This window comes from Pristis pectinata, chromosome 2 (assembly GCF_009764475.1).
Source record: "Pristis pectinata isolate sPriPec2 chromosome 2, sPriPec2.1.pri, whole genome shotgun sequence".
NCBI classification, from domain to species: Eukaryota; Metazoa; Chordata; class Chondrichthyes; order Rhinopristiformes; family Pristidae; genus Pristis; species Pristis pectinata.
The window spans coordinates 80448894-80588189 of record NC_067406.1 but is presented as its reverse complement, the minus strand read 5'-3'; the positions used below and the strand labels follow the sequence as shown (position 1 = coordinate 80588189).

Genomic DNA, 139296 nt, shown 5'->3' with positions numbered 1-139296 from the left:
AAATGAACAACATGTGCATTGCACACCTTAACATCTATCAATATGGCTCATGTGACTGGTGTATCTCCGAAACATAGATGCTCATGATCAAAAGCTCCTTGCCTGAAAGCCAATTCCTCAGCAGGATCAGTCAAGTCCTGTACTGTGCACCTTCCAAAAAATACTGTATCCTTTCACATTTTAATTTCCTTCATTACAGGATTTACTTTTCAGAACCCATCTTTCAGTAAATTAAGCTGAAATCTCAAAATACAAAGACAGCTGAAAACAGCTCATGGAGCCTTATTTAGGGCACACTCTTAATGTTGTTGTGGCTCCACAAGTAGCCCTGTTTGGGATGTCTGCCTTACCAGCAGTTACACTCAAGTTAGTTCTGAAGCAGTATGGTGCATTCACTTAGTGCTAGGTGGGTTGGGGTTAACCTTAAGAATCATAAAATTGAGCAGCAATCTATCTCCTCCTGCTTCCACAATAATTTATTTTACTTGAATGAGGTAGAGGTGGTCCCAGGATACCTCCTCAGAAATTGTATTTCATCAATTTCACAGAGCCTGATGCATGTGCAGATTGATGCAGGTCAACATTATAGCAAAATTGTTCTGTTTTACATTTGTTGTCAGCTAGTTAATAAACCAAACCATGAGTTGTAATGTGGCCACCTGGACAATGCTTGACACAATGCATCCTGCCAAATCACTCACACTGGGATAACCATCCTGTTACATCTTAAATTGCAATGGAAATTTGCCTCCAAATATTAGATCTTCTGGGGTTGTAAAGCAAACAAGGAATTAAATCATTTACAAAATGAACTTTCAATACAATATTTCAATATCCAGAACTAAAATTGTTCTAAACATCTGCAGAAACTACTGACAAGTTAGGATGGTGCGGGAAACCTTAGCCTCCATACCATGATGCATTAAGACTGTATTTTCTCTCTTTTCCCATTTCCGTTATGAGATGTGAGGCATTAGGAGAAGAATTAATGAGGTATGAGATAATTTAATGCTTTACTAAGGGGATTACTACACTCATCTCATTGAGTAACATTGAATGAAGGCATTTTACTGGAGAACTGAAAATAGGCAGGTTGCTCTGAAAGAAGACACTCCAGACAAACCCTTAATTGGGCCTCTTTAGCTGCAGCTTTTGAATATAATATAAACTGAACCCATTACTTTCACTTGATCAAAACTCCTACTTGAATAAGTTTGTTTCACTGATACTTGTGGATTACAAACATTCCCATCTAGGCTCAGATAATTCTGACAGGTTCCTCTTTCTTACTGGTGCATGGAAATGATTGATAGCTGAATGTATTTTTCTGTACTAAACACCCTTCTGAGAGAAATTGACTACTTCCACAGATTTTGAAGACACGGTCAGAATGCCACATGTATTATTCACTCGGATCCATTGCAATTTGTTTGCCATTTAATTTTACACAAAATAAAAACAGCTTTCTGATCTACACACATATGTTACAGCTTTCATTTCTGAAGATGTGATGATTTTACTATCAGAAAATATCCAGCTGTAAAATATGATTGAAAACAGCAACATGAGTTATAAACACAGAATAACAGGAAACGGAACTTACCAATTTGATTTCAGACTAAAAGAGATTGATCTATGAAATGTGTGAAACATCTGTTAAAAGTAAATATCTATTAGAAATTTGCTTTGTTTAAATTGCAGCTACAATTACAGAGAAAGTCAATTACCTAAAAATTTATGGGGATGGTCAGAGCACATCGCCCATCAATTGTACAATTCATCCAAGTTTTGCTTCACTGAAATCAATTGGCAAGGTTCTACAAAGAGCGGGTGATCTACTCCAGAAGGTTGCTGCCCAGGCAGAGTAACTGTGTCATGTTTTACTCTTTACCTTTGTTTTTAAGGTAAATGATTGCTCTGGATTACCAGTGGGTAATGGCGGCAAAATTATGCCCTCTATTATCGGAAATGACATGGTTTTCCAAGTCTGATGTGATCATCAGAAAATCAGTTTGAATCCCCAGCAGGTTTCAGATGAGCAGGAGGTTAGGGAAGCACAATATTCAGCTCTTTATTTCAGTCCAAGAGTACTTTAACTCTTTAACATCACACACAATATCTGCTATCCAACTGAAATGTGCGGAAAGTGGTAGGCAGGATATCCCCTCTTTCAGCCTGATTCCATGCCTCTCCTCTGCAATTATGCTGTAACCATTTATACCTTCTCGACCCTTCTTTTGTTTATATACTTCTATTAGAAATTAGTTCTGCAATGCACCACTATCATTTCTGTCATTTAATCACCACTGCAACCATTATATACCTTTCTCTTTTGTTATTATACCAATGTCACCTTATATCCACCCACTTCAACAACCACTTCTGCCTGCTCCCCACACCCCCACACGTAACTTTCTTGGCTTATTGCTGTTCTCTTAATGTCTTTCAGTTCCCTTGAAATTCAAGTCATATTAATGCAAAATGTTAATTCCGCTCCTCTCTCCACTGATGCTGACTGACCTGCTGAGTATTTACAGAATATTCTGGTTTTATTTCTCATTTCCAGCATCCACTGTAATTTGCTTTTGAACTAATTCCTTTCTCCCTTGCCCAGGGCACTGAAGCTATTTGTCATTTCCGTACTGGCCTTTCAGCTGGGATCAATTAATTGAAAACAGGTCAGTAAGTGAGTCTTCCCAACATGCAATCTGTACAGTTCTGCCACATGGTCCTTTAACCTACACAGCCAGGAACCAAATTTGAAGCAGAGTTTGAGGAACATGTTTGAAACAAAATAAACATTTACTTATTTGGGAAATTTTAAAGTCAGTTGTACGAGAGGATGTTTTACTTCTGGGCTGGTGATGAGAAGCCTCATCCGCTGGCAACACTAATTAGCAAGCCGACTGCATATTGCACAGGATCAGAAAGACCTGGTCCACATAAGGCTAAGTCTGCATTGTCGGAAGGCAAAGGTGGGCATTGGATAACTTACTCTGGAATTTTTATGTGTTTTGGTTTAATCCATATTTATAAATATTGCAGACAAAGGTTTGATTTTAAAAAGATGGTAATTTTTCTTATATAAAATATTACATTAAAATATTATATTAAATTTTTTAAAAATAAATTTAATAAAATCTAAAAATAACAATGGTGGCTTGTGAACTTATGTTAGAATCGCATTAAATTAAAACAAAAGATGCTAGTAAATGGATGAACCTTTGCAGCTTGAACTCAGCAGTCCTAAACAGTTTCCTGCATTTCCACAATAATGTAAATGCATTGTTATTGTTTTAGTAGATTTACAATGCTTTTAAGTTTTTCTGTTAATTGAAAGAACTGGTGTCAAATTATTGGAACGTATGCAACCAACAGTATTGGGCTTGTCAACAAAATAGTATGTAGTCACATTCATTCATGAATTACAACCAATACAGTAGCTACATTTGCCTTAACTTTCTGGTGTAGATTCTACAAATGTTCCTTTATTTATTTTTGGTTACTCCAAAAGTTACCATCTTAAAAATTACTTTTGGAGAATTTTTAAAAAATTATTTGTCAACACATTCTGGTGACATTCATTTGCTACTTTAGTAAACATATTAAATCATGATATAATTGCTTATGATAAAATAGTTCAGAAAAAGAATGCAATAAAAATGTGTTAAGTTTTTGACCACTAATATCTCCAATGGTAATTTCTAGTCACAATTTCACATAGAACAACCTTATTTAAAACATTACTTGGCATAGTCTCAAAAGTATTTTAATACCCCCTGTGTTTTTTTTACGTGATAGTGCTGACTTTTCTCCACTAGTGCAAGGCATATCTAAAAGATCAGTAAATGATGATATTCTTGTCCCAGCACCCTGCCAGGCATTTTTCATTAAGAACACTTTAATGCCAAAAGTTGTCTATGATAGATCAGACCAATAATAATGAATGTTTTGGTTCATGATGGTTGTTGAGAACCTACTGGCATTAACTGTCAAGTAAGACTCATGGTTTCGTAGCTACTTTGCAGAATCTCGTGATAAGACAAAGGGGTTTCTGGTAAGATGCTATCTCATAATACAGCGATAGTTTTGAATTGCATCTGTTCCTTTCTTTATTTATGTGGCTGAGGTCAATAACCTTACTTAACAAAGAACTGGAAAACCATGAGTATTTAAGTTTATCATCTAAAGAGACCAAAAAACCCCAAAATGTCACAAAATACAATGTGTCACTGTAAAGGCCAGCTGTGTCTATCCAAATTTTCCTTGTCCCAGTGAAGAGATTCAGTAATATAAATAATGAATCAAAATAGTTATTGCCAAGAAAAATCATCAGGAATTTTGCTACAATTTGTTTGCAACATAGCTTTGCAACCATAGTATCAAAATCTGCTGGTAATCACCATGACAATGGTTTACTGCTATCTCAAAAATTGTGGATTACACAAGAGGCGTAATTTTTTCTGAAGAATTTATAATAAATTCTTGGTCCATGTTCTCCTCTTCTCTCTCACAGGGAATGATTCGCAGCTTTCATTTTGTGAGTCAGTTGAACAGTTTCACCATTATTTATACACTTTAAATCAAGGTCAAGACATAATGTATCTGTACTCAGTTCAAAATCTTGCTCCTTGATCTCTTATTTAATTCCAGATGTGCAGCTTATATGGTTTCTGTTTTTTTTATTGTGCACATTAAATACTGTTACTGATGCACTGTTTTTAAAACTTAGAAGACAATGTAAGCAAATGTGTTCATTAGCATATACAAAGCTTTTCATCTCCTTTTTACAATCATTTCCATGGAAATTTTCATTTATTTATGAAATGCTAGAATAGGTATAAATATGTGATAATCAATATACAGTGATGAGAAAAAAAATAAACACGTTGAGGAGATAATTGATTTGCAACAAAAATTAGCACAGAGTTATCACAAAGAACAATCACTGCATTTGAAGCCTGAGATGCATGTAATATTGAGCCTCAGGCTTCATATGATCAGACAACTTCCAAGCATCCTGAGGCCTATGAAGAGAATCAGGATGTGTGGGTGCAACTGTGGGGTAACATTAAGGAGTATTTCCTATATTGGTACTTCATTGACTATAAAGAGCTTTGGGACGTTGTGAAAGATGCTGTGTAAATGCAAATTTTTTTACCATCTTTTGTTCGTAAATTGGAAATGCATGAATTCAGAAACAAAAACAAAATTTAGAAACCTAATGCAATTGTTCCACCTTTGAAAAATGACGTGCCTGCAGAATATTCACAACATTTTTGTTTTTTTAACTTCATATAACAGAAAAATATTTGTTTTTCATGTGTCTTAGAATGTCCCAGTCGATGGCCTTTGAAGCATTATCACAGTTGATATACTGCAATCAATTTACACTCTAGTTGCATAAATAACCACATTAATGACCAGTTAATGTTTTTGGCAATGATGTTGATTCAGAGATGAGTTCTGGTTAAAGTACCAGGAAATCTTTTACATTACCTATTATATATATGTTCAATAACGAAACATCCTTGATTATGATCTTAAGTCTCTAATATGGTTTAATCCAGCAGGAACCTTGAATCAGCTACCAAAATTAACAGTTTCATGTCAAATTAACTGTTTAAAAATAAACTGTGCAATTACAAAATCACCATTTCCTTCAGAATTTTAATGCCTCTCTTCTCTTTGTGGATATGAGTCTGCAATGAGTTATAGTAACCTACACACATTTAGCAATATTGCTAGGAGTTCCCAAACACTGGGTCTGTTTTATAAAGTCCTAGTTTGTGGAAACTGGGAAATTAACTTCAAAGTTATCAGCCATATCTGGAGGCCAGTTATATACTGCCTGGCAAAAACCATCCCAGCAGGGACCCACGTCAGGTTATATGATATCATTGTTCAAGCTTATCATTTTTTCCTTGTTCAGGTGTTTGCTGTTCATTTAGAATCTTGGGCCCCAGTTTGTAGAACAGGGGATGCTGAGGATTTGGGAGGCACGCAGAGAACTTCTATTCCCAGCTTTAAAATAACCTTGGCTTCCAAGATAATCCAAAAGGTTTTAAAGTCATTTGATGAATGTTGTATAAAACATTGAAGCAACTAGATGGTGCTTAAGTAGATCTCTTGCGCAAGTGTAATACATAATCAGTAACATTAATCAGGATCACATGAATTAATTAATTTCCTGAATTAACTTTAATCACCTAAAATGTTCAGAGAAGTCCTTTGCAGAAGTTTTTCTTTAATTAGATGGGGTTTTAATTATATTTTGCTTCTCCCATAAATTTACAAAAGGGAAGATGTGCTTTTATATCGTGTCTTTCACAGCCTTAGGTCATCCCAAAGTTTTATGGTGCCACTGTTGGTTTGTACTCATTGTTGTGATGTAAGTCTCTATTTAGAAAGGGAGTTTCAGTATCGTGAAGCCTAGGGCAACATAACTGTGTGGCGATAGTTAAATGGACCACGTGATCTTCACCTATTTTACAATTTTGTGTATTGACCAGATTTCTTCTTAAAAAAATGTTTTTTTGGGATCTGGATACTACTGACAAGGCCAGCATCTATTGCCCATCCCTAATTGCCCTTGAAAAGGATGGCAGTGAGTTGCCTTCTTAAATCACTTTCATTCCTCTAGTGAAATTATCCACAGTGCCTTTAGATAGGGAATCCAGGATTTACACTCTGTGAAGATCAATGACCTGCGATATATTTTCAAGTCAGAATGGTGTGCAACTTGGGGGGGAACCTGCAATTGGTGGTGTTCCCATAGACCCACTGCTGTAATCCTTCTTAGTGCTAGAGGGCACGGATTTGGGAGATGCTGTCCGTGGTAAGTAAATGTAGTGCATTTTGCAGATGGTAAATACTGTTGCCATTGTGCACTGGTGAAGTAAAGAATGTACTTTTAATATGGTGGGTGCAGTGCCAATCAAGTCGTCTGGTTTGTCCTAGATGGCTTCAAGGTTCTCGTGAGTTGTTGGGGCTGCACATTCAGGCAAGTAAGGAATACTCCATTGAACTCCTGATTTGTGCCTTTTGAATGGTGGAAAGACTGTGGGGGTTGGGGCCAGGAAGTGAGTTACGTGCTGCAGGATTCTCGGCCTCCCACTGGCTCTTGTAGTCACATGACATATATAGCTGTTCCAGTTAAATTTCTGGTCAATACTGACCTCTTGGCACTTTTGTGAAGCAAATGTTATCTTTGACTTTATCAGACCAATGTTGTCTATGCCTTGCTGCATGCAGGCATGAACTGGTTCATTTCCTGAGGAATGTGAATGTAATTGAATATTGTGCAATTATCAGCAAACCAATTGACCAAACCAATTTCACATTTGGATTTATTGATGCTGTCGTTTTTGAAATATTTTATATTTAGAATCATCTTGATTTTAATTGTATGATGCTCTATAGCGTGTAGCATTAGTGATATAGCATTGAAATAATCCAAGCAGTTCATTTCATTTACACAAGTAATTAAGTAACATAGCAGCAGAAAAGATAATTTGCCTGGAAACTTGGATTGCACTTTGTTTTATTTTTGCATTATCCAATTCTACTATTTACAAAAATAACTAAATAGTGCAAAAAAAGGAACAATGAGGTAGTGTTCATGGGTTCATGGATCGTTTAGAAATCTGATATCAGAGGGGAAGAAGCTGTTCCTGTATCATTGAGTGTGGGTATTCAGCCTTCTGTACCTCCTCCCTGATGGTAGTAACGAGAAGAGGGCATACCCCAGATGGTGAGGGTCCTTAATGATAGATGCCACCTTCTCAAGGCACCGCATCTATCTTTGATGTTGGGGAGGGTTGTGCCCATGATGGAGCTGGCTGAATCTACAACCCTCTGCAGCCTCTTATGATCCTGTGCATTGAAGGCTCCATACCAGGCTATGATACAACCAGTCAGGGTACATCTATAGAAGTTTGTATGAGTCTTTGGTGACATACCAAATCTCCTCAAACTCCTAATGAAGTACAGCTGCTGGCGTGCCTTCTTCATGATTGCATCAATGTGTTGGGCCCAGGATAGATTTTCTGAAATGTTGATGCCTGGGAACTTGAAGCTGCTCACCCTTTCCACTACTGACCCCTCAATGAGGACTAGTGTGTTCTCCCAACCTCCCCTTCCTAAAGTCCACAGTCAGTCCTTGGCCTTGCTGATGTTGAATGCGAGGTTGTTGTTACGACACCACTCAACCAGCTAATCTATCTCACTCCTGTACGCCTCCTTGTCGCCATCTGAGATTTTACCAACAACAATGGTGTCATCAGCGAATTTATAGATAGTGCTTGAGCTGTGATTAACCACAGTCATGAGTGTAGAGAGAGTAGAGCAGTGGGCTAAGCACGCATCCAATAACCCCACTCCACTGGCAAACAAATCTGACAAACGCATTCACTACTACCAATCCCTGGCTGTCACTCCTTGCCTTGAAACCCTTACAGCAATCTGCCAGGCTGACTCAATTTATCTTCCATCTTCTCCACTAACTTCCTTACCTCAATCCCAAGACTTCTGTGTGCAAGGAAAGGCCTTTCCTACTATAAAGCCTATTTTGTGGCTCACAATGCCTTGCAGCTTTGTGCTCCTAGATCTTCCAGCACTAGGCCTCTGATTGTTTAAACGTTCCATTCAATTTCTAAAACATATACTGGGGCCTTGCTGTAATGATCTTTACATTTAAAGGTAAAATAAGTAATGCACATTGATTATATTGTGGAAACATGAGGATTGCAATGAGGTGCTTTGTTCAAAGATAAATGAGAAATAGGATTATTTTGTCAAGTTCTGATTATCGATGCATCTGGATTGTTTACATAGAGCAGAAGGTATTGCTTATTTTCTCATCACAATTTAAAGAATATGTTGTAGTTACCAACACCGTAACTAGCAGATTATTCTGTAATTCCTTGAAATCCGATTTAAATAAAACATTATGATGCAGTACTGGAATTATAACAGGATCAGATAGTTACACAGATATGGCGCATGTGTAGAAAGGATGAACTCACAGGGATCCGACGAGTTTGGTTCTGTGAAAAGCAGATGGCTTTTGCATCCTGACAGTGTGCTGGAAATGAGGATGGATAACATTGTACATCTTCACAAAAAGAAAATGATCAACAACAATGTTGCACATTAAAATAGTTAATAAGATGGGGCAATTAATAAGGTAAAAAATGTTTAGCATGTTCTTTAGCTAATGAAATTGACTGTATGTGCAAACAATATTTAATTTTTTTAAAATTGGAAACATGTAACAGGCCTTATGTAGAATTTCCAGGAATTAAAAATTAATCCCCAGCAGAAAAATCATAAGGATATTAAACAACACACCACAATTTTTCATTTTCTTTGAATTATCACATTCTGAGATGGAAATAACAAGGCTCTTTCTCAAACACTCAAAGTTAGTCCAATTGGACAAGAAAGAGGTTCCTCCCCTCAGAAGTAGATCGGGAGTGCAGGATGTCTGGAATGTGGAATAATGACAGGAAGTAGGGTGCTTTGGGGCAAGAAATTGTATGACGAGCCCTCCAGGTGTATGTATACACAGCCCAAGATGGCAGCCCTAATAGATATGTAATCTACATTTGCATATTGTTGTAAGAAATGTATAAAAATATTAAATTGAAAATGATACATGAGCGTTCAGTTTCCTTAATAGTAACTGGGAAAATAATTCATAATTGCACAATTTTGAAACATTACAACGTTGTAAGAAAGGAATCTCTTGCCTTTTTCTGAGATAAAGTTAGGCAGAAAACTTACATAAACTCTGCATACATAAAAGCTTGTTTAATTATGAATCTAACTATGGAAATTAGTATCGGGTCAGGACTGGGAAAAGATGGCTGACAGAGGCCCTGTCCCACCCTATTTTTGGCAGTGGCAAAATGCCCCAGGAATTTGGCACATGAAAATCATATTTGTGGTTTCCAATAAATCAAACTGTAGACCTGCTATTTGGCTTTAAATTCTTTGGACTATTAAACTTGGCAATAGTGATGAAAGCCAGAAAAATTATGAGGTCTATCATAACTTAAAAGTTAGATAACAACTAGACATTCCAGAAATGAGACATTAGATTTACTTGGTATCCAGAAGAGAAGGAGCTGTTTCTGTTCAAAGATACTTCATATCCAGAAAAAGACAGATTATTTCTGTGCAGCCTGAACAAGGGATGAAATAGCTTTTGATGTCTTTCCAACAGAGCCTTACTTCAACTGAGCTCAAAAAGACTTAAGAAATGGGAGTCAGGATAGGTTGTTTGACCCTCTGGGCATACTCTGCCATTCATCAAGATCGTGGTTGATCTTTTACCTTGATCCCATCTTCCTGTGCTATCCTAATATCCCTTGGTATTCAAAAATCTATCGATCTCCAATTTAAATGAACTCAGTGACAGTGTCCACAGCCTTCAAGGGATGGAGGGAGAGAATTCCAAATATTCAAACTCACTGAATGAAAGAATTTCCTTTTATCTCAGTCCTAAATGGCCTATTCCTTATTCTGAGGCTGTGACCCATCGTTCTAGAAACCTCAGCCAGCAAAAATATTCTCCCTGCATCCAGTCTGCTGAGCTCTGTTGGAACTTTGTAATTTTCAGTCAGATTTCTTCTCATCCTTCTAAATTCTAGAGAATATAATCTATTCAATCTCTCCTCATACAGCAAACCTCTCAAGCCTTGAAGTAGCCCACTGAAACCTTTCTGCATGCCTTCATGGTAAGTCCATCCTTTCTTGGGTAATAAGACCAAAACTGTACACAGTACTCCAGACACAATCTCATCATGTCTTCATACAACTGCAGTAAGATTTCCTTACTTCCGTATTCACAGGCTCTCATGGCAAAGGCTAACATACCTATTGCCTTCCTAATTTCTTGTTGCACCTATACATTGGCCATCAGTACCTTATGCAAAAGGACACCTTATGTCCCTCGGAATATTAACAGTACAAAATCTCTTACGACTTGAAACATGTTCTGCTTTTCTGTTCTGTCTACAGTGGATGACTTCACCTTTTTCCACATTATTTTCCATCTGCTGAATTATCACTCAGTCAGCTTGTTTATATACCTTTGAAGCCTCTGTACTCACAATCCCACCTAGGTTAATATCAACAGCAAACTTCAAATATTATATCTGGTCCCCTCAGCCAAATTGTTGTTATAAATTATTAATAATTGGGGCCCAAACATTGATACCTGTGCTATCCCGCCTTTCAACCTGAGAAGGATGTATTGTTCATTTTCTGTCCATTAACTAATTCTCAATCCATGCCAGTATATTGCCCCATTCAGTGTCCTCTAACTTTGTTGACTAACCTCTTGTGTAAGATCTTGTTGAAAATCTTCCGAAAATCCAAATGAATGAACCAGATCGATTGGCTCTCTTTTATCTATACTGCCTTATCTACTACTGGTCACATCCTAAGAGAACCCCAGCAGATTAATCAAACATGAGTTTCCTTTCATAAATCAATTCCGACTCTGCTCAATCCTATTCTTTTCAAGATGTTCTGTTTTATATCATCCATTATAAATCCTTACTACTTACATTAGCATTGCAGGTCAGTAGTTCCCCCCAAACTCTCTCATTCTTTTATTAAATAGTGAAGTTTTATTTGCTACCCTCAAATGACAGGCATGATTCCAGAATCTATGGAATTTTGGAAGATGATAAATGGACCGTCCAGTATATCTATAGCCACCTCTTTCAAAGCTGTGGGATATAAATCATTGTGTTCTTGAGATTTATCACCTTCCAAGCTCACCATCTTCTCTTGTAATCTTTTCTTTGATTAGTACTTATTTCCTTTACTTCCTCTTTCTCACTAGACTCTGGGATCGCTGGTAGGTTTGGCAGTTTGTTTGTCTCTCCTTCTGTGAAGACAGACACAAAGTAGTTGTTTAATTCTTCTGCCGTTTCCTTATTCTCTCCTCTGTCAATAAGAGATCCACATTTATCCTCACTAATACTTTCCTTTCTAATCATACTTACAGAATCTCGTACCATCCATTTTTATATTTGTCACCAGTCTACTGCCATAGTCTAACTATTTTTTAATATCAATTTCTTGGTCTTTCTTTACTGAGTTCTAAAATGCCTCCAATGCTCAGGCCTGCTTCTATTTTTGGCAACATTTCATGCCTCTCCTTCTGATTTAATGTCATCTTCAATTTCCCTCATCAGACCAATGAGTCACTTTTCTTTTCAAGGATTTGTGCCTTAAAAGAATATATTTTTTTGGAACTTATGCATTACTTATTTTAAATACCAGCCTATCCACTATCAAGCTTTTCGACATATTTTTCAACTCACACTTCCCTACCTAGTGCAACACAGAAGGGGCCAATTTAGCCCCTTTAGTCCATATTCGCTCTCAGCATAGCAACCCTATGTCCTATTTTCTCTCTCCTTATTGCCCTGTAGCCCTACAAACCTATTCTTTCTCACAAACCTATTGACTCCCCTTTGAATCTTTGTCACTTAGCTACTTTAAGGAGTAATTTACAGAAACCATTTAACCTGTCAGGATGTCTTTGGGAAGGAAGTCATAGGGCCCAATGGAAACCCACCCATACTTTCATAGTTTCCTTTGTTAAGATTTAAGAACCTAGTTTCAGATTGAACTATATCACTTTCAAACTCAATGCCAATTTTTAATTATATTATTGTCACTCTTCCTTAAAGGTTCCTGTACAAAAAGATTATCCAATCAATCTTTTCTCATTGCACAAAACAAGATCTAAAAGAGCCTTTTCCCTAGTTGGTTCCTCAACCATCTGATGGGGAAAACCATCTTGTATACATTTTATGAATTCATGCTTCACCTTTTACTGTTAATTTGACTTGGTCCAGTCAATATGTAGATTAAAGTCCCCTTGGATAATTGTATTATCCTATGTTACACACACCTCTAGTTTCCTTATTTATGATGAACCGAATATTACAACTATTATTTAGTGGCCTATAAACAACTGCGTTTTCTACCTTGTGCTCTTTCTTAGCTTGAATGAAACGACCCAAATGAATTCTAAGTCTACATCATAATTTACTGAACCAAGATCATTTCTTACCAAGATCTCCACCTTTATTAATAAATAATAAAGATCTCCACCTTCTTTTCCTCAGTTTGGAAAACTTGTCATTGGCAAACTTAAACAAGTAGATGTCAGGTCATTGATTTCAGTGTCTTAAAAAAGGCAATTGCTATGTATGTACAGTAGGTTTTTAATCACCTGTGTCTAAGCATAAATGCATATCTTCAATCCTAACCTTAATGCAAACATCAATGTTCAGATTATATCAAATAACAAGAGGCAACAGGATAGAAGAAAACCCAGAATGAGCCAAATTTGAATTATTGAAGTAACCAAAATAACAGAGGATGAGATTACCAAAGGTAAGGTCAATCAAAGTAATGCATGAAGGGAAGTGAAATAGGCAGTGCGCGCGCGTGCGCGCACACACACACACACACACACACACACACACACACACACACACACACACACACACACACACACACACACACATATAAATAAACAGTGAAACTAAAATTCAGAAAGTTCGTAGTAAATTCAAAGGTCAATTAGTCAATCAAAATAGTAAATAGAAAGTTGAGCCATAGAGCCAAACCAGTTAAACTTAACTCAATAGAAGCTAATCAAACTTCACATACCCTAATCATACCACATCGGGCAGAAGACACAAAAGCTTGAAAACATGTACCACCAGGATCAAAGGCAGTTTCTATCCTGCTGTTATAAGACTCTTGAAAGGACCGCTTGTACGATAAAGATGAACTCTTAATCTCTCAATCTACCTCGTCATGGCATTGTACCTTATTTGTCTAGCTGCACTGCATTTTCTCTGTAACTGTAACACTATATTCTGCATTCTGTTATTGTTTATCCCTTTGTGCTACCTAGATGTACCTATGTTTGGAATGACCTGCATGGATGGCACACAACAGGGAACAGGGAACCCCGGAGGTCCGGGATGTCACTGATCGGGTCCACAGGATTCTTGAACGGGAGGGAGAGCAGCCAGAAATTGTGGTCCATGTTGGCACCAACAACATAGGTAGGAAGGGGAAGAGGTCCTGAAGAGCGAGTTCAGGGAGCTAGGCAGAAGACTGAGGAACAGGACCTCAAGGGTAGCAATCTCGGGATTGCTGCCGGTGCCACATGATAGTGAAGGCAGGAACAGGAGGAGGTGGCAGATAAATGCGTGGCTGAGAAGTTGGTGCAGGAGGGAGGGTTTTAGATTTCTGGGTCATTGGGATCTCTTCTCGGGAAGGTGGGACCTGTACAGAGAGGACGGGTTACACCCAAACCAGAAGGAGGCCAATATCCTTGCAGCTAGGTTTGCTAGGGTGGTTCGGGAGGGTTTAAACTAGTTTGTGAGGGGGAAGGGAACCGGCGGAGTAGGTCAGAGGAAGAAGGGGATGGGGAAAAGTTAGATCAAACAGGTAGAGAGGCTTTGGGGAAGGAGAAGCAGAATACAGGCTATAAAAGTAGTAAGGTAGATGGACTGAAGTGTGTTTACTTAAATGCAAGAACTGTCAGGAATAAGGGAGATGAACTGAGGGCTTAGATAAGTATGGGGGACTATGATATTGTGGCTATTACTGAGACGTGGCTGACATCAGGGCAGGAGTGGATATTGAATATTCCTGGTTTTCGGTGTTTTAAGAGGGATAGGGAAGGGGGGAGAAGAGGAGCAGGGGTGGTGATACTGGTCAGGGACACTGTTACGGCTGTGGAAAGGATGGATGTTGTAGAAGGATCATCTCTAGAGTCCGTATGGGTGGAAGTAAGGAACAAGAAAGGAGCAGTTACTCTACTAGGGGTATTCTATAGGCCCCCCGGTAGCAGTAGAGATATAGAGGAGCAGATTGGCAGGCAGTGTTTGGAGAGAAGCAAAAATAACAGGTTTGTTATAATGGGAGACTTCAACTTCCCAAATATAGACTGGAACCTGCTTAGTGCCAAAGGTTTAGATGGGACGGAATTTGTTACATGTGTCCAGGAGGGATCCCTGACGCAGTATGTCGACAGGCCGACTAGAGGGAATGCCATGCTAGATTTAATTTTAGGAAATGAACCGGGACAGGTGAAGGATCTATTGGTGGGTGAGCATCTGGGGGACAGTGACCATTGCTCCATAACCTTTAAAATTGTCATGGACAGGGACAGGTGCAGAGAGGACAAGAAGATATTTAATTGGGGAAGAGCAAACTATGAGACTATAAGGAGAGAACTTGGGAGTGTAAAGTGGGATGTCCTTTTTGAAGGTAAATGTACCATGGAGATGCGGTCGATGTTCAGGGATCTTATGCAGGATGTTAGGGATAAATATGTCCCGGTGAGAAGGAATGGCAGGGTGAAGGAACCATGGGTGACGAGAGAGGTGGAACGACTAGTTAGGGAGAAGAAGGTAGCATACATAAGGTATAAACAGCAAGGTTCAGACAGGACCCGTGAGGAATATAGAGTAGCGAGGAAGGAACTTAAGAAAGGGCTGAGGAAAGCTAGAAGAGGACATGAAAAAGCGTTGGCTAGTAGGGTTATGGAAAATCCCAAGGCCTTTTTCACGTACGTGAAGGGTAGGAGGATGACTAGGGTAAAGGTAGGTCCAATTAAAGACAAAGGTGGGAGAATGTGCCTGGAGGCGGCGGAAGTGGGAGAAATTCTCAATGAATACTTCTCTTCGGTATTCACCAAGGAGAGGGGTCTTGATGACGCGGAAGGGAGTGCTGGTAAGGGTAATGTTCTCGAGGTTGTAGATATCGAGAGAGGATGTGTTGAAGTTGTTAAATAATATCAAGACAGATAACTCTCCGGAGCCTGACGGGATTTTCCCCAGGCTGCTTCGAGAGGCGAGGGAGGAGATTGTTGAACCGCTGGTAAGGATCTTTGAGTCCTCATTGTCCACGGGGATGGTGCCGGAGGATTGGAGGGTGGCGAATGTTGTCCCCTTGTTCAAAAAAGGTAGTAGGGATAGTCCAGGGAATTACAGACTGGTGAGCCTTACATCTGTGGTGGGTAAGCTGTTAGAAAGGATTCTAAGGGATAGGATCTTTGAACACCTGGAGAATCATGGACTGATTAGGGACAGCCAGCATGGCTTTGTGAAGGGAAGATCTTGCCTCACAAGCCTGATAGAGTTCTTTGAGGAGGTGACGAGGAAGATTGATGAGGGTAGTGCAGTGGATGTGGTCTATATGGATTTTAGTAAGGCGTTTGATAAGGTTCCTCATGATAGGCTTCTTCAGAAGGTCAGAGGCCAAGGGATCCAGGGAAGCTTGGCTGTGTGGATTAGGAATTGGCTTGCATGTAGAAAGCAGAGGGTTGTGGTGGAAGGAGTGCCCTCGGATTGGAGGGCAGTGACTAGTGGTGTCCCGCAGGGATCGGTTCTGGGACCTCTACTTTTTGTGATATTTATAGATGACTTAGATGAGGGGGTGGAAGGCTGGGTTAGTAAGTTTGCGGACGACACTAAGATCAGAGGTGTTGTGGATAGTGTGGAGGGCTGTCGGAACTTACAGAGGGATATTGATAGGATGCAGAGCTGGGCTGACAAGTGGCAGATGGAGTTCAATCCGGAGAAGTGTGTGGTGGTACACTTTGGAAGGACAAACTTCAGGGCAGAGTACAGGGTAAATGGCAAGGTACTTGGCAGTGTAGAGGAGCAGAGGGATCTGGGGGTTCATATTCACAGTTCACTGAAAGTTGCCTCACAGGTGGATAGAGCAGTTAAGAAGGCCTATGGGATGTTAGCTTTCATAAATCGTGGGATTGAGTTTAAGAGCCGTGAAGTGATGATGCAGCTTTACAAAACTCTAGTTAGACCACACTTAGAGTACTGTGTTCAGTTTTGGTCGCCGCATTATAGGAAGGATGTGGAGGCGTTGGAGAGGGTGCAGAGGAGATATACCAGGACGCTGCCTGGATTAGAGCGTATGGAATATGAGCACAGGCTTAAGGTGCTAAGGCTTTATTCACTGGAAAGGAGGAGGATGAGAGGAGACATGATAGAGGTATATAAAATATTGAGAGGAATAGATAGAGTAGACAGCCAGCGCCTCCTTCCCAGGGCACCAATGCTCAAGACGAGAGGGCATGGCTTTAAGGTTATGGGTGGGAGGTTCAGGGGAGATGTCAGGGGGAGGTTTTTCACCCAGAGAGTGGTTGGTGCATGGAATGCACTGCCTGGGGCAGTGGTGGAGGCAGATACATTGGACAGGTTCAAGAGTTTGTTGGTTAGGCATATGGAGAAATGTGAGATAGAGGGATATGCGGGAGGAAAGGGTTAGATAGTTTGAGGGTGGTTTGATGGACGGCACAACATGGTGGGCCGAAGGGCCTGTTTTGTGCTGTATGGTTCTATCGTTCTATGGTTCAAAATAAAGTTTTTCACTGTATCTTGGTATATGTGACAATAATAAACCAATTACCAATTACCTTGAACTTTAAGTTTTGGGTACTAAACAACAGGAGATAAATTTAAACATAACAATCCATTGATGCAGCTTCCTCAATTACGAAAGGAAGGACTGGAGATTCAGGAGTAGATATGCCTTTGGTCACTAGATCAAAACACCTGCTAGAATATCAGCAGCACAATGTGATCCAATCCTAAAACTTGATACATTGACTTCAATGGAACTGTATGCCACATAAAGAGTGCAACGGACAGGCAATGTTCCAGCATCCCCTTAGCACTTGTCACCGAAGATAAACATCTACTCTTTTAACCCTTCCAGTCTCTAATGGATGTGCCTGAGAGGTAATTGATTGTATAACATTGTACAAAGTATGGGAAAGGTTCGTCATGAAGTGCTACTTTAAAACAAGCACTGTTCAAATAACTAAAAGGTTACTCTAGGATCAATATCATAAGAAATAAAAACAGAAAATGCTGGATACACTCGACAGGCCAGGCAGCATCTGTGGAAAGGAAAACATAATCAATGCTTCGGGTCAAAGACCCTTCGTCGGGACTGGATGGACACTTGATGGAGAAATAGCGATGTTAATCCTGTTACTTTCATCAGATCACCTGGCACACCACTAAGTACTTTTAATGTGTTTCCATTTCACACTTTTAGCGCGCGGTAGCTTTGAGAGATGAACACAAATAGCCTGGTGGAAGTACATTGCTGGGCAATTCTGGCCAGAATCTGACCACCCGGCTGTTTCAAGCAATTTATGATTTCGTTGCTGGAAATGGTAGTGTTGCAGATTTACCAACATACGTTCCATCGACAAGCAAAAACCCATTCCGGAGTAAAATGCGGCAGTAAAAACGCCATAACAACAGAATGTTGATTGGTTGAAGGATTCCTGTCTTCCTTTCAATCATTTTGCATGGACTCGGCAAACAGGGATTTTTGGAATTGCAACGACTTTCTTCCCCTCTCAGGCTACCGTAGCGAGGAGAGCGGAGCGAGTGATTGGAGAATGATTGACAGAGGGATTCTCCAACAGGCTCCCTCTGGCGCTTCCCTGGGCGCCCGGGCTCGTTTGCAGGGCGGTTACTAGGCAAGCGGTTTCCTGGACACGGCGGCGTCCGTGCAAAAGCAGGGGCATGGCTGTTATTGGAAAAAACTAACCGCAATGTAAGTACGTTAACTCAGATCCAGTGCCCCAGCTCTTCTGCAGTCTGCGGTGGTTTTTTTTAGTGTTCTTCATTAGTGGGCAGGTATCCATCCAGCTTTTATTACAAGGTGCCAACTGAGCGTCCAGTCAGCTTTGTTTCCCCAAGAGTCCATCCCAAATCTTCAGTAGCAGTAGTATTTCTCTTCTAATCTCCAGCGGTGCTTAAGTCTTGTAGGTTTTGACCTTGTGTCCTATATTTCTTTGTTCATTGCGACTGAGGTCTTTCAGCCTTATCCACATCTTTTTGGTTACCCGCGCTATTAACTCCTGTAGCTTGGAGCATCTTGCGAAGCCAGTTGAGGTAGATCACTGATTTACCGGCCTTATCTAAATGCATGTTGGTTTTGAAAACCCGTTTTCTTTTTTTGTTTGCAAACACACAGTATTTTCATTCAAGCATTTCCTCCTAAGAAGTATAGAACCATGCTGGCCATTGCAAATTTTAACGGAATATTTCAAAAATGTAACAATTGCAACAGTGATAATTTGTGTCTTTGTAGTGGCTTTAACTTGACGGAACTTTGCTAAAGCGTCAGCCGGAAAAGATCTAACTCTGAAATTGGACGAATCAGCAAAAGTTGGGTTAAAGAGGAAAAAATGTTTTGAAGGAATATCATAAGACTAAGAGGTAGAGAGTTAAGGAATGGAGCAACAATCTGCTGGAGGAACTCAGCAGGTCGAGCAGCATCTGTGGGTGTGGGAGGAAAGGAATTGTCGACGTTTTGGGTCAAAACCTGCATCACTCCTGGGGTAATGTAGGGTTTTGACCTGAAATGTCAACAATTCCCTTCTCCCCAACAGACGCTGCTCGACCCAATGAGTTCCTCCAGTAGATTGTTTGTTGCTCTGTATATTAGGATGTTGGTAGTAGCTGCAATTAAAGTTGAGAATGTGCAAAAGGCCAAAATTAGAGGAGTAAGTTGTCTTAGACCTTTGGAGGACTGGAAGAGCGATGACAGATAAGAAACGGTGATGGAATTGAAAACAAGAATGAAAAAAAATATGAAATGAAGCTAGTGCTCAAACTGGGGATGATATAGGTTGGTGTGCTTAAGCTTATGTGGATGGCTGGGTCTGGCCATGAGTACCTAGGAGCAGTCATGTCTGGAAATTACAAGAGAGATAGTTGAGGGTTTCAGTAACAGGTGAGCAAGGCCGAACATTTAGGATGTGGAGGGAAAGCAGACTACCTGGCCCTTGAAGCTTGCTATGCCAGTCATCAGGTTCATGGTGGTTGTTCTCCCTCGGCTCTATTTTCTTATGCCATCCCCACAATCATTGATTCCCTTAACATCCAGAAGCCAGTTGATCTCAGTTTTGAATGAATTCAATGACTGAGCCTCTTCAGGTCTTCGGAGCAAAGACTTCCCAAGATTCTCAAACCCTCTGAAAGAATTGCTCTTCATCTCGGTCATAAATGGCCGACCCTCTGAGACTGTTATTCCCGACTTCTGGACTCCTCAGTCGGGAAGTATCCTTCCCCATGGTGCCCTGTAAGAATTTCGTGAGTTTCAATAAGGCTGCTCCTCTTCTAAATTCTAGGGAATACAGGCCCAGCCCGCTCAATCATTCCTCATCCAGCAAAGCCACCAATCTGATGGGTTTGCAACCAGTAAAATGCCCTTGCTATCCGCTGACTTGCTATCTCTTGATCTTTGTACTCAGAAAGTCAGCTATGCATTAGTATGGATGTTGGTAATACATGGTAATACATTCCTCCAGAGCCCTCCCCTCTGGTGTCCAGTGAATCCTGTTTGTCATGAGACAGATTGCACTACTTGCAGCACAAGTAGTGAAACATTGGTAGTCGGTGTGTGGCTGGAGCCAGGGTTGGGATTGGGAACATCAGGAGTTAGGAATATGAACTGGCTAAATGACGGGAGCTGAGGTCCGCAGTGTGAGCCAAGTATGCAACCAGAGCCCAGGGTCAGGAATGGGGAGGGGGATGCTGGAGCTGGGGTCTGGAGTACTTGTATGTTTCAGCTTCTTTTGACAAGCCGAAACCTACTTGCTGAAACTTGCATCAAAGTTATTGTGTCCATGGAGGGGTTGAAGACCACATGTCATTGCCAGCAACCTTAGAGATATTCACATTTTTTATGTTATCTGCAGGAAGTCTGTGCTCCATCCCTTGTGAATAACAAGTACTTAGTATATATCCCATTATTAAGTAAGGAGATCAAAACTGAGGCAGTGGCAGAACCATGTGATGTTCTGGGAGTGGAAATAATTGTGGGTAGGAGGTTGAGATTAAACATGACCCCAAGTTGCAAACACTGTAGTTCAGTTACATATGGTTGCCAGTGAGAGGGATTGAACAGATGCTTAGGAACAGAATTTGTGGTGGGGACTGTGACCCCTTTAGCTTTTCCTATACTTCTCATCCTATTGTCCTTGCACCGTCAGACATTTTAGAGGCAATGGAAAGGGAGAGCAATGAAACCCATCACAGCCATGCTGAAACTAATGTTGTATTTTTAGGTGATGATGCGAAAGGGCAGCATGTAGATGAAAATTAGGAGGGGCTCACATATATTCTTTGTGGGGTGCCAAAGCTAACACTGCTGATGTGGGAAGAGAATTTATTTCATGTGATTCTCTTGCTGCAAATAGAAAGACATGAATGAACCCTTCCGAATTATAATGTAGTTCACATGTTTTCTTGCCTCTTGTGACATTTTGTAGATTTACCAATAGTTTATAATCTGATATATACAGACTCATTCTTGTAGTTAGATTTTAAAATGCTTCAATCTGATTTGCAGTCACGTTTGTCATCCTCTGCATTCTAGCACCAGCATTTGATGATTAATCTTTGAGTATGTTTCAAAATTTGTTTCATAATTTACTTTCTTTTCAAAAAAACTATTTCTGCATTGAATGAATTCATTTATAATACCTATTTTCTTTGCTGTTAGTTTTATCTATCCTTGTGTCACACTGCTTTGATGGTTATCCTTCAAGTATGTTGCAAAATTTATTTCATTAATAAAATCACGTGGAATCATTTGGTATGTAGAAGAAATATTTAGAATATTATATGTTGTTCTATTTTGGAGCATTTTCTTTTAGAAGTAGTCTTTGTATTAAACAGTAACTATCAGACTTTTAAACTCATCCTTATGCATGCTTAAACTCAGCCATATTTTTCCAACCCAAGTGTACACACACACACACACACACACACACACACACACACACACACACACACACACACACATACACACACACACGACTCTGTTAGTAAGCAGGCTGTATTGCATTCGGCAAGGTAATTTAATTTTTAAAGAGAAATAGGGTTCCATAACTTCTAGATAGATTCATTGGTTAGCTAATGGTAAAATCCAGCCACAACAGTAAATATTTATTTTGCAATAACTGTTCCACTAAATATATTTCTATTTAAAAAAAACACAATAGAATGCCCCATACTTCAAGGGATTCATTTAGTTGGTTATGTTAATGCTTAATATTGTGATTGCAGTTACAGTGTGGTTATTTTTGTTTGCAGATGCCAGAGGCTTCTGAATGGAATAAGTCATCTGTACTGCAAAATGCAAGTGGAACACAACAGATGTCATATAAATTAAGTTTGAAAATAAGTCCTGAAATGAAGTCTGTGTGAAAAACAAAGCTCTGATCAATTGGTTTAACTGAAGAAAATGGCCTCCACAGAGTAAGTGAAACAGTTTCACTTGCAGTTTTTTTTACAGAAACGTTACTCTTATTTACATAATGATGACAGATGTTTGTGCTGTTGATCACATTTTTTCCATGTTTGAACAGTCACGGGCTGTCTAATGGGTTCAGACTTACCAGGGATATAATTGTAATAGATACTAATTTATCTTTTTTAGATACATAACTAGTGTTTTTGTTGTTGTAGCTTGTAACATTGTGAATAACACAATGTAACTGCCACAAAGTTCTTAATATAGAAGACAGGTGCATCAAAAATATGGCACAACATAATAACTATCACCTCCGGAAAGCTGTTTAGTCAAGGTCTCATTTTGTACAGTTGCTTTTGTCTGTGGAAACATGATGTATCTGCCTTTCAAATTTATAACTTGTGTTCAATATCATCCTAGTTATGCTTCATTAACAAAAGACAATATTCATCCAATGCTTCTTTCAAATTGAAAAATAAAATGAAAGAAGAATGGTTTAAATGTAAGCAGTAGGAATAGGTATTAAATTAGATGAAAGGATATGGAAGATTTGGGAGAGCGAGATACAAAGTTCAAAACCAAGAGGGTTAAGAATATTTTGTGACCAAATTATTTGTACATCAGATTCTGATTTCATTAAAAGTGAAAAATAGCCTATAGTTTATGCTGCTTTACCTATACAAATTATGAAGTTTTTGTTAGGAGCCAGCAAAGCCCGCAAACAGCAACTTAGACGATAACAGTTTCCCCCATTCCGTCCTCCATTGGTTCACTAAGACTTCATTGTGCGAAGCGCAGTACCCAATCTTGCCACGGCTATTTCAACGGTATTTTTCTGACAACACAGGTTAGCAGGAATGAGGGAACATCACCACTGGCAAGTTCCCCTTCAAGTAACACCCCAATCTGGCTTGGAATTATGTCAGTGATCCACTGTTGCTGGGTCAACATTCCAGAATTACTTCCCTAATGGCATCTTCTCTACAAAGAACAAACAGTTATATAGTTAAAGCAGACAATGCTAGAAATGCTCAGCAGTTTAGGCAGCATCCATGAAGAGGGAAACTGGAGTTGGCATTTCAAGTCAGTGACCTTTTATCAGTTAGGTATTTGTGTGGCTTTCATCTTAAATTATTTCACTGTAATGACACTTTTCTCCTCTTTAACCTATACATTAGCCATTCGTTTTTAAAATAAGAGGAGTTTTTCTTTCTTAGACCAACACCATAAGGTGGGAAGGAGATTAGACTTTGTATTAGGTAGCTGAAGAGAAAGCCAATCCTGCCAAGGAGAATACAGAGAAAAGAAAGAAAAGCTGATTCTTGTTCAGTTTTTATTCAAAATAGTAAGAAAGCATCCTTCGCCTGGAATTGGAAAGTAAAATTGAAAAGACCTACATTCTGAAGTCACGTTACCTGGATGAAAAGAAAAGATCAAAAATAAGTAAGGATGGTCAAAAAAGAGTCGGGACGTGTGGCTAATTATTTTCCTATTTAGTACGGAGCTAAGCTGATCAGCTGATAAGTTAGATGGAACAGCAGCAGATGGAATTTAATTTTGATAAGTGTGAGGTGATACATTTTGATACGTCTAATGAGGGTAGGACATACGGCATGACTTGTAGGGCCCCAGAGAGTACCGAAAAATAGAAGGACCTTGGTGTATAAGCCCACAGATCCCTAGAGGTGGCAGCACAAGAGGCTGAGAAGGCATACAGGATGTTGGCCTTCATTAGCCAGAGAGTAGAATATAAAGGCAGGGAGGTTTTGGTACAAGTTTATAAAGCTTTGGTTATACCGCAGCTGAAGTATTGTGTGCAGTTCTGGTCACCTCAATATAGAAAGGACATGATTGGACTGGAGAGGGTGCAGAGGATATCCATCAGGATGTTGCCTGGAATGAAATGATTCTGTTATGAGGAGAGACTGCATAGGCCAGGTTTATTTTCCTTTGAGCAGAAGAGGTGGGCGGGGGGGGAGGGGCCTGATAGAGGAATACAAAATTATGAGGGGCATATATAGGATGGAGATGTCAAAAACCAGAGCATGCAGGTTTATGATAAAGAGGGGATCTGAGGATTTTATTTTCACTATGGGTGGTTGCAGTCCAGAACACAATACCTGAGAAGGTGGTGAAGGCAGGTATTCTCACAAGATTTATAAACTATCTGGAGTGCAGTGAATTGCCAAGGTACAGAAGGCTATGGACCATGTGTTTGTAAAAGGGATTGGAGTAAATGGGTACCTGGTGGTCAGCATGGACAAGTGGGGCCAAAAGGCCTGTTTCTGTGTTGAATGACTCCATGACTCTCTTAGTTGAAAGTGAGTTAAATATGTGGAATTTGTTTTGATTGTCAAAGCTGCTGTGCTCAGGGACCAACTGAAAGTGTTAAAGATACCTTTTTTTTACATGTACGTTATTCTGTTCCTTTCAGAAATCTTCGTGAGAAGATTAAAAATAAGCGAAAGGCACTGCAAGCATCTCTAACTGGGAACAGAGAAGTCAATGATACTTGGGTGAGCATATAAACATTTCTTTATTTTGAAGAAGCATGGTTTATGTCACAGAGTGGTGAGGTAGTGAAGTTCCAGAAATAATTGAGTTAATAGTCAGTGTGTGATCTTCATTAAAAGGCACTTCTCACCTGCAGTGAGACGTGTATTAGTGATAACTGTGCTGCTTCACAACTTGCCTCTTGCACAAGCCTTTCTTAATGTACATTTTGATGACACAAGATATGGGAGTATGTTGAGTGGGTGGGAGTGAAACTCTGCTTGAAAATTATCCCCCTGTCCCCCAAGCCCAGCCAAGCAGAACTGGTTGGCTGCATTGGCTCCGGCTGCATTGGCTCCAGGTGCATTAGCATTGATGGGAGATCAGGATTTGGAAAACCTCTTGGCTCAGTTCAGCATTAGCCTGTGCACTTTCTGGTAGAACCATTGGAGTGCCCTGGCTTACATTCCCCAATCTCAATCATTGTTCTCAATGCCACATTTTCCAAATCTGAAAAACAAATATTATTATATAGCTTGACATTCTGCAACAATTGGCTATGGGTAGAAGTCAGCTATAGGCAAAGCTCCTTTACAAATGCTGACACGAAAATGTAGGATTATAGTTACAAACTATAAAAAAACTCTTAATCCAAACACCAAACAAAGCAATCCCAACTCTTTCCCCCCACCCCAACCCACCCAAAATTGGATTTCTTGAGGACAACAGCAGGTTCCTGGATGTGGAGATGTTGAGTGGAGAGATTGTGACCATGTTGCAGGCAGTGTCTGTTTACTCCAAGGATATCTTTGGTAAACATTCACCATTTTGACATGCTAGGATTTGAATTATGACCTTTTGAAATTCTGGGCTGGCTCCAGCCTGTTGTTAAAAGGGATTAATTGAATGTTAAATGTTTTGAGAAATTTAACAGAAACGTCATGCAAAGTTTATTCTTAATTAGAAAAACCAATGTCTTTATAGTGTGAGAGTGTAAGGCACTTGCATTCCAATCTCCCTGCATTGAGTCATTTTCTTCTAAAAGGATGATACTATCCATCGAAAATATCAAGTTATGGAGGAATTTGGTTTTGCTCCATAAGTTCCAAAATTTTCAGCCTGCAGTTCTCCTGAAACCAAGCAGAGGCAGTCTAGAAAACTCTATCATCAAAATACTATTTGAAAAATGAACAGATGCGTAAGCATCAACTGAGGGAAGTCTGAAGCCAATTTGGGAGCATGCAATATTTTATAATAAATCTAGTCAAAAAGAAAAGGAAAGCTTACAAAAGGTACAGAGAGCTAGGTAGTGTTAGAGATCTGGAAGAGTATAAGGATAGCAGGAAGGAGCTTAAGAAGGAAATTAGGAAATTAGGAGAGCCAGAAGGGGACGTGAGAAGGCCTTGGCAGGCAGGATTAAGGAGAACCCCAAGGTATCCTACAAGTATGTGAAGAACAAGAGGATAAGATGCGAAAGAATAGGGCCTATCAAGTGCAGCAGTGGGAAAGTGTGTATGGATCCGGAAGAAATAGCGGAGGTACTTAATGAATACTTTACATCAGTATTCACTACGGAAAAAGATCTGGGTGATTGTAGTGAAGACTTGCAGCAGACTGAAAAGCTTGAGCACTTAGATATTAGGAAAGAGGAGGTGCTAGAACTTTTGGAAAGCATCAAGTTGGATAAGTCGCCGGGACTGGATGGGATGTACCCCAGGCTGCTGTGGCAGGCGAGGGAGGAGATTGTGGAGCCTCTGGCAATGATCTTTGCATCATCAATGGAGATGGGAGAGGTCCCAGAAGATTGGAGGGTTGCTGATGTTGTTCCCTTATTCAAGAAAGGGAGTAGAGATAGCTCAGGAAATTATTGACCAGTGAGTCTTACCTCAGTGGTTGGTAAACTGATGGAGAAGATCCTGAGAGGCAGGATTTATGAACGTTTGGAGAGGTATAATATGATAAGGAATAGTCAGCATGGCTTTGTCAAGGGCAGGTCCTGCCTTACAAGCCTGATTGAATTTTTTGAGGATGTGACTAAACACATCGATGAAGGGAGAGCAGTAGATGTAGTGTATATGGATTTCAGCAAGGCATTTGATAAGGTACCCCATGCAAGGTTTATTGAGAAAGTAAGGAGGCATGGGATCCAAGGGGACATTGCAATGTGGATCCAGAACTGGCTGGCCCACAGAAGGTAAAGAGTGGTTGTTGAAGGGTTGTATTCTGCGTGGAGATTGGTGACCAGTGGTGTACCTCAGGGATCTGTTCTGGGAGCCTTACTCTTTGTGATTTTTTATAAACGACCTGGATGAGGAAGTGGAGGGATGGGTTAGTAAGTTTGCAGATGACACAAAGATTGGATGTGTAGTGGATAGTATAGAGGGCTGTCAGAGGTTACAGCAGGACATAGATAGGATGCAAATTTGGGCTGAGAAGTGGCAGATGCAGTTCAACCCAGATAAGTGTGAAGTGGTTCATTTTGGTAGATCAAATATGATGGCAGAGTATAGTATTAATGGCAGTGTGGCGGATCAGAGGGATCTTGGGGTCCGAGTCCATAGGACACTCAAAGCAGTTGCACAGGTTGACTCTGTGGTTAAGAAGGCATATGGTGTATTGTCCTTCATCAATCAGGGAATTGAATTTAGGAGCCGAGAGGTATTGTTGCAGCTATATAGGACCCTGGTCAGACCCCACTTGGAGTACTGTGCTCAGTTCTGGTCACCTCACTACAGGAAGGATGTAGAAGCCATAGAAAGGGTGCAGAGGAGATTTACAAGGATGCTGCCTGGAATGCGGAGCATGCCTTCTGAAAGCAGGTTGAGGGAACTCGGCTTTTTCTCCTTGGAGTGACGGAGGTTGAGGGGGGACCTGATAGAGCTATATAAGATGATGAGAGACATTGATCGGGTAGATAGAGGCTTTTCCCCAGGGCTGAAATGGTTGCCACAAGAGGACACAGGTTTAAGGTGCTGGGGAGTAGGTATATAGGAGATGTCAGGGGTTAGTTTTTTTACTCAGAGAGTGGTGAGTGAGTGGAAAGGGCTGCCGGCAATGGTGGTGGAGGCGGATATGATAGGGTCTTTTAAGAAAGTTTTGAATAGGTACATGGAGCCAAGAAACCTATAAGCCCTCTATTTTTCTTGGCTCCATGTACCTAGTAATTTCTAAGGTAGGGACATGCTCGGCACAGCTTTGTGAGCCAAAGGGCCTGAATTGTGCTGTAGGTTTTCTATGTTTCTAATTCTTTAGACCAATAACCAAAAAAAAATAGATTTAAAGAACCAGACAAGAGACAGGCATTTTATTTTTGTTATCTTGAATGCATTGCTTGAAGTGGAACCAGCATTAATAATAATTTGATGAAGAGAGCAAAACACATGTCTGTAATCATAGCTCAGCAACTATTTCTCCATCTAGAACACCACTGTGTTCCTATACTTTCAGATTCCACATGCCATATCGTTGAGAACACTCCTACAAAAGCATAGGGAAGTCTATATAAATTGGTGCATCAAAACTCAGTTTACTGATGTATTCCGTATTTTCTTTAGTATCCAGCACATTAGATGCACATGACAGATTCCCTTCATGAGGAACTCCAAATAATGCATGCTGAGATATTATTATACTCATTGGTAGGTTTCCACTATAAGCCTTGTTAAGTGTACTTGAGCATTAATGTGGAATCCATACTTTTCCTGATGGAGAAATATCTCCAGTCAACAAGGCAAAGAATTCTTAAGTTATGGGTACATAATAATTTATGAAGAAAATAATACATACCTATATTTTTAATTGCTAGGGATTGGTTTCTGCAGAAATGGAAAATGGTACAAGAAATGAAAATGCTACTGTTGTGGAGGTTTGTAACTCTCACTGTATGATGTTTCCTAAAACATTAAAGGTATCAAAAAAAGATTTTCCCTGCTCCTATACTATCAGTTGTCAGTTTGTTTCTGTTATTTGCAAATATGTGTTGCACATTTTCTTCCTAACTGGTATATGATGACCTGTGAGTCTGTCACAGTCTCTGTGTTAATGTTTTGTTAAAGATTTAAAATTCTGCTCTGATTTCCTGGAGTGACTGTCCATCTTGCGATCTAAACAAAAAAAATACGTTGCACGTATTCACATCATTGGGCTTATTAAATAAGAGATGGATGCACAAGATAAATTCCCAAATGATATATATTGTTAATATAAGAAGAAACAACGTTTACCATAGAGAATATATTTTGTTTCATCTGATGTCCTATGCACATAACCTCAGCTATGATTTAAAAATGTTTGAGCAAAAATACTGCAGATGCTGGAGTCATAGAGCCATACAGCACAGAAACAGCCCTTCAGCCCATTTGGTCCATGCTGACTAAGTTGTCTATCTGAGCTAGTCCCATTTGCCCGCGTTTGACCCATATTCCTCTTAATCCTTTCCTATCCATGCACCTGTCCAAGTGTCTTTTAAATGTTGTTAATATACAGTAGCATGCAAAAGTTTGGGCACCCCTGGTCAAAATTTCTGTTACTGTGAATAGCTAAGCGAGTAAAAGATGACCTGATTTCCAAAAGGCATAAGGTTAAAGATGACATTTTTTAAAATATTTTAAGCAAGATTACTTTTTCATTTCTATCTTTTACAGTTTCAAAATAACAAAAAAGGAAGAGGGCCCGAAGCAAAAGTTTGGGCACCCTGCATGGTCAGTACTTAGTAACAGCCCCCTTTGGCAATATCACAGCTTGTAAATGCTTTCTGTACCCAGCTAAGAGTCTTTCAATTCTTGTTTGGGGGATTTTCGCCCATTCTTCCTTGCAAAAGGCTTCTAGTTCTGTGAGATTCTTAGGCTGTCTTGCATGCACTGCTCTTTTGAGGTCTATCCACAGATTTTCAATGATGTTTAGGTCAGGAGACTATGAGGACCATGCCAAAACCTTCAGCTTGTGCCTCCTGAGGTACATTGTGGATTTTGAGTTGTGTTTAGGATCATTATCCTATTGTAGAAGCCATCCTCTTTTCATCTTCAGCTGTTTTACAGATGGTGTGATGTTTGCTTCCAGAATTTGCTGGTATTTAATTGAATTCATTCTTCCCTCTACCAGTGAAATGTTCCCCTTGCCACTGGCTGCAACACAAGCCCAAAGCATGATTGATCTAGCCCCATGCTTAACAGTTGGAGAGGTGTTCTTTTCATGAAATTCTGCACCCTTTTTTCTCCAAACATACCTTTGCTCATTGCGGCCAAAAAGTTCTATTTTAACTTCATCAGTCCACAGGACTCGTTTCCAAAATGCATCAGGCTTGTTTAGATGTTCCTTTGCAAGCTTCTGACGCTGAATTTTGTGGTGAGGACGCAGGAAAGGTTTTCTGATGACTCTTCCATATTTGTGCAGGTGTCGCTGCACAGTAGAACAGTGCATCACCACTCCAGAGTCTGCTAAATTTTCCTGAAGGTCTCTTGCAGTCAAATGGGGTTTTGATTTGCCTTTCTAGCAATCCTACATGCAGTTCTCTCAGAAAGTTTTCTTGGTCTTCTAGACCTCAACTTGACCTCCACCGTTCCTGTTAACTGCCATTTCTTATTACATTACGAACTGAGGAAACGGCTACCTGAAAACGTTTTGCTATCTTCTTATAGCCTTCTCCTGCTTTGTGGGCATCATTTATTTTAATTTTCAGAGTGCTAGGCAGCTGCTTAGAGGAGCCCATGGCTGCTGATTGTTGGGACAAGGTTTGAGGAGTCAGGGTATTGTATGTCTGCATACAAACAGAAACTGAAACAGGAGGATCCGGTTTGGAGAGTCGTGCAGTGCTGGTCCAAGGAAACAGATGAGGTTCTATGTGACTACTTTGAGGCAGTGGACTGGACCATGTTCAAAGACTCAGCTGCCAGCCTTGATGAGTATGCCACCACCATCACAGACTTTATCAGCAAGTGTGTGGAGGACTGTGTGCCAAAGAGGACAATACAGGTGTTCCCTAACAGGAAGCCATGGATGAACCGGGAGATCCACTCCCTACTAAAGGAGAGGACTGCTGCACACAAATCTGGTAATCCTGATCTGTACAAGAAAGCGAGGTATGACCTTCGTAAAGCTATAAGGGATGCCAAGAGGCAATACCAACTCAAAATAGAGTCCCTGACCAGCGGCCAGTTATGGCAGGGCTTACATGCCATAACAGGCTACAAGACGAAGTCAGGCTGCATAGCTAACAACAGCACATCCCTTCCTGATGAACTTAATGCATTCTGTGCACGTTTTGAACAAAAAGGAAGTGGATTGTCACCATCCACTCTGACACCCACCAACACAGCTGAACCTGTGATCACAGTGGAGGACGTCAGATCAGTCTTCCGAAGAGTGAACATGAGGAAAGCACCTGGCCCAGACGGTGTCCCGGGCCACATGCTCAGATCTTGTGCTGATCAGCTGGCAGAAGTATTTGCGGACATATTCAACCTCTCCCTGCTTCAATCTCAGGTTCCCTCCTGTTTTAAGAAGACCACTATCATCCCAGTACCAAAGAAAAGCAAGGTAACATGCCTCAATGACTACCGACCAGTGGATCTGACATCCACCGTCATGAAGTGCTTTGAGAGGTTGGTCATGGCACGCATCAACTCCAGCCCCCAAGACAACCTGGACCCATTGCAATTCGCCTATCGCCGAAACAGGTCTACAGCGGATGCCATCTCCCTGGCCCTTCACTCAGCTCTGGAGCATCTGGACAGTAAAGACACTTACGTTAGACTATTGTTTATTGACTACAGCTCTGCCTTCAATACAATAATACCAAGCAAGCTTGTCACCAAACTCCGAGACCTAGTACTCAACATCTCCCTCTGTAACTGGATCCTTGACTTTCTAACAAACAGACTGCAATCAGTGAGGGTAGGCAGTAATTCCTCTGGCACGATTATTCTAAACACTGGTGCACCTCAAGGCTGCATCCTCAGCCCTCTACTCTACTCCCTATACACTCATGACTGTGTGGCCAGATTCTGCTCTAACTCCTGTCACGAACCAGCAACAAAAGAAACACACTAAGCATGATTCAGTGTTAAAAACTATTTTATTAATCACTACTTATGATAATACAAAAAATAGAAGTAAAAATGTTAGTATGTTAGAATTCAAAAATGTTAAACCTTGAACATTAACCCCAAAACTAAACACTTTGTGTGTGTGTGTGTGTGTGTGACAAAGTCCCAAACTCCAAGTTCAGGAATGGTTCTTAAAGTTCAGTTCTGCAAGCCATAAGGTGAAACATGAGCAAAGGCTTCTTCAACAACCACCGTTGTCTGAAGATAAGACGTAGATGTAGAGAACATAGAGAAAGTAAATACGAAATCCAAATGTTCCACGATGGAACCCAAGCGACACTTCAGTGTTTACTCAGTAGTGACTTCCTCACCCCGAAAAGCATCCGAATCGTGGTCGTCCACACACAAATACCTGTTTCCTTCTACAGGTCAGCAACAAAGTGAATTCCACCAGATTACTTCCAACTTCCATACATGGATTTCAGTGGCAGACACAATTATTGTTTCTCATCCATCGATAGAGAAAACTAGCAGACTGGTGTGTCTCTCCCTCTCTCCCTCTCTCCCTCTCTCCCTCTCTCCCTCTCTCCCTCTCTCCCTCTCTCCCTCTCTCCCTCTCTCCCTCTCTCCCTCTCTCCCTCTCTCCCTCTCTCCCTCTCTCCCTCTCTCCCTCTCTCCCTCTCTCCCTCTCTCCCTCTCTCCCTCTCTCCCTCTCTCCCTCTCTCCCTCTCTCCCTCTCTCCCTCTCTCCCTCTCTCCCTCTTCAACAACGTCATTACATCCTTTATGTTCTATTGACGTAAGCACGCCACGCACACGCACACACGCACACGCACACGCACACACTCTATCTTGAAGGGACATTCACTGAGTCCGTAACACTCCATCTACAAGTTTGCAGACGATACCACCGTTGTAGGCCGTATCTCAAACAGTGATGAGTCAGAGTACAAGAACGAGACAGAGAGCTTAGTGGAATGGTGTCATGACAACAACCTTTCCCTCAATGTCAACAAAACTAAAGAGCTGGTCATTGACTTCAGGAAAGGGGGCGGTGTACATGCATCTGTCTACATCAATGGTGCTGAGGTTGAGAGGGTTGACAGCTTCAAGTTCCTGGGAGTGAACATCACCAACAACCTGTCCTGGACAAACCACATGGATGCCATGGCCAAGAAAGCTCACCAGCACCTCTACTTCCTCAGGAGGCTAAAGAAATATGCTTTGTCCCCTTTGACTCTCACCAACTTTTACCGATGCACCATAGAAAGCATCCTATCAGGATGTATCACGGCTTGGTATGGCAACTGCTCTGCCCAAGACCGCAAGAAGCTGCAGAGAGTTGCGGACACAGCCCAGCGCATTAAGGACACCAGTCTCCCCTCCTTGGACTCTGTCTTTACCTCTCGTTGTCTTGGTGTAGCAGCCAGCATAATCAAAGACCCCACCCACCCGGGACATTCTCTCTTCTCTCCTCTTCCATCGGGTAGAAGATACAGGAGCCTGAGGGCACGTACAAGGACAGCTTCTACCCCACAGTGATAAGACTATTGAACAGTTCCCTTATACAATGAGATGGACTATGACCTATGACCTCATGATCTACATTGTTGTGACCTTGCACCTTATTGCACTGCACTTTCTCTGTAGCTGTGACACTTTACTCTGTACTGTTATTGTTTTTTTTACCTGTTCTACATCAATGCACTCTGTACTGACTCAATGTAACTGCACTGTGTAATGAATTGACCTGTAAGATCGGTTTGTAAGACAAGTTTTTCACTGTACCTCGGTACAAGTGACAATAATAAACCAATACCAAAGCTTTGAAATTTGCATCACCTGGCCTTTCCATACTATGACTGTGAACAAGCCATCGCCCTAACAAGCTAATGAAGGTCTGAGACCTTGGTAAAAGTTATCTGAGAGCTCAAATCTCTCGGGGTGCCCAAACTTTTGCATGGTGCTCCTTTCATTTTTTTCACTCTAAAATTGTACAAAACAAAAATAGTACACTAATCTTGCTTAAAACGTTGAAAAGAATGTTTCATCTTTAACTTTATGACTTTTGGAGATCAGTTCATCTTCTACTCACTTAACTATTCATAGTAACAGAAATTTTGACCAGGGGTGCCCAAACTTTTGCATGCCACTGTACATGCCTCAGCCATTTCCTCTGGCAGCTCATTACATTTACGAACCACCCTCTATCCCTATTAAATCTCTCCCCCCTCACCTTAAACCGATGTCTTCTAATTCCTGATTCCACAACCCTGGGAAAAAGACTATGTGAATTCACCCTATCTATGCCCTTCATGACTTTATACACATCTATAAGATCACCTTTCATTTTCCTACATCCAGAGCAGTGGATTGCTGGGGACAAGGGCTACTCCCTGTTACCCAGTTCTTAACTCTGATGCATATCCTACCATGCTGAGCACCAATATAACAAAACCATATGCCAGAATTGTGGAAAGCACCATCTGTTTTCTGAAAATTCTCTGTCTGCATCACTCCTGGGCCGCCCTGGAGTATATGCCCAGCTGGTGCAGAAATTATGCACAATATAGCTACCTAAAGGCACAAGTGATGCCAAGAGAAAAGTATAATGCAGACTCAGAGCCTGAGGGGCATGAGAAACTGGCTGAAGAATGGTAGGACCAGGAGGATGAAGAAGGCAACCAGCAGAATTTTACCACTTCTTCCAGCAGAATGAAGGTGGGGTATATTGATGGCATAGGCAGTTTGGGACTCTGAAAGAGACACTGATCATAACACTCGAATGAATCCCTGATCCTGTTACGGACTAGGTTACTATTGGTGAATGTCCCTTTAAGATAGAGTAGCGTGTGTCTGTCTGTCTGTCGTGCTTACGTCAACAGAAGATAAGGACATAATGACGTTTTTGGAGCAGATAGAGTCAGTCAGAGAGGAGAAGAGAGAGAGAGAGCTAGTCTCTATCGATGGTTGAAAAATAATGACTGTGTCTGTCACTACAATCCACGTGTGGATTTTTGGAATAATCCGGTGGAGTCCACCTTGTCGTTAACCTGTAGAAGGAAACAGGTATTTGTGTGGACAGCCACGATTCGAGTGCCTTTCGGAGTGGCAGATACTTCGGAACAAAGCAGTGGAGTCCACTTTGTCGTTAACCTGTAGTGGGAAACAGGTATTTGTGTGGACGGCCATGATTCGAGTGCCTTTCGGGGTGGCAGATCCTTCGGAAGGAAGTGGTGGAGTAGTCACTGCTGAGTAAACACTGAGGTGTCGGATGGGTTCCAAAGTGGAACATTTGGATTTCATAATTACTCTCTATTTTCTCTCTACGTTTTGTCTTCAAGACAACGGTGGTTGTTGAAGAAGCCTTTGCTCACGTTTCACCTTATGGCTTGCTGAACTGAACTTTGAGAACTACTCCTTGACTTGGAGTTTGGGAATTTGCCACACGCACACTTCGAGTTTAGTTTTTGGGGTTAATGTTTAAGATCTAACATTTTTACTTCTAACATTCTAACATTTTTTACTTTTATTTTTCTTATTATCATAAGTAGTTATTAATAAAATAGTTTTAACACTTATACACAACTCGGTGTGTTTCTTTTGTTGCTGGTTCGTAACAATCCCTTTACTGAATTGGCAACCTACAGCTTTTTCCAGTGGTGGCAGATCAGCCTAACTGGCCTTATGAGGATGTGATGTTTGGTTAAATGGGGATTCTCGCATCTTACTGAAGCCACTTTCTACCAAGCTAATTGAGAATGATGTCCATCCATTTTCAATCAGCCAGACTCCAAGGGAAAACAACCATATAATTGATCTTTTTTCTTGAGTTGTTCTATTGTTAAGATGGTCTTCGGCCTAAAACATCCAAGGACTCACCCCGCTAAGGATCAAGAATGTAGGAGAGTTCATTAAGGACAGTGAATCTGGTGGAGCACTACAAAGATCCCCTCAATAGAGATACTGCCTTTGACATGAGTGACCTTGACCCAATTCAACATGTGCTCTTTGCTGTAATCTTGACATTATCCCAGCCCAACAAGACGTTGAAAAGCCTATGAAGTAGCTGAGATGCAATGAAACGTCTGGCAATGACAAAATCCCTGCAAAAACATGGTGAAGAAGTAATTCTGATGAGAATTCGTAATAGCATCTCCCTCATCTAAGAAGAAGAATGTATTCACAGGATCAAGGGCACTTTAATTGTACTTGTTTTCAAACAAGGATTCAAGTCCAATGATAAATACTTTGTAATGTTAAAAGGAAGCTTCATTTTTGTTTTTCCTTCATGTTAATCGAGTGTAGATCAAAACTGTATATAAAAGGGTATATACTGTATATAGAAGGATTTTATTTCTGAATTCCTTTAATTAGTTAAATAAAATCATTATACATAATTCTTAATTGATTAATTCTACCTCTTGTCTGAGTCTGCTGGACAAACCCAATTCATTTTTGCTTGTTTTAGTTGGAAAATTTGAAGGTCATTTCTTTGCTTTAAAGCTACTATTCCAAACACATTGTTCATGAAATGTTTTTAAAATCACCATATAACCCTGGCCTCATTACTTATGGTTTTCAGAAATAAATTATAAATGCAAAAAAAATTTTAAGGTTATATGTTGTAAATCACATGAGCGATTGTTCTAACAACTGTTCATAGAAGAATTTGTGGAAATTTGTGCTCATTTGGACACTTCTGAGCCCTATGCCTGATCACTAGTGTATATTGTGATTTTAAAATATCCCAGAACAGAGCCCTATGAGGCACCAGTACCCACTTTCAAACACTCCAAACTAGTTTTGGGTGGTAATTTTAACAGGTGGATGTGTGTGTGAGGTTGGATTGTGGAGAGCTGCTATGAAATACCAGAAAATCTGAATGTATCAGGAAACTGGTTTCACCTTGCTAACTGCTAAGGTTAACTGCACTTACATCAGGCTGTGCTTGAAGCCCCACACGAGAGGCTGCTCGCTCAATATGCTAATCTCTCGATAACAGTGAGGTTTTAATGGGTTTCCGATTTCCACTTTAGCTCCTCAGGTTCCAAGAACTTATCAATGAAAGCAGGGCAAGAACACAATTGAGGAGCTAGAAACCATGGCAAGGCAATGTGCCTTTCTTATCCACTTGTGCGAAACACTGCACATGTAGTATTTGTGTGATAGATTTTGGAGATGTTATACACTTTGGACATCTGTCATGTCATCCAGAGTGCTACTTACGCTCACTTGGACCTCTGATGAGGACAAAGATAATAACCAGCAACAGCAGAAGGTTCAGCAGCAAGAGCAGCACCAGCAAAAATATGCTGCTAATGGTTGCACTGCTCTGTTGGAGCTGCATAGAGATACAGCTGGTCTACAGTGAGAAAATAAGCTTCCTTGATGTGTTGGAATGCCAAGCTAGTTGCAGGCATTTAGCAGCCTCCTGAGACAGGACTTGGTAGCATACTTTATCATTCACTCTAAAAGTCATCATTGCTCTCAAATGTAATTTTGTCCCTGGATCCTTCCATGGCTTCACTAGATACTTGTAGGATCTTGCATTTTGGTTCCTGGCAAATCAGTAAGATGGGTAACTGAAATAAAAATCGAAAAGCAGAAATCTGCAGATGCTTGAAATCTGAAATAGAAACATAAAATGCTGGAAATACTCAACATGTCTGGTAGCATCTGTAGAGGGAGAAACAGTTAATGTTTCAGTTATTGACTTTTCATCAAAATTGAGAAATGTTTAAAAATTAAGCATGTTTTAAGTTGGCAGAAAAGGAGGAGGGCTGCAGTGAAAGAAGGGATGTCTGTGATAGAAGAGAGACCAAGAAAGACTGACTGGCACAACTGGTGGTGCTGGTTGAGAGTGGGTGGTGAAATCTTGTTGATGTGACTGATTTTTTTTTGCCAGACCCAACAATTACGTTAACATTGCATGAACCAGTCAGAATGAGAAGGTGAAATAAAAACCGAGGGTGCTGGAGATAATAAGCAGGACAGGACACATCTGTGGAGAGAGAAACAGAGTTAATTTTCAAGTCAGTGACCCTTTTTGAGAACCTTCATTTGTTTGGGTCATTGACCTGAAATGTTATCTCTTGTTTCTTCCTCCACAGATGCTGCCTGACCTGCTGAGTATCTCCAGCATTTTCTTTTTTTAATTCATATTTCCAGCACGTACAGTTTTTTTTGCATTTTCAGGATGAGCAGCTCTTGGGTTTGGAACTGGCACTGACTTCCCACAGAAGCAATATGTCATTGACTATGTATGTGTCATATAAGGTCACCTAGAATTAGTTGTCAATTATAAGAACTTTTACTCTATCTACTTAACACTGGTGTGCAAGATATTTCTGCACGTGTTATGATTCCCAGGCGGCTGTTGTGATGCTTTCATCCTGTGGCAATAAACGCCCTCAAGCATCTTTGGTTGCAGGTTACCAGCTAATTGCTACTTTTTCCTTCATTCCATAACTCTCTATTCTCCAAACATCTCTTGTGTGTGTTACTGCATATTAACCCCTCATCCATTACATTCATCATCTCAAGCTGCAGGGACCATGAGAATCACATGTAGATTTCAACATTTTGGGAAGTTTTTACCAGAGTCCTTCATATTGATGGAAATTACTCATTAACTATCCTCTGCAATTTTTTTAACATCTACTTAGTCATTATCCTCTTTCCTCAGGCCCTGGAACTCACATTGAACAATAGTCTTCGTATGTGGAATACTTAACATGCTTTATGGTAATAACGAGATTTTGCTTTTCTCCTTTATCTCTTGTTTTTTATTTGACGTTCCATGCAACGATATTTATTCTGTCTCAGCTATCTCACTCCCCATCTTTCTAATATTTACCCTTTCTAGCTTGGTGGCCTTTTTGTACTAACTTGGGATGAAAACTGGATGGATTCTTCAGTGAACAACCGTTGCCAGATTACTGTCCATGGACTGAAGACAAACATTTTCTCCCATATGTTTTCCTTAAGCTCACTCCAAATATTTTTTTTACTGCTATTAAATTGTGACTAACTTGGCTTTCTCCAGACACTAGTGAAAACTATATTTACATTGTCGTTTGTGCAGGTTATTCAGAATGAGGATGAACAGGTAGAGAACCTCAAACAGACCATGAAAGCCCAAAGACGGCGAAGAAAAAAGCCTGTAGGTTTTCCTATATGTGACTGTTTATGTCAGTTTTATTTCTAACTTAGTTTTTTTTTCTGTTAAGAAATCACCAGGTATTTTGTTGGGTCTGTTACTTGATTTTAAACAAACGTAAATCTTCTGGGATTACTTACAATTGCCTGCCAAAATTGTTGATAAGAGACTTGTAAAATTCTGCAGAAATATCTATAGGCCATCCCCAGGTAAAAAAAAGGGTTCTGTTTTTGTAGATGTCCATAAGTTGGAAAATACTCAAAAAAAAAATCATTCAATATGGTAATCATATCTCTCCGGTATTGCAATGAATGGCATCAAAATAACTTAAGATTGATGATAAAAAAAAGAACAACTAGAAGTGGAGAGAGAGAAGGGAAACTAGTTCTGCTGTTTGTAGGAATGAATGTGTATACATATGTCAGACTTTTGAATTTAATAATATTATGGGAGCTCATTCATCCGTATGGGTGTCCATAAGTCAGGGGTTCATAACCCAGGATGGCCTGTATATCTACTTACTTGATGTCCTTTTCATCAATTCAGATATAACCATCTTCTCACATTAATTCTGAGCATGTGGTTGATGCTCAGTGGGACACAATTATTGCCCAAACCTATTGGCCCTTGAGTGTTCAAGGAGGGATGATGCTTTTTCAATCAGGTTGGTGGGCTGCTGCTGGAGCAAGAGGGAAATATGCCCCGACCTCTAATTTGCCTGGTGCAGCATGAGGTACCCAAGAGCAGCCTGGTGGTGATTGATAATCTCCCTCCTTCCTCTCCATTCCACCTTGCCTTTTAGAGTTCTGTAAAATATCTTTGTAGCAATGTAACAAGGATTCGGTAAATTAGATGGGAAAATACTTTTTCCTCACTAAGGATATTGTTTATTTTTTATGTTGTTGGTACAAAGCTACATCAGCTCTTTTACAACAATATTGAGACCTTCAAGCAGTTAATGCCAATTATCCCCCTTTGAATTCACATTTTTCATGTGGTATTTACACCTAGTTCCTACTAAAGCATAAGCTTTTCTTTTAAGTAGCGTTTTTCCAATCTGGAAAATATTTGGGGAAACTATTGGCACTAACTCATATTCTTATTCATAGCTTATGGATGACATTGATATAAATCGTGAAGAATCTACGCATGACGGCACCAAAATCACTCGTCGTCAGAGATGTGAGTTGTCATTAACAACATGTAATTATTGCTGCATGTTACCTTTTGTTTTAATGTATGATTTCCAGCTGTAAGTAGCACTAATTAATTTGCCTCCCAACTTCAAAAATTAATAGAATGATTGACACCCTAATAAAACAGTCATTTGCCATGTTCTGGCGTTCTTGACATCAGAATACTGGTGCAGATTGTGTTGATTCCAGCATCTGGCTCACATTTGCCTCCTACAGGATGACTACAGTTGCCCTTGACTTTGATCATAGAGGCCAGGCTTCCACAGCCATCTTGATATTGAGTTATCTGTGAGTAGGAACCAACGATTAGGTGGTGCAAACAGAGGCACTGCCCCGATGGGCTGACAGTTCATATAAAAAAAAGTATAAAAAATAATTCATTTATTTAAATGCACATTGAGAGCATTAATATTAATATTTTTATTAATTTAAGGGAAAAGAGCAAAGCATCTGGCTTCGCTTAACTTCTTAATTGAAGGTCAGTGGCCACTTTCAATGTTATGTCAAACAGTTCAGCAGGAGGTCAAATGTGCTTGGCCACCAGTGCATCCCATACTTCTACACTGCAGTGTGCAGGCTGATACATTCTCTGCAGCTAGCTGATATGTCCCTAAGGAAATACTGACTAGTTATCAGGAGAGGTTGGCCTAATGTACAGCATTTCAATGCTATGATTGATTCTAGATTATGTATGCATATCTATTTGTGCATTTGGCTCAAAAGATTATGTGTTTTCTGTGTAGATCCACAAAACGTGAAGTGTTTCAAGTGTTTGTGTTTTCAGGGGCTGATGTATGGGAGAGCAAGAAAAATGAGTGGGGGTCTGAGCAAAACGGAATGTGCCCCACTCAATCCCCATAGTAGTATTTTCCATTTGTCAATCACAGCTTTACACTAGGAGAATATTGTTTTAGCCTCGCATAGAAGGCTTGTGTGCATAATCTGATTAATGACTCTGAGAAATCCTGAGGGAAGATAAGAACATAAGAAAATAGGAGCAGGAGTAGGGCACTTACCCCTTCAAGCATGTCCTCTACCCCAGGCCTCATGTCTTTTTCTATACCAGTTCCTCATAGCCTCAATTCCACAATCTTTCAAATAAAAAATCCACTTCTTTAAATACCTTCAAGGATCCAGCCTCTGCAACCCTGTGAGGTGCAGAATTTGCCACTGCCTGCAAGAAGTTGAATATATGCAACTCAGTTGTAAAGATCGTCTCGTTACGGTGCACCAATAGAGATGCTGTCTTTTGGGTCATCGATAGTTCTCATGCACAGTTGTAAATAATTTCAAAAATTAGTTATTGATTTCTTCCTTTTGTCCTGGCCAAAGTTTTTTCCCTTCTGCAGTCTCTTGGGGGTTTATTTATATATAAATTGGCTGTTATGTTTTGTGCACACTCAATTGGCTGCAAAAACCCCTTGAGGCATACTGAAATTGGGAAAGGTGCTGTGTAAAAATGGCTGTCTTTTATTACCATGAACAGAACAGATGGAATTAAAGTTGTATCATAACTTCAGAATTGTGGCAGTTAAAACAGCTAAATTCCTATTTTCTGAAACAATATTTGAAGCAACAAACTTGTCACATTCCAGGAAAATGTTAAATTGATTTGGCTGTTAACAAGGAAAAGTCACGCAAAGAAACCATTGGAATTGTCAACATGTTTAAGGCATATTCCTGGATATGTTGAGGTAATGGTAATAAATTCTGATGTCCCCAATTCAAAGAGAGGCCTCCTGAGGTACTATTAGTTTATCCCAAACCAACTGTTGTTACATTAGGAGTGTACATGACCCTTAAAGTTTCTCAGTACTAAGGTCACCAAGAGAGAGGCACAGCAGCCACAACTTTCAGAACTATTTTTTCCTGATAGTTTCTTGTCTCAATTTGTTCAAAAAAAATTGTTTTGACTTAAATCCATTCACATAAGAAAAGTTTTATTATTTTGAATATTATTATTTAGAGGATTCATATTTGATGCTGGATCTGTGTAAGTTCTAAATAGATTCATTAGCCACCTTTTTTTTTATGAGGGGTGATTCGTGTGTGGCTTTTTCAGTCATGAAGAGGGAAGAATTCAAACTGTTCTTTCAGTGCAAGGCATCAGTGATCGTCTTCCCTGTAATAACTGTTGTTAATTATCTCCCATCAGCTCTTCCTCCTCTTGCTGTGTCCACCCCAAGTACTAGTTTTGCTGAATACTCCATGCGAGAGAAAATGAGGGAAAAACTGAAAGCAGCCAGGGTATGTGTTGTTTACAAAGAATATAGTTTAAATTTTTACCAATATAGACTCATGCATTTTGCTAAAATGTATAATTTTAGTTGTAGCAGTTTTGTTTTATGATCTTGATCCTTTTCATATAATTTTTATTTGTTAAGTAGAAAAACAGAGTGTAATTAATATTTTGTCATTGTGCGTGACTTACTGTGCAAGACTCAAGCTATAATCTTTGCATTGGTTGGGTATTTTGGCTTGGATTTTGTTGGGTCTATCCAGGATTTCCAGAATTCTCAATATACTGGCAAGTTTTGGGCTTCCTGTGCAAATATGGGAGTCCCAAACTTGCTGGCCAAGCATTGCCAGTGATTTCCTGGCTGAACTCTACTGCTAGACTGTAGACAGAATTCATTAGTAGAGCAGAAGACTACTGTGGCTCCCCTTCACTTCCAATGGGTGATCTGTTCTTAGATCCTACATAAAATAGACCAGGACAGGATCATGTGCTCATACATTATCTGGGGATTGTAGGGCTGTTATGAATTAAGGTAAGAATTAAGTTGCAGTTTTTAATCAATTTCTTGTATTTTGTTTCATTTTTTCTAATTATTTAAGTGTTTTGCAGGAATTTTATTGATTTTTATTTTTCAACTAATATAGAATGTTGTAAATGTTTATTTAATTTTTAATAGCTTTTGAAAGTTAAACAGGAAAAATGTTCAGAACCAATGAAAAACATTTTCAGCTTCGATGGATGGCAAAGCTGGGGCCAGGGCCTCACTGGCTGTTGAAGTCGTTACGAAGAGTTTCATGAGTAGCCATTGTTTTGGCCACCCATGTGACTCTGCCACCACTCAGGGCTGAGCAGCTCAGCTCCAGAATCGGCTGGGGCCAGCAAGATCTGGAAAAGGTTAGTTTGGTGGAATGGCAAATGTGCACAGTGAGTGCAAGAGGTGAGCCCCACTCAGGAAGATCTGTGCCTTTATGCCTGTGGTGGTAGTCGTGCATAGCACTTTACACAATTGAACAATGAATAGCTATGTTTTTTGCAAAACAATAATTGTTCTTACAGTTCACGTAATTTTGTGACTTTTTTTTTTAAGAATAGCTGTTACCTTTACAGATTTTGCATGGCAGACTTGCACAACTGATGCTCCATTTATCTTTACCTCACTGCAATACTCTTCACTTGTTATTACTCCAAGATCATTCCTTTTGCGTAAACCTCTTTAATAGCACCTACACACAAAGGAGCTGGAGGAACTCAGTGGGTCAGGCAGCATCTGTGGAGGGAAGTGGACAGTTGCCATTTCAGGCTGAGACCCTTCATCAGGACTGAACATCATTGATGGCACAGTTAGTTCCTATTAAATGTCTCCAAATAATAGGAGCTAACTGCTTCATCCTTTGGTTGTTAGATTGATGTTTATAGACTTGACTCTGCCATGAACGAAGCATTCAGGCACATTAGCTCTCTGAATTTGTCCTTATTGCATCACTAACACACAGATTAAACAAAAGATATAATTAGAATGTCACAGAATCGTCAAGGATTACTAAACTGACATCCACGAACTTTGAATGCAAGCTCCTTTTTTTTATCAATTGCAATGAAAGGACTAGGAATTATAAACCAATTTATAGATGTGTCTGCCTTTCTTTCAGCTTTGTCCTGTTGAGGTATCATTGTACCTATGATTGTCTGTGGTTGGTTCAAAATTCTTTGGGTTGACTGAATTGCACATGTCATTTGCTAAAGTTTATTGATTGCTTAACTCGAGGGAGGTGGCTAGTCTTATTCATAGTACAGAAATCAGGCACTTTCCCCTGCAACCGTAGGAAGTGTAACGCCTGTCGCTGCACCTTCTCCCTCACCACCAACCAGGGATCTAAACAGCCCTTCCAGGTGAGGCAGAGATTTGCATGCACCGCCTCCAATCTTGTCTATTGCACTTGGTGCTCTTCCATGTGGCCAGGTGAGACCAAGTACAGACTTAGGTAACCACTTTGCTGAGTACCTGCGCTCTGTCTGCCATGGCTTTGTGGAACTCCTGGTTGCAAGGCATTTTAATTCCCCTCCCCATTCCCATATTGACCTGTATGTCCTCAGCTCCCCCCACTACCAGGGCGAGACCAAATGTAAACTAGAAGAACGGCACCTCATATTCCACCTGGGTTGTTTACAATCCAATGGCATGAACAATGAATTCTCTAATTTCAAGTAACCTGCTCCCCTTCTGTCCCTTTTTCTCTCGTTCTGATCTACCCAGGTCCTTCTCCTCACACCCAACCCCTGCCTCCCAAGCCACCTGTCACTCAGTTTCTTTCCCCTTCTCCATCTGCCCATCACCCACACACTCCTCTCCCCAGGTCCCGTCCACTTACTGTTCCCATCTGCCCACCCCCCACCTCCCTTATTTGGTTCCATGTGCCACCTTCCTTTCCCATCAGATTCCATCATCTGCCACCTTTTGTTGTCCCACCTCCCAGCCTCTCTCAGTATTTCCACACTTCCTTCCTTCATGTGCCAATCACCTCTCCTCACATGGATCCACCCATTGCTTGCCAGCTCTTGCCCAACCCCTATCCCTTCACCTGTTTATACTAACTATCTCCCTTCTGCTGGTTCAGTCCAAAAGAAGGGTGTCAATCTGGCCACTTCCCTGTACAAATGCTGTCTGACCTGCTGAGTTCCTCCAGTAGATTGTTATTTTTTTCTGCTCCAGATTCAAGCACCTGCAATGTCTTGTGTCTCCAATCAAGATTCATTCTTGGTTACCAACTGCCTTTGTGTGACAGACAATGTCTGTTAAAATCCATTTTTCTTGACTTATCTTAAAGTGATACCAGGCAATCCAATGTGGTTTGAAAATCATAAAGGTTCTGATATTATATTTCAGCTCTTCAGCATTTTATTGAATTAAAGTTTGCTGCTTTGTAATTTTTTTCCTATTTATTAACTGAATAAATATGCTTACAATTTTCAATAACATTTTCCAGTTTTGACATAATTTCTTGCATATAAACCAAATAATGTTTGTAGCACTGGCACTGAAGAAGATTGGTGTCCGATGCTTCTGTTGAATTAAAGTGTACCTTGTTTAATTGGACATGCAGTGAAAAATTTCTCCGAAAGCCTGAGCAAATCCTTTTAGCTCCTTAAATTAATTGAAGTGTATTTGGATGGACAGCTGTTGTTCTGGTGTGAAGCTGACAGAACCGGAAGTTTATGATACAAGGGGAAGATCAGCAACAGGTTTTGAGGGTAAAGGGAGATGGTTTTCATTATTTTTGGGACAAGATTGAGGAGAGGTGTGTATATGAATATGCATCTTGTGCATAGTTGAATTGAAACTTCCATTTTAAATTGCATTGTTTAGTCTAAGGCTCAGAGTGCCATCCAGCAAGAGGAAGAGAATGTACCTCGGTGCCTAACAGACCTCAGAGACCAAGCATCAGTCACTCAATTTGACACTGAGGTGAGAAGGTGTATTTTAAAATATTATTAATTCATTTTAGTATAAGCTTTATAGAAATTTATTACCTCATCTTTCTCATAGATTTCCATTCACTTCCTTTTTGATGATGCCACTTGGTTGTATTTCCTCGTATTACCATTTCTTTCATTGCACTTCTGTATAATTTTCTGTATTCAATTCAAATTGGATTGAATTTCATATTGTAAGGAAGATCAAATTATTGGTTAATGTTGTTGCATGTTTTAAAGAAAAATATTTATTTATTTATTTATTTGCTTGCTTGCTTGCTTGCTTGCATTAGCCCTGCCTAGCAGTTTGTGCATAGCTCTGTTCTTTCTATGACCTTTAAATGTGATTTGAGTCATTGTGCTGAAATTGAAATGATTTAAGTGACCTCAATTCAACAATGAAAGTAAAAGCAGTGTGCTAATACACTGTGTATATGTGATGGATCCATCTTTGCCATCTAACAGGTTGCTATTTCTATTTCCCTTTGGAATCTTATAATGAAAAATCAAAAGAAACAGTTGAACTTAAGTAGTAAAAGGTAATCATCTTCTTCTTAGGTAATCCTCTGGATCAAGCATGACCAACTTCCACTCAGGTTTTGTGGGTTCTGAGATAGCTGATGAGGCCAATGTGGGAAACATAAACTCTTCCACAAATAGGGCAGGAGATGGCTGTTGGGGCTGGTGTTGGGTAACTTGTGAGGTGTTGCACTACTTCCCCTGCTCAAACAGGGCACCTGTATGCTCCTGATGCATGGCTTCAAGGTTCTCAATACCATTCTGAATGTTTCTTCTCCACTTTGAGTGGTTGTGGGCCAGAGGTTCCCTGGGGTCACTGGGGATGATGCACTTCTTAAGGAAGCTTTGAGCACGTCCTTGAATCTTTTCTTCTGTCTACCTGGTAAGTTCTCCCATGATAGAACTCTGAATAGAGTACCTGTTTCAGGGCTTTGCTGTTGGGCACGCAAGTGACATGGCCTGCCCAGTATAGCTGACTGAGAGTAACTGGAGCCTCAGTGCTGAGGAAGTTGGCTTGAGAGAGGACGCTGACACTGATTTGATTATCTTCCAGGGAAATTGGAGGATTCTTTGGAAATAACGTTAGTGGTGTTTTCCTAATGCATTAAGATGTCTGCTATAGGTAATTCAAGTCTCTGAAGCAGTTAGGAGGACAGGAATCACTACTGCATGATAGATCATGTGTTCTGTGCCAGCTCCAAGGTCTTTATCTTCAAAGATCCTTTCCCTCAATTGATAAAGGCTTTGCTGGTACCTAGAAGTCTGCTATCGCTGTGAACCATTATAGTTAGAGGATAGTGTAATACAGCAGGGACATGGTGGTAGAGGACCTTGGTCTTGCAGGTGTGAAGGATAAAGCCCATCTTTCTTGCATGGTTCAATGAATGAGCTGTCAGCTTGGAGATCAGCCTCTAAGCATGTGCATATGCAAGCATCACCTGCATACTGCAGCTCGACTGCTGGGGTTTGGGTGACCTTGGTTCTGGAGGGTAGGTTGAAGAGTTTCCCATTGCTTCTTCAGTCACATGGTGAGTTTGGAGCTGAGATGCAACATTGTTTTGAGAAAGACTGAGAAAAGTGTTGGAGCAATAAAGTTGCCTTGTTTAATGCCAGTCTTCACTGAGATTGGTTTTGTTGTAGACCCATTGATTAATGTCATGGCTTGCCCTCAGAGATGCCATATTCTTGATGATCCTCAAAGAAAGGAGACATATCCAACCATGGTAACATTGGTGTCCTTGCTGTCTACCACGAGAGAAGTCATTCTCAAAGTCCTTCCCAATTGACTTCTTCCAGTGGTTGAAGAGCTGCTCCCCAAATCAAAGGCACAGTGGATGTTAGAACAGCATGAAGGTGGAGAAGCAGCTTTGTAGAAATTGGATTAGGGTTAGCAAAGAGCGGGCAGGGGGTTGTCAATGAATAGCTTGAGGAAAGCAAGAAAGTAAGTAAGTTAAAGGGGTCCTACCTAAAGCAGTTTTGCAGTGCCATGCTGGGAATTGTTCAGGGATCCCCCTTCAAATTTTGTCACTGCAGAGTTAGCAGCACCATTAAACTTTTTGTTTTGGCATTGTCCGATGACAGATATGTCTCAGAGCAACGTGGACTAATTTTCCCAGTAATATGGAAGATGCTTCATGCATGTGACTGGGAATATACATGTTCTTGCCATGTTCAAATATGCCTCTGTTTCCCTCCAGAGAAAGTCCCTCCTGAAATGACTCTGATTACTGCCATATAAATGTCTGTAAACACCTGTAAATGTCATTAGTGATGTGCTCCATTCCTGACTGGCAATCCTATGTTTCTATGCTTTTGTCGACCTGGTTCCCCATTTGAAGAATCAGCTCTGTTTGATCTGGTATTGGTCAATTGAATTTCAGTTTATGGTACCCTGGCTACCCTTAGTGAACTCAACCCAATGGAGGCATGCATTTGTGATAAATAACATGACTAATTACATATCCATGTTTCAAGCAATTGGATTGAAGCTCATCTGAATCTAGTCTGCATTTCCTAGAAGCTGTGTTATGGATTTAACTGCTTGTGAGCTGAATTTGTTTGATATTGTTTTAGTATAAAATCTCCTGTGAAAATATATATAAATAGTACATATAAATAGTCTTAAATCCAAAATAAAGCAGGAAGGAACTGAATATTGCAACTGCATTCTTTTTTTCACTGTTGATGCCTTTAACTCAAGGTTTTTAATCACCTGTTCAGGTAGATGAAGAGGATGTGAAGAGACTAAGAGGTGTGGAATCACCCGTTCCTTCAAGGGTTAAGTTTCGTGAGGTAGCAAGTAGATTGAAGCAGAAACCAAAGGCAAGTCTTCATAAATGAGTGGCATACCTTTTTGTTTTCTTCATGCATTAAATTCTACTTGTGCAAGATGTTTAAGTTAAACCAGCCTTCAAGTTAAAAGTTCTTCATTCCTCATTAATTATAATTTTGAATTGTGAAGATAGGTAATGGATCGATGTGGCAGATTGCAGGATAAAGGAAAAGCAGTAGATGTGGTACATCTGGAGATTCATACTGCATTCATTGAGGTGTTGTATGAAAGGTTGTCACACAAAGTAATGGACTTGGGAGTTGGGGGTCATATATTAGCACAGTATAGGTTCAAGGCCAGAAAGTAAATCGTAATAAAAGAGATCACCTCCCATTCTTCTAAACTCCAGTGAGTAATGGTTCTAGCCTACTTGGTGCTTCATGCAGTATAGTTCCTAATCCAGCCTGTTGCCACGAGAGTTCGTGCTGGGGCATCAACCTAAAATCTCTATTGCTGTTTTGGCTGAAAGCACTTTGTGTTTCTCTGCATATTTGCCTGCAACACAAAGCCAAGTAGAAAGTAAGCTGTAAAGTTTCAGATGGTCTCCAAATGTCAATGGAAAGTGAGTGGGCAATGAAGTGCCAGGTGGAGCAGAGTTCAGGAAAATGTGAGGGTGTTCACTTTAGCAGAAAAATAAATGCTGTGTTTTAAATGCAAGGGACTTAAGTCTTGGAATTCAGAGGGATCTGGATTTCCTTGCAAATGAAACAAGGAAAGTTATCGTGCAGATATAGCAAGCAATTAGGAAGGCAAATGTTAAGTAGGCCTAATTTTGAGTGCTTTGAAATACAGGAGTTAGGCAGTCTTGATGCATTGGGGTTAGATGTACAACTTTTATAAAGTTCTTGTCTCCTGTTTTAAGGATATACCTGACTTGAAGGCAATGCAGTGAGATCGTAGATGACCTGCAACCTAACTTTATGAATGTCCAAGCTTCTACCACTGTCTCCATCTCCAAACTTCACTCCTGAAAGTGTGGTCTAACCAGAGTTTTGTAAAGCTGCATCATTACTTCACGGCTCTTAAACTCGATCCCCCGACTTGTGAAAGCTAACATCCCATAAGCTTTCTTAACTACCCTATCCACCTGTAAGGCAACTTTCAGTGATCTGTGGATATGAACCCCCAGATCCCTCTGCTCCTCCACACTACCCAGAATCCTGCCATTAACCTTGTACTCTGCCTTGGAGTTAGTCCTTCCAAATTGTACCACCTCACACTTCTCCGGATTGAACTCCATCTGCCACTTCTCAGCCCAGCTCTGCATCCTATCAATATCCCTCTTTAAGCTTTGACAGCCCTCCACACTATCCACAACACCACCAATCTTTGTGTCATCTGCAAACTTGCTAACCCACCCTTCCACCCCCTCCTCCAATTCATTAATAAATATCACAAAAATTAGAGGTCCCAGAACTGATCCCTGTGGGACACCACTAATCACAGCCCTCCAATCCAAATGCACTCCCTCCACCACAACCCTCTGCTTTCTACAGGCAAGCCGATTCTGAATCCACACGGCCAAGCCTCCCTGGATCCCTTGCCCTCCAACCTTCTGAAGAAGCCTACCATGTGGAACCTTGTCAAAAGCCTTACTAAAATCCTTGTAGACCACTACCCTCATCAATCTTCCTGGTCACCTCAAAGAACCCTATCAGGCTTGTAAGGCAAGATCTTCCCTTCACAAAGCCGTGCTGGCTGTCCCTAATCAGTGCATGATTCTCTAAATGCTCATCGATCCTATCTCTTAGAATCCTTTCTAACAGCTTGCCCACTACAGATGTAAGGCTCGCTGGTCTGTAATTCCCTGGACTATCCCTACTACCTTTTTTGAATAAGGGGACAAAATTTGCCTCCCTGCAATCCTCCTGTACCATTCCCATGGACAACGAGGACTCAAAGATCCTAGCCAATGGTTCAGCAATCTCCTCCCTTGCCTCACGAAGCAGCCTGGGGAATATGCCGTCAGGCCCCGGGGATTTATCTGTCCTAATATTTTCTCACAGATCCAACACATCCTCTCTTTTGATATCTACATGCTCTAGAACATTACCCTTACCAACACTGTCCACAGCGTTATCAAGACCCCTCTCCTTGGTGAATACTGAAGAGAAGTATTCATTGAGAACCTCACCCACTTCCACAGCTTCCAGGCTTCCAAGCACATCTTCCCACCTTTGTCTCTAGGTGGGACTATGAGGGACTTAATCAAGTGTATTCTAGAATTTCATATAAATGACATGCTTGGACATGATGATGAGAGGTTTGTCAAGCATGGATTTCCTTCATCAAGTCCATGCAGGCTCTGACTGGTGAAAAATTTGAAGGTCTTCATTCAGTATATCTTAGTTATAAATCTCTGACAATGAATGTTGGGGCAGATGGTCTATGGTCCTTTAGTTTTCTTTCACCATTCTTAACTATCAGTGTTATATATGCAGTTTTCCAATCTAAAGAAAAGATTCCTAAACCAAGAGAACTTCAGAAGTTAATATTTAGGGTTGACGGGGTAGATAACTGAGGCTATTTCCTTTGGCTGGAGGATTTAGCAGACACTGTCTCAGGAGGTGGGGATTGCCCATTTTGAACTAAGATGCAAAGAAATTTCTTCAGTGAGAGGACGATGAATCTTTGGAAACCTCTACACCAGGGGGCTGTGGATGTTCAGTCATTGCATAAATTCATGGCCAGAGTATAGATGTTTGAGCTGTCAGAGAATTGAGGGTTGTGGGAACTGATAGGCAAATTGGACATACATAGTGGACCAGGCATGATTTTATTGAATGGTGGAGCAGGCTTTGGGCTGCATAGACCAGATCTCCCACTTACTATCTAACCTTGTTCAGAAGTTAAATTCCAAAATCCTTGAGTCACATTTATTGTTTATTTCCTTTCTAGGCAATAGTATCCTTCCTATAATCAAATGATCAATAAGCTTAAAGAGCTTAATTTCTTCTGAATCTGGATACATTAGTCATCTCTTTTTCCTTTATTTTCAATTTTAGTAGTTTCATCGAACTTGTAGGTTTAGTTTAGTGTATTTGTGCTTGTCACTAACCTCCTATGAACTTGACCCTGAAATACTTGGTGGCCTACCTTGCACAGGTGTATTAAGCTGCATGCCCAAACGAAAAGACATGGACTGCATTCCAAATTATAATTATGAGAGTTATTTCCATGGCCACAGCAGCTAAATCATTCAACTAAGAAAGTTTAGTAGTCAGGATAGCCAGGAGCACAGTAAAGGGAGAGGAAAGACCACAGGTTTAAATTGCATTTATTTCAATGCAAGAGGCTTAACAGGTAAGGCAGATGAACTCAGGGTGTGGATTGGCCCTGGGGACTGGGATTTAATGCCATAACAGAAACATGGCTGAGAGAAGAGCAGGACTGACAGCTTAATGTTCCAGGTTACAGGCGTGACTGAGGTACAGGTAAGAGAGGAGGGGGAATTGTTTTTTTGATGAGGTAGGACATAATAGTGCTTAGGGAGAATATTCCTGAGGGATCATCAGTGAGGCCTTATGGGTAGAAACAATAAGGGGTTGGTTACTTTGATGGGATGTATTTTAGTCCCCCACCCCATTCGTCAGCGGTTTTAAAATCATTCTATTGGTTTTAAAATAGTTATGGAGAAAGATAGGATGGATCCACAGATTAAAGTCCTAAACTGGGGCAGTGCCAATTTTGGAGGCACAAGGTGGCATTTTGCAGGGATCATAGAAAGTACAGCACAATACAGGCCCTTCAGCCCACAATGTTGTGCTGACCTTTAAACCTTGCCTAAAAACTATCTAAACCCTTCCCCCCACATATCCCTCTATTTTAACTTCCTCCATATGCTTATATAGCAATCTCTTGAATTTGGCCAATGTACCTGCCTCCACCACCGCCCCAGGCAGCGCATTCTGTGCCCCAACCACTCTCTGTGTTAAAAACCTTCCTCTGATATTTCCCTTGAACTTCCCCCCATTACTTTAAAGCCATGCCCTCTTGTATTGGGCATTGGTGCCCTGGGAAAGAGGCGCTGGCTGTCTACTCTATCTATTCCTCTGAATATTTTGTATACCTCTATCATGTCTCCTCTCATCCTCCTTCTCTCCAAAGAGTAAAGCCCTAGCTCCCTTAGTCTCTCCTCATAATGCATACTCTCTAAACCAGGCAGCATCCTGGTAAATCTCCTCTGCACCCTTTCCAACTCTTCCACATCTTTCCTATAATGAGGCGACCAGAACTGGACACAGTGTTCTAAGTGTGGTCTAACCAGAGTTTTGTAGAGCTGCATCATTACCTCGCGGCTCTTAAACTCGATCCCGTGACTTATGAATGCTAACATCCCATAAGCTTTCTTAACTACCCTATCCACCTGTGAGGCAACTTCCAGGGATCTGTGGATATGAACCCCCAGATCCCTCTGCTCCTCCACACTACCCAGAATCCTGCCATTAACTTTGTACTCCGCCTTGGAATTTGTCCTTCCAAAGTGTACCACCTCACACTTCTCGGGATTGAACTCCATCCTGTCAATGTCCTTCTGCAATCTTCGACAGTCCTCCACACTATTCACAACACCACTAACCTTTGTGTCGTCTGCAAACTTGCCAACCCACCCTTCTACCCCTCACCCAGGTCATTAATAAAAATCGTGAAAAGTAGAGGTCCCAGAACCTATCCTTGTGGGACACCGCTAGTCACAGCCCTCCATTCTGAATGCACTCCCTCCACCACAACCCTCTACTTTCTACAAGCAAGCCAATTCTGAATCCACACGACTAAGCCTCCCTGGATTCCATATCCTCTGATCTTCTGAAGAAGCCTCGATTGGGTGACACTCTTTGCTGGTAAAGGGATGACTGGCAAGTGGGAGGCTTTTAAAAGTGTGATATTAAGAGTCCAGGGGCAGCATGTTCCTGCTACGGTGAAGGGAAAGGCTAGTAAGTTTAGGGAACCCTGGTTGATGAGAGATATTGAGGCTCTAGTCAGGAAAAAGAAGCTTTAGGCAATCAGGAACAAGCAAATCCCTCAATGACTATATGAAGTGTAGGAGTACACTTGAGGGAAATCAGGAGGATAAAAAGAGGGTATGAGATGGCTCTGGCAGGCAGAGTTAAGGAAAATCCCAAGAGATTCCATAGGTACATTAAGGGTAAAAGGGTGGCTTGGAAGAGAATAGGGCTCCTTAAAGATCAGCATGGCTGTCTATGTGTGAAGCCACAGGAGATGGGTGAGATTTTTAATGAATATTTCTCATCAGTTTTTACTGTGTAGAAAATGATGGATGCTAGGGAAATGAGTGATGATGTCTTGGACCACACATGAATTACCAGGGAGGAGGTATTGGTGACCTTAAAGCACATTAAGGTGGATAAATCCCCAGGGCCTGAATGAATGCATCCTTGGATCTTGTGGGAAGCTAGGGAGGAAATTGCAGAGGCCCTTGCAGAGAAATTTGCTTCATCTTTAGCCACAGGTGAAGTTCCAGAAGACTGGAGGGTGACTAATGCTGTACCATTATTTAAGAAGGACAGCAAAGACAAGCCTAGGAACTACACACCGGTGAGTCTGACATCAGTCCTGGCCAAGTTACTGGAGGGAATTCGGAGAGACAGGATCTATCAACATTTAGATAGGCAATGTCTATTTAGGGATAGTCAGCTCAGCTTTGTGCATAGAAAATTGTGTCTGATAAATCTCTTAGATTTTTTTTTGAAGAGATAACCAAGAGGATAGCTGAGGGTAGGACAGTGGATTTTGTCTTTATAGACTTCAAGAAGGCCTTTGACAAGGTCCCATATGGCAGGCTAGTCTGGAAAGTTAGATCACGTGGGATCCAGGGAGAGAGAGTTAATTGGATTCATAATTGGCTCGATGGCAGGAAGCAGGGAGTGATGGTCAAATGTTGTTTCTCGGACTGAAGGCCTGTGACTAGTGTTGTGCCACAAGGGTTGGTGCTCAGACCTTTGTTGTTCGTTATTTAAATAAATGACTTGGATGTGAATTTACAAGACATGGTTTGTAAGTTTGCAGATGATACTAAAGTAGGAGGTTTCATAGACAGTGAAAAAGGTTATCAAAAATTACAGGAGGATCTTGATCAGCTCGGAAAGTGGGCCAAAGATTGGTAAATGGCCTTCAATTCAGATAAGTGCGAAGTTTTGCATTTTGGGAAGTCAAATCAGGGTAGAACTTGTACAGTGAATGGTAGTGCCCTGCAGAGTGTTATGGAACAGAGGGACCTAGGAGTACCAGTATATAGTTTGCTGAAAGCAGCATCACAGGTAGACAGGGTTGTGAAGAAAGTAATTGGCATGCTGGCCCTCATCAGTCAGGGCACTGAGTATAGGAATTAGGACATTATGTTGCAATTTAAAAGACATTTATGAGACTGAACTTGGAGTATTGTGTACAGTTTTTGTCACATGTTATAGGAAAGACATCATTAAACTAGAAAGAGTGCATAGTAGATTTACAAGGATAATGCCAGGACCCAAAGACCTGAGTAATAGGGAGAGGTTAGGGCAGGCTTGGACTTTATTCTTTGGAACATAGGAGATTGAGAGGTAACCTTATAGAGGTGTATAAAATCAATGGGGGATAGATAGGGTGAACGCACATAATCTTTTTCTCAGGGAAGGGGATCTAAAATCTAGAAGGCATAGGTTTAAGCTGAGAGGTGAAAGATTCAAAAAGGACCTGAGGGGCAACTTCTTCACGCAGAGGGTGGTGCATATATGGAAAGAGCTGCCAGGGAAGTGATTGAGGCAGGTACAATGACAACATTTAAAAGACATCTGGATGAGTACTTAGATAGAAGTGGTTTAGAGGGATATGGACCAAATACGGGAAAACAGGACTAGCTCGGTGGGCACCCTGGTCAGCATGGACGAGTTGAGCCAAAGGGCCTGTTTCCATGCTGTATTACACTATGACTCTATTCTTGCTAAGTGCTCATGCAGCCAGTTAGACAAAGCCAGGCCACTACAGGAGAGAGCCTGGAGAGACCTAAGAAAATCCATCATTATAACATCTCCCAATGCAGTAGGCAGCTTCTTGGGAAGTGGTTCAAATTCTGAAATGATGAGGCAAACTAAACATAAGCAGCCTGATTGGGAAGTGGTTCAAATTCTAAAATGCTGAGGCAAATCTAAACATCAGTAGCCTGATTTGGGAAATCAAGAGGTAAAATCTCTAAAAAAGATTTTAGATGCAAGGTTTAGAACACAAAGCAAAAGTGCACAAAGTTATGAGGCTGATATTTTGCTTCCAAGGTTAATGTTTGAAATAGAAACACTCAGTGTTCAAGATGACAGATCAGGGCAGATAACAAATTATGATTATTTGCTTGTCATTGTATTTGTGTGGATTGGTTAGATCGAATGTTCTATTTTTGTGCTGTAACCTTAACATATTGTTAAAGTTTTGGGACCTCTTGCAATTCTGAATGCTTCATATCAGGGACTCTCTTTACTTCTCCATTCATGTTCTCTGAGGTATTAGAGGGACAAGAATGGAGGAAGTGAGAGAGAGGAAGACCCTGACCCACAATCTCCCCTTGTATTTCAAGGGCAAATGGTTAAGCAGACTTTAGCAGCATCAGAGGCGGAAATGACCAAAGCATATCGCGGCTATTCTATCCAAGTTTTCTAACTGAGAGCGTTATCAAACGCTGGAGGTAATTTAGGGAAGTTCTCTGAGGCTTATCCATTCTCAGTTAAGAGCTTTGGGCTTTTCATGTTGTAAAGATTATTTTATAGAAGACAGTTAAAGATATGAAGTAAGTCCACAATGATATTTTAAATTTAATTTGAGATTAATATAAAGTGACTAGCTTTAATTTGTTAAATGGATTTTGAAGTTGGCTTCCGGAAATGTTTCATTATCCATTGAGAATTCAAAGCATGGATTACACTTCAAGATGTGAAAATGGAAACACTGGAATTATGTTGGCATCAATTGGGTGCAACGTTGGTAGATTATGTTGTGAAATAAAGGTGGAAGATGCTGGAAAAACTCAGCATATCTATGTTTCAAGCATTTGAAAGATGAGTTAGAATTTCTGGTCTAATTGTCACAATTGGCCATTTCTGAAAAGGTTGTCACTAGAAACTTGGATTATTTACAAAAGTAGTTTTATTTACTAATTTCTCAGCCCTAATTTACATTTTGCAACTTCATTTACAATTTTTGCATCTACTCTTACCTTTCTACATGGAAAACTTTCTCCCTAGTAAACGGCAGGAAAAAAAGAGGAAAGTTTTCTGATTCTTATAGTGTATTCCGTTAAGTGATTCCAGATGGTGAGAGTTCAGTTGCCAAATACTGATTTTTCAGTTATTAGTGAAATTGGATGTTTGCTTGTAACCAGATTTACTAGGAGTGATGTAATCTTAGTCTTAAGTAATGATATTCATTAGGACTTAATTATCCATGAGCATTTGTAACCAATTTTGTAAAACATTACTTAGAAAATGTTATTTAGTTTGTTAGATAATGGAACATACTAAAACATTTTTAAATTCAACTTGTGCAGTGCAGAGGTTTAGCACATGCAATTAGATCATGGCTGTTATCTTTCCTAATATATATTTATAGTGTAGCATATCCACAAATCTGTACTTAATAAATGTTATCCAGTCTTTGCTGAATGGTGATTGTTAGTTCAATCCTGACCTCAGGTGTTGTCTGTATGGAGTTTGCAAGTTCTCCTTGTGATTTTGTGGGTTTCCTCTGGGTACTCCAGTTTCCTCCCATATCCCTAAATCATGCAGGTTGGTAGGTTAATTGTTCACTGTGAATTGCCTCTGGTGTGTAGGTGATTGATAGGAACATAAGCAGAGTAAAATGGGATTGGAGTAAATGAGTGCTTGATGGTCAGCACAGATTCGTTGAAGTTGCAGTCTGTTTCTGTGCAGTATTACACTATGAATCTATGAGCAATGAATATATCCTCCCAATTTTCATAAAATAGAAGAATGAGATTTTAGCATAGGCATAAGAATATATTTTCAGAATTAAAGGTCCTATCAGCTTTCCTCTTTGAAAAAATTTTTGCAACCCATCAGTCTTTTTACCCTGATGCTACTTTTGCCAAATTTTCAAAGGTGGCTCTACAACCAGACTAAAGTATAGTATACCACATGCACATTCTTTCATTAACATTTTGAATGTGTCATCACAGGCAGAGTCTTCAAATAATTGAAGAAAATAACTGATTATTTTAATGTGGTCAGAATAGAAAGAAAACTTGAATAAACACAATGGTATCCTGATCAGGAATCCATTTATTGGAGCTGGTATGGCATAAATGTGAAAAGAACTAATTTTACAGAGAAACCATACTGCACAATTAAATACTGGAATAAAATACAGTCGATATATATACTGAATATATTTATATGTTAGTCTAAATATATTCTACTGACATATAGTCTGTACATCCACAGTCTGACATATGGACTGTAGGTCAGTAGAACATAGTTAGACAGTGAGTGAGAAGCAGTTACCTCACTGGTTTGTTTGGAAGTTTGCAATGATTTTAATAAAGGTATTTGTATTAATAAGCTGGTGTTGGAATGAATACCATTTACCAAGTTAACTTATTTTCACTGCAGTATTAATAACAGGTTGCTAGATTTCATCTGTTTTAAGATTTGTTGATTTTTGTCTTATGGATGGTATGAATTTCTAAGTTCCAGTTAACTTGTCTTTAATGCAGTTTATTAAAGTGGAACTAAATTTGTAGACTTTCCATTGGTGATATTATGCAACAATAGTTTTGACTTGGTAATAGAAATCATAGCATTATCCAAATCATGACAGAAGTCATGATTTTTGAGGAATATGGAGAAGTGCAGATGCTAGTTATGACTGATACTTCTGAATTTAATCTATTTTATGGAATAAATAACCTATCCAAACTTGGCAAAGGTAATAAGTACCCATGGTATATTTCCTTACAATATAGAAGGAGGTCACTTGACCTGTCAGAACAATCCCATCCCCCCACTAATTTTCCCATGACATATTCTCTCACACTTGCCCATTAACAACCCCTCCACCCTGTTTCTCTCACCAGCCACCAGGGATAACTCAGTGTAACCAATTAACCAAACAACTACAAGTCTTTGGTGTGTGCAAAGAACACCCAGGGTAAACTGAGAATCTGGCAATATCACAATCAAATGTTTTGTTTTCCTTCCAAGAAGCAAGGAAACCAATCAGTATAGAACTTTTAAACTAATATTTATATTTACAGGATGGGTTTCCATCTGCTGAGGAGGCATATAACTTCTTCACCTTCAATTTTGATCCTGAACCTGAAGAGTTAGAGGAAGAGACAAAAGTGGAGAATCAACCAAAAACACTTCATAAGGAAGGCCAGGGTGAAGAAGAGTTAGAGGATGGCGGTGAAGAGTCTGCGGTCAGCAAAGGTGGGGAAAAGGAGGAAGAAGAAAAGGTATGGCATGGCAGAATTTCCAAGGAAATACAAATTGTCTATTGTTTCAATGATCTACCAGAATAATTCTTTTTCAAATTTATGAGAATACTTTCTTTCTGGCATTTGCTGTCAAATTTCCTCACAATTGGCTTGTGGATGCTGAGTAAGGACAGAAATCAGCTCAACTTCACTTCCTTGGCAGTTGATTAGTGATTATTGTGGGCTGCCTCCAGAACACTCTACACAAAAGATGCATTTCAGTGTGTGTTTCGATGTACATGTGACTAATAAAGAAATCTTAATCTTATTGTTGAGGCCTATGCATGCATATCGGTCACTTGGGGAGCAGGTATCAGAGATTAGCAATTGCTGGTAGAATCCCATCAAGAGAGTTAATGCTTTCATGACAGTGAGAAAATAGAAGACATAAAAGATATTTTTTAATTATAAGTGAGTGTGATCATCTCTGGGAAGGATAGGAGGATGAAAAGATAGAAGGATAGGACAGTGGTGCAACTAATAGAGCACCTGCCTCAGCTTGAGTGACCCAGGTTCAGTCGTGACCTTAGGTTCTATCTGTGTGGAATTTGCATGTTTATAATGTGTAATGATTACTCTTTTTGGATCCAGTGGTACATTTTTATGACCAGTGCAAAGTGAAAATACCTTCTCCAGCTGAATAAGGAAGAACAATGGCTTCAACAAAATCAATGTCCAAGTCAGGGTTCTGTCGAAAGCAAAAGTGGCTGTCTTCACATAATTTATATGACAAAAAAGAAGCACCATTTTTATATTCAAATAAAGTGCTTTCAATCTTTCATTGATGCAGTGATATAATAACTTGGATATAAAATTGCACAGATTGAATTTTAAGAAGCAATGAATTCAGTTAAGATCAATAACAACAGAATGAATCTTGGTCTTAATATTTGGTTGAGATTGATGCATAGCCATATCCCTGTAAGATCACTAAGAGATGTGAAGATGGCACCAAAGCAGTTAATGTGAAATGTAAAAATGTTGAAAAGCAAAAAACTGCAGGTGCTGAACATCTGAAATAAAAAGAGAGAATATTGGGGCTTCTTAACAGGTCAGGCAGCATCTGTGGAGAAGGAAACCGAGTTGTTTAAGGTCTTTATCAGAGATCTGCTTTCCTTTATCTTATCCATCCATTCCCCACCTTCTCTCCAACTTAAAACTAACTTGCTTTCTCTCTTCCACAATAGTAATGGAGAGTCTTTGACCTGAAACATTAACTTTGTGTCCTTTCCACAGATGCAATGTAACCTGTTGATGGTTTCCACATTTTCTGTTTTTATTTCAGATTTCCAGCACCTGAAGTTTCTTTTTTGATTTTCTTTCCCAGCAATTTTATTTTTATTTATAATGTGTTACAGATGGTTACGTGTGAGCATGAATGGCATTGTTCTATTTACATAATACCTTCCCATATGTTCTTGTCCATTTATTGTTAATTTAACCCTGAAGGATTATGATGGGAAAAATTGATATCAAAGTACAACTGTCGGCAACTTGGTTGAGGTCTGTACAACTGATTAAACAATTGAAGTAAAACAAAGTCCTGCAAATATTCAGCATGTCAGGCAGCACTTGTGGAAAGGGAGAACTAGTGTTAATCTTTCAGGTGGATGACCTTTTATCTGAATATTAATGAATGATCAGCAATCTATTTGCAATGAACTGCTGGCCAGCAAGGTGGCTCCTCAGAATACTAAGTATCTTGCCTCTTGACTGTCTATCTTGAGAAAAAAGTATGGTCCAGGAGCCCTGTTTTTTTTCTTAATTTAAATTTTATTTTTACAGCGTGGTAACAGGCCCTTCCGGCCCAACGATTCCACACCGCCCTTTTTTTTTAAACCCATGTTAACCTACCCGTACGTCTTTTAGAATGTGGGAGGAAACTGGAGCACCCGGAGGAAACCCACGCAGACACGGGAGAATGTACAAACTCCTTACAGACAGCGATGGGAATCGAACCCCAATCGCTGGCGCTGTAATAACGTCACACTAACCGCTGCACTACCGTTTGCCTAGAGAAGCCTTTTTTTTTACTTTTTGTTTTGAATCAACCTATTTTTAATCTAGTTTTTGTTCTCTCACACAAACCCCGTTATCACCACATTAACCCAGAATGTGAACAGTTCAACAAACAGGAAATATACGCTATTAAGAAATTAAATTTTATTAAAATGTTACTTACTTTTCTATTGAATATCTGGTCAGAATGTTTTGCTTATCTAACATCAAAATGAAAAAACTTAATTCTTGATGCTGAATGCATGCTTCATCGACATTTCAAAGATGACCAAAATCTCACAAAGCATAATTTATTTCCTGACTAACAGTTTCTCCCTTTATCTGAAGGTAGTGGAGTACAGATTCACTCACAGTCTTTTGGTGTTATATTAAAATGAGTACTTTTCATCTGACCTGAGACAGTAGGCTGTCAGAAAAACTGAGCTTGCGTGTGTGCATTTCTGTTGGGTGGAATAGAATGCTGAAGTTTGACAATTCTGACATTTTGGTATTTTTCTAGAATCACTTGTTCAGTCTTGCATCTTACACTGTACCTAATTATGATTAGTTATGGATATCACAAAATTCTCTGCCAGCCCACAGCCGCTCTGCATTCCTCACAATATGATCTCAATTAAATGAAAGCCAACTCTATTATAATGAAAGTATGCATATCCAAGGGAGAATCACATCAGGCTGTTCTCCAGTTGGCGACTTCCAGACTGTAGTTGGCAGAAGAATGTGATCGTATCCCCTGTCAACTCTCCTCTGCTGCAGGTGTGGCACAGGAGGACCTGAGGAGTGAAGACATTTATTCAAAAACAACAAATATAGAAATTGTTTTTTTAATAGTTTACATTGTTTAGTTCAAGGTTATATGACATGATTGAGTATTTGAGCAAGATAAAAATGTTTAGGAGTAATAGTTCAATGTATTTCCAGCATTTGTCCCCACAAAAAATGGCCCAACTTTGATTTAAAGGAATTATCATCTCAAATGGAGATCAGTTTATTATATTCAATTACCTGTATAAATTTAAGAGGCTGGAAACAATACAAAACAAATGGTTAAGTAAGGGAGCATGGAATTCCAAACAGTAAAGACAAATGTATCACCTGTAGCAACTGGAAATAATAACTGAAGAAGCTTTAGGCCTCCACATTATACAGTGTGCCATGTGTTTGTTTAGTATGTGTTCGTGCACTTAAAAAATAAAACAATGTTCTTCAATTATTGCAGGAAGAGCATCAACCACTTGTAAAAGAAAATGGGGATGATGAGGATGACTATCTCTTTATAATTGATCAGACAGCTCGTGATTTTCTTGTAGTGAAAGCTCCTGATTACAAAGGCTACCACAATCAACGGGAGAAAGATAGAAAAGTCCTTTTTACCCCCAGTATTCTATCAGGTAACTTATTTTGTAGATTGTTTCTAACATTCAATTCTGTAGGGGAAAAAAATGGTGGATTATATTCCATGATATTTTTTCATGAGTAAAATATAGCTTTAAGTTGAAAAAACATATCTTGTGATGCAAGTTAAGTTGTCTGAAATACCACTGTCTAGTTACTTAATGAAGTTGTTAATTCATTCTTTGTTAAAATTCCAGGCAGTTGAATCTTAACAAGTTCATTAATAACAAGTGTAGTGCCCAGCCATTTGTGAATACTTGAGCAAAAACAGGTTAGGGGGAGTTTTGATATTTACATAAACATTCTCTATTATAAATAAGCTAACAGACAATTGTCATTGAAATACTTAATACATAATGTAGGACAAAAACAGGAGAACAAGAAGTCAAATGCTCCAAGCTGGAGATGTGTGCAGACCTTTAATCTTGGCTCCAGGATGTCCTCAGGGCAGTGCCCCAAGCTTAACAGTCTTCAGCTGCTCTATCTTTTAATAATGTATTAGTATTAATAGTAAGTAGAATTTATAATGCAATGTCATTTAAAATAAAGCAACTTTCATAAGAAGTTTCTCATGTTACATTGGCACTTTTCAAGCTACTTAGGTTTTTTGAATTTTATTTTAAGTTGCTGAGCACTAGAACTTACTAATCTTCTGTCCTGGTTGCTCAGTCAAGGAAAGTCTGTGTTCACCTTGAAATTGTCTGATAGTTGTTATGGAAAAACATGCACAAATCTCATAGAGTTGAATGGGTTTAGTATACCCTATTCAACAAAGTTGGGATCTTTTGCTTTTAAAGTCTTTCCTTAAGATGATTACCAGTAAATAGACAATCTTCATCTAAGTTGTATTCTGATGTTCAGTGTCCATGTCGGAGAAAGTTCCTGAAAACATGCAACCAAGGTTTCTCGAAGATGAAGGTATATATGTTGGAGAAAAACCAAAAGTTTCCAAATTAAACCAGAATATTCTTGAGAATCGACTACTTAAAAATGAGGAGGTAAGTGAAACCAAAGTGGAGTATGTTTTCCCGTATTTCCCATATATAAAAAAAAGTTGCATCTTATTATAACCTGTGAACTTATGAGCTTCATAAAGACATTTAATTTTATCATTCTAGGGAAAAAAATGGTTTGGAAGTGATGGCAGAATTATAGCCTTAGCTAACCCAATTAAACAGACCAAAACCAGACCTCCTATTTTCTCTCCCCACGATGAAGTGGATCCTGCAATAGAAACTTTATATAGAAAGGTAAGTAGCCGCATTGTGTTCATTCTAGCCTGATAATCAGTTTATTTGATTCATTTTAAGGTATATTGCATATTTTCTGATTGAAAGGCTATACCTTTCAATAATTATTCAAATGCCAATAGAACCATACATTGATGAAATTTAAAAAAAACATTCCAGGCTACAGGTAAAATGTAGATCAGATTAAGACTGTAGGTTTAAGGGAACATTTTCATGTTGTAGTTTGTTTCTTCATTTCTTGAGAACCCACTGTGGAGCCAAGTTTAATCTCCACTTATTCAAAACCAAAATACTACAGAAGTCTGAAATAAAACAGAAAATGAGGGAAATACTCAGCAGGTTAGTGGGGAGAGAGAGAAAGGGAGAGGAAGAAAGGGTTAACATTTCAGATCAATGACTTTTTATCCAGTTCTAATGAAATGTCATCCACCTGAAACATTAGCCCTGTTTCCCTCTCTGCCTGAACTGCTGGATATTTCCAGCTTTATCTGTTTTACTTGTAATCTGCACTTTTTTGATTTTCATCGCCTATATTTTCATGCTCCAACTTTTTATGCTGTTTCTAATGAGACTCCAGTAATGTTACAGTATCAAATTATGAAACAGTGAATATCTCAGAATGACTATTAATTTGTACTTATAACAAAGTACTTAGTATGATTTCACATACTGAATCTTTCCATATAATTCATGACGCATTCACATAATTTCTGAGTCTCCCGAAATAACTTAAAGATCTTTTGAGCCAAATCTGCAGGGATGGATTTAAGCAACTCCTTTTGGAGAAAGTATAAGAGCAGTTCCCTGTCTTCTGGGCCACAGTTCTCGATAGGAATAATTGGATCTGGACTATGATATCAGCAAAATAAATCTACAGGAAATAATTTTGTTAAATTACTTTTGAGCATTTGAGTTCCCTAGCTGTTTCAATAATAAAATATGTTTAATCCACATAAATACATGGACAAAATTAGAATTGAAAAGCTTGCAATTTCCAACACTTGCTATATTTAAAATAACAATTAAATCAACAAAGTATGACCTTTATGTCTGTAATATGATTGACAATTTTCAGTAAATATGCAGATCTTGAGTTTGGGTGTGGTGCACAACTGGGAAAATATGGCCAGGGTATTTAGGACACAACATCATTTCCTCATAATGAGATTGCTCTCACATTTATGCCGGTGCTCTTTAGCATAAGCTTCAATACCAGAAGTCAGCAAAATTGAGTTGAGTGGATTATTAACTGGGACATGGTTGTTTTGTTGAATTGATTTGAAAGTGTGTCCCAAGTCATTCTTGTAGTTGAAGAAACAAGCCACATTTTATTTCACTGGTTTAATTAAACCAATGCCAAATCAGTTGACTGCTCTTGAATTCATTTAAGTTGAATTTAAAACAATTGCAATTAATTGTAGCATCAGTATGAGAAACGGGTCTGAGGGAGGCTTCAAGATCCTGGTCAGGATCAAACCTGGGTCACTGGAGCTATATGACAGCAGCATAAATTCAACATCACAGCACTACAGTTATCCCTGGTGAAGTTTAGATCCATTAAAATTATTGCTCAGAGGCTTCTTGTGCTGGTTATTAACAATAGGTTTATGCCATTGTGAGGGTCTATGTGTCTTAAATTCTGGGCATTGTTTAACATGAGCAGCTGGAGGAATATTTAGGAGAAACACGGTACACTGACCCACAGATGTGCTCCATTTTTGTGATGGGTGTCTGCTTTAAGGCATTTCGAATTTTGAACCAACAATAAAGATTGTGGTAACTCAGCATGAACAGTAGATGGCATATCTTGGTTGTGTTTAATTCTGAAGATCTTTTGCATTACTACTGACAACTCTACCCATATGGTGGTGTTGTCTTGGTGGAATCCTGTGGAAAATCCAGGTTCTTGCCTACAAGTCACCTGGTTTGCAAAGATTAATGTAAAGAATTTTCATTCTTGTGGAGAAGTTGAAACTTGGCAAATCCTTGTCAAAAATTAGGTCAGCTTCATATTTCAAGAAAAGGCTGTTTGGTCCATTGTGTCTATGCCAGCTCTCAGAGCACTCCTCCCAGTCCCATTCCTCCTCTTATCTCCCTGTAACCTATTCTTTCTCACATGACCATCAACTTACCCCTGATTCATCTGCTACCCACCTACACTAGGGGCAATTTACAGTAGCCCGGTAACGTACTAATATATCTTGATATGTGGGATGAAACCAGAGCACCTGATGTTGGATCATGCAAAGTCCGACAGACAGCAGCCAAGGGCATTACTGAACCCAGGTCGCTGCAGTTCTGCAGCAGCAGCATTAACTGTGGTCCTCCTTGATGAGGTTTGGATGCATTAAAGTTATTGCTCAGAGACTTGTGTGACACCAGCACTTTAACCAAATTCAAGATGCATGAAGCCATTAAGCACAGATCCATATCAGGAATACAAGATCTTAAAGTCTATCCTTTAATATTGTACATTCACTGTTCAGATTAAATATGAGGACATTTTAGATCTGTTTTAAAACCTGTAGAAATTAATATTATCTAATGATTGATTAGATTGTAGCATTGATATTGCTGCCTTCCTTATTCTCAGCAATATCACTTAAGTTTATTAAAGGAAATATATTTCATTTTGCTATGAGGGTAATTTCACAGGACATTATCTGTTGTTTAATTATTGTAATGGTTCAATTTTGCATTTAAAGTTTAATCCTTAGAACCCTGAGTAGGTTCAGAGAAAATCTAGTCTATTTTGCAAATTGAAATAAAGATCAGAACTACGGTATTGCAGCTATCAATGCAAGAGGGATGGCTTCTATTAACAATAAGCTGCCAGAAATGCCTAAAAATACAAAACCAATCAAAAAATGAAAGGTTAAAAGTTGTAATTGGGCAATGGTATTTTCTACCTATTTGCACTGCCCTATTTTGTTTAAATTTAGTTTATTTTTTTTGCCACTTGTGGACTTACTGAACCCCTCCCCCCACCTCTCCCCCCAAACCACTCATGCTTTGGGCTTCATATTTATTTTGCTTCTCTGAAGCACTTTTTCATATTATTGCCATACAAATGCTGCTATCTAGTTACTAGGTGCTTACAATAGTATTTATCTATCTATAACGCATAAGAAAGGTTTGCATTTCTATACCATTTTCACAATGTCAGAACCTCCCAAAGTGCTTTAGAACATTACTCAAATGTTTGCATTGTTGTAATATGGGAAATACAGCAATCAATTTGAGCACAACAAGCTTACACAACAGTAAGCTGATAATCACCAGTTATATTTTATTTAAATGCAGTACTGTTCAAGAGGTAAATGTTGGTCAGGCCCCTGAGGTAATCAGGCCCCTGAGGTAAATTCCCTGCACTTCAAATTCGTGATTTTTCACATCCTTGCCATGTATTAGTTTGTACCTAAAGGTTGTCTAAGTTTTGCTACTTGCAGGCATGGACTGCTTCATTTGCTCAGGAGTAGTAATTCAGTCTCTCTTGGTCTCCACTCTATTACAAACACCCTTATTGTTCTCCCCATCTATTCCTCTTCTCTACAACTTATAATATGTTTGTTTTGTAACTTTTACAAGTCTAATGAAAGGTCATTGACCTGAAATGCTACCTTTATTTCTCTCTTCATAGATGCTGCCTGGCCTACTGAGTATTTCCAACAGGTTTCTGTACTTTTTCCCCACATTTTATAGCATCTACAAAACTGTGATTAAGTGGAAGGGAAGGTCCAGATGGTGTTGGCTGTTAACATTACTATGTAGGTAATTCTTCCAACGTCAGCAGTGTAGACAATGAAGTATTTAATTTCATGTCTAAGGGTTGCATAGTTTTTGTTGTATATTTAAAATACAAAAAAAAATGGCAGACATAACATCATTCCTCAGTTTAAAAATGAAACAAGAATTTTAGGAATCTATTGATCAATCAGCTTAATGTCAAGGTTAGGAAAGATATTGGATTTCCTACTCAAAAGTGCAATTGAGAAGCATCTAGAATTTAAAAATATAATACAAACTAATCAATAAAAGGGAGGTTGTGTTTGACCAATCTTTTTGACTTATTTGGGAAAATATATAGAAAGGGTAGGTGAGAGTAATGCAGAATATAATTGAATTTTCAAAAAGGCCTTGGTAAGATACTGATTTACAGATTCATGACTAAGGTCAAAGAATGTAGAACTAGTGGCAGAAAAGGAAGCAAAATGGCCACAAGGCAGAAAACAGCATGCAAAAATTCAAGATGGGTACTCAGATTGCTGGGAAGAGATGAGTGTGGGGCAGGCACGGTAGTGTAGCGGTTAGCGTAACGCTTTACAGCGCCAGTGACCCGGGTTCAATTCTGGCCACTGTCTGTAAGGAGTTTGTGCATTCTCCCCGTGTCTGCATGGGTTTCCTCTGGGTGCTCCGGTTTCTTCTTACATTCCAAAGACGTACAGGTTAGGAAGTTGTGGACATGCTATGTTGGCGCCAGAAGCATGGTGACACTTGCGGGCTGCCCCCAGAACACTCTACGCAAAGATGCATTTCACTCTGTGTTTTGATGTACATGTGACTAATAAAGATATCTTATCATCTTATGCATGGGAATTTGTGCTGAAGCTGCTGTTGTTCAGTGTTTACATAAAAGATTTGGATAAGGTAATCAAAATTTATAGATACACCAAACAGAATGTGCAATTAGTAACAAAGGTCTGGAGAATTGAGTGGCAATGGTGGTACAATTTTTGTGGGGTAGATGGAAAAGGGCCATATATTCCTTGCAAAATAGGAATGGGGTAGAGGCACACAAGGATCTCAGTAGATGCATTTCACAAAGCATTATAAACAACAATGCTAGTTAATAAAGCCATTAAAAATTGCAAATAGCATACTGAGAAATCTATTTCCACAAGAAAAGAATTCAAATTGTGTTAAAACCTTTGGGTAAATGTATAACAAAAAGAGCTATAGGGAGAAGGAGTGGGACTATTCTGATTGATTTGACACGTAGCTTGTATGAACTCAGTGGGTCATATGGCCTCCTTTCATGCTGTAACTATTCTGTGAAAATGGATATAAATTCCTACAGAAAATACAAAAAGGATGTTGCCTGCACTGAGAATCTATGACTGATATGAAAAACATTGAACAGACTGGAGCAGTTTATTTTCTATAAAGGAGAAAACCTGAGAGGTGACCAGATAGAAGTTTTGCTTCTACATAGTGTAATTGAAATATGTTTGCAACATGTTTCCAGTGTAATAAGGAAGGAAGCAGTGCTGGAAGTATTTCTGAGGAATGTGTGTCGTGAGAGAACACTTTGAGAGCAGTGATCATGAAGTTCGGTTTGAAGCATTAGTGGAAAAGGACAAGGACAACAAAAATTCAAGTGTGAAAACATTCAACTGGAGGAGAGCTAAATTCAGTGATTTTATAAAGCGATGAGGCCCTGTTGGATTGGAATCAAAGACTGGCAAGTAAAACTAAATGAATGGCCATCAGAGGTGTTTAGCTATGAGGCACATTCATTCAAGGAAGAAAGGAAGAATCTCAAGCTCTAGAGATTCTTGTTGAAGTAAAGATACAGTGCTTAAAATGAAACATAAAAATAAAATTATATAAAATTATATACAGAGAATACCAAATGTGCAGGGGAGATATGTAAAAGAAAAGAGAACAAGATTAGTTGCTTAAATAAAACACCTCTATGTTCCCTTTCAGACAAACAGAAGGGTCAGCAGATTCGGGATCAAAAGGAGGTTGATGTTGTAGAGGCAGAGTTGAGAAGCCCAGCAACTTTAGTCAGCCAATGTCCATGTTAGTGAGCTCATAAAGATATTATTTTAGGATAAAGTTAATTAGCTTATGGAAAAAATATTGATTAACAAATTGAAACCAAATCACATTAAAGGCATAGAGACACAAGAGACTGCAAATGCTGGAATCTCAAGCAAACAAAAACTGCAGGAGGAACTCAGTGGGTCAGACAGTTTCGGAGTTCTTCCAGCAGTTTTTTGCTTCACGTTAAGGGCATATTATGTATGACTAACAAGTTCTTTAAAGTAACAGAGGTTGTTGAGGGCCATGAGGTTTATGTTGACATTGTGGGCATTCAGTGGCTTTAGACAAAATAATGCAAAATATCAGAAGTAAGTGAAAAGCATATCTATTTCCTCTCTATGTATGTGACAAGGACTTGAATGCATGGCACACTTTGAATGTTTGCAGATAACACAGGAAGTGGAAATATAACGAATTTCAAATTTCTGAAGAATATAGATAATTTGCCAAAATTAATTGGGGAAAGATGAGGGTTGAGGACAAGGAGACGTATGAAAATTGAAATTTATCACAAAGAAGTGTATAGAGGTTAATTATGATAGGAAAAATAAGAAACACTAATCCATCATGCCCTTTTTTATATTTGATCTCAGAATGTGTGTGTTGCTGGCAAGGCTGTCGTCCACTAAAGTGTCAGTATTATATCAATTGAAGAACTGAAGCCTCAGTACAGATCTTATCACTACTCATCAACCAGCCAAGAATATCCTTGCTGCCTGCCTCACACCTCCCATCCAATTAGTGACTTATGTCATACACCTCCAATTCTGTGCCATCTCATTTTTATTAATAGTCTCCTGTGGTAAACCTTGAAAATCAGACTCTCAGACAAGTTAGACTATTGAACGGTTCCCTTATACGATGAGATAGACTCTTGACCTCACAATCTACCTTGTTGTGACTTTGCACCTTATTGTCTACCTGCAATGCACTTCCCTGTAGCTGTGACACTTTACTCTATACTCTGTTATTGTTTTTACCTGTACTATCTCACTGCACTCTGTACTAACTCAATGTATCTGCACTGTGTAATGAATTGATCTGTACAAACGATATGCAAGACAAGTCTTTCACTGTACCTTGGTACATATGACAATAGTAAACCAATACCTATACCAAAGTTATAAGCTTGTGCTTTTGTGTGGAATTGTTTCGTGGCTGCACTTCTTGAGCTGATTCGGGCAATTCATTTCAATATGGATAAAATGTGGTTTGTTTTTTTAAATATAGAATAGGAACTACAAAGGACTCACTAATCTTCACGTTGTAATTTCAGGCTGAGAAGCCCAAATACAATAATCAATATATCACTGGCTCAGCAGAGCTACAGGGACACTTTCAACTGGACATTGATGTTGCTGGTATTGTGTACACCCACCACCCAATGTTCAGTCGTGAGCATGTATTGGCGGCCAAACTGGCTCAACTGTATGATCAGTACCAACTTCGACAACAGAAGAACCTTGCCAGCCTTTACTCTGACAAGGTATGAACATTTTACCAATAAAGAGGTGATATAACCCAAGAGTCACATCGTGAATAAGGATTAAAGTGTCCTCAGTTTGAAGATCATAAATGGTTTACCCATTTGCAGAAGTGATGACATTTCAGTCTTAACTTGCAGGGTGACATCAGCTGAATATCAATATGTGTAACTGCCCATTGAAAGGGCTGATTTCAATTTTTATTTTTGGTATATAATGTGCATGTTTGAATATATCAGTGTTGCTTATACTTGCTGTAAATCAGTACTAGAACTGGCTCAGAAATTTCTGGGGACAAATAATTTGAGTCTACACAGTCAGTAGGCACTCAAAAATGGATTGATCAGTATATGCAAAATTATTGTTGAAAAGATAATAGGTTTGCAATTTTTTTTGTTAATTTAAAATGACTATCTTTGAACAAGACTAAACAAACTGTAACTCATTGAAGTATATGTGATGAAGTCTAAAACTAATGAATTGATGGCATTCATTCAATTTATCAGTTACTATGTCCTCTATGTTAGATTTTGATGCAAACTCAGAACTTATTTATATGCTTTCTTTATGTTTTTGGTTAAAATGCTTTTTTAAAAAAATGTTTTGGAGGTTGATTAATATTTTATATAGGACATGACTTAACACTTTAAGTTGAAACATTCTTTACAATATTGTTTATTGTTAGGCATTTATATTGGGTTAACTAGCATTAAATTGGTTATAGGCATATATTTATAGTAGGGTATTTTAATTTATTTATAGTGATTATTTTGCAATGGTTTATGTTTATAGTTGCGTGCTCTAAGGAATGCAGTGAACAACATTGCAGACGGCCGAAGTGTGCAGAATTCATTGGCACAGCACAGACTTGTGGAATATAAATCAGAGATCCGGTAAGGGAGGTCTTTTTATGCTTGAGTTTTGACATGCTAAAATCTTTTTCTTGTACTTTGAAGTTTCAGTGGATACATATCAGAGAAGATCATTAATCCAATCCACTAATCTTAACAAAATACAGTGTGTATAAGGCAGATTTAAGAGTATTGCTAAATAAAGAAATCTGTATCCATTGGTATGTTGGTATCCCTTTGCTCTTTACAATGCAAGTGCTTGCTCATATTTAACATTCAAATGTTGCAATTCCTATTTATTTCTATTAATTTTAGGAGCACTAATATTGTATCATTCTCTTTTTGCTCCAGCTCTCACTGTTGTTAAAACTCTAATAACCTTGTATCCGGTTGTTCAGAAACCCTAAATCCTGAATGTGAGCTGGAGGTCCAAAGTACAAGCAGGGTGTACAGTCAGAGCTGGGGGCCTGGAGTGTGGCCAGGGCCACATATGTTGCCAGAGCTGTGATAGAGGTCCAGCACACCAGGAGTCAGGAACATGGCTTGGTTTACAACCTTAGCCAGGATTTGGAGTGCTTGTATATTTCCTGTTCCCTTTAAACTCAATGATTTTCACTGGCAAATTTATTATACTATTGTGTAAAGTGATTTTTTAAAAAAAAAAGTGGAAATAAAAGTTTGTTTGGATGTTAATGGGAATAACATTCAGCAGTCCAGAAAATCTTTTAGTCATCTCTACCATAGTGCCTGGGATGCTGGATTATCAGTTTTATTCTATTGGTATTTCAGTGGTGGATTTAGGAGTTGGGGGGAGGGGGCGTAGTTATAGATGAGGATTATAATTTTCCTCACCTTTCCTCGCATTCTTCCCGAATGGAGGCTGCTGATGTGTTACCCACTGCAGTCCGGTGGTAGGGGGAGCGAAAATCCATTTAGTGTTGAGTATTTTCCCTGCCTCATTCATCACGTGCTATTGGAAGGGGAATCTCTGTGGTATGGGGCAGCAGGGCCAGGGTCACAGAACTTCCACTGCAGCACATTCAGGCTATTGGGTCAGTGTTTACCATCCATGATAGTGGATGATTTGAAGCAGCTATTATCCAAAATACAGAGTTTGAAACATATTATTTTAGAGTATTTGGAGGTATATATAGTACATTGTGTTGCATTCGTATTTAATATTTGATATTTTTGTATACATGTGGCAATTTCTTTGTGTTAAATGATTTTGCTGGTAATGTTTGATATCAGCCACTTGGTGGCACCCACAATGTAGTAGGGCAAAAGAGATGCATCTGGCAGGAGATGGTCACAGCAACAAAATCATTTGCAACAATTCTTTTCCTGCTTAAAAACTACTGAATGAACGTTCATAGGTCTGTAACCTGTAAGGGTAAGGATGAAGAGGTGGGAGTAAGCTAATCCATTTTTGGGTGGTCTGGGCACAATAAACTGAATGGCTTCCTTCTGTCCCATTAAATGCTTTCATTCCTTTCTCTAATTATGCAGCTTTTATCAGATATAGCCCCACAAATGTGGCAGATCTTGTAATAACCTATCCTCATGATAATTCTACATGTGTGAATACATATCGTATCAATCTGCATTTGACAATGGATTATCATACCGATGATTTATACTTGTGTGTAATCACTACAAATACACTCATCACAGGAATGGGGATTGATCAGGAGCTGCAGCCAATTTTTGCTTTTGTCTCCCAGCAACGCCATGGCCAATTACATTGCACCAACTGTTAAACCAGTCAAGAAGCTAATACAGCGCAAAGCAGAATTAAATCTGATGCCATCTGGTGTCTATAAGTTATTGTTAACCTGGCAAGGTGTTCAGTTGTATGACCACAGGGAGAATGAGATTTATAACATAAGTGTCGCTTGAAGCAACAATATTATCCAGAGCCATAGAAAACAACTATTGCTCGAAACAGGAAATTTGATTCAATGATTGTGTGGAAAACCTAATGTTACTGCCAAGTGCAAATAACAAATAAATCTAGAGTAACAAATAGGCACACAAATGGTTTGAGTTATCAAGTTAACATTGCTCATTTTTTTCATATCATTTGCCAGAATAAATTGATTCACAAGTAATATCAGAAGTTGTGTAAATTGGTGCCTTGATTTTAAACCAAATAGGATATCTTTTAATTATCGTGCTCAACAAACACTAAAGTGTTTTCAAACATGAAAAGAATTGTCTCTGCATTTTTGCTGAGAATACAACTCTTTCCTTATGTCATTATTGTTCTTTGGGAAGGAGTCTAAATTAATAAGCAGTGAGGAAGTTTACCTTTGAAAAGAGTCAGCCAACAATGCAGAGTAATAAAATGATGGGTAAAAGCCTTCACAACTGAAATACAAATATAAGTGAGCTGGACAGGGAGTCTTTTCATTAGGTTTAAGTTTGATGCAATCAAAATACAAAAATAAATCCAAATATCCCTTCACAGAGCAACCCGAAGAATGTGTCACGTGGAACAAGAGAAAGATCGGACCCTGCTGAAGAATATTGTCAAAGTATGGAAAGACATCAAGTCGCTTAGGGAGTTCCAGAAATTCACCAACACACCAGTGAAGCTACATCTTAGAAGGTGAGGTGATTTTTGTTTTACAATTTTCATCTGGAATCTAGCTGAAAAACACGATGATGCTGGAGGAAGTCAGCAAGCCAAGCAACATCCTTGGAGAGAAGCAGGCGTCAACGTTTTGGATCAGGACCCTTCTTCAGGACGGAAGATAGGAAAAGGGGAAGCCCAATATAGAGGAGGGAAAAGCAGAGCAGTGATAGGTGGACAAAAGAAGGGAGGTGGGGTGGGCACAAGGTGGTGATAGGTAGATGCAGGTAAGAGATAGTGAGAGGCAGGTGCAGGGGAGGAGGGGAGAGCAGATCCACTGGGAGATGGGTCAAAGGTAAGGAGAGGGAGGTAAAAAAAAAGGTAGAAAAAAGAGGCTAGGAAAGGGAAGAAGAGAAGCATGCTGGGGGAGGGTTGTGAGGAAGCGGGGTGGGGATTACTTTAAGTGGATGAATTCAATGTTCATGCCGTTAGGCTGCAAGGTTCCAAGATGGAAAATGAGGTGCTGTTCCTCCAGTTTGTGCTTGGAGTTCTCCTGGCAGTGGAGGAGGCTGAGGACTGATGTATCAGTGATAGTGTGGGGGGGGAGTTGAAGTGACTGGCCACAGGGAGGTGCAGATCATAGTTACAGACAGAGCGCAGTTGTTCTGCAAAACAGTCACCTCGTCTGCGTTTGGTGTCGCCAATGCAGAGAAGGCCACACTTGGAGCACCAAATGCAGTAGATGATATTAAGGGAGGTGCAGGTAAATCTCTGTCTCACCTGAAAGGACTGTTTGGGTCCCTGGACGGAGATGTTGGAGGTGGTGTAGGGGCAGGTGTTGTACCAATGGCAGGCTCAGTGGAAAGTTCCCGGGGTGGGAGCGGATGGGAGGGGGAGTGATCTGGGGAGTCGTAGAGAGAGCGGTCCCTGTGAAAGGCAGAAAGGGGTGGGGAGGGGGAGATATGAGATGGCAGAAGTGGCGGAGAATGATGTGTTGGATACATAGGCTGGTGGGATGAAATACGAGGACAAGGGAAACCCTATCCCTATTGGGTCTGGGAGGGGTGGGGGTGAGAGCCGAGGTTCAGGAAATGGCAGAGATATGGGTGCGAACTCTTTTGACCACAGTCGGGAGGAAGCCCCAGTTAGAAAAGAAGTTGGAAATCTCGGAGGTCCTGGAGTGGAAAGCCTCATCATGGGAGCAGATGTGGCAGACGTGGAGAAATTGAGAAAAAGGGATCACATCCTTGCAAGAGACAAGGTGGGAGGAGCTGTAATCAAGGTAGCTGTAGGCGTCAGTGGAAATGTAGAAGATGTCATTGGATAAGGAATCTCCTGAGATGGAGACGGAAAGATCGAGGAAGAAGAGAGACGTGTCCGAGATAGTCCAAGTGAATTGGAGAGCAGGGTGAAAATCAGTGGCGAAATTTATGAAACTGTCGAGTTCTGCACAGGTACAAGAGGTGGCACCAATACAGTCATCGATATAGTGGAGAAAGAGTTGAGGAATGGGGCCGGAGTAAGCTTGGAACAGAGACTGTTCGACATAGCCAATGAAGAGACGGGCGTAGCTGGGGCCCATGCGAGTGCCCATAGCTATGTCCTTGGTCTGCAGAAAGTGAGAGGAATTAAAAGTGAAGTTGCTAAGGGTGAGGACAAGTTCAGCCAGACGGAGGAGAGTGTTAGTGGAAGGGGACTGGTTATGTCTCTGGTCAGGAAAGAAGCAGAGGATGGTGAGGCTGTCATGATGGGGAATGGATGTATCTCGGAACTGGACATCTGTGGTAAAGATGAGGTTATGCGTGCTGGAGAACTTAAAGCTGTGTAAGAGTTGGAGAGTGTGTGATGTGTCACGGATGTAGGTGAGAAGTGATTGGACCGGGCGGGACAGGATAGTATGCAGATACAAGGATACGAGCTCCATGGGGCAAGAGCTTGCGGAGACAATAGGTCTGTTGGGACAGTCCTTCTGGGATTTTGGGGAGGAGATAGAAGCGGGCAGTCCTAGGTTGCGGGACTATCATGTTGGTAGCTGTGGGCGGGAGATCTCCCGAGGTGATGAGGTCAGTGATGGTGCGGGAGATAATGTCCTGGTGGTCCTCGGTGGATCGTGATTCAGGGGTAGGTAGGAGGAAGTGTCTGAGAGTTGGCATCTGGCCTCTGCAAGGTAGAGGTCAGTACGCCAGACTACCACTGCACCACCTTCATCGGCTGGATCTGGTTAGTGCGCAGGGAGTGGAGAGCAGAGCGTTCAGAAGGGGTAAGGTTGAAGTACGTGAGAGGGGCAGAAAAATCAAGATGGCTGATGGCACGCTGACAGTTGGTTGTGAATAGGTCCAGGGAAGGTAACAGGCCCAGTGGGGGAGCCCAAGTGGAAGAAGAGGACTGGAGGTTTATCTGATGTTTGATTCAACATGAGGACTAACTGGTGATTGTCGAAGGACCATAAGAAATCACTCCTTGATGCTGCTGCCAATTATTCTGTGTCCGGCTGTTCCCCAGTGTGTCTGAAAATGAGGCCCAAGATAAGACCCGTTTGGATTTGGGGTTTCCAGCACTGTTCTGATACTGTGGACCAATTTCTAACCTGATGTATTTAATGAGGACAAAACATGTATGATTTATTATTTGTGTTACAGGCAAGAAGTTAACAGGAAAGCTGATGAAGTAAGTTACAAATGTGAAATCCAGGCTGAGGTTGCAGAACTTCTGGAAGACTATCAAGAAGACTATGAGAATAAGATGGAAGAATATAAAAGAAAGTATGAGGAATGGAAAACCTGGAAAAAGGCAAAAGTGAGTGTTTGCTTTGTTTTGCTAACAAGTTATGATTATTTTCAATACAATGAAATGTGTGCTTCGATCAAACGTCTAATTAAAGTAACTTTATTGACAATAATTAATTATGTTTGATCAAAGCACACATTTAATTCCACAGTAGTCCTGCACCAAACTAATGTGTCCAGTTTCTTTTACGTTCTACATGCTTGGAGTTTTCTTCTTGTGTGGTGTATGTTTTTCCATTGATGAAATGTTTACTGCCAAGGCAGAGAAGGGGAATGAATTTTCCTGTTATCAAGATGATTAATTTCTTATTAAAACTAAAATACTGCAGTTGCAGGAAATTTGAAATAAAAGCAGAGATTGCTGGAAGTGCTCAGCAGATCAGACAGAATCTGTTGGAAGAGAAGCAGAGGTAAAGTTTCAAATCAATAACCTTTCATCTGATAATTTTCTTTCTTAGCATCTCTGTCAAATTGTAATGATGAATTTGATGGATGGGGCAGGGTAAGGAAATGAAATATAAGGCAAAGGACATTGGAAATATGAACTGTCTTTCTCTCTCCACAGGTGTTGCTTGGCCTGCTAAGTATTTCCAGCCTTCTGTTTTTTAGAACAGAGAACAGTACAGCACAGGAACAGGCCCTTCGGCCCACAGTGTTGTGCCAAACTAATTAAGCTCATGACACCTCAGCCCTTCTGCCTACACATGATCCATATCCCTCCATTATCTGCATATTAGTGTGCCTGTCAAAGAGCCTCTTAAACACCTCTATCATATTTGCCTCCACCACCAGCCCTGGAAGCAAATTCTAGGCACCCACCATGCTCTGTGTAAAAAAAACTGCCCAGGCAGACACAGTAGTGTCAGTAGTGTAGCAGTTAGAGTAACACTATTACAGCACCAGCGACCCGGGTTCAATTCCGGCCGTTGTCTGTAAGGAGTTTGTACGTTCTCCCCATGTCTGCGTGGGTTTCTTCTGGGTGCTCGGGTTTCCTCCCACATTCCAAAGACATACGGGTTAGGAAGTTGTGGGCATGCTGTGTTGGCACCCAAAGCACGGTGACACTTGTGGGCTGCCCCCAGAACACTCTACGCAAAAGATGCATTTCATTGTGTGTTTCGATGTATATGTGACTAATAAAGATATCTTATATCTCCTTTGAACTTTCCCCTTCTCACCTTAAATGCATGCCCTCTAGTATTAGACACTTTGATCCTGAGAGAAAGATAGTGACTACTCTATCTATACCTCTCAACTTTATAAACTTCTATCAGGTCTCCCCTCAGCCTTCACTGCTTTAGAGGAAACAACCCTAGTTTGTCCAACCTCTCCTTATAGCACATACCCTCTAATCCTGGCAGCATCCTGGTAAACCTCTTCTGTGCCCTCTCCATAGCCTCCACATCCTTCCTATGGTGGCACAACCAGAATTGAATGCAATACTCCAGATGTGGCCTAACCAGAGTTTCATAAAGCTGCAACCTAACTTCCTGACTCTTGAACTCAATGCTTTGACCAATAAACGCACACATTCCACATGCCTTCTTTACCATTCTATTGACTTCTGCTGCCATTTTCAGGGAGCAATAGGCTTGGATCCCAAGATCCCTCTGCACATCATCACTGTTAAGGATCCTGCCATTAACCATGTATTTTCCCTTTACATTTAATCTCCCAAAGTGAAACACCTCATACTTGCCTGAATTAAACTTCATCTGCCACTTCTCCACTCACATCTGCAACTGATCTATATCTCGCTGTATCCTTTGGCAATCTTCTACACTATCCACAATGCCACCAATCTTTGTGTCATCTGCAAACTTACTAACTCACCCATCCATGATTAAATCCAAGTCACTTATATATATATATCACAAACAGCAGAGGTCCCAGTATGGATCCCTGCAGAACTAGTCACAACCTCCAACTAGAATAAGACACGTCCACCACTACCCTCTGTTGTCTATGGGCAAGCCAATTGTGAATCCAAATGGCTAGATCACCATGGATCCCATGCATCTTAATCTTCTGGATGTGCCTACCAAGAGGGACCTTGTCGAATGCCTTACTAAAATCCATGTAGACAACATCCACTCCTCTACCTTCATCACTGCCTTGAAAAACTCAATCAACTTAGTAATTAGGCCGTGCTTTTCCTAATGCTCATAAATCCTATCCCTAAGAATCCTCTCCGATAGCTTCCCTACCACTTTTTCTTTCAGTTTTTTCCTTGCATCTCATCCACCAAATTTCAACAACCACAATTAATACAGGAACTGGAAAATATATATTCTATGTTTGTAGATTGTAACTCAACTCATGGAGATGGTAGGAGCATTATGGCCTAATATTCTCCCTGTGTCTGACTTCTACAATTGCCTCTTTGGTCTGTTGGCATTAGTTATTATAGGAACTCTAAGCAGAAATTTGTATGTATATTTAGAAAAAGTACTGTTTAAAATAGTAAAATTTATTCTCAATTTTTCAACATGTTACAAAACATGCTTAGTTGGTCTTGGTATCGATAGATTATTACTAAGAATTTAGCTTGGCTCTGCTCATTGACAGAAAGCAAAGAAAAAAAAGAAGAAAGGTGCAGATGAGCAGCAGGCTGATGACACAGATGAGAGTTTGATGGTTGAAGAATTTCCAAAGCCTGATCCTCCAGAGCCAGTTGATCCTTCAATCATAGAGCAGCAAGTCCGAGAAACAGCCGCCAGAATTTATCGGAAACCGGGAGAACCTGTCCTGTCTCCTGAACTGAGCATGACAGCTACAGTAACACCCACCAGTCAGTGCCCAAGGTAGGCCACATTACTAATATTAGGTGGTATGTCTGCCATGACTAGGAGCAGATAAGCAAAAGGATTACACTACAGTGCTAAGCCCTTTGAAATGAAATATCTCTGTAAGCTATTTAAAACTATTTATGTCTGAGCACACAGGCCTAGAAACTTGTTTGCATGGCTCCCAAACAATAGTGTTGTGCAGTCAAAAATTAGCTTAACCCAGAGTATGGCAATGCATCCATTTTTTTTTTCATTTTTGTTCATTTGTGATGAGATTCACTCTAAGAGCAAATTGAGAATTACCAAAATGCAAAATTGGGATGCTCTCACTCTCTCTCTGTGTCACACATACTCACTCTCTCACACACACACCTGCTTGCCGAACAGGCAGCAATAATGCCACGCACGTGCTACTGGTTAAAATGTTAAAGGATCATGGAGAGCAGCTCAAATGGGGTGGTGTTTTTCAAAATGTGGTGTGGGAGGGGAAATATGAGAGGGTGGAGGGCTAATTGAACATGGGTTTCCCAGGGGGTCAAGTTCTTTGGCCAGCCCCTTTGGTCAGCTGCAGCATAGCATCAAAGATTGAGGGATCTCTGAGCATTTATCATTTCACTGAAACCTCAACCTGTTCTAAGTGTTTGCAGAAAGAAATTTTTATAGAAGTTAAAAATTACGAGTGATGACAAAAATAATATCCTGGGAGGTAGATTGTAATCATAAAATTTAGTATTTGCAAAATTCATCTGCAATGAGATTTTCAGTTTCATTGGTCTGAAAAATGACTGTCCTTATTTACTCAGAGAACAACCGGGTTTTGCCAACTTCTCCCCTGAAAACATGCTTTTTAAGGAAAAACATTCAGGCTGCTTTGAAAATCAAATAAAAACTGTAGATGCTAGAAATCTTCCAAAAAAAAGCAATAAATGCTGGAAGTACACAGGCTGCATCTGTGGGAAGAGAAAAGGAGTCAATGTCTTAGGTCGGGGACCCTTCGTCAGAAACTCAAACTGTTCTGTTTGTCTTCATTGAGATCTGTGACCTCCTGGAGGTCAGGGTCACTCTTGGTTTCTTAGCCTCAAGATCTTTGCAGACTGCTGTTGCCAATCTCCGGCACATCCCAAATTTTAATGCTGATTGATATGTAAAAGAGGTCACCCAAACTCCATATTTCAGGACAAGGAACTTGTAATTTTCCATCAGGCCACAGAAGCATTGCAGGCTTCCCCAAACTTCAGGCATGCATTAAGTGCACTCATGTCATAACAAGGACATCCCTGGCACCCTCCTGCTAGAAGCACCTGCAGCAGCCTTTGCCTGTGTCCCCTTTGCACCAGTAATCTGTGAATCTGATTGACAGAAGTAAAACAGAAAAAATCTGCAAAGTGGCATTCTCCAATTTTGCTACTGTTTTTGGCAACAATTTAAAATTATAGTGTGTCTGGTTTTCCTGTAGTTCCTTGTGTATTTCTTTCTACCTTATTTGTAAAGGAGATGTTAATTTTAAAAAAAAATTTGTTCAACTCATGTAAAAAAAAATTGGGCTATATTTGAAAAAGATCTATTTGCTTTTCACCCGACATAGAATGCTAAATTTTGTTGAGGCCAGCATGTTGTTCCACTTTGTTTTAAGTATATGGATATTGAAAAATCATTCCCCTGTACTACTAAGTGTGTACTACTAAGTATTCCAAGTGTGTTCCCAGCAAAATTGATTTAGAGTGCAGGAACAAAAACTTAAAATGCAATTTGAAAACAAATTGTTTATTTTCTTCTCCAGAGGAGAACAACTGCGAAGACAGGATGTACAGCGATGCACTCTATTTGCTAAAGTTCTCTTTAACAACAAGGAGGTATCCAGGACTAGTAGTCGAACATTGGGCGCTGATTTTAGAATTCATTTTGGACAAATCTTCAACATGCAAATAGTCAACTGGCCAGAAAGTATAAAGATTCAGGTATTTTTACAAGAATACTTCCTTTGACCCAACTATGCTCTTAAAGGTGATATTTATTTAAATATTGAGCAAATTTCTTCAATTTCCCTCTTTTGCTGGTATGTGGTTTGTATTGCTGCTGAGCCATTCTTTTTGTAATTAGTTCCAGCCAAGAACATCATGAGACAGGTGAGATAGTGTCTCCATATGTACCCGTGTCTGTGTGGGTTTCCTCCAAGTGTTCTGGTTTCCTCCCACATTCCAAAGACGTATGGGTTAGGAAGTTGTGAGCATGCTATGTTGGCGCTGGAAGCGTGGTGACACTTGCGGGCTGCCCCCAGAGCACTCCACGCAAAAAAGATGCATTTCACTGTGTGTTTCGATGTACGTGTGACTAATAAAGATACCATATCTTATCAAATCTTTTTAATATTTTAAGTAGCTCAAATATATAATTTCTCATCTCCCAAGTACAAGAATGGATGCCGAACTTTTGTGACTTGTTCATATGATTAAACCTAAGAGACCCAGCATCCTCCAGGTGAATCTGTGCTGTACTGCTTCAAGCCCTTCCTGAGATGCACTGTACCGTACTGAATGCAATATTCTTGAGGGTTTGAGAGACGCTCTGTACAACTGAGTAATTGAGCCAGATAGTGCTTAATCTGGCCTGAACCTGCTCCCTGCACTGTTCATATTGTTACGGATTAAGTTACTATTGGTGAATGTCCCTTTAAGACATAGTGCAGTTGTGTGTGTGGTGTGATTACGACAACAACAGGAAATAAGGACGTGATGACGTTTTTGGAGCAGTCAGTAAGAGAAGAGGGAGAGAGACACCTGCCTGCTGGTCTCTGTATCGATGGATGGAAAACAATAACTGTGTGTGTCACTACAATCCACGTATAGATTTTTGGAATAATCCAGTGGAGTCCACTTTGTCATTAACCAGTAGAAGGAAACAGGTATTTGTGTGGTCGGCCACGTCTCGAGTGCCCTTCGGGGTGGCAGGTACTTCAGAACAAAGGAACGGAGATCATCAGTGATTGAGGTGTCGTATGAGTTCCATCTTGGAACATTTGGATTTCGTAATTACTCTCTATTTTCTCTCTACATTTCCTCTTCAGTCAACGGTGGCTTTGCAGAAGCCTTTGCTCATGTTTCACCTTATGGCTTGCTGAACTGAACTTTGAGAACTATTCCTAGACTTGGAGTTTAGGAATTTGCCACACACACACACTTTGAGTTTAGTTTTTGAGGTTAATGTTTAAGATCTAACATTTTTGCTTCTAACGTTCAAACATTTTTACTTTTGTTTTTCTTATTATAATAAGTAGTTATTGATGTAATAGTTTTAACACTTATACATGACAAAGTGTGTTTCTTTTGTTGCTGGTACGTGACAAAATTGGGGGCTTGTCCGGGATCGATCCCAAGATTGACGAGGGTGGTTTGAAATTGAACTCAAGACTGGTACTAGAGGTCTGGGTTTGAACAAATTGGGGTCTTATTGGATGACTGATTGTGGTCGGTCTGATAAAATTCTTTTTGATTGGCCTATGTGTGTGGAAACCAGCAGCAATGGATATTGATGCATTTTTGAAGTCACCAATCTTAAAGGGATTGCAGGTGGCGAAAAAGGATGATTTGGTAAAAATTGCTACAAAGCTAAACGTTCAAGCAGTAAAGCAGTCTGAAAAAAGCAGTTATTCATAAAATGATAGTTGACTATTATTTGGAGTCGGAGGTGTTTGGGGTGAGTGAGGTAGTTGAGTTTCCTGAGATTAAACCAGCGATTTCTGACATGACTTCTAAACCAGTGGAGTTGGAGGAGGTAGAGTTAGAACAGTTTCCTGGGAGTGAATCAGAGATTTCTGATGGCCAGGTGCAGTTAGCAAAGATAGAGTTAGAACAAAAGCGACTCAATTTCGATTTGGGACAAAGGAAACTAGAGGTCGAGCAAAGGAAGATAAATGCTGAGATGGAAATGAAGAGGATGCAGGTAGCGGGTGATCTAGCAATGAAGAAGATGGAGATGGAACAGAAAAGGATGAAGTTAGAAATGAAATGAAAGAGTTCTGAATCTGATTCTGATGATGGTTTCATAGCCAGTAGGGAGGTTCATTTGGTCCCTCCTTTTGAGGAAGATCAGGTTGATCAGTATTTCCAACATTTTGAAAAAGTTGCTGTGAGTTCAAACTGGCCAAAGGAAGGATGGGGCTCTTATGTTACAGAGTGTAATTAAAGGTAAAGCTCAACAAGCTTATTCTGCTTTGTCTGTTGAGGATGCAGCTGATTATACAAAGGTAAAACAAGCTGTGTTGAAAGCTTGTGAATTAGTACCTGAGGCTGACAGGCAGAAATTTAGAGACCTGAAGAAGTCTACAGATCGGACGTGCATGGAATTTGGCAATGGAAAGAGAATATGTCTTGAACGATGGTACATGGCTAAAAATGTAGATGGGAATTTTGATAAATTGAAAGAATTGATTTTAGTGGAAGACTTTAAAAGGTGTGTCCCAGCTGAAATAACAACATATCTAAATGAAAAGGGAGTGGCAACTTTACAAGGAACTGCTAGGTTGGCAGATGATTATGTTTTAACCCATAAATCCAAATGGTGACAAACTAAAACCTTTAAAAAGAGTTATAAGGACAATCCAGGTAAACCGGAGATTAAATTGGGAAGTAATCAAAAAGGGAAGGATGAAAAGAAGCCAGTGCTGGAGAAACCTGCTGAGCGTACATGTTATTACTGTAAGAAACCTGGTCATGTGATAGCTAATTGTTCCCTCTGGAAGAAAAGGAAAGAAAAAGAGCTCATGCCAAATGCTTGTTTCCAACTCGTTAAACCTGAATATCAAAAGGGTTTAGGGGATGTTGCTAAAGATCAGTCCTTGCCAGAGGTAAAGGCTGAAAAATTGGATGAGGTGAGGAAGGAATTCTGTTCTTATGTATCAGAGGGTTTTGTTTCACTGAATGATGGGTCACCCCAGGTGCCAGTGAAAATCCTTAGAGATACTAGGGCTTCCCATTCTCTCTTGCTGGACAGTGTTTTAAATTTTGGTGAAGAAACTGATACTGGTGAGGTAAATCTAGTGTGAGGCATTACAGGTGACACTATGTCTGTCCCTTTGCACCGGGTGATTTTAAAGTCAAAGTTCGTAGAAGGACCTGTTGAGATGGGGATACAACCTAATTTACCAGTGGAAGGAGTTTCTTTGTTATTGGGGAATGACCTTGCAGGTGAAGAACTTGTCCCTGTGGTACGGTTAACGATGAAACCAAGGGTTGATGAGTCTGAGAATGATCCAGATGTTTACCCATCCTGTGCAGTGACTCGAGCTAGAGCTAAAGAATTAGCCAAGGCCGACAGTCCTGTGCAGCCTGATGTTGTTCCCTGTGACAGCCCTAAACAGGAAGAAAATTATGATGACTTGTCTGAGACTTTTCTGTCTCAGACAAGTCACATATCAAAATCCTTGTATTGGGCCTGAATATAAAGATTTGTCTCTGACCTGGAAAGAATTTAGAGTGGAGTAGACTAAAGACCCTGAGTTTACTGAATTGAGAGAAAAAACACTCTCAAGTGATGAGATTGAGAAAGTGCCAGTTGGATATTATGTCAAAAATGGAGTGTTAGTGAGGAAATGTAGACCTCCTCATGTCCCTGCTAATGAGGAGTGGGAAGTTATTCACCAGGTTGTGGTTCCTAAAGTTTATAGGAAGGAGATTTTAAACCTGGCCCATAGCATGCCTTTAGGTGGTCATTTTGATGTGAATAAAACTGTAAGAAAGATTTTGAAACAATTCTGTTGGCCTGGTTTGAGAAAAGATGTGGTGATGTTTTGTCGAACTTGTCACACATATCAGATAGTAGGTAAACCAAATCAAAATCCCCCTGTGGTTCCTTTGAAGCCTATTCCTGCTTTTGGTGAACCCTTTTCGAAGGTGATTGTGGACTGTGTTGGTCCATTTCCAAAGTCTAAAGCTGGGAATCAGTATTTGTTAACCATCATGTGTGCAACTTCCAGATTTCCAGCGGCAATACCACTCAGAAATATTAAGGCCAAGACTGTGTCAAAGGCTCTTTTAAAATATCTTACTTTGGTTGGTTTGCCAGAAGAAATCCAATCTGATCAGGGCAGTAATTTTATGTCTGGTTTATTTCAGCAATTAGTCTATGAGCTGCGAGCAAAGCAGATTGTATCATCTGCATATCACCCAGAATCTCAGGGAGCTCTGGAGAGATTTCATTCTGCTCTCAAAAATATGCTGAAGACTTATTGCTTTGAAAACACAAAGGATTGGGATGAAGGTGTTCATCTGCTTTTGTTTGCAGTGAGAAAGTCAATACTGGAGTCCTTAGGATTTAGTCCTTTTGAACTTGTATTTGGACATCGGGTCAGCAGACCTTTAAAATTGTTAAGGGAACAATGGGTTAATGAGGAGGTGCATTTGAGTTTGTTGGACTATGTACAGAAATTTAAAACTCGGTTGGAAAGAGTTTGTCAGCTGGCGAGAGAGAATTTGAAAACCAGCCAAACAAGGACGAAGGCATGTTTTGATAAACATGCTCGGCCAAGGTCATTTACGGAAGGGCAAAAGGTGTTGGTATTTTTCCCTAGTCAAAACAACCCATTGGAAGCTCGTTTTACTGGGCCATATATTGTTGAATCCAAATTAAATGAATTGAGCTATGTAATCAAAACACCTGATAGACGCAAGAAAAAACAACTCTGTCATATAAACATGCTTAAACCTTGCTATGAGAGAAGTCCACTTGTGGCTATGGTGGATAATGTGGATGTTGTTCCGAGGATATCTGAAGTTGATATTGGGGAAAGCCAATTTAGAGCAAATATTGTTTCATCGAAACTACGAAACCAAAACATCCTGGAGAAAGTTGGACCATTTACAAGTTTCGCAAAAACAACAGATGACACAATTAATTTTAAAATTTAAAAATCTGTTCCCGGATGTTCCAAACAGAATGTCGATAATTAATCATGACGTTGACATTGGAAATGCAAAGCCAATCAAACAACACCCATATGTGGAATGTGGAAAAGAGAAAACTTGTTGACCAAGAGATTGAATATATGTTAGAGAATGATATTATTTTCGTTCCACTTCAAATTGGAGTTCACCCTGTGTTATTGTGCCTAAGTCAGATGGGAGTGTTAGGTTTTGTATTGATTATAGAAAAGTGAATGCTGTAACGAAGTCAGATGCTTACCTATCCCTAGGGTGGATGATTGCATAGACAGAGTGGGAAAGGCTAAATTTCTTACAAAGATTAACCTATTAAAAGGGTACTGGTGTGTTCCATTAACAGATAGAGGAAGGGAAATTTCTGCCTTTGTAACCCCTTCTGGATTGTATGAATACAATGTTTTACCATTTGGGAATGAAAAATGCTCCAGCAACATTTCAAAGAATGATTAATTCAGTGATTCATGGGTTACAACATACAGATGCCTACATTGACAACTTAGTGACGGGTAATGATACGTGGGAAGATCACATCTCTGCATTAGAAAGGTTGTTTGAAAGACTTTCCGAAGCCATCCTTACAGTTAACTTGGCTAAAAGTGAACTTTGCCATGCCACTGTGACATTATCTTGGTTATGTTGTAGGCCAAGGCAAGTTAGCTCCTGTTCCGGCAAAAGTTCAAGCAATATCTGAGTTTCCCACTCCCACGGGTACAAGGACTGTTAGAAGGTTTCTGGGAATGGGTGGATATTATCACAAATTTTGTAAACATTTTGCTGATATTGCTCTTCCCCTAACTAATATTCTGAAGAAGAGAGTGAAGTTTGTTTGGACAGATCCTTGTCAAGAAGCAATTGAGAAGCTGAAAGCCATTTTATGCTACCATCCTGTACTCAAATCACCTGATTTTGAAAGACCATTTTCATTAGCAGTAGATGCCAGTGATGAAGCTGCAGGAGCTGTGTTGTGCAGAAGGGTGACCGTGATGATATTAACCATCCTGTATCTTACTTTTCAAAGAAACTTAATGAGCATCAAAAGAATTATTCCACCATAGAGAAAGAATTACTGTCACTTGTTTTAGCTTTGCAGCATTTTGGTGTATATGTTTGCACCACTCAGAAACCACTGACTGTGTATACAGATCATAACCCATTGGTGTTTCTGAGCCGAGTGAAAAATAAGAACAGAAGGCTGTTAAACTGGAGTTTAATTTTGCAAGAGTTTGAACTCATGATAACTCACATTAAAGGCAAAGATAACGTAATTGCTGATTGCCTTTCCCGATGTTAAATGGGAAAAATGTATCTTTAGTAATCTGATATGCTGTAATTGTGTAGAATGATAATTACTAACACATTACCAACTGTATGTGCGGTTAAAAATTTTGCTCTTGTACATCAAATTCTTTTTTTAGGTGGGAGGTGTTACGGATTAAGTTACTATTGGTGAATGTCCCTTTAAGACATAGTGCAGTTGTGTGTGTGGTGTGATTATGACAACAACAGGAAATAAGGACGTGATGACGTTTTTGGAGCAGTCAGTAAGAGAAGAGGGAGAGAGACACCTGTCTGCTGGTCTCTGTATCGATGGATGGAAAACAATAACTGTGTCTGTCACTACAATCCACACATGGGTTTTTGGAATAATCCAGTGGAGTCCACTTTGTCGTTAACCTGTAGAAGGAAACAGGTATTTGTGTGAACGGCCACGTCTCAAGTGCCTTTCAGGGTGGCAGATACTTCGGAACAAAGGAACGGAGATCATCAGTGATTGAGGTGTCGTATGAATTCCATTGTGGAACATTTGGGTTTCGTAATTACTCTCTATTTTCTCTCTACATTTCCTCTTCAGTCAACGGTGGCTTTGCAGAAGCCTTTGCTCACGTTTCACCTTATGGCTTGCTGAGCTGAACTTTGAGAACTATTCCTAGACTTGGAGTTTAGGAATTTGCCAGACACACACTTCGAGTTTGGTTTTTGAGGTTAATGTTTAAGATCTAATATTTTTGCTTCTAACATTCTAACATTTTTACTTTTATTTTTCTTATTATTGTAAGTAGTTATTAATGTAATAGTTTTAACATTTATACATGACTCAGTGTGTTTCTTTTGTTGCTGGTACATGACAATATAGCTGCAGCTTTTGAAGGCCTTCTGGGCCATTTAAGCTGTATGCTTCACAACAGCAGCTATCTCCTGAGGTGGAAGGTTCTGCCATTGGTGACAGGGCCTCAGATGGTGGATCCTGAGGTGCGGGACAGATCAAGTGTAATCTGGCCCATTGAGATCAAGTAAAATAGAGAAAAAAGAGCAAACCACTTACCTGTACTTTTTGTCAAGGATGATGATCCCAATCAAATGAACGGGAAAGTGCTAAATGTGCTATTCTGGTGGAGATCTAAGAGGCTGGATTGGAATTGCATAAGACTCCTCAGCTCATGATATATGTGTTCCACCCTGGATTCAGTGCTGGGTCCAGCAGTAGGGTGGTGTTGGGTGGGGGTCAAGGGTCAAGTGCAACGGCATCTGACCTCCGGCTCATTCCTGAGTTCTGCATTACAGTGCACAGACACAAAAATTAAAAGCAACCAAATCCCTGTAAGTGCAGCTAGCCCAGTCTATTACGTTCCTGTACGCTGGACCAAAGTGCCTGCTAGTCCACTATTCCCAGAAAAAAAAGTGTAGGACGCTAACTTTCAATGGAGCTTTAAGATTATATAATTTAAGTAAGTTTCTTAAATTACGAGATTTTCTGTACCGACTAAAGTAATGCAATTTTGCTTGTTTCTATGTTTATCTGTTTCTTCTCTCTCCCCTATAGATATTTGAAACTGTGGGGACAAACACCACAAAGATAGAAGTCTTTGTTCCCATCCCAGAAACCAGCATCCTCACAGGGAGTGCCCCAATTGATGAAATTGAGTTTAGTAATGATCATCGTGTGATGTTTGACCATGAGGGTGTTGGCAGCGGTAGGTTTCAAATGCAAAGTTTTAATCTCTGAAGTAATTTTATTCAATGAGGAAAAAGTTGATAATCATATCAGTGTCTTTCCTCCCCTCCTTATTCTGGCTAATAATTTTCATTACACTAGGCATACTGGGAAGAAAAAATACAGAATTTTGGTAAATATATCAATGCTATGAAATTCAGTCACACAGCACTCTATCTCTTTGTTCATTTTTCCCCAATAATGACCATTTCCAGGTTGTTTTTTGGCCCTCCATAAATTTGTGTAGCACTGACTGATGCTATTAACATGACACTCCTGTAAATTAAGACCCTTTGACTCCTGTCTCCAATGCACAATCTCCCACTTCCAGCATCTCAAACTGAGGCCCTGCTAATCCTACTGTCTCCATAAGAGCAACAAACAATCTGCTGGAGGAACTCAGCAGCATCTGTGGGAGGAAAAGAATTGTGGCTGTTTCAGGTCAAAACCCTGCATCAGGATCCTTAAAAGCTATAATTCTCTATAAGAACTCCGATCGCCATCTTTCTCACCCCTCTATTTGGCACTAACTAAAGCACAGTTCTTGACCATAGGACCCAATTCTTCCAAACGATTTCTCCCTTCACCCACACCCTCCTCCAGTGCTAAAGAAAGGTCACAGTCGTGGTCATCTGCCGCCAGCCCTTCCTTTCCACCTCTTCTCTTCACCACCAAACCCATCCTTGGTCCCTGCCAGCACACCAATATGGACTATTCAGACTTCTAACTTTCAAAAAGGTCATCATGTGGCCGGAGTTCTCTTGTGAAGTATAGAACTGTTTAACTTATCTTTAAAAAACATAAGGAATGTTTGCCCACCAAGATCATTGTTTTGATCCTGGCGGTTGTAACTTATAACAATTTTGCTATAATCGTGTTTCTCTTTACTTTCTAGAATTATTTCCTTCACTTGTTGGTAGGTTGATGTAAAGCTCATATTTGTTCTTCTCTCCAGCCAACATCACATGTTTGAATCTATATACTCTATGTATTTCCAACTTTGTTCACCTCTTTAGTATCAAATGGGTATTTATACTTACCAAGAGTTGGCACCCTTCAAACTTCCTTTCTGGTCTCCAATGATAACTGAAAGATGGGAGGTCTTGTCCAAGAGAAATTTTTAGTCTTTCTTTATTCTGTTCTGTCCTTCATATTATCTTTTAAATCCTCCTGGATATTCATCATACCATAATAATTGGGTATTTCCTTCCTCTACTTCTTCAGGAGGCTAAAGAAATCTGGCATGTCCCCTTTGACCCTCACCAATTTTTATTAGTGCACCACAGAAAGCATCCTATCCAGATGCATCACGGCTTGGTATGGCAACTGCTCTGCCCATGACTGCAAAAAACTGCTGAGAGTTGTGGACACAGCTCAGCATATCATGGAAACCAGCCTCCCCTCCATGAATTCAGTCTACACTTCTCGCTTCCTCGGTAAAGCCATCAGAATAATCAAAGACCCCACCCACCCCAGACATTCTCTCTTCTCGCCCCCTCCCATTGGGCAGAAGATACAAAAGCCTGAAAGCATGTGCCACCGGTCTTAAGGACAGCTCCTATCCCGTTGTTATAAGACTATTGAATGGTTCCCAGGTACAATAAGATGGGCTGTTGACCTTACAATCTACCTTGTTTTGACTTTGCACCTTATTGTCTGCCTGCACTGCACTTTCTCTGTAACTGTAATACTTTATTCTGCACTCTGTTATTGTTTTACCTTGTACTACCTCAATGCACTGTTGTAATGAATTGATTGGTATGAACGGTATACAAGACTGTTTCTCATGATGTTTTTCACTGTACCTCAGTAAACCAATTTAATATACCAACTTTTTTGCTGGGTGAATACATCTAGAAAATAATTATCCAAATATTTTTCTTTTAAGTATATAATCTTTGTAATTCGATAATTTTTATTGTTACATGGAAAAAAAATTATTGATTCTTCTGTGCATCTTTTGCTGTCTTCACCTGTGTTTTAATTTTATTGTTAATACCTACTTTATTTTATTGGATGAAATACAAGAAATTAATATTCACAACCAAATGGTGAGAAGAACCAGGTATTTATTGCACTTGAAAAGCTGCTTCATTATCTTAATCCAGTAACTGCTCGGATCTGTTAGTTTCTAGAAAGGTAATCAACTTTATTCTCTTTGGTTCCAGGTGTGCCATTTTCCTTTGAAGCTGATGGAAGCAATCAGTTGATCCTATTAACCTCCGGCAAACTAGCTTGTAGTGTGTCCTGGGCAGTGGGTGAGGATGGTGTGCCATTGGTGCCTCCAATGCTTCGGAAAAATTATGGGATTCAAAGGTAAAAGATTCAACTTAGTTTGAAATATTGTATATTTTCTAAACTAGAAGCAAAATTAGTTCTTTTTTTGGCGTATGGAGAAAAATAATCAATGATTTAGACCAGTGGTCTTCAACCTTTTTCATTCTGCGGACTCCCAGAACATGTCCTTGTTAGATGATGGACCCCCAAAGTCCACAAAATCAAACAATCGATAATTCATGCATACAACACTTAAATTACTGCAAATAGTGACTATTTCAATCACTGATAATTACCAGCGGTGTCTTTCAGTGTTCAGTTCAATGTGAAGGTTGTGCCTGTTTTGCACTGCAGAGTTTGTCCAAACGTGGTGGTAAGTGCGACAAACATACACGTATGTCATCCTCAATATTCAGTCTTGATCTGTATTTGGTTTTCATGGCAGTGACTGCAGAAAATGCTATTTTGCACAAGTAAGTGGTTGCAAATGGTAACAGAACATTGACAGCTTTGCCAGATAGCAGTGGATACTCCTGGGAACGTGCTATTCAGAACGACAACAGTGACATTCGGTTGAACTGCAAGCGCAAAGTCCTGTCAGATGACAGTTCAGCCAATTCTTCTTGTTCACATCCAGTTAGATCAGTAAGCATGCATTCTAACGGATTTCGAATCCAATCAAACATGCTCGTCTCATCATTGCCGAAATACTCATGGAAGTAATGTGACAGCTGTTGAATATGGTTCAAAACGGTGCTCGCAATGGCCTCTGTCTTCATCTCGTTCACTGTCAGAAAGTCAGCCAGTAATGGAAACATATCATAGACGCCTTGCTCACATCTTCCCTTCCAGATACGGATTTTTATCTGGAAGGCATTGATTTTGTCATGCGTTTTCAGAACATTTGAGCCAGGTCCTTGCAATGATAGATTTAAGCTGTTCAGAATGTTGAAAATATCTGCAAGATAAGCTAATCTGGCAACCCATGTCTCATCTGTCAAGAACTGTGCCAATGATCCATTATGCTCATTTAGAAAAATGAGCCATTCATCTGGCAATTCATATACACGCTGCACAACGCGGCCTCGTGACAACCATCTGACTTATGTATGTAGCAACAAATGCTTATGCTCAGCTTCCATTTCATGGCATATGTTTTAAAACAAACAATGATTAAGCAGCCTGGCTTTGATAAAGTTAACGATTTTAATGCACATGGAAAACACATCCGCAAGATTTTCATCCATATCCTTCACAGCCAAAGCCTCACGGTGAATCATGCAGTGGGTTGCTGCTACATGTGGAGCTACTTCTTTCACTCGTGTGACTAGACCCGACTTCCGTCCTGTCATTGCGGCAGCACCATCCGTGCATACTCCAATACACTGTGTCCACGCCAATGCCGATTGTACAAAAATAGTGTCAAGCATACGGAAAAGTTCTTCACCGGTTGTACGCCCTGGGAGCGCCTTGCAAAACAAAAAGTCTTCCAAAGCCTCTCCTTCCCAGCAATATCGAACATAAACCAACAACTGGGCAGCACTGGCAACATCAGTACTTTCATCAAGCTGAATCGCAAATCTGACTTGCTGAAGACGTGCTATCAGTTGGCTCCGTATATCTTCCACCATATCGCCAATTCTTCTGCTTACTGTGTTATAAGACAGTGGAATGGCTTTCAGTTTTTGACTGGATTCTTTTCCCAGTGCAACTTCGCACATATCTACTGCTGCAGGCAGTATAAGCTCTTCTCCAATTGTGTGAGGCTTTCTGGAACGTGCTATTCATAATGCTACCAAATATGATGCGCGAAGAGCCTTCTCATTTACAGTGGCGCAGGCTGTCATTTTGCTTTTCTGCTTGAGGTAGAGCTTTTGCCGCTCAAAATATGCCTTCAGCTTACTGGCAATATCTGGATGCACTGTTGTTAAATGGCGCTTCAGTTTCGCCGGTTTCATTGCATCATTGGACAGTGTTTGCAAACACACAACACAGAGGTTGGTCTGCATTTGTCCCCACTGCGATGAAGCCATATGAAATGTATTCTGGATCGTACTTGCGTTGTTTTCTCTTTCGGTCACCCTTATCCCCTTCGTCATCAGAATCTTCCGGTTTCTGGTCAGCTTTTCTCTTCAGAAGTTTCTCCATACTCAGCAATACATGCTGGACAGTTTAATTAATATTACTGATAAACAAAATTATCAAAACTAATCTAAAATTTACACGCTTGCACACTTTTCGTTTAACAGTGATGTCACTGTGGCGTAAATGCACGGTAAGTAAGCAATATTATTAAGGCACACCAACAACGTCACTCAGTCTCGCTAACACTACAGTGCACAACAGAATAGTAGTGAGTAGTGAACACTACTGATTTCTCTGACTACACAAATCAAGTACTAAGCGGCAGCTTACCAGAAGGGAACACCGTCTAAGTCTCTAAGATTGTCGCCTATAACAGATAGAATGGGTATGGCCGATTTTCTGAATAGTGGAAAACTGGAGCAAGCAAGTAAGCTACGTCTTTGTAACAGGTCACTTTTCCATTTTTTCTTGGCTTGCTTGGACCACAGGTTGAAAACCTCTGATTTAGACTACGAAAGTATGTGTAAAATTACAAAATTTAAAACGCTTATTTTTATTTTTAAAATAAGATGTATTTTCATTAACAATGATGGTTACTGCTGTCACATGAATGAAGGTTGAATCTCTCCATAACGTAAGGTGCTGAAGATGGTCACTTAAGTTAAAAAAAAGACTCAAAGTTAAACAAGATCGGATAGGCTTTTATTGTCCAATAGGCTACCAGTAATCATTAATCTCTATCAGTTCTCTTCTATCAGTTAGTTGTCTGCATTATATTATTAGGTTCTGTTAAATTCAGGTATTGTTTGTGAGGCTGGACTTTATATTAGTTCTTGTTGTTTCAGTCCAATGGTTTACGAGTTTTTAAAAATCGGTTTTAGATCTCCAGCTATACATTTGCTTCAAATATTTGAAATTATGCAAAAAGAAATCATGCAAAAAGAAATCATGTTTCCTTGGTTGCTTTTCTGATTATATCAGTATGTTCCATAAACTAATTCAAATGGTACTGTACATCTGCACTTAAAATAGTAGTCTGGCGATGCAGATTAAGTGACACTGAGTAACGTTGAAGAATCCTGATAACTATGGTGTTGAATCCATGACCTACTTGTTGGGATGCCAAAGTAATGATAAGAAGATGCCAGAGGCTTGAACTAGCATTCTGAATGTGCAAGTTCTAATTTACTACAACAATTAGAGAACTTAGATTCAATAACAATTGAACTAAATTGAAATAAAATCATTAATAGCGACCATAAATGCACAGGATTATCATTAAAGCCCATCTGTTCACCAGTGCCCTTTCAGGGAAGGAAATCTGCTGTCCTTGCCCAATCTGAGCTCAAAGTGATATAAATCTACAGCAATGTGGTTGACTCTTTAAGTAGCTAACGTGGCCCGGTAAACTGCCCAGTTTAATGGCAATTAGGGATGGGCAACAAATACCAATCTTCACAATGACATCCACATCCTGTGAATTAGAGAAAAAGAATTAAAATAGAGTGCAGGTAAATGTGATTTACTTGGGCAAAACTTATTGCTTTCCTTGAATTATTGTTGCATGTACACTGAAAGCTCAATCCAAAAAATTATACATTGGCCTAGAACATGTTGCTATTGGCAAGCTGTCAGCACTCACCAGTGATACGTGCATCAACTGTGAACCTACTTCTCATAAATCCTGTTATATTGACTTGCTATTGAGTATTGAAACAATCCCAAATAGCAAGGCACTGTGTGATGGCAGGGTCTTGCACAATATAACATGGCTATGTGAGGGAGCCAGAACGAGTCCACAAAACAGCCAAAAGTAAATAGGCAGCCAGCAAACCCTGGCTTTCAGTTACTATTAAAACTTCAATTATGTGATTGAAATAATAACTTACTAAAGATTTATTTTTTGAATGAATAAAAACAGTTATCGATGCTTTTAAATAATTAAAAGCAAACTTGATTAATTCAAAAAATTCAAATTGTTGTATAAATGCCATTCTCCATTCCTCTTCATTCAGATAAATGAATTTACTCTTCCTGCACCAGGTCTAGTCTTGCACAGGTTCATCAGGTGAATCCCTTGGTGTAACTGTATGGGAACTGCACTGAATCCTTGCTTCACCACTGGATTCCATGTAGAGTCTGTTGGAATGCAACTGGAAAATCACCAGCAGGGCTTTGCAGGCAAGTTCAGGACATCATGCACATGGAAGCCCCAAACCTCCTGACACTTGCCACTTGACACTTGCTAGTGTTTCTCAGGAAATCCTGCCCATCGTGCTCAACTTTGAAGGTGATTTTTCCAGCTACATTCTGATTTTAGATTCTAAGTGGAGAACTGGTGCAGTGTCCAAGTAGTCACTCCTAGGAATCTGGCCTGTGGACTTGTGCCATGTTAGAATTGGTGCAGAAATGGTAAGCCTGTTCATTTGATTGAAGAGGAATGCCTGTGAGGGGTGAGGGATAAGAAAATGATAATGTATATTTTATTTTTAATTAATTGAGTTTGTTTTAATATTCTTAATTCTTAAAGTGTCTTTAAAATGTTCCCCAGTAGGTTCTGGCCTGTTATGTCCATGTGGCTTTGATTGCTGTTTTAAAATCCTACTTGCAAGTAAAATCAACTTGTTTATCATTTTTCACACATATATATTAGCACCTTAAAATACTTGGATGCCATATCATCTATTGGAGCAACTGGATTAACGGACACAAAGAAACTGGCTAAATGGGCAGCAGAGTCGAGGCTTGATCCAAATGATCCCAGCAATGCAGCTCTGATGCAACTAATAATGGTAAGATGACTTAACTTACCGGGGTCTAGTCCCCTCAAAGTGCAATGGAAGTGAAGTGTTAACCATGATAAATTCTACCTCTTTCCAACACATTGAACAGTTGCTGCACTGCCTTGAGGCATGGAAGTTTCCTTTCCGCATAGTATTCCACAGCCATCGCTCCAGAAGTCTGAGCTTGCATTTCAGCAACATGAACATCCATTCCAGCAAGTTGGCTGCTGCTTGCATTCTAGTGAAAGCTGTGAGAGTGGCCTTCTGACATTGTTTTAAGTCCACACCGGAAAGGATAGACTTCAATTTCTGCATGAAACTATGTGCCAAATTGGTGTTGGATTCCATGTTCTTAGAATTTGAATGCAGGCTTTCCAGTGCACCAAGTGTTTCATTGCTGGTGTGTATCACTGTTTTTGGGAGGGGTGGTTAAAGAAAGCAGTGATAGTTGGTAGGGTAGTATGATGTTGTGAGGAGGGCACAAGCCCTAGAAATACCTTCTGCAACACTGAAGGAAAACTGTGCTGTGCAGTTGAAAGTAGCTTAAACCAGAGTAGAGCAAAACTGCACATTCCCAGTCTCTTTAGGACCCTGTGGGAAATTTGACTTTCTGGTAGAACTTTCAGAGCTCAAGTGTGAAGTTTCTCCCAAATGATGTCTATGATCATTTCAATAATAGTTGCAATATGAATTTCAAGCTAATTCTTGTTTACAAAGAACAACCAACTTTAACTCTGCCTCCCCAGAAATCACGCTGATTGAAGGGTCACCACTCAAACGACATTCTTTGCTAGTGTGCCCACAGTACTCAGGACCCACACTACTCACCCTTAAGAAGTAGCTTCCCTTGCATCATCAATGATTTTTCTGCATTCCAACTTGATATTCAACAGAGATTTGTCTATACCTAGTTGTCGTCTTGCTGGATGGCATAAAGATGGGCCATAGGGTTCAGAGACATCAAAGAGGGTTGGTGGGGGGAACGTGAGGGAGGAGGGACAAGTGGGCCACTATATAAGATCTTATCCACTCAGAGTTCACAGGGAACATATAGTCATGGCCAGAATTCTTTGCAGGGCAACGTCCACATACACAGGCTTGGCAAGAGCGTCCTCATTGAGATCTTCTTACAACCTCGGTCTCATGCATTGCCTGGACTGCTTTGCTTGTGGGCACCATGGTCACTGCCACTTTTGGCTTCCTGACCTTGGCATCATTCCAGGCTGCTGCTGCTGCTGCTAATCTTTACGACATCAGCAGTTTGCTGCACATTGGGTAGGTACCCCAAGCTCCACACCTCAGAACACTTCATCCACTTTTTCTTCAGCCAACAGAAACAGGTGAGAGTGGGCAAGAGGATTGATAGAATTGTTGGCTTCCACAAAGTGCAGGATTTCATAGACTGCATTCATACAGTATTAATCCTTACAGAAACCTTGCAAGCAACTACCTGCCAGGAGCACCTGGTTGTAGCCCTTGAAGGTCTCCATGGCCTCCTTGCATAGACAACACACCTCCAGACTTCCTGACACCAGGTACTGTGACCATCCACCTTAACTATGCCTCTCATGGTTTTATAATTCTCTACAGGTAACCTGTCAGCTTCCTTTACTCCAGGGAAAACAGTCCCAGTCTATCCAATCTCTCCTTGTATCTCAAGCCCTCCTGTCCCGGCAACGTTGTTGTGAATCTTTTCTGTGCCCTCTCTAGTTTAATCGCATCCTTCCTTTCGTATGGCGACCAGAACTGCACACTATCTTCCAGGTGTGGTCTCAGAAATGCCTTTCTGAGACCACACCTGGAACATGATGTCCCAACTCTTCTACTCGGTGCCCACACCAATGAAGACAAGAGTGTCATATACCTTCATTACTCTGTTTATCTGTCACCACTTTAAGGGAACTATGTAATTGTACCCCCAGATCTCTCTGTTCTACAACACTCCTCAGGGCCCTGCCATTCACTCTGTACTGTATGTCCCGCCCTGGCCTTACTTCCCAAACTGCATCACTTTGCACTTGGCCAAGTTAAATTCCATGTGCCATTCCTTTGCTACTTTCCCAGTTGACCTAAATCTTGTTGTAACCTTAGACAACCTTCTTCACTGTCCACGACACCACCAATTTTGGTGTCATCTGGAAACTTACCAATCATGCCACATATATTTTCACCCCAATCGTTAATATATATATATATATATATATATATATATATATATATATATATATATATATATATATATATATTTATATGTGACAAACAACATAAGACCCAGCACTGATCCTTGCACCACTGGTCACAGGCCTCCAATCAGAAAAACAACCTTCCACCAGCACCTTCTGCTTCCTACCACCAAGACAATTTTGTATCCAATTGGCTAGCTCACCCTGCCCTTGTCACTCTTCTTTGTCACCTCTTGTAGAAACTCAATCAAATTTGTGAGATGTGATTTTCCCATACACAAAGCCGTGCTACTATCCCTTGCCATTCCAAACGTAGATAGATCCTCCCTCTTAGAATCCCCTCCAATAACATTCCCATCACTGATATTAGGCTCACTGGCCTGGCTTGTCCATGCAACTCTTCCTAAATAAAGACACAACGTTAGCAACCCTCCAGTCTTCTGGTACCCTACCCATGGCTAACAAAGAAACAAAAATGTCCACCAACCCCCCAGCAATTTCTTCCCTTGCTTTTATCAACTTCCGAGGATACACTTGGTCAGGCCCTGGGGATTTATCTACCATTATGCCCCTCAGGGTCACCAACACCTCCTCTTTCATTATGTCCACACGTTTCAGAATTTCACTGTTCTCCTTCATGAACTCACTAGCTTCTATGACCTTCTCCATGGTGCAAGGCTTCTGGTCACACATGGAAGTTCACTAGATGTATTCCTTGAATGAGATGGTTATCCTATAAGGAGGTATTGAGCAGAATGGGCCCATTTACTCAGAGTGCAAACAAACTAGAGGTGAGCTCATTGAAACTTATACAGGAAGTGCAAACTTACACTATCTACGACTGGTAAATCTGAAGACCAGTGAGCTGAAAAGGAGTGGACCATGACTAATGGACTTAGTATGGTGATATCAATTCATTCAATGGTTCATCCACATCACTGACCATGCCCCCATCAGTGGCCTGCCCAAAATTGTATAATACTGGCTCCTCTATGAAAATTAGACTTATTGGCACACCTTCGACCTTCTAGTCAGCTTCTACTGTGTTCAGATGTATACCACCTTGTCAGCAAATGTCGTGGAGATCATTTGGATGAAGTAACTGTCATAGTTAATTAGTCTTTACAAGTAGCCTTCACATGGAAATATTCCCACTGTTTGTACCCTTGTCCAGGAGGTGTTGGGAAGATGGATTGTGTATGTTGAACATCAGCAAGAGGATTTGAGTACAGGAACAAAGATGCCTTGCTACATTTACAAAGGATTTTGGTGAGAACACATCTGGAGTATTGTGCAGTTTTCATCTACTTACCTAAGAAAGTAAACATTTGCACAGAGTAGTGCAGTGAAGATTCACCTGATATTCCTGGAATAGCAGGGTTGTTGTATGAGGAGAGATTAATTCAACTATATTAATATTCACTAGACCTTAGAAGAGTGAGAGAGATCTATCTGAATCTTACAAAATTCTGACAGGGCTAGACGGACATGTGAGAACAATTGATTCTGGCTGAGGTGTCTACTGTGAATGGGTCATAGTCTTTGGTTACAAGGCAAGAAATTTAGGACTATGATGAGGAGAATTCTTTGGTATTGGTTTATTATTGTCACTTGTACCAAGGTACAGTGAAAAACTTGTCTTGCATACTGGTCATACAGATCAATTCATTACACAGTGCATTGAGGTAGTACAGGGTAAAAACAATAACAAAATACAGAGTGTCACAGCTACAGTGCAGGTAGACAATAAGGTGCAAGGTCATAACAAGGTAGATTGTGAGGTCAAGAGTCCATCTCATCGTATAAGGGAACCATTCAATAGACTTATCACAGTGGGATAGAAGCTGCCCTTGAACCTGGTGGTACCTGCCCTCAAGGCTCCTGTATCATCTGCCTGATGATAGAGGGAAGAAGGGAGAATGACCTGGCTGGGTGGGGTCTTTGATTATGCTGGCTGCTTCACCAAGGAAGCGAGAGGTATAGACAGAGTCCATGGAGGGGAGGCTGATTTCCGTGATGTGCTGGGCTGTGTCCACAACTCTCTACAGTTTCTTGCGGTCCTGGGCAGAGCAGTTGCCATACCAAGCTGTGATGCATCCAGATATGATGCTTTCTATGGTGCATCGATAAAAGTTGGTGAGTGTCAAAGGGGACTTGCCAAATTTCTTTAGCCTCCTGAGGGAGTAGAGGCACTGGTGAGCTTTCTTGGCCGTGGCGTCTGCATGGTTGGACCAGGACAGGCTATTGGTGATGTTCACTCCTAGGAACTTGAAGCTCTCAACCCTCTCAACCTCAGCACCATTGATGTAGACAGGTGCATGTACACCACCCCTCTTCCTGAAGTCAATGACCAGCTCTTTTGTCTTGCTGACATTGAGGGAAAGGTTGTTGTCGTGACACCGTGTAATGAAGCTCTCTATCTCCTTCCTGTACTCTAACTCATCATTATTTGAGTTACAGCCAACTACGGTGGTATCATCTGCAAACTTGTAGATGGAGTTAGAGCAGAATCTGGCCACGCAGTCATGAGTGTATAGGGAGTAGAGGGCTGAGGACGCAGCCTTGTGGGGCACCAGTGTTGAGGATAATCATGCTGGAGGTGTTGCTGCCTATCCTCACTGATTGCGGTCTGTTGGTCAGAAAGTCAAGGATCCAGTTGCAGAGGGAGGTGTTGAGTCCCAGGTCTCAGAGTTTGGTGATGAGTTTGCTTGGAATTATAGAATTGAAGGTAGAGCTGTAGTCAATAAACAATTGTCTAACGTAGGTGTCTTTACTGTCCAGATGCTCCAGTGATGAGTGTAGGGCAGGGAGATGGCACCTGCTGTAGACCTGTTTCAGCGGTAGGCAAATTGAGTGGGTCAAGGTTTCCTTGGAGGCTGGAGTTAATGCGTGCCTTGACCAGCCTCTCAAAGCACTTCATGATGGTAGATGTCAGAACCACCGGTTTGGTAGTCATTAAGGCACGTTACCTTGTTTTTCTTAGGTACTGGGATGATAGTGGTCTTCTTAAAACAGGTGTGAACCTCAGCTTGGAGAGGTTAAATATGTCTGAAAATACCCCCGCCAGCTAATCATCACAACATCTGAGAACACGGCCAGGGACACCATCTGGGCCAGATGCTTTCCTCGGGTTCACTCTCCGGAAGACTGTTGTGTCCTCAACGGTGACCACGAGTTCAGTTGCATTATAGACTGTCAGGGTGGGTGGTGACAAACCAATCCCCTTCTGTTCAAAACGTGCATAGAATGCGTTAAGCTCATCGGGAAGGGATGCGCTGTCGTTGACAATGCTGCCTGACTTCGTTTTGTAGCCCGTTATAGCATGTAGATCCTGCCACAACTGACAGCTGGTCTGGGACTCTTATTTTGAACTGGTATTGTCTCTTGGCATCTCTGATAGCTTTACAGAGGTTGTATCTCAATTTCTTGTAAAGGTTAGGGTCACCTGATTGGAATGCAGCAGTCCTCAACTTCAGTAGGGAGTGGATCTCCGGGTTCATCCATGGTTTCTGGTTTGGGAACACCCATATTGTTCTCATTGGTACACAGTCCTCAACACACTTGCTGATAAAGTCCGTGATGGTGGTGACATACTCATCTAGGCTGGCAGCTGAGTCTTTAAACATGGACCAGTCCACTGACTCAAAGCAGTCGCATAGAACTTCATCAGTTTTCTCAGACCAGCACTGCACAACTCTCTGTACTGGATCCTCCCATTTCAGTTTCTATTTGTATGCAGGGAGGAGGAGCACAGCCTGGTGGTCTGATTTACCAAAGTGAGGGTGGGGGGGGGGGGGTGGCTTGGAAGGCATCTTTGATGGTGGTATAGCAATGGTCAATGGTGGAAGGGCCTTGGTGAGACAGGAGACATGCTGGTAGTACTTTGGTAACACACTCTTGAGGTTGGCTTTTCACCCTTTCACTGAAAGGGTGGTGAATTTTAAGAATTCATTACACAGTCACACTCTCCAGTAGTTGAAAGAGCACTGTTTCTATTGTATGCTAAGTATTGGCAGCTGCAAGTTCTTGCAATAGGTTGATGAAATAGGATGTTATACTGTAACTAACACATGACATTACACGTCAAGCATGTTTTGTGCTGCAAGGGATATGAGGAAAATGTAGGAATGTGATATTGAGAACAATGGTCGTATTGAATGGCAGGGCAATAAAGACTACTGCTCCTATGTTCTATTTATTTTCTACGCAACTGCAGATCAGTGAGTTTAAAAATCAGCTGCAAGTAAATCTTTTGAACTCAGATGCATTTGGAAATGCCTAGGTTAATAAAAGTTGACCTGTACAGATCTGGAAAATCTATATCTATTCAGAAATGTTAACATAGATAAGAATTTCCATTGTGGAATGACTGATGACATGGAGGATCTTGGGTATGAGCCTTTATCTTACCATATGGTGGTGCAACAGACTGAAGTGTTTTTCTTTGTGTATTATTTTCCATCATCCACTAACTTGGCATGGTGCTGCTGCTCATTTCGGTTTAAACACAGTCACCTTTGGCATAACTAATTGAAACTTACCACATCTGTGGGTAGAGAAGCAGAGTTAACAGAATCAAATACCCTTTATCAGAATTGGGAAGGAGAGAAAATAAGCTTGTTAAGCTGCAGGAAACGTTTAGGGGAGCAGGAATGTCTCTGATAGGGTAAGACACCAGGGTGACTATGGAGATAAACTTTAAACAAGGTTATCTGGTCAATGAATGAATGGGAGCAGTTAGAGAGGGAGAACATAGACAAAAGAATGTAAAAAGAATGTTAAAAGAATGGAATTAGAGCAGGAAGACATGCCCAGCAGGTCAAGCTGGGCATGTCCTCTACTTCCAGAGGAAACAAAAGGGGAAAGAAAAAAAAACAAGCTGAGCCAATATCATAAGTCAAGTTACCTAAGGTGTAGAATTCAATACTGAGCTCAGAAGGCAGCAGCCTGCCAAGACAGAAGATGAGGTGCTGTTCCTCAAGCTTGCTTTGGACCTCAGTGTAACAGTGTAGGAGGGCACACACCGATAGGTCAGAGTGGGAGTGGGATGGGGAACTAACATGGCATGCCACGGAAAGCTCAGCAGTCCCCCGGCCTGCATTTGGTTTCTCCAATGTAGAGGAGACCACGCTGTAAATACTGAATGCAGTACACTAGATTGGAAGAAGTGCAATGAATCGCTGCTTCACCTGGAAAGACTGTTTGGATCCCTTGATGGTGTGATGGGAAGAGGTGAAAGGACAAGTGTTGCATCACCTGCAGTTGTAAGGGAAAGTGTCATAAGATGGGGTTGGTTAGTGGGAATGGAAGTATGGATCAGGGAATCACAGAGGGAAGTGTCCCTGTGAAATACTGAAAAGGGAGGAGAGGGGAAGATGTGCCTGCTGGTGGAATCTCTTTGAAGGTAATTGCAGAGAATGACCTTTTGAATGTGAAAGCTGGTGGGGTAGAAGGTGAGGTCCAATAGAATTCTATCCTTGTTCTATGCTGGAGGAGAAAAGGTGAGAACAGAGGTGCAGGAAATGGATGAGATGTGATCAAGGGCTGTGGTAACAATGGTAGGGGGAAGCCACGGTTCAGGAAGAAGGAAGACATTTCAGAGGCACTTGTATGGAAACTCTCATCATTGGAGCAAATATGACGGGGATAGAGGAACTGGGAGGATTGAATAGAGTGCCTACAGGAGGCAGGGTGGAATAAAGAGTAGTCAACATAGCTGTGAGAATCAGTAGGTTTGTAATGGATGTCAGTAGCTAGCCTATCTCCTTAAATGGAAACAGAGATCCAGAAAAGGAAAGGAAGGATCAGAGATTGACCATGTGAAGGTGAGAGCAAGGTGGAAATTGGCAGCGAAAGTAATGAAATTATGAAGTTCTGCATAAGTAAGTGCAGGAGGCAGCACCAATGTAGTTACCAATGTACCGGAAATAGAGTTGAGGGAGTGGGCCCAGGTAACTGAAACAAAGACTGTTCCACATATCCCACAAAATGACAGGCAAAGCTTTGGCCATTTGATCTGGAAGAAATGAGTGGAATTAAAGGAGAAGTCCAGTCAAAACAAGTTCAGCCAGCCAAATAAGTGTGTTGGTGGAGGGGACAGGGAAGAAGCAGAGGGGCCTCAGACCATCCTGAGGTAGAATGGAGCTACAAAGAGATTGTATGTCCATGGTGAAAATGAGCCTGTTGGAACCAGGAAACTGTAAACAGTCAAAGTGGTATAGAGCATCAGAGGCATCATCTGTGAGGTGGCCTGACCTGCTGAATAGTTTAAGCATTTTCTGTTTTTATTTTAGATTTCCAGCACTGCAGTTTCTTTTGATTCTCAGCTAATTGAAACTTGTCTACTTTGATGACTGTAATACACTTTTAATCAAGATGTTTGTTCATTTTCCTGCTGTCTGCTTTTAGTTTTGCTGTTTTTTTATTTTGTATTTGCTTTATTTTCCTTCATTCAGTCATAAGTTGCTGAAATGCAAATTGAACATTCCTTTTGTATTTAGTTCCTTAGTTCTATCTTTCATTTACTGCTTTGTGGCTTTTGATGTTCTTGTTTAAAGCAAATCATTACCTCCCACGTATGTCACTTCTTTATCTTCCTTTTTTCTCTTTTTCTTCCTTACACTTTCTAAAGTCAAACTAATCCAAATTCAAAATTTGTCAAGGTTAACTAAGCCACCTGTCATCAGATCTAGCTTGAGCATGTTAAACCTTTGATGTCATTCTTTTCTTTCCCTTGATACCATCTTTCCCCTGACTTTTCTGAGCAAATTTGCAGTCTTGACATTCTGTGTAACCTTGATCTGACCTGCGAACTCCTTGTTTTGTCCCTTACAAGCACGTGTGCATCTATTCACCATTCCCTACACCTTTATCATAAGCTCAGATGAAATTCCAAAGCATTTAAACAAGCCTTTTTGTCTACATTGGTCAAAGGTATTTCACACTACTTGCCCTGTACCAGCGCTGCTCACCATAACCCACATCTTTGTTGACCTCCATGTTGCAACAGGTTAAATTCCAAATCTTTACGTGATACAATCTTTACTGGTGCTACAATCTCAAATGATTTGCTCCATTAGGTACACCCTTCATTACAAAGTCCCACTCTTTTGCCTTTAGTGATTGAGGATCATTAGCTGCGCTATTCCTACCATTTGGAATTTTATCGGTAGGCATATATGCGTAATCACTTTTTCCTGCATCTTTCCACGTCTCTGGCCATCTTTTAAAATATCTCAAAGTTCCTTTCATATGATTTCTGCTTGGTTCCATTTTTCTTTCTTTATGAAGCACTACAGTGCATTTCTTTTACACTGAAATAAATTTTTAAACTCAAGTTGTTTATTTTGGTAGTCTGCAACAAATGGTGAGGAACAGGACAAGGATTACTTCAGGCTGAGCACCTACAAGAAGAATTTAACTTTGTTTCAGAAGAAGATTTGAACAAATCCAAGAGATTTCGACTGCTACAACTCCGAAATGGAGAGAGTGACAGAGTTCCCTGAATTATAAACAATTCCCATTCAGGATTCTGAGATTTCTGAGAAGATTTTCCAGGTAAGATTTATAGCATTTCATAGGTTTACTGGTGCCCTAAACTGTGACCTTGCAAAGCACTACCTCCAGAAAATACAGTAATCTAACAGTATATGGCGGATCGACTCCAGTTATTCAGCCACATATGATTGATGAGCCACAACCATGAAGTAATATCTCCACCCTAACAGATAGTAAGTATGTTACCTGGATGTTACCAAAAATACAGCAAAAGAACAAATGATCCTATATTAATATCTCCTCATTGGATTGAGCATATTTTATTCAGCCGCTTGGTGTTATTAGTGCTTTGGCATAACAGGTTCAGTTTTGATTGCTGACATGCATAGTTCTATCCTCATTCAGGCTTCTTGGTGTCATTAAAGTTACTCCTATTTATAGAACAAGACATTGAACAGAGGAAGTAAACTGACAAATAATAAGAAACAATTTGTAACTTTAGGAAACCATTGCAAATGAAACTAACTTTATGCATGCTGTGCTGTGTTTTGTTTTTACCCCCTTCTTTAGGAATACAAGAAGAAACAATGTGAAAGAGGAGACAGTTGTATATGACAAGCCACCTCGATGCCCAAAGAGCAAAGGTAGCAAAATACCTTCAAAGGTAATCTAGTAGCACTGAAAATGGCTAAATATTTTTTTCAGATTATAAAGGCTTTTGACAGTTTTCAGTTTAAGACTACAGACGTGCACTTCTATTCATTGTATGGAATACTCACCAGCAAATTCGTCACTAAGTGATTTACAGAGAGGGGTTCAAATTTACAAAATTTTTTTTCTATCTTTTACAATCTGTATTGTATTTGATATTTATATTGGGTAGTTACTACAACTGTCAGAACATGGAACACTACAGCACAGTACAAGCCCCTTCAACCCATGATATTGTGCTGACATTTTATCCTGCTCTAAGATCTATCTAACCCTTCCCTCCACATAGCCCTCAATTTTTCTATCATTCATGGGCCTCTCTAAGAGTCTCTTAAGTGTCCCTAATGTATCTGCCTCCACAACCTCTGCCTCCACAAACCTCTGTCAGTGCTCATCTTTGCTGAGTATTTATTAATGATGTAAAAAATGGACACAAAATAGCACCCTAGTGGTTAGTGACCACAAAACGAGCGAGAATAATATGACAGAGTAGTCAGTTCAAGAAGTAAGATGAAGAAGTGAAGTTGGCACGTTACTGACCAACTAGATTAAGTTGATCATTCAGTACTACTGAGGCATACTTTTAAATTTATGATGTTACAGGATAAGAGAGACCAAAATCAATTAATGTTACTTTAAAGTGAGATAATTAACATATTTAAAACTAAACTGAACTGGAAGTTTGGCTCTTATTGAGCCAACAGCAATAAATGCTGCTGGTTAGACATTTTACTGCATTGGAAGATGCTTTCTTGCAGTAAGTTAATGGAAATGGGGAACAATGGGGCATTTAAGACACCCACTGTATTTCCTTAAAGAATTAAATTTAAGATTTGAGAACATAAAAAATATTGGAGGAGTGTGAAGTTGAGTCATATCAGGTGAAGGAGAAATAAAGAGAAGGAAAATGAGATTGGATTAAGGGTCAACAGGAAAAATAAAACAAGTGTTTTAAAATCTGATGTTTTTTTCTAAATTGTTAAAGACTAACTCTGAATGAGAATGAGGACTATACATAATTTATTTTCTGTTAAGGGAAATTTATTGCTATTGCCTAAAGAACTATTGTATTTCTTACATTCTCAGTCACCTTACCTGGCTTGATGCAGTGAGTTTAATGAACAAATCCAGCATGTTCTTAAAAATAGCTTGGAAACTAAGAATGATTTTCACAGCTGTGGAAAGAACTGTGCAAGACCATCATCTAGGTTTGGAAATTCATAGCTCGTAATATTTCCCTTGAACACAATAGCCAATTGCTTGTTAGTAACAGTGTACATTACCTGTACTTCACAGCTTTTCCAGCAAAGTTCAGGCCAGTGTTTGGAGAAAAATTGAAAGGGTGACTTAGAGAAGCAAGTGAGATCTAAACACTGTATGTTTAGTGAGGCTAAACCGTACAGTGAATAAAATACTTTCAGTCCACAAAGGTGAGACAGTAATGAGAGAAGTGAGAACCATAAGATATTGCAAATTGGTTTGCACAGTGTCTGATATAAATTCAATGAAGGCTAGATGGTTCAAAACAAATGACTTTGTGGGTCATTAGTACTTACCCCTACATGTTGACAAAGGACAATTAGTGAGATTTTGGCCATCATTATGAAAGAACTAAAGTGCATTGAAGCAATACCAACACATTTAAAATAGGTCTGGAAGTTGCAGATTATTTGTTGTTTATTTTGTGCAAATTAGTGGAATTATTTCTCATGTAACACTTCAAACTTGGGTAAGTTTCAAATGCTGAGATATAGATCATCAGAGGTCACTTTGCAGTGGTTCAGAATTTAGGTCCATAAACAAATGGAAGAACCAAAGAAAAGGCTAATCTCAGTGGGAAGAAAGGAAGTGTGACAAATTATTAATCCGCCAGAAAAATATCAAGTTAAGCACATCTGAAATATATTAAATACAAGATTGTTTACTATTTCAAGCCTTGCAAGAAGGAATTTTGTCAAAGGCTTTGGTACTGTGAATGTTTATTAAAAAAAAATGATTTAAACATAGAGAGATGATCCATAAAAGAAGGAAGTAAACAAAGAAAAATGTTAGAAAGGCTGAAAGAATGTAATTTCACCATGAAAGGGAATAGTTTTTTTGTTGCACACAGTGTATTGGTAATCAAAGAAGGGGTGGGTCCACTTCTGGAGGGAACAGCAAAAATGTTTCAGTAAACTTGGGTTTAGTTTTTACAAAGGCAATTTAGACTGTAGAGCAGCTGGTGGAATATGTGCAAGGCAGGTATTCAAAGGCAACTATGATGAAAGAAATGGACTGAACTTGAAAATACAAAAGTTCAGCTGGTGCACATCAACAAGTGCTGAACTAGGTATGACAGAATGTAATATTTTGAAAAATATTTAGAAGCAACTCATGCTAAAAGATCTTGTGGTGGCAAATGTTGCTACTCCTTATTTAGGGAAGTGGGAAGGGATCATCCAATAAATTTCACTGTGTAAATTTTGATAAACTTCTAGAAGTTATAAAACAGGTGGCAATTATGTGAGATAATAATGGTCAATCAGTATAAGTTCATAATGAGCCCAATTAATTTGGTTTTCTGACAAAATTAGTGTGTATGGAATGAAACATGATAACTAGGGAACAGGAAGCAGAAGTAACTTTTTTAACTGTTAGGTTGAGAGAAATGAGTTGGGAACAGATGATTTTGATATAGCCACAATGATATCACAAGCTGTTGAATATAGCTATTTATGAGGCATGGCAAATTATGGCAGAGAATATGAGACTTTTCAGTATGTCATTGTCGAGTATTTGGCAAAGGTTCATTGCAGACAAAATAGACCATAAATAAACAAAATAGCACTGAGGATATTAAACATTAGAGTAGTGGACATTAAACCAAGGAAGTAAAGTGGTGTTTGTACAAGATGTTAATAAGGCCAGTGTAGGAGTATTTTATCCACTTCTGGGCACACAATCATTTCAGGCATATGGGAGCCATGAAAGGTTTACAGCAAAGCCTCGCTAGAGTGATATGAATAATGAGCAGTTATAGTCAATAAGAGTAGCAGAGAAGTAAAGTTAAAATCATATTTTTTTAAACAGGAGTGTTAATTAGCCTTTTTTCTGAGATCAGTTGTCATCTTCCTTCTCCTCTTTGACTCCAATATGGATGCGTATAAGGGCTCTACATCTGGACAGCAATGACTAGGATCACCTTCTGTACTGTCAAAGTGATTTATCTCAAGCAGAATTAGTTCTGTCCTTTCATTGCCATTGAATTAACAGTTGCAATTGAATCACACCATACACACCCTCACTGCAGGCAGAATTTCCACATTTTTCTTTTAAATGTTTTGTTCAGACAAGATTGTTTAATTGAAGATGTTTGTTTGAAGTTTAACCTTTCTTCCATCAAAACAAAACAACCACCATCCTCCACACAACACTGCAATTCAAAAAATAATTTTAACTTCTCTGCTTCACTGTCAATAAAGTTATTAGTGTAGAAATTTCTATTCATTGAGCTCCTGAATCAAAGAAAGATTACACAAGGAGGGAGGCCATTTGGCCCCTCCAGCCCATGCCGAGTTTATGCAAGAGCAATCTGGCTGGTCCAAGCTTTCCTCCATTGCCTAGTAATTATTTTCCTTTCAATTACTTATCTAATTTCCTTTTGAATTCCAAGATTAAATCTGCCTCCACTTCTCCGGTAGTCATTCCTTCACATTCGAACTGTTGGCGATGCAAAGAAGTTTTTCCTCCTGTCACTTTTGGTTCTTTTGCCAATCACATTCATACTGTGTTCCCTAGTTCTTATCCCCTCTCCATCTCCCCTAAGTATATCCTTCATGACTGTAAATACTTGTATCAGATCCCCTTAGAACCTTACCAGTTCTGTGGAGCACAACCCAAATTCTCCAGGCACTTAAGGTAACTAAGAGTCCTTCAAACCTGATATCATTTTAGTAAATTTCTTCTGTAGCTTCTCTCAGACTCGCATCTTTTCTAAAATCGGATGCCCAGAACAGGATGTAATACTACAGTTGTGGCACAGAAACTGTCTGGTAAAGACATATGACTTGCTTGCTTTTGTACTCTGTGACTCTGTTTATAAAGCCCAAGACCCAAATGCTTTTAAAACCACTTTCTTAACTTGCCCTGTTATTTTCAACAACATGAATTGTGCTGTCTAGTTTGTATTGTCTCTCCTCATTCTTCTTACCATATTTTTGTGTGTTAAATTTCTTCTGTGATATGCCTGCCCATTCTGCTATCTATTACTATCCTGTTCACAATTCATTAGACCTCCAAGTTTGTGTCATCAGTAGGGTTGGAAATTGTACTCCCAAGTCCATGTCCTGAATATTTGTAAAGCAGAGCAATTGTTTTAGTACCAAACCCCTGTACACTTCCCTCCAATTCAATAAACAGTGGTTCACTACTATTCTTTGTTTCCCGTTCCTTGGCCAAATTTTCTGTCCATGCTGCTAATACCATCTTTATTCAGTGGGTTCCAGACTTGCTGACAAGCCTTCATGCAACACTTTATACATCCTGCCAAATGCATCTGCCTCATTAGCCGTCTCTGTTATATCATTAAAAAAATCTCTTGTCAAGTTAAATAAGATTTGTCTTTAACAACCTCATGCCGTTTTTTCCTGATTAATCCACATTCAATCGGCTGCTAATTCTGATCCTGATTATTGTTTCTAGAAGTTTCCCCACCATAAAGGTTAAACTAAACTGATTGATTTGTAGTTGTTATAGTTACTTCTATACATATTTATAGATGACACAGAACTTTCAGAATCATGCATGTGTGTAGGAAGTGCATTGAGTAATAAAGGAGCTGAAATTCTGTGGAAATCCAAAACTGATGAGCAACACTTGATGAATATTTGTCCTCTTAGGTGCGGGACTCTGTAACAAGTAGGTTTCTGCTGGCAAAGCATCATTATACCTTGTCAAATATGGTTATTGAGGAAGCGGTCCCCAGCATAAGGTAAATATAATGTGATATTCTGAGTATAACCTGCATTTTATCTTAAGTTTTGGATGGGATTAAATATTTTGTTGATATTGAATGTCTGGAGGCATTATTCATCTTCTCATCATTTCCTCATCATATGGTTTAAGAAAGCAACCATTGCACAGCAAAAGGCAGGAGAACTAATCAAGGCAATGTATGTCTTGGACCTTAAAACTCTCCTTCAATTGACAATCATATGAATCATTTTTGTCATATTTTATGACCTTCTAAGTTGAAACACAAGTAGAAATCCTTGCCTCAGGAAATGCTTTGACAACTGCTTAAGCTGCTCCCTCAATTTTACTGGTCAGGATTTGTAAATTCGTCTGATATTCACAGACATTAAAAAATATACAAAAACTACTTTAGAAGCAAATATATTGTTAAAATGCTTTAAAATTATTTTTAAAAATATATTAAAAAATCTAATGCACTGGAAAACACATTAGTTATCAATAAATTTAAATTACCTCAATTAAATAAAGAGTAAATTTCAATTTTACTTGTTTCTCTCATTCACTTTCATAGAACAGGCCTTCAGCCCACAATGCCTGTGCTGAGCATGATGCCAAATTAAACAAATCCCTTCTGCCTGCACAAGATCATCTTTGTTTAAAAGAATGTGCTTGTTGGATTTGCATCAGGTCTGACTTAGTGCAGGCTCAAAGGGCAGAATTATCGGCATAATTGCTGGGAAGTCTCAGGAAGTCCATGCTCTTCCAAATAGCTGATTGGCAGTTTGCAGTCCTGTAAGTGGCAATGGGTAGTGCAGAAGTTCAGGATGGCTACCTGCTTGCGTAATTCAGAATTTGCACACCGTTACACAGATTAAGGAAGCATTTTCATGCAGAACTGTTGATTCTTTGATGAAACATTCAGGCCAATGTGTTTGGCTGTTTTTACAAATACAGAGCATCAGATGGACAAGGATTCTCTGTTAGAAGAATTAATGAATTTTCAGAGGAAGCAAGGACTTCACAGCACTTTGTTTCAAAATCCACTTTGAATAAATTAACTTATCACAGTATATTTCACTTACTAATATTTGAATGCTATATATTGCAAGGATGCAGTAAAGAGAAACATTAAGAGAAACTTGGTTGTATTCCTTATTGTTTATTAATTTTATCCATTTATTTTCAGGATTATCAGTTCTAGTGAAATGAGCACCTGGTGTTCTTTTTACTGCATGTAATTAATAGAAAGTTTTACATTTCAAATTATAAGAATATTTCAATTTTTTTAAAATTTTCACTGAGTTTATGTTCACCCCTTCTATAAAAATTGACCTTGCAAAGGCCATTCTGACTGAGAAAAACAACTGTAAACTCAGATGAATTGTTTGGATTCTGGTGTCGTGAACTGTTATTGTATTATTTGTTTTGTCATGTGGGGCATATGGCCTAGTAATTCTAAATTATTGTGGTTTGCAGTGGTAACTTTAGAAATTGTTTCTATCAGCTGTGTACACAATTATTATAATTTGATAATTCTATCAATTATTATTTATTTTGTAATGTATAGTTGAGTCATCTTCTTGGGAACAAAGTGTGGGAGGTATAGCCCTATTGCCAAAAAATCTCCAGTGAATAATAATGAGGCAAAATGGCTATAATAGCCTATTGGTGTCCTGTGTCATACATCTGTTTATAATCTAAACAATGACTGTACCCAATGGAAAAGCAATATTTATAGAACGTAGAAATGAAGTCCAGAATATTGTAAGGGGGCTTGATGCTGATCCACCATCTGTTTATATTCCAGTAATCTCAATTCGTATTAAATATTTTATTTGGATCTAAAGACTCAGTACATTGCCAGGTACTGTATATGTCACATTTCTGGCACAAAGACATTATAAAGATTTTTTTTCTGGGATAAGTTTTTACAACTTGATATTAAGAAAAATCTCTAAGTAAAATCTCAAAACCTAACACAAAACACATTCTCTTTCCAATCTTATATTTTTATCTTAAACCCAATTCAAACTTCTGATACTTGCCTCTTATTGTAATAACTACCTTTTGTACTAAGTAGTGTGTCTTTCTCTGCTTTAGTTTTGGTTTCTTTTCATATATCTTGGTGTCTCTCTTTATTTCTTGCATTTTCTGTACAGTTCTGGTGAATCACGGTATGTTACATTATTCTCATCATTTCCTTTCCATGTTGTCACTTTAGATGATTTATATTAACTGTTTATAATTATTTTAACATTAAAACCATATTTTATACAATTGGTATTAAATTTGGAATCAATATTTTTGTTTGATCTTATCTGACTTATTTTAGTCTTGGCAAAGTTAAAGCTAAACAGAAGTTTAAAAAATTGGTGAGAACATGAGAATATTTTTTAAGATATATTTTCTTGCTATAGTGTGTTTAGGTGTCAATCTGTTCAAAACTGGCTGAACCAAGGAGGCCACTTAGACCACGAAGAAAAGAAAGGAAGAAAGTCACTGCCCAGAACCTTTCTGATGGAGATATTAAACTACTGGTGAACATTATTAGAGCCTATGACATACCAATACGTAAATCCATAGGAGGTAGGAGGATTCCAAGAGAGACTTTTCCAGATGCCTTTGCAATGTTATATTTTGTTTCGACAATTCTTCATGCCAATAACTATGGGTGGACAAATTATCATTATTTTGCACAGTAAAAACCTCAGTGAAGTAAATCACTAGAAACTTGAACTTTTGTTCTGTAACTAACAAAATATTTGGACTTTTTTTCTCACAGAGGCTACTAACAGTATTTTAATCAATCTTATAAAGTTTATCGACATTAATCAAAAAAAAATTATCATTTCATAAATTTGAATTGATTTTCCTTTGGAAAAAAATGACTTTGTTTCTAGATCTATTTGAAGTAATCAATAAGTAAGAGTCACTTAGTTGTAAAGTATAGAAGCAGGCCCTTCAGTCCACCACGTCTATGTCGACTGTTGTGCCTATCTATTCTAATCCCACTAGCCTGTATTAATTCCATATCCCTCTATGCCTTCCTCATTCAAGTACCTGTCCAGAATGCCTCTTGAATGTTTGTATTGTTTTTGTTACTTTTTCCTTCAGCAACCAGCATTAAGTTCCAGATCGGCTAGATCTAATTAACGAAACGTTTTCAACCTCCTCAGCCACCCCAGACATCCTCTCAAAGCCATGAATGGTTTACTGACCAGGTATGAAACAATCAAGAAACACAAAGGCATATGGAACCTGTTTGTGACCAGAGAATAAATACAGGTCCTCCCCGACCATTTTAATGTACACCCTGTACATACGAGCAAGCATTTGGGAGACGAGCAGGATAGATTTGCCAGCTGCTGGGGGTCTGCGGACATATTCTGCCATGTGGGAACTCAGTTCGCAGCCATATTTCTGACATGACCTGTTCTGGTTGTGAACAGTTCACAAGAACTGAACCCTGCCATAACCTGGGGAGGACCTGTAAGTCATTTTCTCAGTCACGTCATCTCATAAATGACAAGTCAAACCAAGGATTCTTCTGCTCTCTCCAGTGAGCTTAAAGGTTGAGTTTATCTTGAAGAACAGCAGAGAAATTGTCCCTGGCATCTTAGTCCAATATTTATTCCAATAATCTACATCACGATAATTGTGGAAACTAAATTAAACATCATGTTTTACTGATGATGTCTCCAAATCAATTCACTCTATGTTACATCGAGAAGTAACCAGATACTGTGCACGATAGAGAATTATCCATTCCCTCAGCCAAGCTTTTCTATTACAATGACAATACTTGAACCTAACTGACAATATGGAATATTTTATTTCCATAAAAACAGGATAAATTTGACTAAAATAAGTCATATCAGCCTTCTTTCCAACCTTCAGAAAATGCCATCAATTGACATCTGCTCATCAAGGTTCAGTGTACTTAACACTCAATATACTATGCTTTTAAGAGAGTGGGTACAGCAAACAAGTAGGAAGACAAACTGTATGTTATTTAATCATGAGGATTGGAGTACAAGAGTAATTATATTGGGGTTTAGTAAGAGCAACCTGAATATTGTGTACAGGACCTGATTTCTAACCCCCTAAGGGAAGGATTACTTCTGATAGAAGAAGTACAATGAAAGTTCCCCATAATTTATTCTTAGGATGGCAGGGGATTTCTCCTGTGGGAAGAGATAAAGCAGACTAGACCTTGAAGAAAGGGGGATAATCTCATTGTAACATACAAAATTCCACCCTGGGTTTGACAGGGTTTTTGCAGGGATGATATTTTCCTGTAGGTGATTCTAGAACCTGGGCTCACTGTCTCAAAATAAGAGGTTGGGTCTTCAGCAGTGAAATCAAAAGAAATTTATTCATCCAGAGGACAGTAAATGATTGAATTCACTATCCAAGAGGGTTGTGGAGATTCAGTTGCTAAGGCATTTTCAAGACGCAGATCAATTGATTTTCCTTATTAAGGAATTAGGGGCATGCGTTTTAGTACTGGAAACTGATGGTAAAGTGAAAGATCAGCCAGGATCTAATTGAATATTGGAGCATGCACCAGGGACTGAATGGCATACTCCTGCTATTTTTCATGTTCTAAACCCCATCACAGCCAGAAATAGATGCAAGAGGCAAATGTAAGATGAGAGTTGCAAATGGCTGCTCTCAACATAAAAGAAGCATTCAACTGAACATTTGCCTCAAAAAGCTGTTGCAGAAATGATAGTCAAAGACAAGAATTCTCTTGTAGAAGGCAACATTTTCTTGTAGTCATAGAATCAGAATCATCCAGCAGAGAAACAGGCCCTTCGGCCCAACTCGTCCATGCCAACATGTAGATACGTTCAATGGTGGGGAGTGATAGGAATCCTTAAGTGCATTTTGTCTAAACCAAACAGGTTTGCAATTAGCTTCAACTCCTTATACATTATTTGGGGAGCCTTGGAAAGAATGGACGTGGGATCCTTGTAGCCTGCACACAAGAGAAGCTACTGTTACAGCCCTCAGAGCTGCAATCTTCATGAATGGAGGCAATTGCTGTTGCAAAAGGTCTCCTACCAACATCACAGGACTGGCCTCAGGGCTTTCTCAGTAAAGCTTCCATTACTCAGCCCAACCATTCTCAGAAGCTTCATCAGCAGCTTCCCATAAATCAGCAGCTTCCCATAAATCAGCAGCTTCCCATAAATCAGCAGCTTCCCATAGAAATCAAAAGATTAGGAGCATTGCTGCAGGTCCTGCAGGAGAAACCAAATGACGCAACCTCAAAGTGGTTTCCAGGTGTCACCATCAACAGCAACCAGCAAAATCCTGTCGGTGCCAGAAGCTCTGCCTTTTTACGTTTCTAAATTTCCAACTAATTGTTGATTGCCCCATAGCCTTACCCCTATAACCATTTTACTATATGATGAAGTCTGTAATACAAAAAAGCCTAACAAATGACCACCAGATAAGCCAATTTCACAATTCTTCCTTGAATCTCTCCACCTCTCCTCCTCCTCCTCTGTCTGGGCCTTTTACCATCTACCCAAATGTTTCTTGAATGGGACAGTACAAACTTCTGTTTAATAAATTATATATTTTATACCTTGATATATTTTATTTTGTTGAAGGTGAATTTGGACATTTCTGCCATTTAGTTCATTTAACTCACATGGTTAATCAAAGTTGAAATATTATGAAGTGACCACTGTCCTCTGATATTCCCTGGTCTGAATGGTTCTTGCTTTTATGGGTGTGGGATGTGAGCATTTTGTGAAAACTGAGGAAGATCTTATGAAAGGTAAAAAAAATAATTGGGATGTTCGTTTTGTCAAAGATTACAGTGCATCCTTTTGTGGAGGTTTCATTCCAGCGTACAGTTCGTCAAACTGCTACTCTAGATGGTCCAAACCCTAACTGGAATGAAGAACTGGAACTTCCATTCAGGTAATTCATAAAGAAGATTGACTTGGACGAAGAAAGTCAATTGGGTCCATTTGATTTTTTCTTCCTTCCAGAATACCAACATTACAAGCTTCTAATATCCACCTGAAAAAAACAGACTGGATCATTGTCATAAGTTTGGACAGTGCTACAGTGTTTTTGGTATTGGTTTATTATTGTCACTAATACTGAGGTACAGTGAAAAACTTGTCTTGCATACCGTCCATACAGATCAATTCATTACACGGTGCATTGACAGAGTACAGTGTAAAAACAATAAAAGAATACAGAGTAAAGTGTCACAGTTACAGGGAAGTGCATTGCAGGTAGACAATAAGGTGCAAGGTCAAACAAGGTAGATTGTGAGGTCAAGAGTCTATCTCATCGTATAAGGGAACCATTCAATAGTCTTATCACCATGGGATAGAAGTGTCCTTGAGCCTGGTGGTATGTGCCCTTAGGCTCCTGTATCTTCTGCCTGATGGGAGAGGAGAGAAGAGAGAATGACCCCGGTGGGTGGGGTCTTTGATTATGCTGGCTGCTTCACCAAGGCAGCGAGAGGTATAGACAGAGTCCATGGAGGGGAGGCTGGTTTCCGTGATGTGCTGGGCTGTGTTTACAACTCTCTGCAGTTTCTTGCAGTCCCGGGCAGAGCAGTTACCATACCAGAGCGCAGGAGTGTAGATGAGTTTAATGACAGGACCAACAATCCAAATGATTGAACATGTCCTGAGACACAAATTCACATCCCATCATAGCAGCTGGAGAATATAAATTCAATTAATTAATTAAATTTTGGAATTAAAAGCTGATGACCATGAAGTGTCAGGATCATTGTAAACCTTAACAGATCCATTTCAGGAAAGGAAGTCTGCCGTGTCTTCCCTTCTGGCCTTTTGTGATTCCTGTACCATATCATTGTGATCGGGTCTTAACTGCCCTCTGAAATGACGTGACACGCCACTCAAGGACTTCTTGTTAAATCATTTACTGGGTGCATTGTATCCTGACAAGACAGTGTTTAATGCTGATTTGATGTCTATGATGTGTGGATATTTTTTAAAATCTTATTTGTAGGATTGCCTGCAGATGTTGCAGTAACTCCATCAATATAGTTATCGCGTCAGCCTTGACTCTCAGAGGCTGGTAGATCTCAAACTTAGGAAATGAAATTGTCCCCAGTGGTGGGCCGGTGGCCACTTCAGTTATGCCCTTCCTTCAACACCACAAACTGCAATTGCTCCAAGAGCCAAAAAAAAAATTGAGAATGACATTTACAAGAGCTGTTTCACAGTTGTGAACAAGGATGAGTTGTGACAATATATCACACTAATTGCCAACTGTTTACTACTGGAGAATGTATGAAAAGTCTGCCAGATTGAAACAAAGCATCTAATTATTACATTGGTTAGATACTTTTTATTGTCTTCATTATCAATGTTTCCAGTATTAGATATTAATATTTTGATATTTGAGGGCCTTTCCTAAGGAAGTATCTAAAAAAAAGTGTATTTGTGATTTGTTGGACATGCTCTTAAAAAGGAAGCAAAGAGAACAATGGGTAGGAGCAAAAGTGTGGGACTAAGTGGATGGCTCTTTCAAAGAGCAAGGAGAAGAACTGGCCAGAATAGCTTTCTCTAATAATTCAAAGCACTTTTTAGAAGATTGTTCTTTTTCAGCTTCTTAAGGAGTTGCCATTAAATAGCAATAATTGCAGGGTTGTAAATCAGCACTCTGTAATAGTGGATGCCTGATTTATTTAATGTTTAATTCCAGAGCACCAAACGGAGACTATAGTACTTCCAGTCTGCAGTCTGTTACAGACGAAGTTTTTATCAATGTTTTTGATGAAGTTGTTTATGATGTTCTCGAGGTAAACAAAAAGTTTTTTTTTAATTATTTACCAAAATTATCCCAATCAGTATGATCAATGTGTAAACATTTTCAAAAATATATTCTGTGTCTTTAGGATGAAAGAGAACGTGGAAGTGGTGTTCACACCCGTATTGAGAGACACTGGTTGGGTGTTGTCCATATCCCATTTACTACCATCTACTCCCAGTCCCGGGTAAGGTTTTTATTCTGCATGAATATTTACCTGCAGTGAATGGTAGTTGTAAAATGCTGAGAAGCAAATCTTTGGGAGAAATACGTGTTGTTCCTTGATGTATCTGAAAGCTACTCTATGCAGTTTGTGTAGTACAGTTTCAGGACAGATCTGAGGTGATCATATATCACAAATTCCATATTTACTTTGTGGCAGCCACAGTCATACAGCATACAACCTTTAGAAATTATAGCTTATAACTATGCAAATCATACAATTACATGCATTCAATTTTATATCACCAGTTGTCTATAATAAATAATCCAGTAATAACTTGTGACTGTCTTTGTGCATTTCTTAATAGGGCCTCCCACATCTCCAATCCCTTTTGTTCTCAGCTGTTTCATTGACATTGACTCACTTCTACCATAGCAGATGTTTTATTTTTCAGCAAAACAAATCAGTGGACAAGAATTCAATTTTCCCAGACTTGGTTAAGCACGTAGGACTTAGCAGTTAGCTAATTTGGAAATTTCCCCTGAAGGGATTTTGCAGAGATCTGGATTGAAATCCTTTTTACATCATTTACTCTCTGCTTCCCTGATTTTCCTTCTTGCCCTCATTGTCTATGTCCTGAGATGTCCAGGGTGCAAGTCCATGGCTCATTGAAAGTGGCTACACAGGTAGATAGGGTGGTTAAGAGGGCTTATGGAATGCTTGCTTTCATTAATCGAGGTATTGAGTATAGGAGTCAAGAAGTTATGATGCATCTCTATAGAGCACTGGTTAGGCCATATTCAGAGTATTGCGTGCAATCCTGGTCACCTCCCTATAGGAAGGATGTCAAGACTTTAGAAAAAGTGCAGGGGAGGTTTACTAGGATGCTGCCTGGATTAGAGGGCATGTGCTATCAGGAGAGGCTGGACAAACTTGGGATCTTTTCTCTGGAGTGGCGGAGGCTGAGGGGTGATCTGTTGGAGGTGTATAAAATTATGAAGGGCATAGATAGGGTGGACAAGTAATATCTTTTTTTCATTATTGAGCAATCCAATACCAGAGGGCATGCATAAAGGTGAGAGAAGGGAGGTTCAGAAGAGAGGTAAGGGGTATGTTTTTTACTCAGAGAGTGGTGGATGCCTGGAATGCGTTGCCTGATAGGGTGGTGGAGGCAAATTCGTTGGGGGCTTTTAAGAGGGGCTTGGATGGGCACATGAATGAGAGGAAAATGGAGGGATATGGGCATTCTGTAGGTAGGAGGCATTAGCTATGTCGGCACAACATTGTGGGCTGAAGGGCCTGTTCTGTGCTGTACTGCTCTATGTTCTAATGGTGGGATAGAGTACACAGGAATTAGTTACTTTGCCAGCATTGGGAACACAAACTGAATTTAAGATGCATTAGTTCAAATTCCTTTTGCTATTATTGCCTTAGAAAAATCTTTTGTGAGGAACTGGGAATTTTCTTTTTAATTACATAATATAGCATTTTACTGCTCCTGGTGAATAAAGTATGCAAGTCCTTTTGATGGTGCATACTTTTGACTTGCTGGGTTTTTCCAGCAGTTCTGCACAGAGCTGTCTGTAATTCTTGGTGCAAGCACTCAGGTTTGAAGCCTATGCTGAACCATGACCAATAATTTCCCAGCTGCGTTCTGCCACTGAACTTTGCATCAGGACTGACTGCAGAACAGGAACTTACTGAGATCTTTAGCCTTCCCCACCAGACTCACAAATTCATGGATTCCATTCTTACTCCAGGACCTGAACATGTGTAAATGAGTTATTGCTTTGCTGAATGTTGTGTACCACTCTTTAGATGAAATGGTAATCCAAGATCCCAGGCTGCAGTTGGATTCTTTATTAAAAAGTAATCCATTCAAAGAAGTAGATTTTTTATTCCCCCCAGCATCTTGGCTAACCTTCCTCCGTCAAATAATTCCAAACAAGGGGCTTGTTCTTTCATATCATTGCTATTTGTTGGGTGTTCATGTGCAATTTGCTCACAGATTAATGATGCTCTTACTTCAAACCCCACCTTTTATTTGAACCAAACCAATTTTATACCTGGGCACTTTTTCGGTAGATCTTTTGGCAGTTTTTCCAAAGGTGTTTTAATGATTTGCTTTACAGATTGACGGAACCTTCAGAATTAATACACCCCCGGTACTTCTAGGATACAGCAAAGAGCGCAATCTAGCCAGTGAAAGAGGATGGGAGGCAGTTCGGAGTTTAAGTGAAGGTTCTTATTTGTCTCTCTTCATTACTGTTGAACCTCATCTTGTACCTGGAGAACCTGTAGTTGAAAAGGTAATGTACATTCTTAATTTAAAACTGCTTCCATCAAGATCATCTTCAGCTTCCTTGTCAGACTTTGTTAGATCTCCCATTTGCAATGTCAAATTGAAGTCAAATAATAGTTGTGATTAAGTGCATATGCTTTCCAGAGAAGTCAATATAGTTCAAGAGTGGAGCTATTTTAAAAATATAATTGATATGCTCTGCAGACACTTCAGTTTAGAAAAAGGAACAATGTGCCAGTTTGATGCAGCATAGATGGCAGTGTTAGTTATAATTGGGACTTTCATACAATATATTGCCATTACACACACAGTTTATTTTTCCTTAGAATTCCTCAAACCCTGTAATCTAATCCAGGCCAGAGAGAAAGAAGAACATGAGCTCAAAGAAAGACAATTTACAATATATTACCCAGGTTTAGACTCAATAAACTAATTAGATGTGCTGAATTAGGGGTAATTGGTCAAAAAACTGCTACAATTCACTTGAGGGGGGAAAGAGTACATCACATAAACAAGAAGAGGCCAAAGAAAACATTGCAACAGCCATGTCATTGAGTGCCTCAAAGGAAAATGTAGGTTGATGCTTTATTTTTCCAAAAGTACTAAATTAATTGCAAAAGTAGTTGGCAGCCAGAAGGAAAATTCTTTTCACGATTTTAAAGCTGCGTGCTGAAACATGACAATCGATGATAAAAGACAGGATGATTAATCTGAGGTTTGGCAAAGACAAAATACAATTTCAAGCCTCAGAAAGGTGATGATGATTTGGAGGTGGACAGCTGTCTTGCAAGTGATCTCAATTTTCTTTTTCTTTCCCCAATATAATACATGCCCCACAAATTGTCTGAGTGCCATATTTGAAACTGGAGTTCACTCAGTCTTTATTTGTTCCAAGATTAATAAGTAATAAGTGTTTTGGCACATGAGGACAACAGTGACCAAGAAGATTATAAAAACCAAAGCAACTACAGACAAGGACGTACTAGCCATGGTGCCACATGTCTTGAGGCAGCCTGTCACAGATACGAGGTCAGTGTCTATTGGTGACAAGCTTCAGCAGATTGCTCCTTCACCCCCTCTCCAGATTCTATTTACATTGCAGGGCTAGGGGGATGTTGTATTATTTGCCTCGATACACAGATGTGCACATTAAAGGAGAATTGTGCCTTGAAGCACATCATTCTGATTCATTAGAGTCATAGCAGTATTGAAAGAGGATAGTGCCTGACTTCTTTTAGAAACCAGAGGTAACATGAAATGAATAAAAAGTCTTTTAACGGCCTTTCTTTTCCACAACACTAGTTTTCCTTCCCATTTGTAAGTAAATTATTGAAGCATAGTACTCTGTCAGCTTAATTGTGAGCAGTCTTTTAACCTGTTCCCATATGTCTATAAGTGGATCAGGTTTAATTGTATCTGATTCAAAACTCACCATGCCATCCAAACCCAGACCTGGCAAGATCAAATCAAGCAATGTCAAAACTGGCTGCCGAAATTGTTCACAAACCCAGGATCTTCTGTAAAGCAAACTCTGCTTTGCCCTCAACAACGTACCATGTGCCCAACGTGAACGACCCCCCTCCCACCCACAAACAGTCTCAATATCCAATAATTCCACAATTTCACTCTCTCTCTGTATCTCTGTCTCTCCCTCCCTCTCTCTCCCCCCTTCACCATCTCTCTCCCCCTCCTCATCACTCTCCCCACCCTTCTCTCCTCTTCATTCTCTTGCACCCCCTTCACTATCTCTCCCCTTCACTCCCTCTCTCTGAACTGCCTCCATTTCAAGAATAAGCCTTCATTCTAAGGAAAGTACATAGTACTCCAAGCCCTGTATGATTTGCCTGAGCAATATATGGCAGGTATTAACTGTCTGACCGTAGAGGTTGGCAGGAATGTCATGAGGAACAGCTTCACATCAGTCCTTGCAATGTGAATATTGAATTTCTCCTTGTATGGAAACTAAAGTGAGGCCAATTAAAGAGCATTAACATTGAGAGGAGGAATGTTTTTTAAAAAAATGGAACAAAAGGATGGCAAATTGCTTGAGTGAGGTGGAAAGATTGAGAAGCAGAGTGAGGAGGGCAGCATGATGGAAAAATCCTCATCACATTTGTGAGATCAAAAGTTACAATCAATTTGAATGCCATACTAAATTATAATGGTACAACAGAAAGCACTGCTTAATTCTACAAATTTTAAAGTAGATAAAGCATAAACCAGTTCCAAATCTGGACTGTTTTTTAAAATAATTATTCACTTTTTAAGTTATACATTTTGCTTCCATTATTGTTTTTGATTTGGCATTCAATGGCCAAATAACAATTTTGGAAAGGAAAATTGAGATATCAATCTGAGATATATTTCAATTTCTTTTGAGTGAGGGTCTAAATGAATTAACTTCTTCCCCAGATTTCAGGAATAGTTACAGTACTTGGTCGAACCGAGGAATGCAGAGCTAAGAGAAGAGCAGAGCAAGAGAAGCAGAAGACTCGAGAGACTTTGACTGCACAGCTAATTTTGTGGATCAGTTATTGCCCAGTTTTGCAGAGTAGGTTTCATGCTTGGGTATTAGATTGAAAGTTATTGAGCAGCATGAAGTAAGAAAAGAAAGGCATTTACTTGAGTTGATTTATCAAAATATGAATTTATTTGTTGATTCCAGTGTAAGAACACTTCATTAGTGAACCGTTAATTAGTACAGTTAATACCACATCCAAAAACTTTCTGTTCCAGAAATGGTGAGCTCTTCACCTTGCACAGTTCCCCCAGTAGAAGTTTACTGAGAAAAAGTAGCTGCAAAAGTCAGGGTGAGGTCCTGTGTTATGTGAGGGTCTTCAACGGTGTAAATGGGTGAGGAAAGTGGTGGGAGGCAGAACAATCCATATAACCCTTTTGTCTTACAGCATTGTACATCAAAATTCACCAATGTGTTTGAGGTAGGGAGAGAAGATTTTATTTGCTGACATTAGCTGGGCAGCTTCCTGATGAATCACTTGCAGTTCTCATTTGATAGACATTTTGAATGCATGTCTGCCATGAATATACTTTATGCTGTATGCAATAATTTGAAGATCTTTTTTGCAAGTGTTTGTGAATTTATTCAACTCATTTCACTGGTCATCGCTGTTTCCAACAGACAGATTCAGGCAATATAAATATTTTGTTGGTTTTATTCTTGGGACCTTTAAACTTATTAGTATATGAGTCTGACACTGTAGTGAAGGACTGAAGGAGAGGTTCATTGTCAGAGGTATTGTCCTTTACAGAAGATGTTAACCCAAGCTGCAACCTTCCATATCAGGTAGATAAAGGCTCTTATTGCAGTATTCAAGAAAAGAAAAAGAGAGCTCTTCCATTGTCCTGACAAACATATAACTTTTGATTAACACCACATTTCCACAATGTTATAACATTGACTTCATTTCATTGGCTTGGAACTAACAATTAAGACACAAAACAGCATTAGTGAGGTCTGCCATCATGCCACTATTTAAGAAATGATCATGTTCTATAAATATGGGAAAGAACGTTAATGAAAATCAGATTTTTTTAGAAATATTCTGGACATAATTTAAGTGAGGAAGGATTTTCTAACGTTATACTGCTCTGGGGTGCTTCATGCAGTAGTACATGTATGGGAAGTGTGGCCATATGCTGGACATGATTTTTCAACTATTGAAAATGATTAGCAAATCGCTCCAACCCATATTTTCTAATATGCACTTCCAGTGTTATAAAATGTCCAAAGTTAAAAAAAAACACAAAATGTGTTTTTATTTGTCTGTGTATTTGCCTCTGGTATGGGATTTTGATCCCATTTTGTAGATTCTGAACTTCTGTTTTAATTTGTTCAGATTTCACAACAGTACTCTGGACACCTGTAATCTTTCTTCTCCTTGCATCTTACATCTGTCTTTATTTTCTCTCTTACTTTTCCTGCTTCTTTACAGATGACTGAGATGCTGAAAAAGGTAAAAATAATTCTTGTCTTGCAGGCCTAACTGTTTGATCACCTAATGTAAACATTTTAAATATTCCAGCAAAGAATGAAATATCTCAATCAGTTAGCAACAAAGATTGGTTTGAACCCGTATTTTGTCCCAGCACATTAAATTAGTACATATGTTGAAGAAAATCTGTATAACGAATTAGTTTAATGATCACAAAATCTGTCATAGTGGATAATTGAATTTTTTTTTATCATTTCCTTATGACTTGTTCTCCTGACACATCACTAGTTCAGTTGTGTATCAAATCAGCTGATTTTTAAAAGAAAGTCATCCCTCATACTTAATGAAACATTCTGACTATTTTGAAATTTTCAGTTTGAGACACAGGAGGATGAGAAACTACTGCAAAGGGCAGATAAGTTCCAGAAGGAAGTCATGAAAAAGTTCCCAAATCGTCGATGTGTTACAACTGTCACTGATCTCACTGGCAAGATGGTTTTTGTTACAAGGTTCATTAAACCACTCTTTCCACCACAAGAGCTGCTGGATGTGTTTCCTAATAACCCTGAGGCTACAACAGTGAGTCTTTTTTATGCAAAACCTAATATTAAAGCAGATTGGAGATGTTAGGCATTATTTAAAAATATTCCTCATAGAAATAGTTCACCAGATTTTGCTATATGAATTAATGTGTCAAAGGAACTTCAAAATAACATAGGCAAACCATCAGTAGCTTCCAATAAAAAAATCTCTATTCTTTGACCCCAAGACAATTTAATGGTGTTCTTGTGTACCAACTTGGGGCATTTTTACTATGTTATAGGCAATATAGAAATGAAAATTGTTATTTAATTCAGTTATGATGATCACCTCTCAAACAATCCATATAGCTACAGGAATTCTCAGCACAGATAGAGGCAATTTGGCTCACATTTCTGTGCTGTCTTTTTGCTGGAGCAAACTGTCCCATTCACTCCACTTTCCCCTGAATCTGCTTCCATCTGAAACAATTGTCCAAATTTCTCTTTATATATAAAAAAAGTCATTCTTTCCACCTCAACTCTTTCATTTGATGAATGCTCTTCATTGATTCCCTGTGTAAGTAAAATGATATTTTCCTGCCAACAATTTTAACAATTTTCAAAATGCTGAAGTTCCTCTTGAATATTATGCTTAGCCTTTCTGCTCTAATGAAAATAACCTCAGTATTTCAAGCCCTTCATGATAACGATAGATTCTGATTCCTCGCTTCTGGGGTGACGTGGTGTCAGAGGAGGGGAGGTTTGGGGAACTTATAAGCATGAAGTTAGTGAAAGGATTTGGACGAGCACCAATCACGCTGTCATATGCTATGGTCTCTGTCCCACAAAAATTATAGCATATATAAATATGGTGAACATTTTGGCAGAGTTTGTTTCCTTCCCTTTCTCTTGTCCACTATAAAAATCCATTGTTTACCACTAAATAAGGTACTCCTAATAACATAAGAAAATTCTAAAACCATATATGACATTACTGAGATAAATTGTTTCCTTAGAAAATGTATGCACTTGAACTACGCGAGGCAGCTTGACATAATTTCAACAAATAACTTTAAATGTACGTAAACATTTTGCACCGAGTCCTATTTGTGTTATAGCCACCAATAATGCACATTTTAATGTTAATTTCTAATTGAAGCTCAAGCATTTTTTCATTATTTCATAATCCAAATTATTTTTATCCTGATCCTTGTCAGGAAATTAATACTACTTGATCTTATCTGTCCATGTATTTTAGGAGCTGGTGGCTCGTTACGTTTCTCTGATCCCCTTCCTACCAGACAGTGTTTCTTTTGCTGGTGTCTGTGACTTATGGTGCACTTCAGATGTAAGCAATTTTATACCTTCATTGTTTTACTTCTAGATTTTCATGTTCTTGACTTTACCATTTTTTTATTTATAAAGAGCAGTGGAATGTATCCTTGGAGAAACTAAACAAACTGTGGGCTCTAGACTGAGGCTACATTGGGTATGAACGCCAACTAGTGACAGACTGTTTAATAAAGAAGTATTTCACATCCCTGCTTTAGCACATTTAGTTATCTTCTAAATAATGCTGGAATTTTTCTATTGAAATAGTTTTGTATAAGTACGAGGTGACTTTATTGCATTGAATCTTCATTTGAAATCAAAGGTCCTTGCAAGATGCAGTATTAAGTTAAATTGTGTACGATGGACTATGACATATAATTCTGCATGAAGTAGAATTCCCATTGAAAAGCCTGAAAGATGGCTGATGTGTGCTTGTGTGTGTGTGTATGAGAGAGTTAGAGAGGGGAAGGAACAGAAGGAGATGCTGCTGCTGCTTCAGTTAGTAAGATTAAGTGTGTCCTTGACGTTGATTGCCTATGTGTCTGTGATGCTGCTGCAAGTAAGTTTTTCATTGCACTTGTGCATATGACAATAAAATCGACTTTGACCTTTGAATATTGGAAACAGAGAAGTGGCAGCATTCGTCTGCATTAACTTCACCCTGGCTGCCAGGAAAGGAAATTTTCCATTCCTCAGCATCAAACTTTGATGAATCACAATATTTGAATCCCACACATTGAACTTTTCAAAGATTGACACACCAAAAGCCATTAGGCAAACATTATCAGATTTTTGATTTTGTGTGTGGGAAGCATGATTGTTTATCAAAATACTGTACCAGCCTTAATGAAATGCACTACACACAATGTTACACAACAAATTCTACTTTTTGATTTTTTTTTGTGTTATTTCCAAGTGTTGCTCAATCATCACAAAAGCACATCTCCTTGCATGTATAGTTACAGTACATGTGGCAGTGGCTGGCCTTAAAGATGTTGTTTGCAGTTTAATAGGCTCAACTCTTGCCCATTGCAGGTCCTTTTTGTTTTATTATTTTTAAAGGCCTGAATGCTGTGTTTAGATGCCATCCAATTGTAATATAGCATACCGGTGTTGGCAAAATAGATTGGTCAATACTGTGCAGCTGTCCAGTCCATTGTATTGTCTTTTGTCACTGCAGTGATTAGATAATTTATTTTAAAATTCAGTTTTTATCTTTTTTCAATCAAAACAGCAATTCCTGAGCTTGCTTGCTGGTGATGAGGAGGAACATGCAGTTCTGCTCTGTAACTATTTCCTCGCACTGGGAAAGAAAGCTTGGCTGGTGATAGGGACAGCCATCCCTGAGGTAAAAGACAGCTTGTTCTTCTTTACCATGTTTTGCAGACTTTCCACAGAGAGGTAAATCCTTCAATCATATCATCAAATGTTTGCCTAAAGTAGTGATTGCTATAATTTAATATATATCAGATGAAATAAATTACAAGCAGAGGATTAAATTGGTTAAGAGTTTAATGATTTTGATGGGTGATGGAAAGGACTGTTTTCACTGGTGGGGGAGATCCAGAATAAGGATAACTTTAAAATTAGAGAGTGGCCTTCGCAAACCATCATAAAGTACTTAATCTTACAACTGGAACTCAGTTCCTGAAGAAACTGTTGATGTTGCTTGAATTGAAAATTTCAAAACTGAGATTAGAATTTTTTTTAATTCAGTTAAGAGTACTACAACTCCATGATGTACTGTATAGATGGAATTAAGATACAAATCTATCATGATTGTGTGACTGTGAACTGAGTCGCTGGAGACAATGAAACTGATAGATATAAAAGTTTTTATTCATCATGACATGCAGGCATTCTCTCGGAGACCCTCTCAGTAGAGCCTCCCCAAACTCGAAGTACGTCAAGTTTTTAAACTTTTAAGAACAAAGGTAACATCAGGTGATTCAGTACAATTTCAATAACTACAATGACATTGCTTATTTTGATATTTTTAGTCTGATAAATGGTTCCATTGAATTACAGATTTACAGTGGGAGCTCACTGTAACTGACAACACATACCTGAGTGTTCAAACACCTTTGTTGGGACAAAGTAATTCACGTGAATGGTGTAAAAACTTCTGGGAACAGAGAACCTAGATTCCAATATTAGTGTTATGAGGGCTGACTCTCTGGGTACATGAATATTCCAACTATTCATAAGACAGAGCAAATATGCACATGACCATGTTTGATGTTTTAAGTGACAAAATAACTTAGCTGGTGTCTGATGCCTAGTTTGATGTGGGCCAATTAACATAGCCCCATTGTTTTATGTTTGGCTGATGCATACAAAAACATCTCATGGTCATGTCAGTTTGCAAATCATATGTCTTGAGCAGCCTGCTGCTGTGGGCCAGTGCTCTGTAGAGAGTACTGCTGGTTTTCAGAGCTGTCTTTTTAATTTCGTACAGATTACTGCTTGCAAGTTACATTAGAACCGGTTTTGCTGAAGATCAGATCTCATTTGAATTAGTGCTTTTTATATCCACATAATTGCCTAACTCCTGAATCCCTGACAATGACCTAACTGGATGGAGGAACAACCTCAAGGGACTGCATAGTCTGCACAATTTATTTTCCTGTCCTTGTATTTTGTCATAGGGGTCAATTGGTTAATATTCATGGTGTCAAACAGAAACATGTAAACCAGGGAAAGTCAGTTTGATTCCCACCCAAATTGTTGACTGATCTCTGCATGTCCTAAAGTTGACTAGTGAACCCTATCAGAGCTTGTGCAGGACTAGGATATTCCTTCATTTCTTCCTGTCCATGATCATTCTTCCAACGTGAGCATTTGAGTGGGATAAATGGGTTGAACCTCGAGTGTTAAAATGCACACTAGCAGTTTTTCACAAATTTAAGGATTAGAGGAAAGGTGGGCAAATTGATTGGAGAGATCAGTACAGTATAATCATCTTATAATAAGAACAAATGACAATTTAATTCAAACATGTACAATTCTTACAGTGCTTTGAGAGAGTAGATACAGGGGTAATGATTCCCCTGGCTGGGGTGTCAAGAATCAGGGTCACAAGATAAAAATAAGGGATCAGGTAAGGAACTTTCTTTAAACAGAGGGTAGGGCATCTTTGGCACTCTCTACCCAAAAGAGCTGTGATGGCCAAGTCACTGAGTATAATCAAGAGAGAGATCAACAGATTTGAGAATGTTAAGGGAATCAGGGAATATGAGCTTTGTGCAGGAAAGCATCACTGAGATAAAAGATCAGCCATGATATTGATTGGCAGAGCAGACACTAGGGGCTGAATGGCCTCCTCCTGCTCCTACTTCCAATGTATAAAAATTCTGCTTGTTTTAGTATTAAACATTTATTACTGGTCAGTTATAATAGGAAGTTATAGCTGTAATATAAACAAAGTACATTCCCCATATATGAAATGCACTAACTTCCCCAAAACCATAATGATCCTTTTCTTGTTTTCTTCCTTATTTAAGGACTTCCCAATTGCTATCTCATGATCATTTCTTTTCTCATTTCAAAACTTTCACTAAGAAATATTGCTCAAATTCATTTTCAGGGTCCAACAGCGTATGTGCTGAGCTATGAACAGAATCAATATGTGATCTGGAACTCTACTACTGGACAGTACTATGGACAATTTGATGCATTCTGTCCTTTGCAGAGTGTCAGCTGCTTGATTAGTGCTGACAATGTAAGTTTCACTTAAGCAATCTCCTGAAAATGAGAGTGAAGTCAAGTTATTCATACCTGAATCCAAAATAGTTGACTAGATTAAAATGGTCTTTATTGATTGATTTCAATGTTCAAATTTGTTTACTTTAGAAGCTTGTCTGCTACTTAAACTGCTGTTTGTAAATAAATCAAAACTTGATTTCCATCAGCTATGTGAACATTTTATTCCTAGATTTGGCTGTCTTCAGAGACTGGTTAATCAGACCGTGCTTTGTATTGTTGCTGTTTACCAACATACAAGAAATATGCATAAGATGTTCAAGTAGCTGTTTTCTCTCTGTTAATTCATGGATGATTGATTTTCTAGGTCTGGTTCAATGTGCAGAAATATGAAACTGTTATGAGAATAAATTTTGACACCAGCAAGTCAAACATGTGGAAGCCATTTTTTTCGAGAAGCTTTCCTTTCCCAGGCCTATCAAGTGTTCAGGTGCGGTGGTAAAATTGAATATTTTTTAATTTCCTTTTAATATGTATGCAATATTTGCATGAAATGATAGAAATATTATCTTGCTATCCAGGAAAGGGAAGTGACATTTTTTAACTACATTACCATATATGTGTGCGTGTGAATGGAAAGCTAGATATATAGACAAAGTACTCTGAAGCACTGACTGCATGGCTGCAATGCAACCAGATTATATGTTTAATAGTGGCTACTTAAGGTATAATTTTATTTTCATGCATCAGAAAGTAATTTACAACTGACAACATAAATCCATATTCAGTGGTGAGAGATAAATTAATGAATAAATTGAAGGGTGAACAGTGGAAAATATTCAAATTTGAACTACTGAGACTACAATATACAAAGATATATACATGTATATTGATTTTTTTAAAATGTAAAAATACCTAATCACTATAAGACAAAAGTGTAACATTACATTATTTTAGGGAATTGTGACATAGTACATTTTAGGAGGATAAACAGGAATGGGGTAGAGACACTGAATGGTGCAGGTGGAAAGAGAGGCCTGGGTTCAATTGAATTATCCTCCAAAAGTGCAATTGCAGGTAGATAAAAGATACCAACAAAAATAACATTACAGCTTTCGTAAATTAGAACATAGAGTTAGAGAATCAAGATGAAATAATATTGCATACTGGTTGGATTGTAGTTACAGTACTATGTGCAGTTTTGAGCATAGAAGGGACACTTCTGCCATCCATTGAAGGTTAATGGAAGAAGACAGATACCAGGATGAATTGCATCGGATCAAAGAATGGAATTTAATAGAGGTTTATAAAATGGTGAAGGGTTTTGATGACATGAATACAAAAAGATCAATTCCTGCAAATGGGAAATCAATAAAAGGTGGTGGAGAGGGATTAAGACGGGAAGCTGTAAGTATAGGAATGCAGAAACATGGAAGTTTTATTGCACCATGTTTCATACAGTAAGCATTATTTGCCTAGAAAGCTGAACATGCTATGTTATTTTTCAGGAATACGTGAGTAATAAGTTGATTGTTTTCCAAAATAAATCTTAATAATGATCGTTTCTAGATCACCTCAAATCATTTTGAAAATTAGACTCGGCACAACCTGCCTGGAATTGTGCTTGGACAGGGTGAAACATTTTCAGTGTTACACACATCTGATGGTGTTGTTCCTCATGCAATGCCATTTATAAGCAATCCCAGTTGAAATCTGGTCACTTAGTTCTGAACAGCATCAGTCCATTGTCACTCTTAACAAACCATAGATTCATTGCAGACCTTAGACACAGACTTGCAATATTTGATCTTATTTTTCAGTTGTATGGTTTCCTTGTACTATATTTGGCAAAGTCATAAAGTACAGGAATGCTGTGGTCAGTGGTGTAAAGTGAAACGCATTCTTTAGGTGTTTGATATCCAACCTGTACACTCAGGTTATTGAGAAGCTCTGTGATTCTCTATTCACTTGTTCATATATTTTCTGTCTTTTAGCCAGAAGAGCTGGTATATCACCAGACTGACAAGGTTGCTGCAGTAGAACTTCAGGACAAGTAATGCTGATTTGTTAATTGAAATTGTGTTTTTAATCACCGTTTTCTGAGTTTTATGTAGAGATCTTTTGCATTTCCTTACCAAAATACATCATTTCATACCATGATATGTTGTCTAAATGTTTTTAATATGTGGATGAGAAAGACACCAGAATTTTCAACATTTTCATAATATTGGTCACTGAAGTACTTAACACATATCAAACCTAATCACCGTGCTTCAGAGTCTTCTACCCAAATCTGTTAAAGAACGCTCCAGTCTTATATCATCATTCTTGGGGTATTTACTAATGATTTTTGTAATTACGCTAGGATTGAAAAGATCCTGAAAGAGAAGATTATGGAATGGAGACCAAGACATCCAACCCGCTGGAACAGATACTGTACCTCTACTCTACGGCAATTCCTGCCTAAACTTGAGCTCAGCCAAGGGGCAGAGGTCGGAGATGACCATTGTGCAGAACTGCAGAATCTGTTGGGAGATTACAGGGTACTGACCTCCTTTTAACCTTATAAACAGCAGAAGCCAGAACAGGGAAATGTCTGCTTTTGGCAGAAATTTAATATTTTAATTCATAAATGTAGTACTCTCACCTATGGATAACAATTTGTATTTTATTTATTGTTAATTATTACTTTAGTTTATTTGCAAGTAGTTGTTTTTAGCCAAATTATACAAGGTGCTTTCCGAGTTGTGTGGGCTTTTCAGAAACCATTGGGACTAGGTGCCTAGTATCATAACCATTTATAATGCTGAAGAAAATCTAAATAAAATGTCAAAGGTCCAGACACATTCACATCAGCACAGAAATTATGTGTGTATACTGAGAAATTTACACCAAATACAGAATGTTTGTATTTAGTATGAATTTCTATGTATACATGCATAATTTGTATAAACTGCAGAAACTATTGAATCAACTTCTACCCTGCTCTAGATATACCCTATCACACCTCAGTTCAAAAACAACTCTCTGAACTATTTTCCTCCCAGTTTATTACATAGAGAACATTAAGATTTCACCAGCTGATAAAACAAGGCCAAGAATTTATTTACAAAAATCTTAATATCCTTTGTCTTAATATCTTAATGTTACCATTCTTCAGTCACTTACAGCAGATATTTTTAAATTGTTCTGCCAAACAAGCACTAATTTGGGAAGTATTAGACATTTCTATTACCTCATCTACTTAAATCTGTCAATTGAGTATTCTGTCAGGCACAACATGTTTATTATGTCTTTGAAGAAAAAGAAGTTAATCTTAAGTAACATTTTAGCCATTTTTTGTTCTCTACAGATTTCTGGGTTTCCTATTCACATGTCTTTCTCTGAACTGAAGCCAATCATTGAAGCGGTACACAGCACTGGCGTCCATAACACGGAGACCCCTCTCGCAGAGTTTGCTTTAGCTGTGTACATTCACCCATATCCCAACAACGTTTTATCTGTCTGGATTTATGTGGCATCCTTGGTCCGCAACAGATGACATACACAATGAGTTGTAATCTTTGCCATCTTGATCTGAGCAGGAATGCATACTTCGATCATTGTGCCTTGCCTTATGAATTGTACAGAAGCCAACAGTACTTCCTCATTTGCTTTTGGTGTAATGCAGATCAGATGTAATACCATATGGAAAACAATACTATTTTATCATATTCAATTTTATATCAAAATTCTGTATCTTAATTTTGTACATGCATATTTCTTGCACATCCATGTAAAATACAACTTTATACATGAAAACTGGCGAGTCATTCCTCATAATGCAAACAAACCCGATTCCTTCCCCCATCTTGCTTTATAGTGAAATTGTCATGTGACATATAATTTTAGATGTAATTGAGAACTTGGATATGGCAACCTGTGCTTTACATCAGAGCACTGTTGCTCAGAAATGTCATGTCAAGAAATAAACAGAGAATCATGGAAGTACTCAGCAAGTTAGGCAGTATCTGTGGAGAAAGAAATACATTTAATATGTCAGCTCAATGATGTGTCATCAAAACTGGCCAGTTCTGACAAACTGGAAAGGCAGAATATCTGAAGTTGTTGAGGGCGATAATGTGCCCAGTCAGAAGATGCAATCTTGTTTCTCAAGCTTGTATTGAGCTTCCTTGGTACAATGTAAGAGGACAGAGGTCAGAGTGGGACGGAGAATTAAGTGTTTATTGCTGCCCACTGCTTGTATTGAACTGTTGCATTGCATTAACCACACTATACCTTTTGTATGCAATTCAGTTCATTTTTTTCAATTCTATAAGATGACTTAGTTTTACAATTGCAGTTAAAATTGTAACCTTAGTCTTCAATTTAGATTTTTTTCCTTTCCTTTCTGTTAGGGTATATTGTGTACATGTTTAAAGCTTAAACTTGGTAATACCTTTTTCATTGATTTCTACTTTCTCTCATTTCCCTTACCTTATGCTCACTGTGAAAACGTTTCATCCTGCTTCCTCAATTTAAAAATATGATTTTGATTTTTATTCCTAAGTGCATTTAAGAGAACCACTGTTTGATAAAAACAGATCTTAAAACATAGCAGAAGTCTCTAAATACTACAAGGCCAAGCCAAAGGCAGAAAACTGCTGACTTGACCTATGTATTACTAAGAATTGCTGTTTCTGAAATAGATCTCACATGTTACTGAGCAATATACAAGCTTAAAGTTTCCATTATGTGTGCAATCAACAATCTGAGTTTGACACATACTTTACCAAGATGGAGTTAACATCCATATTTGCACTCAAACATGAGAACATAAACTCAACCACAAAACTGGCAAAGGATCACCGTACTTGTGCAGCAGGAGCAGTTGCAGTCAATTATTGACTGGAATGTAACTTTCTATTGCTGGGCTTTTAAAAAAAAGTGAACATTTCTTCCAGTATTTGCTGCAGCTGAATAAACAGACAAGCCAAGGACAGATTAATTAACTCAGTTTAAAGTCATTTTAACTGTGTTTAAAATATTAAAGGGACTAATATGGGGAACAAATCTGAAGAGGTTTCAGTTGACTGTTAGTTGATGTAACTGCAAGCAATTATGAGAAATTCATGTCACAGCAGGAGAATCTAAACACCTCCCTAAATGGGTGCAGTTAATGGAAACCTTTCATTACACTCAGGGATGTGGTTATGATCATGGATAGAAGTTACCTTGGCCAATGTAAAAGTAATTGGAAATCAATTTAGGGTTAAAATTGCACAATATTTAATGTGGTTTAATTTAATGATGTCCACATTCTGTTGTTATTTGTACAGATATCTCATGGAAAATCTGGGCCACTATATTGCAACTTCTCTATTTATCCCAGTTAATAGTGGTTACTTTAGCACACAGGATATAGCTTAGTTTGTAGGGTTTGATAGCTGTGAAATAATTCTGTTTATATATTGTGAATATTACGGAATTGACATTTTGTGTTCAGATAATATTTTAGAGTGTACAGTACAATATTCAAGTAATAATAATGATGGTGATTATTTCCCAGGACAGACTTTTCTGGTAGAAGAAACAGATCTAACGATATACATTTTGTAGGTGTTACATTTCTGACACTTTTAATAAAGTAAAACAAGGTGCAAAGGAAGATATAAATTGCAACTCAAATATTTACACCAAATGGACCACACTTGATATTTATCTTCATCTTGAGCAGTGGCTGTAATCCCATTCTGCGTTTTTCTTCATGTTCCTTTTATTGTCTTAGCCAAATAACTATAGGTTCCCATATATTAACATGGCCTCTTCTTGGGTTATTGTACAGATAGTATAGCCCTCAGCCTCAGCCCTCTGTGTAAAATAGAAAACATCTTCTGTTTTCTATCTTAATTCTCTTGTGTAATTTTATATCATCTCATTCCACACCTCTACTATTGGAATTTTTCTATCCACTCTTGCCATCCATTTTCAAATTTTAAATCTCTATGAGACATGTTCTAATGAAAACAAACTCAATTTATATTTTCTCATACCAGACCACTTGTGATTTACATTGTTGCTTCAATATCCTTCCTATTGTATGGTGACCAGGTACTCCCAGCAGTAGAATAATGAAGATTTTACATGATGTCACAGTTGGGTCCCAGCATCTGTATTCTACACATTTGCCATTATCTATTTATGATTCTACAATTTATGAACTTGTGCATTATGACTTTATAATTATAAATATATGATTTTATCCACTTTTGTACTTTTATACAAAAAATCTCATTCAGTTTTGATATAATGGAAATGGACTCTACTTATCAATGTTTGTATTATCCATTGCCAGACTTGTTTACAAATACATGAATTTAATGTATTTTTGAGCGTGCATTCGTAGTTTATATTCACACCTTCACTTTGGGATTTCAACATTATGATTTTATTTTGCTAATGGGGATGAAATTTTGCAAAGTGAAACCATTTTGCAGTTTACTTTTTACTGTTAAAATGAGGTATTCTGAACTATTAAATATTATTAACCTAAGCAGTTACATGGATAACACTTTCACAAGTCGTATGGAGACACAACACAGAAACCGGCCATCCCTTCAGCTCATCCAGTCCATGCTGACCATCAATTTACACTAATTACACTAATCCTACATTAATCTCATTTTATTATCCCCACATTCTCAAATCTCCCCAGATTCTACCGCTGGCCTACACACTAGGGCCAATTAACCCATCAATCTGCACACCTTTGGGATATGGAAGGAAACCAGTGCACCCAAAGGAAACCTCCACAATCGCGGGGAGAACATACAAACTCCAAAAAG

At 39.4% G+C, this 139296-nt stretch overlaps 1 protein-coding gene across 1 annotated transcript; it reads left to right on the top strand.

The window, feature by feature from the left end:
• The first annotated feature begins 18575 nt into the window (after positions 1-18575).
• LOC127583990 (coiled-coil and C2 domain-containing protein 2A-like) lies at positions 18576-138786 on the top strand. The gene is given in 41 exon segments (XM_052040469.1): positions 18576-18648; positions 22200-22364; positions 24794-24875; positions 28658-28717; positions 38982-39059; positions 40166-40238; positions 42408-42499; positions 45856-45954; positions 48702-48803; positions 59069-59269; positions 62529-62700; positions 63566-63702; positions 63823-63954; positions 71060-71269; positions 72060-72160; positions 74589-74729; positions 77333-77489; positions 80048-80283; positions 82049-82226; positions 90025-90175; positions 92364-92511; positions 97211-97349; positions 106877-106916; positions 106919-107019; positions 112609-112700; positions 114346-114352; positions 115111-115270; positions 115806-115831; positions 115834-115905; positions 118512-118621; positions 120395-120491; positions 120588-120686; positions 122795-122971; positions 127293-127496; positions 128697-128786; positions 130005-130118; positions 132357-132491; positions 132840-132962; positions 134467-134525; positions 134838-135015; positions 135825-138786. Coding segments are annotated over 40 exon segments (4776 nt in total). The 5' UTR covers positions 18576-18648; positions 22200-22350; the 3' UTR covers positions 136014-138786.
• Positions 138787-139296: the final 510 nt, after the last annotated feature.